This window comes from Vanessa cardui, chromosome 30, assembly GCF_905220365.1.
Source record: "Vanessa cardui chromosome 30, ilVanCard2.1, whole genome shotgun sequence".
Lineage (NCBI taxonomy): Eukaryota > Metazoa > Arthropoda > Insecta > Lepidoptera > Nymphalidae > Vanessa > Vanessa cardui.
Genome location: NC_061152.1, coordinates 1,156,031 through 1,261,199, shown reverse-complemented (window position 1 = coordinate 1,261,199; position 105,169 = coordinate 1,156,031). Strand labels below are relative to the sequence as shown.

At 38.7% G+C, this 105,169-nt stretch overlaps 5 protein-coding genes across 5 annotated transcripts; 3 read left to right on the top strand and 2 right to left on the bottom strand.

Annotated features, from left to right (window-relative positions):
- Positions 1-5,939: 5,939 nt before the first annotated feature.
- LOC124542200 (segmentation protein cap'n'collar-like) lies at positions 5,940-13,737 on the top strand. The gene is made up of 5 exons (XM_047120146.1): positions 5,940-6,113; positions 7,278-7,414; positions 10,682-10,855; positions 11,934-12,315; positions 13,629-13,737. Exons 1-5 carry the CDS (start codon positions 6,056-6,058, stop codon positions 13,658-13,660), a joined length of 783 nt encoding a protein of 260 aa, XP_046976102.1. The 5' UTR covers positions 5,940-6,055; the 3' UTR covers positions 13,661-13,737.
- A 3,985-nt stretch (positions 13,738-17,722) lies between these two features.
- On the top strand, positions 17,723-70,678 carry LOC124542147. Its single transcript, XM_047120082.1, has 14 exons — positions 17,723-18,185; positions 49,271-49,368; positions 50,739-50,906; positions 52,025-52,138; positions 53,615-53,768; positions 55,084-55,229; positions 57,475-57,568; positions 58,140-58,237; positions 58,767-58,946; positions 61,965-62,072; positions 63,311-63,451; positions 64,635-64,745; positions 65,689-65,790; positions 66,441-70,678. Exons 1-14 carry the CDS (start codon positions 17,993-17,995, stop codon positions 70,029-70,031), a joined length of 5,298 nt encoding a protein of 1,765 aa, XP_046976038.1. The 5' UTR covers positions 17,723-17,992; the 3' UTR covers positions 70,032-70,678.
- A 4,698-nt stretch (positions 70,679-75,376) lies between these two features.
- On the top strand, positions 75,377-77,977 carry LOC124542092. Its single transcript, XM_047120025.1, has 3 exons — positions 75,377-75,395; positions 76,037-76,241; positions 77,575-77,977. Exons 1-3 carry the CDS (start codon positions 75,377-75,379, stop codon positions 77,972-77,974), a joined length of 624 nt encoding a protein of 207 aa, XP_046975981.1. The 3' UTR covers positions 77,975-77,977.
- A 14,558-nt stretch (positions 77,978-92,535) lies between these two features.
- Positions 92,536-95,440, bottom strand: LOC124542091. The gene is made up of 3 exons (XM_047120024.1): positions 95,091-95,440; positions 94,834-94,970; positions 92,536-92,720 (listed from the first exon to the last, which is right to left on the bottom strand). Exons 1-3 carry the CDS (start codon positions 95,438-95,440, stop codon positions 92,536-92,538), a joined length of 672 nt encoding a protein of 223 aa, XP_046975980.1.
- Positions 95,441-98,403: 2,963 nt separating this feature from the next.
- Positions 98,404-104,760, bottom strand: LOC124542344. Its single transcript, XM_047120316.1, has 2 exons — positions 104,692-104,760; positions 98,404-98,907 (listed from the first exon to the last, which is right to left on the bottom strand). Exons 1-2 carry the CDS (start codon positions 104,720-104,722, stop codon positions 98,405-98,407), a joined length of 534 nt encoding a protein of 177 aa, XP_046976272.1. The 5' UTR covers positions 104,723-104,760; the 3' UTR covers position 98,404.
- Positions 104,761-105,169: the final 409 nt, after the last annotated feature.

The window sequence follows — 105,169 nt, the reverse complement described above, 5'->3', positions numbered from 1 at the left end:
CCCAGCCCTGTTAGAAAACATACAACATGAAACTAATTATTAAGTATTTATCTTTCTATTTACATAAATATACAACATCTTTTCATTGACAAATAAAAGATGAACATATGTTAAGTTGTTACGAATGAATCGGATTCGATACTCGATAAAATTTACGAATATCGAAATTTAATTTCATATTTATATATTCTATAAACTTCATAGTGGAAACCATTTCAAAACATTTAACCGATTATTGTTTAAAATCCTATAGGCCATGGATCCTCATTTAATGCTTAAATTTATAAAATACTATTATCGAAACTTTATTAAGACGAAATTCACACAACACTAATTCAATTCAATTCAATTCTTAGTTTAATGGCTTTTAGTTGTGCCGGCAGGGCACAGATTATTTCGCCAATGTCACGTAGGATGGAGAAGACACGAATGAGATTGATCGGTACGGTTGAGACACTAAACTCAATTGAATTTTAAAGTCAAGAATAGTAGTATTAATTTCCTTGTTAATCCTTAACCTAGAACAACACAAACATTAAGAGTTAATAATAGGATAATTAAAAAAAAAAAAAAATAGTTGTTAGTATTCTAAACTATATATGTAATAAAATATGAAAAATTGGACTATTCACAACTTAATTTTATTTAATTTGATATATTTACATAAGATTGAACAAAATGGACTAAACACAAACGTCAACAAACATTCAACATTTATAGGGCGAGGGACTTTAGGAGGGAGGATGTCATAAATGGGACGAAGAAGTTTAGGGCAAAGGAACAGGATATGGGTTGCAGAGCCTTCGTCTAGGCCACATTCACACAGCGAGTGATCACGAACTCTGATTTTTGCTAGATGAGTAGGTGTGCATGAATGGCCGAGGCGTAACCGACAGATGGTGGAGGTGACCCAACAGTCAGCGTGCCTGTGAGATGAAAACCAAGGTCGCCTCGGAATTTCAGGTTGTAACGCCGAATAATATTTACCCTTGACCAATTTTGATGAAACCCAAAAAGAATTCCAGGATTTAATCAATTCAGCTTTGGCAAGAGAAAGCAAATCCTGAGATGTGTTGGCAAAATGCTCAGATGTACCAGATTGGATAGCAATCTTAGCATACGAGTCTGCCATCTCATTACCAGATATAGCTGAATGGCTAGGAATCCAGACCAGCAGGACTTGTAGCCCTTGTTGATGACAGGACAACAGGGCCTCTCTGATCTTAAAAACGATTGAAAGTCTTGATCTGCTACGAAAAGGATTCTCTTTAATGGCTAACAGACAGCTTAGTGAGTCACATAAAATAATTGTTTGCTGAATATTGTGTGACAGGGCATACTTTACGGCTTCCAGTAAAGCGATGGCCTCACCGGAGAATACAGAGGTTTCGGGGGGACATTTAAATAATAGGGCTATTTTAAATTTAGGAATCCAACAAGCTGCACCAACGCAGCCGGTCGGCGAGAGCTTAGAGGCATCAGTATATATAGGGAGATGATTAGGCCAATTTTGATGAAAAATTGTTTGAAATTGGATATTAGCATCAGGGGAACCTTTTACGATTCCAAGATTTGTTATTACCGGAGGATTATAAATAAGTGCTTTAAAGGAGGTGGAAAAAAGAGGATTAGAGGGAAAAGTGTTAAGTGGATGGGGGAGTTTGGTATACTTGAGGAAACTGTTTAATAGGAATGGGGATGCCGGATTATCTGGGTTACAAAGGTGGGATAGTTTGTTTAATCTAATCAGTAGAGGATGGGAGGGTAGCTGTAACAATCTGATGATAAAGCGGTCACAAAGATATTGCCTCCTTATCTGTAGAGGAGGGTCAACACACTCAACCTGCAGAGCATTAGTAGGGGTGGATTTCATCGCACCCAATATAATACGGAGACATTTATATTGTATTTTATTTAATTTTTCTGAAGCTGATTTATTAAAAGGATCCAGAACGAACAGTCCATAGTCCAAATGACTACGAACTATTGCGTTATAGATCAATTTTAATGTATAAGGGTGAGCTCCCCACCAGACTCCAGACACTGCTCTAAGGGCATTAATAGATTTTTCACATTTCTTGGCTATGTAATCGGAGTGAGAAATTCCGTTCAGTTTGTAATCGAGAATTATACCAAGAAATTTTGTTTTGTCTACAAAGTTAATGCATTGACCCTCATAAAACAGATCAAAGGCAGGAATACGTCTTTTTTTCGTAAAAATCACTGCTTGACTTTTGGCTATCGACAGCGACAAGCCATGGTCACAGAGCCATTGGGATAGGTAATGCAAAGCAGAGTTTAATCGAAATGATAAATTTTCAACGGAACTTGATCTATGATATAAAACTATGTCATCAGCATACTGGAGGATGTTACAAAAGTTGTTAACAGACAAATCGAGGTCATGAGTGTATATGCTATAAAGCAGAGGACTGAGTACAGAGCCTTGAGGAAGACCTTTCCAGACGAATCTGGGGGGAAGTGAGAGATGTTGGTGTCTTACCGTTATTGATCTGCAAGTTAACAGATTACATATGAAATGAACTATCCTCGGTGGAATACTCAGCTGTTGCATTTTCTGCCTGAGCAACGGAAGAAGGACATTATCATATGCAGAAGATATGTCTAGAAATATTCCCACAAGGTACTCTCCTTTCGCAAAGGCAATCCGAATGTCTGTTGTAAGTATGCTTAGACTATCAATAGTGCTCGACCCCTTCCGAAAGCCAAATTGAGAGGGAGCAAGTATGTTTCTGCTTTCCATTAACCATTCCAGGCGATTCTTCAAGAGATGTTCAGTGATCTTTGCCAAAGTAGATGATAAAGCTATAGGTCTATAAGAATTGCAATCGGAAGGGTTCTTACCCGGTTTAAGAATGGGAATAACAATTTGTGACTTCCAAGGTTGCGGGATGATTCCTTTGATAAAAACCGAGTTAATAATATTTAAAAAACAATGTTTAGCTTTATCATTCAATTTGGAAATAAAAGAGTAAGGAACGCCATCTTCCCCAGGTGTCGAATCGGATAGACCATTTAGTGTACATTGAAGTTCGGAAAAAGAGAAGGGGGCATCCATTTCATTCAAAGTAGATGCTGGCGTAGAAATTAGAAAACTGTCCTCATATGGGACAAAAGGGGGGGCAAGCTTATCAGCAAAATTGTTAAGCCACTCAGAAGGAGTATTTGAGGTAGGGTTGTCAGAGTTAAGGCAACGGCGGAATTTTTTAAGTTGGGACCAGACTGCAGAGGAAGAGGAACGAGGGCTCAGGGATTCACAAAATTGAATCCAACTGACTTTTTTCTTTTTAGAAATCAGACGTTTTAATTTGGCATCGATTCTCTGATACTTGTAAAAATTATCCATAGACATACACATAGTGTATGTTTCTTCAGCCTCTAGTCTCTGTTCAGTTAATCGTTTGCATTCCTCATCCCACCAGGGGGTGGAAAGCAAATGATTTTTTGAGATGTGTTTTTTGGGAAAATGGAGATCAGCTGCAGTTAAAATACCATTAACGAAAAGGTCGTAGCAAAGGATTACATTTCGATAGTCTTGCGACACAAAGAGGGAGTCAATCATGTCGTCAACAGATTCAGCATATGCAGACCAATTAACATGCTTTAATTTATATTTTAATAAAGGATTTGGGTTGGAGTATGGGATGGATCGGTTATTTAAAGAAAGGAGGATAGGGAAGTGGTCACTACCAAAAGAGGATGATAGGACATTCCAGGATAATTGAGAAGCAAGGGCAGGAGAGGTTAGGGATAGGTCAACAACGGATTTTGGGTTTTGGTTGGGGTATACTCTACGAGTTGGTGAGCCATTATTGAGGATGCAGAGGTTTGCATCATCAAACATGTCCATCAACAAGAGAGCAAACGAATCACAAAAATGTGAACCCCAGGAGGTATGGTGGGCATTAAAATCCCCCATGACAAGGATAGGATGAGGGAGATTAGAGAAGATGGCGGATAATTCGGGAATTAAAGCGGGATTAGGATGAGGGATATACAGGGAGAGAAAAGAGATGTTGAGGGCTCTAACAGCAACAGCATTAATATGCTGGCTGGACAGGGATAGAGGGATTTGGGAAAAGGGAAGGGAGTGCCGAATAAAAATGGCACTCCCGGCATAACCATCACTCCTGTCATCTCTCAAACAGGAGAAGCCCGGTACCCGGAATCGGGATCCAGGGATCAACCAAGTTTCAGAGATGGCAATAATGACAGGTTTATGGAGATTAATAAGAGAGAGGAGTTCGTGTTTTTTAGGCCGGACGCTCTTGCAGTTCCATTGAAGGAAGCTGATTGGGGCCATTTTTAAGGATTGAGAATAGTTGACCTAAGTCTTGAGCAACGTTGGACGGTAAAGGGATATCATTACAGGTTGAAATAATGCTTAGAAGTATCTTCGTTAACATTTCCAAGAAGTTGGGATTGTTATTTACGGGGAGAGGAGTATTTTGGTTGAGAGCACAACCGTTGGGAGTAGTAGAGGGACAATTGCTAACAATGGATTGGTGAGCCTGTTTATCGTATCCTTTTCCAAGCGGTGATCTTGGGCGAGGAGTACTTATAACAGTCTTACGATAGGATCTGACAGGTGAAGGGATAGATTTGTTTGGGATAGTTGGAGAATATATAGGAGGGGTAAACATCTCTTTTGCAATCTCTGCATAGGATCTACGAACAGGAGGGAACCTTGAGGATGCTTCTATATATGACACATTGTCTTGGGACATAACAATTTTTATGGATTGTTGGCGTGAAAATTCAGGACAGTCCTTATCCGTAGTAAAATGAACACCTGAGCAATGTAAGCAAGTGGCGTTATCCTTACTTACATCACAAGACTCACCTGTGTGGGATTTGGAGCACTTAAAACATCTAGGTTGTGATCGGCACTGAGTTTTTATGTGACCATAACGGCAGCAGTTCAGGCATTGGATCGTCGGAAGTTTATACATTTCTACAGGTAGGGAAGTATGATAGGAAAACACTTTATTGGGAAGCATTTGCCCCCTAAATGTGATAACCACAGATTGGGTTGGGACCCATGTGATAACACCATCGGTAAAAGTTTTCCTGTTAAGGCGTCTGATTTTTAAAACTTCACCACATCCAGAGGGAAGTTCGAGTGATGATGCTAATTCATCCATTGTCCAGTCCACGGGAATACCCTTAATCAAACCCATTCTAGTAATATTGAAAGTCGGTACAATAGCTTTATATTTACACATTTCAATAACAGGGTTTGCTAGAAAGGAGTTTGCTGCCTTGCTTGTTGAAAACTCAACAGATATTTTATTGCGTCCTACATTTTTAAGACCATCATTAATAATACCACTAATTTTGTGAGTATGTAGAAATTGCCCAAATTTGATAGCCCGTATAGTAGTTCCTGAAGCAGGATCAGAGACTTCCCGGGACACATGAACAATGAAAGGGCCTTTGTCACTGTCTAAGTAACTCTTAGGGCCTTCAGAGTAGGAAGGATGGGTGTAGATCGTTTGGATGGAAGGAGTTGCGGTTGTGGGATGAATTACCGTTTTTTTTATGTTGGAGTCGGAATTAATTGATTCCTTATCACTTTGTCGTTTACGAGAAACAGGTAAAGAAGGAGAAGAACAATTGTCAGGAACTAAATCTACTGAGCCACCTGGATCAGGGGGTTCGGGAGGAGTATCAACCTCCATTATAAAACTTAAAAACTACAGAATATTAAAATACAGCAAATACTCACAATATGAATAAATGTTAGTAACACCACTAACCCAAATATCAACTAATAGTACTATTAACAGTAAAATACACTACAGAACTAAACGTAAACACTCAAAATCTCTTAACACGTGTGTTAACCAACACTAACGCAAGCGAAAAAAAACCACAACACTAATATTGTTTTTTTTTTTGTTTGACACTGACAGCTGACTGTTATACACAAATTGACAGTGACAGCCAAATATATAACCTCTTCGTACGTCTTAGTAGCAACAAGTTTTTTTTTGTTTTAAAAGTTATCCAAAACTATTTACAAATATGAAGAATGGATGATATCGGGAAACACGCACCTTCGTACCAACTAGATCAAGAAATATTAGACGGTGAGTACTAGAGGGCGTTTGTGAATGAAATTTGAGACTACTTCTTAGAATAAAATGACGCAAAATTCTTTATAGCTGTATTTTTATTTGAATACTTAACGTTTTTTAATAAATACTAGTAAAATATCAAGCTTTACGACGAACAATATTAACAGAGTCCTACTTTGTATCTTTTATTAATATTTATTATTATGAAAAAGTTGGAATTTTTTAAATTCTTGTTTTGTTTTGTTTTTTTTTTTTTTTTTTTTTATCTCCAATGTGACTGTGATATATAATATATGGATAAATTATCCATTTATAATGAACTAATCTATTTAATTTCAATGTTAAAATATAACTATATTATCTGTAAAATAGACTTTAAATATTTTATTTTCTAATATAAAACATTAAACAATAAATAATACTGTGTTTGAATTTTTTTTTTTTTTTTTTTTTGTTTATCTATAACACGATTGTAGAAGACCAAGGATGGAAGAGCCAGTGCCTAATATTAATTTATTTAGAAAATCATTTTTTGAAACCTATTTATTTTTATAAAAAAAAATTACATTATATTTATAATTAAATTCAAATAGATACAATACAAAACAGAATTTGGTGGAATGGTGGTAAGGATACTAGCAGCATTTCTCTGTTGAATCCGTAGACGGTACTCAGGGAAAAATATAAATTCTCCTGTCACCAATATACGGCACTAAAGACAAATTTCACATTGAAACTATGATATTAATTATTAATTTTGTTAAAAAAAAATGTCATCTGAAGTTAGAAAGTAAAATTAAAGTTACTACAAGTAAGTTTTAGTGTAGTTTCATAATTAAATATATATTGATCTAGAGTTGTTTATAGTTTGCTGTATTAGCTGAGTTATTAGCATTTCAAAGAGTTTGTAATTAATATATCTTTATTTATACATAATACTATGAAATTACTTATATACACTTTAATTTTACTACCAAAGTTTAGGTAACAGTTTTATTGACATTTAAAATGTCATTTTTGCAAATCCACAGTGAACATCACAGATTAATAAAGCTCTCGACTAATGATATCTCGTCAATTTGCTGTCAAATGTTGTTTATTTGGCTTTTCTCCTCTTATAGTCGGAATAGAGAATTATAACTCTTTGTTAGAAATAATTTCGTCCGTTTATTCCAGCACGTGGCATCAATATGACAGTGGAAGAGGTTGCCGGCTTACCTACATGCAAGTATACGGAAAGAGTCCAGAGTCTGATACTGAGTGATGACGACCTGACTTTTCTGAAAGGTCTCAGACGGAGAATCAAAAACAGAGTAAGTCATTAGTGCATATCATTCAAACTAAGTCTATAATAGGCTATTTGACTAATTTTTAACCTAGTAAAAGTTGATTTTTTAATTTCTAGTACATATTTGCCGAAAAATATCATATTAAAAAATCCATTATTTGAATAACGCGCGAAAACGCTACTTGGAAAATATGGCGCTGCAAAGGCGTCGGTGACGTCACTTTGATGTATTTTAATCTGTGGTACATATAGTAGAAAAGCAAGGTTTACAAGAAAGTGACTTCATCATAAGCCCGGCCAATCAGGAGCGTTTTGTGTCATGTGACAAACATTTGAAAAAATGAATTGATTTCTGAATAAATTAAGTATTATTTTCAACTTTCGTTAGTAAATAACCATTTTTAAACTCGTAATATACAGTGATAACAATAATTCACAATTTATTTTTCGCATAGTCAAATAGCCTATAGTAAGCTCTTGCCAAAGGACCGGACTAACATACAACGGATACATTTGAGATTTTTCCAACCCATCTTTGACTGTTCTTGATCGTAACCTAAAGCCTAATCCTAACTGAAAATTACACTTACCATACATTTATTACATTAGTATTTACACTAGTTTTCAACCCTCTCCACTATTATAAGAAGAAATAAGAATAAAAAAAATGATGTATGTTTGGTTTATTTGTAATTTCAAAGAGATCATAAGGCATGGTCAACCACCCCTCATCAGATATTCTACCGCCAAATAACAGTACTCAGTATTGTTGTGTTCCGGTTTGAAGGGTGAGTCAGTGTAACTACAGACACAAGGGACCATGTTAGTTCCTAAGGTTGGTGGCGCATTGACGATGTAAGGAATAGTTAATACATCTTACAGCGTCATTGTCTATGGGTGATCACTTACCATCACCATCAAAAAAATAACACAAAGTTATCTATTACCAAATTTTTGATACTATAGATTTTATATGCAGTAGTTCATGTTATGGATTTTGTCGTAGATTTGTAAAACAGTGATATTTCTCTAATGCGATGACTTCTCACGACGTTCGAATGTAAACCACAGACGTAACACAATACGTTATGGTAACACAAGACGATTGATGCGGGTTTTGCATACGTTTTATGTAATTGTGAAAGTTTATTAAATCAAATCAAATTTATTCAAGTAAACTTCACAATCAACTCAACAATCAATCAACAACCGACTTAAAAAAGGAGGAGGTTATCAATTAGTCTGCATTTTTTTTTATGTTATTTATTTAATATAACAATAACTATAACTACGTTATATAATCGTAAATCGACTTTTAAGTAGTTTAATATTTTTCATTTCATTTTACCTAGGAGGACTCTCAAAAATATGTTAAATATATGCAATTATTTTTATTACTCTTTACTGCATTTTTATTTGTTTTAAAATAGTGTTTTGTTTTGAAGTCTTTTTTTCTTTTTGTTAAAATTTTATTTATTGAACCGTCAATAATGAAATACTACCACCGTTTCGGAAAGCAGCTTCTATCTTGCTATTAGCGATTCGTGTTCAGTAAACTGGCTTACTTTGGGCAATATCGTAATGACTAATAGGGAAGATCTAGACTCAATAACAGATCCATGATTTGTAGACCTTTTCAAGCTGTACAATACTGTAGTACATTATTTTGATCTATCTCGTAGGGTTCAGTTAGGTCTTGCAATGAAAGCAAAACGAAATGTTTTATCTAGTTCAGCTTAGAAACCTCTAAAATCATCAGTGTTTCTCTACTGCATTGTGCATGTATTATACATATAAACTTTCCTCTTGAATCATACTTTCTATTAAAAAAAAACCGCATCAAAATCCGTTGCGTAGTTTTCAAGTTACACAGTCATTGGGAAGGGGCTTTGTTTTTATTCTCAGTAGTAATACCCCAACAACAGCTTGTAAATTTCCCACTGCTGGGATAAAGCCTCTCTCTTGGAGGAGGAGGATGGAATTCACATGTAGCAGAAGAAGAGATATGCAGGTTTCCTCACGATTTTTCCTTTACCGAGCACGATATGAATTTTAAACACAAATTAAGCACATGAATACAGTGGTGCTTTGGTTAAGCATCATCGGTTAAGATGCACGCCTTCTAACCACTGGGCGATCTTCCATTAAAGCCTTATTAATAGACATCGGATTTTATGCATTTGCATTTTTGCATATGAAAATGCATATAATACTATTTTCAAAGCGTTATTACATATTTGGGTACTTTTTCTTTACCAGTGCTTATTTCCTTAGTTAGACATATTAGGCGTGTAATATAATGAACCCCGGTCTTGACGGGATAAGAGAATTGACGCCTTTGTCAACGGCACCGGACAAACTCATCCTGGAAAGGTTTTTGTTATGGTAAAGTTTGGCTGTTACTGTAAGAAATATTAACTATTCCTTACATCGTCAATGCACAACTAACCTTGGGAACTAAGATGTTATGTCCCTTGTGCCTGTAGTTACACTGGTTCACTCACCCTTCAAAACGGAACACAACAATACTGAGTACTGTTATTTGGCGGTAGAATAACTGATGAGTGGGTGGTACCTACCCAGACGGGCTTGCACAAAGCCCTACCACCAAGCATCTGCAGAAATGGCGCCAAATTTCAAGTGTTGTCCGGTAACGTCAGTTTACGTCGATAGGTCATTATCAACGATTGAATTGAATATTAAGTGCGAAAAGTCACAAGTTTGCCGTGGAAAACCTGGAGAAATATAGTATTGTTTATTTTTTTCCAAAATTGCAAGTTTATTTATTTTTATTTATTTATTTGTAATCGATAACGTTTACAATTACATGTTCACATTAAGGATTAAGAATTTTAATGTTTTCATAGACTATGTGATTTTGATAAATGAAAAAATATCTATACATAATAACAGGTAGATCGATACAGGTTTTTATCTTTGTTGCCGGTAAAAAGTATGTATTATATCGTTCATAATTCATAATACATTATTTTGTTACACATATACAATATAAATATTACAAAAAATGCATTTATCACACATTGTGAACAGAATTACAAATTGAACGTACAATAATTATTCTATGAGTACAAGCGCCTGAAAATTATAATAAATAAGTTATATTTTTCTAGGCTTTTTAGGTATTATTAGTTATAAATTAAATAAATGTCAAAATCTAATTAGAATTTTTTTTTTATCGTACATATTTGCATGCATATTTTGGCATTTTGATAGTGCATATAATCCGATGTCTAGTTATTAATATCTTCTTATGTTATGTTTCGTACAAAAGCTGGCCTCCCAAAACAGCCGACGTCGTAGTATGGAGCACTTGCGCCGCCTGACCCGGGAGCTTAGGGCGGTGAGGGCGTGCCGGGAGGACGCGCTTAGCGAGAGGCGCGCCCTCCTGGAATCCAGGACGGAATTACGGAAGAGTTTTACGTTGCTAAGAAACCATGTCCTACAGGTATGGCTTGTTTCATCTCTGACGTATGTAAAGAGTGTATATACTTTGGTAATGGTAATAGTGTTTTCGTTTGAGCCATCTGATGGTAAGTGGTCATAATCACCCATAGACAATGACGCTGTAAGGAATAATTAATATATTATTCCTTACATAGTCAATGTGTCACCAAACTTGGGAACTAAGATGTTATGTCCCTTGTGCCTGTAGTTACACTGTCAAACCTTTCAAACCGGAACACAACAATACGTACTGTTGTTTAGCGGTAGAATATGTGATGAGTGGGTGGTACCTACTCAGGCGGGCTTGCCCAAAGCCCTACATCCAAGTAAAAGGTAAGAAATTATTTATAAAAAATTAAATCGACTTCAAAATTACATAAATAATAAAGATGTATGAAACTACCAGAATCGATTTTAATGAAACGTACTCCGTTCCTGAGTTCAAGTGTAGCTAACTTCTAAAAAGATCATCTCAATACAATTTTTAGTTTTTGAGAAATTCGTGAACAAACATACACTTAATATTTCTCATAGCGTCGGCCCGTCCACCAAAATAGATTCAGAAAAGCGTTTGGACTGCTTGGAGGTAGAAAATGTGATAGTAACTACCCAGACGGGCTTACACAGTAACCAACCACAAAGTAAACCCTTTGTTAAATCATAGACTCCGCCCGCCGCCGCTAGATGGCATTAGTGTTGATCTAACATCATCAACCAATCAGAGTATAGTACGACGCAACTCAGATGTAGCATCGGCAAATGCAATAAAACCGATTACTGCACATTTACAACCAATAGAAACAGCTCCCTATCGCGCCACTCGACGCTATTCGTCGCTATAGATTCCCGCGTCAGTTCGACCCGAGACAGCGAGTGCGTGTGAAGCGACGCGTCAGATTGACGAATATATTAGGTCGTGTGATATTACGAGTTACTGCGTTTGTGTAAAGATCATATTCACATAACAAATAGATATTGATAATTTGGGATGGCGTACTCAATTCGGATGTGATCGGTTTAACGAATTTTGCCGATGCTATATCTAGTCATCCATAATAAAACAAATAAATCACTTTCAGACTCTAAAACATCGTTCCGACCCGTCAGAAGTGCCAGACATTGAACAGGACGCCACTGAATCTCATTACAAAGAGGATCCCGTTAAAAACGAGACGAAAACTCTACCAACGACGCAAAGTTTACGAGAAAACCGCATAGATATAGACAAACACATATTCGAATGTCGCATCGATAAGCTGGTCCAACAAAGCGTTAATCATATGTATAAGAGAGAGAAACGCGTGTACGCTAAGACCATATTCTTAGATGGTAAGAAAAGTGGGGGGGTTAAAGCTGATGGGACTGATGGGGTACTGGATCTCTGTGTGAAGGAGAAAAGAAGGAGTCACGGCAGGAAGCAACTGGCGCCACGGAGGATAACGTATTGTGATGATTATGACGGTAGGTGAATATATTATGTGACGTAGATCAGTAGTGTGTACACAGGTTTACATGGGTCGATGTAGATTACCATTAGTTGTCTATGTCGTCTCGGGTCTGGGTGTTTGTGCCGTCGTTACTTCTGATCTCCCACAACACAAGTGCGCTAGCTACATAAATTGGGTTCAGAGAAATATAAGTGATGTTGTCCAATAATTATAATTAAAAAAACACAACAAGATTATATAGACGACTAAAAAGCTTGTAATAGGCTATTTGACTGGTTTTTAAATCCATTTTATATTATTTAGTAGAAGTTAAGGAACCCAGTAAAAGTTGATTTTTTTATTTCAAGAACATATTTACCGAAAAATATCATATTAAAAATTGCATATTTAAATAGCGCGCAAAAACGCTACTTGGGCAATATGGCGCTGCTATGGGGTCGGTGACGTCACATTCTGGTATTCTTGTTTATTTAATCTGTGTACATATTACAATTTCAAGAAAGCTAAGTCACTGTAGCCGAAAACGGCTAAGTAGATATATATATATAGTAGAAAAGCAAGCTTAACAAGAAAGTGACTTCATCATAAGCCCGGCCAATCAGGAGCGTTTTGTGTCACGTGACAAACGTTTGAAAAATTGCACTTTTATTTATGGATTTTTGAATAAATTAAGTATTATTTTCAACTTTCGTTAGTAAATAACCATTTTTACAATAAATCACAATTTATTTTTCGCATTGTCAAATAGCCTATTAATACTTGTTGTCTTAAATTTTCGCGATTATTACACATTTAAATAAAACTAATTATAACGGATGAATCGCGTATATTAATTATTTTTAAACATCCCGACGTTTCGAGCACTTTGCAGTGTTCGTGGTCACGGGTAGACTAAGATGACATTTGTCTATTTGAAGAACAAAGGAAATATTATTAACAACTACCGCCAACGATTTCTCAATTGATGTCTTGAGTAACGTTCCGGTTGCAAAGTGCTCGAAACGTCGGGATGTTTAAAAATAATTAATATACGCGATTCATCCGTTATAATTAGTTTTATTTAAATCTATTAATACTTGTTGACTTCCAGGCAGGATATATTACATACATATATAATTATAATTGACTAATATGATTGTATTTTTAAATGTTGAAAACTAATAACTACTGAGTTTCTTGCCGGTTCTTCTCGGTAAAATCTACGTTTCGAACCGGTGGTAGCTTCACTTAATTGTTAAATGACGATTCAAAAGTGCTTGTAAAGGCCTAAGAATAAAGTATATTTTGATTTTTGATTTTGACAAACTGTTTTCTATCCGTTTTCAGATGGCGCCCTCGATTTGAAGATAAAAAATTAAATCAGTGACTTTCTTGGACAGTTAGACATTAAACTTATAAGTAGCCATTATATGTAGACCAAAAATAATAAATAATTGCACAGATGAAAAATACTACAGATAACATATAACTTTTTTTATAATGTTACAAATAAAATCTAAAAGATTTATTATTGAAAATAAAAAGGTTGTATATTTTTTATCTGTGCGATATCACAGATTATATATTTTTAAATATTATAAACGGTGTAAGGACCACGAAACATATACAAAAATGTTAAATTAATGATGCGTTATATTTTACAAAATAATCTATCAGATTTTATCGTATATGAAATTGTTGTCTCTGAAATAATTATTTTTAAGCGAGAATTTAGTTAAACAACACTATAATCTCTGACAGGAATTATTAAATCAGTGTAAAAAAAACATTTATCATATTGTTAATTTTCGATAGAATCTTTGCAAAAAAAATTAAATTAATTTGAAAATTAAAGTAACCGTTAAAAATCAGTTTAAAATTAGAACAAGTATGTTCTAGAACATATGTATTGATGTTTGGTACAGGATATCTGATGGCTTGCACAAAGTGTTACCACTATTAAAAATATTTTCATTTTTCTTTTTTGCAAATATTCTATTTTGATGTATGATATAATATATTTAAAAAATAATGACCTGTTATTGTCTTCCTAATATAACTTGTTATCATGTAAAAAATCTAGAGACGGATACATATATATTTTTTTTTTCGTCAAAGGCAATGGTATATATTCTTACAGTCGAAAATTCACCACATAATATGTAAGTATATGTCTTTATAGCTAATATTAACTTTTTAAAATATGGTATTTACGTTCTAAGGGCGCCATGGCGCTGAAATATAATTCATTTAATGCGCAACGTTTTGTAATAAACGGTAAGCTTTACAGATGTTATCATGTGTACTTTTGTGTCTAAGTTACAAAAGTTTTTTTTTGCTGAGATTATACATGATTTAAGAAATATATTAAAAGATAAAAATAGTTTTGGAGTTCGGAGTTTATTAATCGTTGATGAAATTCGTATACAAAGAAATTCCCACTTAAATACAATTTGGCGGGAAAAGAGTACGTCTAATATGGTCGCCATTTTGAATTTATACTGCTAGTAAGTAAAAAGTTAGTCTTGATCGTTAAAGAGTTGTTTTTGATACTTGTATGATAATTTTCATACCTAATTGTAGCGTTTTAAATGGGATTGATTAATATACAATCGTATTATAGTACGACACAAGTTATACATATGTAACATCGGCAAATTCAACCAACAGAAACAGCTCCCTATCGCGCCATTCGACGCTATTCGTCGCTATAGATTCCCGCGTCCGTTCGACCCGAGAATGTTTTCTCCCGATTTCGAAAATGTTTCGTCACAGACAGTGACGAAACATTTTCGAAATCGAAGTGTCATTTGCCACTATGGATTTCGAGGAGACGGTGGTTATATTCACGAACTTGACAAGAGTGACAAAACAGTCACCGTGACAAAAATCGAAAGACGATGTAAAACAAGGTACAGACCAATCGCGTGCTACTTCTATGGGTTACGCAAAGATAACTAAAGCTGTACTACTGGTACTAAACACATGTGTTTAATATATCGAAAAACATCTGAAATTGGATGTCGTCGGAATATTTGGGTGAATGTTAACACCGCATCTAGAAAAAGAATAAATGTCATTCTGGTACGTCAAAGTACAATCACAAAACATTCGCCGTCTCTGTTTAACTTTACAGTAAACCCCAAAGTGTGAAAGAGATGAAGCGAATGTTAAACCGATTTCGATATGACATTCGTTTCATCTCTTTCTCACATATCGTACGATATCAAGTTAAAAAGAGACAGGGCGATATCTGAAATCGTTATTTAATTCAAATATCTGATACACAAGCGATGTCTAAAAATTCGAATAGAGCCTATGCCTATATAAGTACGTCTCCAGAACTATTATTAATAACTATACATATGTGCAGCGTTGCCAATGTGCGGGGAATTCCCCAAAATGCGGGAATCGCAATTCAATCGGGGATTGGTGTGGTAATTGTCACTGTGCGGGGAAAATGAGGGGAATTTTATATTATACCAAAACGATCGGTAACTTATTCTTTAGCCGATGTTTTGTTAGTACGAAAATTGAAATTGTAGTCGATTATTAGTAAGCATGTTAGCAAATACTATTTCATTATAGGACACCCTTAGTTTGTGTATAGTAAAGCACTTTACACAGACGAGATAGTTTCCTTAATAGAGACGCAAAACAATATATAAGAAAAGGTCAACACGAAAAAGCACATCAAATACCATATTTTCTCTTTATCTCTGTGTGGAATTGGGTCACTTTTTTCCCCGACTTTGGGGAATTTCGCTTAGATTTTGGGGAAATGGGTTAATAGGCATTGGCAATACTGCATACGAGCATTGATAGTACTGGAATATATTCAGTAAATTCTTGAGATTGTTGCTTCAAATGAGAACCATTATGGTTTTCTTTGTATCCACGTTGACTCGCGTCACATACCTTAACATCTTTTGTCTCAACAAAACGTTTGCGCGATTTAAAATACAACCAGCGCCATCTGTTATCACAAATGAAAAGTTTACACTTTTGTAATCATATATTTTGTAAATGTTTATAGTTATACTGTAAATTTTACGCTCGAATTGAAATTTATGTATAGAAAGAATATTTTATTGTAATTTAAGTATATAACAATAATTAACGCGGTAATCACTTAAAATAACATATTTTAGTAAAGGTTTTTTTTACTATTCTTATAGTTTAAAAAAAGATCACAATTAAGTCCAGGACATTTTCTTTTGAAGGAATTTATATTTTTTATCTGTTTATCACAAAATGTTGTTGTTAAAACGAAATAAAAAAAAGAAATTACTCGAATCAAATTCTAAATATACTTTATTCAAGTAGGCTTTTACAAACACTTTTGTCATTAAAGATATAATATTAAGTGGAGCTAACACCGGTTCGGAATGCAGATTCTACCGAGAAGAACCGGCAAGAAAATCTATTGATTAATAATAAGAAGAGTTTAAATTAAAAAAAAATACAATGTTTTAAACAAAATTATAAAGCTCCGAAACGCGGTTCATCTGTGTTGTTATGTATCAGTTATTTGTATTTTGGTGTAGTTTTTCAGTTGGAAAACACAGACAGTCTTGTCTATTTAATATAAAAAGATTTATACCTGGTTTTAAACCTAAGGTCTAGTGTAGACCGGAGTCAACATGGCATGTACTATTATTTAAGATGGCGTCAATTTTTCTCCGGTATAAACAAGACTTTATTATAATAATAAGAAAAAATAACTTTATCTTTTTTTCATTGTATAATTTGTTTAATCACTATATTTTTTTGTAGATTTAAATCATTTTTAAATCGTATACCTTAAATGTATCATATTTTGTAAAAGCACCAAATAAGTTTTAAGTTTTTTTTTGTATATGTCCAGATATAGTAAGGTAGGTTTTTTTTTTAATTTTTGTTTAAAGATACGATTTTTACAAGTCCACAATTTAATTATAAGTCCGAAACAACTATATTATGTGATGTTGAGTTTTAATAAACAACTAAGTTACCTATTTATTTTATTTTTACTCTAGATACTTAATTTCCCCCCCTTTTGATGGTGAACATTTGCTTTTTAACCAAACTAGGGCTACCAAAAACTTATGCTTGTTTTGCTGTCTTTAATTTCTTTATTATATCAATAATCAATTATAATGATTTTATAAATGGTTAAAAAAATTATGGCCACAATGCCTTGTTTATTTTAAAACTGAGTGTACCGAGCAGCGCCATCTATTATCCAGTAGTGGATTTACAAAGCAATAATTTCCGTTTATTGCCTAAAGGATAATAATACTTTTCTTAATATCAAAAATAATGCAACGATATACTGTTGTTATTACAAATATTTTAAATTCCATTTTTTTTGTTTTTTAAGATATTTAATCTTGGCAACTCTACCATAGAAAGCGACCCCTAGTGTTCCAAACCAAAAACTATCCTTTTGTCTTCTTCAATCCAATATGGCGGTAAACGGTGTATGAAAGGTGTAGAATGTTTTGAATCGAAGCGAGAAATAAAAATCTCAAAAAACCGTCGAAACCTAAAAAAAAATATGCAATGGCCGGTGTGATTACGAGGATGTTGTGCTGATGATACTTTTTTGTTCTATCGTCGCGAGTTTTGTGTCAAAAATTGTTTTATTTTTGTGTAATTCTTACTGTGGTATATTTTGCTAATGTGTGATTCTAAAGCATTGATATGTAATCGTGGATTTTGTGATAGATATGTCTACCAATGATAAAGTTACATGCCCGGGCGTGTGTGAAAAAACTGATGCGGTGACCGTCGACTCTGGCGTTATTCGTGATAAAGATAATACTGAGAAAAAAGAAAAAAAAAATTCGAGAAAAGTAAATTTCCCTGATGATGAAAAACTTGTCACGCAGTACTTCGCGCCTGCAAACCCTTGGCAAGATGGTGAGTATTCGCTTGCCTTTGGCAATTAATCAAAATTATTCGTAGAGGTTTCCTGCCATTGTTTATGACTTTCTGGTATATTTATTCTAACTTCTGTCTCACATAAAATATTGCCTTTCTGTCTGTTTATAAACAATTCATTAATATATACTGTATATATATACTCGGCAAAAATCGAACAGATCTTACCACTTATTGACGTATTGTAACTGTACCGAAATTGACTCAGTATTATTAAATAAAATCATAAATAAACAATATATTTACACGTATATTACCTTAAATTTAATTTCATTACATTTCATTAATATTTTTATGCATAAAACGTACAATACGATATCACATATAAATTTTCTAATAAGATAATTTTACTATCTTCTAGGTTAGATCTGATACAATCGTCAATAGATATTAAAATTATTTTCCGCAAGATGAATGAAATAACAGATCTAATATTATCTATGTATAAATAGGCAAAGGAAAAATACTACATGCTTTTACCCTTTTTATCAACCTTTTTTTATTTAGCAGCTATGTTTGATATTTTTTCATTTAAATAAAAACTATGTTAGTAATTCACTGGCTGAATATCAGATAAGCTTTAAAAACAATATACAATTTAAAAACGTAAAAAACCTCATTTCCAAAAAGTACTATTCTGCACTGTACTCTTCCTTCCTTTTCAATGATAATTGTTACCCAGTATTCTTAGTCTTAATTGATATATCCTAAAACAATTCTACATCATTGTCTTGTTAATGAGAGATCATTAAAGGCATTAATGACGCGTATTAATTACTCGGAATGACTTAAATTATATCATTTAATGACACAATAATTTTATATGCAGCTACATCATTTTATTGTACAATAATAAAAATCGTAGTCATACTATGTGTACAGCACTCAATTATTGCTATTGGTAAATATATATATGAACCATTCCCCCTACACACATAGGTGATATATATGTATATAAATAAGACATACAGCGTTATGGAATTTTCTGTTAGAAAGATACAACTTAATTCTACATTGTTGTGTTATTATAATATGTAATAATTAATTAGGCATTATATTTGTACTGTATAATGAAGAAACGATTAAGCTAATATATATAAAACTCCTTCAAGACGGTACAGTGAATTTAGGGGAATGTTTTAGTATACAACTAGTGACACTCACTGGCTTCACACATCTAAAACTGTCAGTGTTTCTTTTCTATATTGTATATGTATTATAGATATAAACCTTTCTCATTAATAAATCTATCAATTGATAAAACTGCATTAAAATTGGTTGTGTAATTTTAAAGATGTTAGCATTTATAAGGACAGACAGCAGTGACTTTGTTTTATACAATGTAGTGATAATGATGTAAGTAGGTAGGTAGTTTCACATGCTTTAAATTTAGACTATTGATGTGACATTTCATAATCTAGCTGTATATTTAAACAGTGCATGCCATGAAAGCTCTCTGACTGAATAATTTCAAGTAAATTTATGAATATTATTATATTTTGCACAATATATTTATAGATCATGTTCCGAGAAGTTATATACAGGTATAGTAGGTGGTTTTAGTGACTTAAGTGAGTCAATGCGTTTTCTATACACATTTTTGTATTTAGATTTTAACTAGTTACCTATCCCAATGTTTTTTATGTGTACATAATAAGTATATAAGTCTATGCATGAGTCTATTTTGATTGAAGAACAAATATAAAAAAACCCATCTGGGAAGTTAAAATTTGCAGCTGTTTTCAACTATAATATCATCAAGAATCAATCTGTTTGTTGAAAACTGTATCATAATCTGTTGTATAGTTTTAAAGATCAAAGTGTACATAATGGGATGGAATAGTAGGATTATGTTGGGATTCATTCATAGTCAGATATATGTGAAACAATCTCTATAATAGATGAAGACCAATGAATATTCATAGTATGTTTTATGAACTCTTTATAAGACTCCCGATATAATTACCATCATCATCAGCCTTTTGCTGTCCACTGTTGAACATAGGCCTCACCCAGAGCGCACCACGCTGCTCGGTTCTCTGCCTTCCTCATCCAGCTCCTGCTCCAATAGTCAGCTTCATTCTCAGTACGACTTCTGTCATGTATTGATACATAGAATAAGCTCTTTAATACACTTATTAATATAATGACTGTGTAATTAAGTAGTTCCACTAAAAGAAGAAGAGTAACTACTGATTTTTTGGCCAGTTCTACTCTGTTTTGTCTGCTTTGCGAAACGGTGCTACCTTCAATTAATATAGTTTGTAAAATGAGTGCTTGTATAATCTTACTTGAATATATTTTGTTTTTGATTAAACAATAGGCTATTTGACTGGTTTTTAAAATCAATTTTATATTATTTAGTAGAAGTTAAGGAACTCAGTAAAAGTTGATTTTTTTATTTCTAGTACATATTTGCCGAAAAATATCATATTAAAAATTCCATATTTAAATAGCGCGCAATAACGCTACTTGGACAATATGGCGCTGCAATGGGGTCGGTGACGTCACTTTCTTGTATTTTAATCTGTGGTACATATAGTAGAAAGGCAAGGTTAACAAGAAAGTGACTTCATCATAAGCCCGGCCAATCGGGAGTGTTTTATGTCATGTGACAAATGTTTGAAAAAAATGCATTTTTATGTATGGATTTTTGAATAAATTAAGTATTATTTTCAACTTTCGGTAGTAAATAACCATTATTAACTCATAGTATACATGATTACAATAATTCACAATTTATTTTTCGCATTGTCAAATAGCCCATTGTGATGAAAATTTACTCTTTCGCAATAAACTACTGAATGGATTTTGATGATATTTAAAAGTAATATAGGTTAAACATCAGAATAACATATATAGTTATAATTTATAATGATTTCATGTTATATGGTCATAATATAAGCATACTTATTAAGTACCAGTGCAAGCCAGGCAGGCAGTCTATATTATAAACATTGGGGATATGGTGCCAAATATGTGAATACAGGATCATATTTCATACTGTAATGAAATTCTAGAAACTGTTGTTGTTCACTTAAAACATTATGTAATAGCTTTGACAGTTTACTGCCTCGATAGTCCAGTGGCTAGATGACGCCAGTCTGAGAGTCCTAGGTTCGAATCCCAGATGATAAAAAGTTATTTGGTTTTGGATTGAATAATTCTCAGCAATGTTGATGTAGGTCCTACGTCTGATTTTTTTCCAGTCAGGTCGTTTGATTGGATTATGAGAGTTACGGCATAGAGAATACAGCTGTATTTGCCTTGCACTTGTATCCTCTATAATGTGACAGTAGGCTGATCCTTAAGATTGGCCAGGATAACATAATCTATACATATAATAAAAGTGGAGTGTCTGTTTGTAATATTCAATTAGCCCTTTTTTACTCAATGCATGTGTAACTAAACGGTACATATACCGAAATTGCGTTACTTATGATTTTTGTTTGTCTATATCTCTGGTATAGCTGGACCGATTTTGATTTAGATCAGATTTTGGCGCAACTGATTTTGATGCGATTTTTTTTTTTTTAATAGATAGAGTGATTCGAGAGGAAGGTCTGTATGTATAATACATGCACAATATATTAAAGAAACACTGATAGTTTTAGAAGTTTCTAATGTGATATAATAATAAACAAATTCTGTAGTATATTTAGTATCGGCATTGAACACGTGCGAGGACGGGGCGGGTCGCTAGTTATACGTAACGTACAACAACAGCCTGTAAATTCCCACTGCTGGGCTAAAGGCCTCCTCTCCCTTTGAGGAGAAGGTTTTTGGAACATATTCCACCACGGTGTTCCAATGCGGGTTGGTGGAATACACATGTGGCAGAATTTCTATGAAATTTGTCACATGCAGGTTTCCTCACGATGTTTTCCTTCACCGCTGAGCACAAGATGAATTATAAAGACAAATTAAGCACACGAATCAGCGTGCTTGCCTGGGTTTGAACCCGCAATCATCGGTTAAGATGCACGCGTTCTAACCACTGGGCCATCTCGACTCGCAGTTATACGTAAAACTATTCATTGTATGCCTTTTGTAATTATATATGTAATATGACCACTCATGGCCGATGGATTCTATGACAACACAGCTTTGTGTGCGTGTGTGTATGTGTGTTAAAACGAAAACATTACACACACATCCGAATACCTACTATGTCACTGTGATCACGATTACTTATACAAAATTATATATTATGTATAGTACGACAAAAGTTAGATGTAGCATCGGAAAATGCAATGAAATGAGAAGAAAACCGATTACAGCCGATTTACACAACCAATAGAAACAGCTCCCTATCGCGCCACTCGACGCTATTCGTCGCTATAGATTCCCGCGTCAGTTCGACCCGAGACAGCGAGTGCGTGTAAAGCGACGCGTCGAATTGACAAACATATTAGGTCGTATGATATTGCAAGTTATTACGTTTGTGCAAAGATCATATTCGCATGAGAAATAAATATTGATAATTTGGGATAGCGTACTCAATTCGGATGTGATCGGTTTTACGAATTTTGCCGATGCGACATCTAAGTTGTGTCGTACTATACTTACAAACCTAAAAAGTATCTTGGCTAATGAAAATACTAGTAATCGCGCGCGCCTTCGTTCGCGTTTTTGGATAGTTGATTGACACGTGTCAGGTAAAAAATGTATTTTTATTTTATTTTTAATATGGCAACCAACAGTAGATACAATATCACATGAAAAATACTTGGTGGTAGGGCTTTGTGCAAGCCCGTCTGGGTAGGTACCACCCACTCACCAGTTATTCTACCGCCAAATAACAGTATTCAGTATTGTTGTGTTCCGGACTGAAGGGTGAGTGAGCCAGTGTAACTACGGGCACAAAGGATGCGCCACCAACCTTGGGAACTAAGATGTTATGTCCCTTGTGCCTGTAGTTACACAGACTCACTCACCTTTCAAATCGGAACACAATGCTGTGTGCTGTTTTCTGTAAAGCTCTCAAATTTGAGACTGTGGACTGTTACTGATAATTTTGAAACCCGATAATACGATTTTTAAGACATTTTCTTCCTTGTCACTCTATGGAACCAGGGTTTTGCGACGGTTTCTCCAAACCTATACGACTTCAAGAAAAGAGCGTACTCCTTTCTTAGAGACTGGTAACGCTCCTGCCCTCTGGTGCTGCAGACCTATAGGTGGTGGTAATCACATCAGATGAACCTCCTATTTACCCCCCCCCCTATCACATTAAAAAAAACTCAGGATTGAACTCAGAACCTGGGAATCTCCGTAACTTTAAAGTCGAGATCGAACGAATGATTCAAATATTTAAAATAATTTCTATAAAAATCAAAATAAACTTTATTCAAGTAGGCTTTTACAAGCACTTTTGAATCGTCATTTTACAATTAAGTTAAGCTACCACCGGTTCGGAATGTAGATTCTACCGAGAGGAACCGTCAAGAAACTCAGTAGTTACTCTTTTTCAACATTTAAAAAATACAAAGTGAAGTTAGTTAAATACAGTTATTTAAATTAATATATCTTGCTTGGAAGTTTACTCCACGCTGTTTATCATCTATAAAATCTTGTATCGAATAATATGCCTTTTTTACCGATGTATTTTAATAAACGATTTGAATTTACGAAACGGCAAAGTTAAAAATGTCTGTGGAATTTTATTATAGAAACGGATACCTTGCCCCAAGAAGGATTTATTGAATTTGCGGAGTCGGAAACTTGGCGTTATAAGCTTACCCTTACTCCTAGTGCACATACAATGATTATCACTGATTTTATCAAAGTGATCAATGTTACTGTGAATATACATAATATTGTATTATGTCGACCTCCATGGTCGTGTGGTGTGTACACCGGTTTTCATGAGTACGCAACTCTGCGGTCCCGGGTTCGATTCCCGGCCGAGTCGATGTAGGTTACCATTAGTTTTCTATGTCGTCTTAGGTCTGGGTGTTTGTGGTACCGTCGTTACTTCTGATCTTCCACAACACAAGTGCTTTAGCTACTCACATTGTGATCAGAGTAATGTATGTGATGTTGTCTCATATTGATTTATTATTTAATATTGTTGTAAATATATTGTGACGCAACTTGAGTATAAAGTAAAGTAAAGCCTGTAAATTTCCCACTGCTGGGATAAGGCCTCCTCTTCTATTAAGGAGAGGGTTTGGAACATATTCCACCACGCTGTTCCAATGCGGGTTGCTGGAATACACATGTGTCAGAATTTCGATGAAATTTGTCACATGCAGGTTTCCTCACGATGTTTTCCTTCACCGCCGAGCACGAGATGAATTATGAACACAAATTAAGCACATATATATATATAGTGGTGCTTGCCTGGGTTTGAACCCGCAACCATCGGTTGAGATGTACGCGTTCTAACCACTGGGCCATCTCAGCTCACTTGTGTATAAAAAAATATTATGTCAGTTAATGAACGAATGAGTCGGACCTTTCTGTAGCTGTTGGCACTCGCGCGAAGGTTCTTGCATTGTACACATCATCGTGTAATTTATAGCGAGCGATTTGTATCTGTTAGTATACAAAGAAATAATCGGAATCCCATTCGAGCCGAGCCAGTGTCTATTTGCTGGCATTTTGGTTGTATAAAATAAAATAAATAAATAAATCTAGCTAATAACTAATTATCTTTTGTTTTTTTTTCTCATCTAAATAATATGTACATCTTCAGCTGTATTGTCTTAGTATAGAAATTATGTGTAGTGTGTTGTTGTAAATAAAGAATTATTCTTCTTATTCTGTAAACCCACAAAACATAACTTTACTATAACTTAATCTAATTATATCTAAACGTTTATTATATATGTAATTATTCTAAGTTAACGGCGTGCGGGTGATTATTTACTGCAACAGCTCGTCTTTCGACACAGGCCTCCTCCAAAGATTTCCACTTTTCTCTGTCTCTTGCTCTTCTCTCTCTGATCCATTCCTTTCCAGCCACCTTCTTCATTTTGGTTATAAATAAATAAATAAATATGAGAAAACATCACATACATTACTCTGATCCCAATGTAAGTAGCTGAAGCACTTGTGTTATGGAAATCAGAAGTAATGACGGTACCACAAACACCCAGACCCAAGACAACATAGAAAACTAATGGTAATCTACATCGACTCGGCCGGGAATCGAACCCGGGACCTCAGAGTGGCGTATCCATGAAAACCGGTATACACACCACTCGCCCATGGAGGTCGTCCTATGACATATATATCGTCGTTATACTACGACACGTATTCGAAAATCGGCAAAGTTCGTAAAACCGATCACATCCGAATTAAGTACGCTATCTTACTCTTAGGTATTCTATAATCTAAAAATTTCGTCACTGCCCTGTAAAATGTCCATTGTATATATTAGCAGCAGCCTGTAAATTTCCCAGCGCTGGGCTAAGGCCTCCTCTCCCACTAATGAGAGGGTTTGGAACATATTCCACCACGCTGTTCCAATTCGGGTTGGTGGAATGCACATGTGGCAGAATTTCGATGAAATTAGACACATGCAGGTTTCCTCGCCATGTTTTCCTTCACCGCTGAACATTAGATTTTTTTTATATGTTGTCACCATCACCCATAGACAATGACGTTGTAATAAATATTAACTATTCCTTACATCGTCAATGTGCCACCAACCTTGGGAACTAAGATGTTATGTCCCTTGTGCCTGTAATCACACTGGCAATTATAAATACAAACTAAGCACATATATATAGTGGTGCTTGCCTGGGTTTGAACTCGAAATCATTGGTTAAGATGCACACGTTCTAACCACTGGTCTATCTCAGCTCTCACAACTGTACATAATAAACCAACCAAACCCATAGAATACAAGCTAGTTGAAATACAACAGCCAATTTAGTTTGATTAAATTAGATTACAACATGAAATAACGAGAAGCACATGACAGATTTCCCCTTAAGACGCGATCTTATCTAAACAACTGACCAATCGTCCAACACCCGTCCAAGTGTGCAAACAAATAAAACAGCCAATATTTAGACCAGTATCGGTAATTGATGCGCCAGCGTTAGTCCAATCGGCCATTGTGGCCAATGTAACACGCGTGTCTAGGTTATGCTTGCAGTATTTACAAAGTCTTCTTCCATTGGTGTTATGTCTTATGGTAAATGGTACCAACACGAGTCGAGATGGCCCAGTGGTTAGAACGCGTGCATCTTAACCGATGATTGCGGGTTCAAATCCAGGCAAGCACCGTTGATTCATGTGCTTAATTTGTCTTTATTATAATTCATCTCGTGCTCAGTGGTGAAGGAAAACATCGTGAGGAAACCTCCATGTGACAAATTTCATTGAAATTCTGCCACATGTGTATTCCACCAACCCGCATTGGAACAGCGTGGTGGAATATGTTCCAAATCTTCTCCTCAAAGGGAGAGGAGGCCATTATCCCAGCAGTGGGAATTTACAGGCTGTTGTTGTTGTACCAACACCATTGGCACTATAGGCTTGTTTATAATAGTGTCTGTTTGTAATATTAAAATTATCCTATTTACTAAATGCCTAAGTATATATATACGTCGTCTGTTTTGTCTTTTTGTTCCGAATTTGGAACGGTTGTATCGATTTTAACGTAACTTTCACTAGCAGATAGCTCGTGTAATAAGGAGTAAATTAGTACTACTTTTAATGAGTTATATTAAAATCTATTTGTGTGAACTGATCAATAACCAATTTGATTAATTCGAAGTCACGGGTCACGTAGTTAGAAACGTTGACATACAACTAGTTTTAACGCGGTAGTTGTAAATAATATTTCTTTTGTACTTCAAATAGACAAATGTCACCTCAGTCTACCCGTGACCACGAACGTTGTAAAGTGCTCGAAACGTCGGGATGATAAAAATAATTAATATACTCGATTCAAATCCGTTAAAACTAGTTTTGTTTCAATGTGTAATAATCGCGAAAATCTAAGACAACTTTAGTTAGAAACGAATATTTGGTCCAACATTTGATCAAATATACAACCAACTCGCCACATCGACCACGTGTACGTTTTATTCCTGTATCGTATGAGACTTGCTGTCTGTGACAAAACCGGCGCGTGACGCTTGTGATGTTATTGACGAAGAATGTCAGGATTTGTGTTGTATTTTGGTGTTGGTAGAAATAGATCATGATTTTCCAAGAATTTTTTTGAACGATTTTGGACGAAACGCCCATATTTGAGTGTTTGTCAAGATTGTGATATTAGGTAGCCCAACAACAACAACAACAGCCTGTAAATTCCCCACTGCTGGGCTAAAGGCCTCCTCTCCGGTTTGGAACATATTCCACCACGCTGTTCCAATGCGGGTTGGTGGAATACACATGTGGATGAATTTCTATGTCACATGCAGGTTTCCTCAATAGCAATGCAGCATTAATCCTTATTCAATTAAGTACCTCAAATACATTGTGCATTTATATAGACCAATATAGAAATAAAGACACTTTTATTTGGGACCGTACAAAAATTATAAAAAATATATATAAGTTTCTTCAAAATTAGAAAGAAAATAAAAAAGTTAAACAAAGAATAAAAAACAACTTAAATTACTATTAACATTCACACAAAAAAAACATAAAAAAAAATTAACAATAAAAAATGAATTGATACAAAAAAAGGGTTAAAAGAAACAAAAAAATTATACTATATTACAATAAACATATATAACATATATGATCTGATATGATGAACTCCTGAACTAAATGAAATAGCTGTGAATTTTGTATATAAACACATTCTGTAGTATATTTAGTATCATTGCACTCGTGCGAAGTCGGCGCGGGTCGCTAGTCACTACATAGTATAACACAAAGTCGCTTACCACTGTCTGTCCCTATGCTTAGATGTTTGCAATGATGCAACGGATTTTGATGCAGTTTTGTTTAATGGATAGATTGATTCAAGAGGAAGGTTTTTGTATATAATACATGGACAATATAGTTATCAAGTATCGATAGTTTTAGAAGTTTCTAATGTGATGTCGTAAATGAACAAATTCAGTTGTATATATAATAATAAATATGAGACAACATCACATACATTACTCTGATCCCAATGTAAGTAGCTGAAGCACTTGTGTTATGGAAATCAGAAGTAACGACGGTACCACAAACACCCAGACCCAAGACAACATAGAAAACTAATGGTAATCTACATCGACTCGGCCGGGAATCGAACCCGGGACCTCAGAGTAGCGTACCCATGAAAACCGGTGTACACACCACTCGACCATAGAGGTCGTCAAATATGTATTAAGTATCAGTATTGCACCTATTACATATATAACATCATCATAACATACATATATAGAGTTTAATATTGTTATTTATCAATTAAACGTTATCATTTCGACGACCTCCGTGGTCGAGTGGCGTGTACACCGGTTTTCATGGGTACGGCACTCCGAGGTCCCGGGTTCGTCCGGCCGAGTCGATGTAGATTACCATTAGTTGTCTACGTCGTCTCGGGTCTGGGTGTTTGTGCCGTCGTTACTTCTGATCTTCCACAACACAAGTGCGTTAGCTACTCACATTGGGATCAGAGTAATGTATGTGACAATGATAGGTTTTATTGATCTACTCGTTTGTATAATTAAATTCCACAGACATTTTTAACTTTGCCGTTTCTTAAATTTAAATAATTTGTAAAAATACATTGGTAAAGAAAGCATATTATTGACTACAAGCTTTTACAGACGATGGAAAAGCGTGGAATTAATACTTGTAGACTTCCAGGCAGGATATATTACATGCATTATATAATTGTAATTAACTAACATGACTGTACTTTTTAAATGTTGAAAAAGAGTAACTACTGAGTTTCTTGCCGGTTCTTCTCGGTAGCATCGACTTTACGAACCGGTGGTAGCTTCACTTGATTGTTAAATGACGATTCAAAAGTCTTTGTAAATAACTTGAATAAGGTATATTTTGATTTTGATTTCTGTGGCTTGGAATTATCCAGAACAATTCGGTACAATAGGCTATTTGACAATGCGAAAAATAAATTGTGAATTATTGTAATCAGTGTACATAATTTTTAAACGTTTGTCAAGTGACACAAAACGCTCCTGATTGGCCGGGCTTATGAAGAAGTCACTTTCTTGTAAACTTTGCTTTTCTACTATATGTACCACAGATTAAAATACAGGATAGTGACGTCACCGACCCCATTGCAGCGCCATGTTGTCCAAGTAGCGTTTTCGCGCGCTATTTAAATATGGAATTTTTATATGTACTAGAAATAAAGAACTCAACTTTTACTAGGTTCCCTTACTTCTACTAAATAATATAAAATGGATTTTACAAACCAGTCAAATAGCCTATTAAAAAAATAGCAATCGTACCAATCCTGGCATTCCCATTCATCAATACACACACACAAACATATCAATTCACACCAATGTGTGTATACGTGTGTGTAGACGTATAACGCACACACGTACAGCGTATCTGTGTGTCGTTTTCGTAGTTATTTTAAGATTTCTCTCGAGATAAATTTGATTGACTGACGTGATGTCACTCACTGGTGTTATGTCATGTGTTTATCCGTTTCTAATGGTTCTCGTTAAGTTATTGGCCGATATGGCCCAGTGGTTGGAACGCGTGCATCTTAACCGATGATTGCGGGTTCAAGCCCAGGCAAGCACCGCTAAATATTCATGTGCTTAATTTTTGTTTATAATTCATCTCATATTCGTTGAGGGAAAACATCGTGAGGAAACCTGCATGTATCTAATTTAAACGAAATTGTGCTGCATGTGAATGAATGAATCCTTACCTTCTCCTCAAAAGGAGATGAGGCCTTAGCCCAGCAGTGGGAAATTTACAGGTTGTTAATGTTTACTACTGTACTGCCTCATAGCAATCACTAATATAGCTTTATACCAGTGATCTAGTTCCGGGGACTACCCCTTACTTTTATTTACTTGGTGGTAGGGCTTTGTTCAAGCCCGTCTGGGTAGGTACCACCCACTCATCAGTTATTCTACCGCCAAATAACAGTACTCAGTATTGTTGTGTTTCGGTTTGAAGGGTGAGTGAGCTAGTAACTAAGGGACATAACATCTTAGTTCCCAAAGTTGGTGGCACATTGACGATGTAAGGTATGGTTAATGTTTCTTACAGCTTCATTGTCTATGGGTGATGGTGACCACTTATCATCAGGTGACCCATATGCTCGTCCGCCAACCTATACCATAAAATAAACAGAAAAAAATAAAATCAAAAGTTTCTTTATTCGAGTCGGCTCTTAACATCACTTTTAAATCGTCATCCAAAGCTAGATAAAGATCGTTTTAACCGTTCCTCGACGTTTGACCAGTTTTAACGCTGGTGACCAATACGCAGTCACGTTATTTTTCGATATGTTATGCTCTTGGGCCCCAATGGCCTCTACAGTATCCTCGAGCGAAAGGCGAGTCAAAATACCCAAGCCTTTTCTTTCAAAATGTGCTTTTCCTCCTTTTAAAGTGTGGGGGGGGGGAGCGAGCTATGTGTGACTCACCAGAGACCAAGGTTGTGGTTTAGTACACCGGAAAATCCATTTAAAAAGCAGCGGTATCCTCCAGGATCGCTATTACATGCAAATCTGATGATGTCAAGCTTAGTTATTGAGAACCAACTTAAGGGATCAGAATAAACCCGCCCTAAAGTCGCCTCCTGTGAAGAAGGATCATGGCTTAGAGCATCAACGTCGTCAGTGGCGTAGCTAGGCAAGGAAGGGCTCTGGTGCATAGAAAAATAATCGGGTCCTCACCCCCTCTTTCCCTCTTTAACTAATAATTACTCTTTAAAATATCTAAACCATTTTGAAAGTCATAATATACACTGATTACAATAATTCACAATTTATTTTTCGCATTGTCAAATAGCCTATTCCAAAAGTGTCTAATCCTACGTGATATAAGTACGAAAGTAATATATGTGTAGCGGTTTGTATAATCTAATGATACAAAGCTATGACTTTCCACGGTATATATAGTACAAGTATTGCACCCATACGAAGCCGGGGCGGTTTGCTAGTATACCATAATGACCGTAGGTTATTAGCGGCTTGTCAGTGTGTGTGTAGACACACACACACGCGCGCTCGTATACACGTTGTCACCTGCGCGCGCACCACTTCACGACTTTGACAATGATTCCTGGGCTCGTTACGATATATAATTCGCGTTGCGATCTATTTCTTAGTATTCTGACTCATGTGTATTTCGGACGCTGAAACACAATGAATTACGATGCTATATGCATATGGATGATTGTGTTTCAGTACGGAATCTTTTTCAAACTCATACTTATTTATGCAATAAACAGTCTTGAACATTAATTATTGAAATATATAAAAATATGAATTGAACATAGTTAAATTAGTTAATACATGCGAATTGTAATAACTATTGCTCATGTCTATTATGATGACATTTCAGTTTTTGAATTTCGATTAAAAAAAGTGTGCTGAAATGTGCCCAGTATGTTCTATGATGTGCCGCTTGAAAAAAAAATTACTCAAAAAATATATTTTTTATGAGGAGGTCCCTTTTTTCAAGGCCTGTTAGCACCGCTACTTTACTTTATCGAATTTATTAAAATCGTGCCGTGATATTCTCGACATGTGCTGTCATGTGTCGATATAATGATTTTGCAATTTTACAAGAAATAAATTTTTTTAAATGTAATCAATTTTTTTTTTAAAAGAATAGATGTGCTAAAATTTCTTCTTCTGTGCTCAGTATGTGGTAAGATGTGCCGCTTGAAAAAAAAATAATTTACTCAAAATCATAGCACATACTGGGCACATTACAGCACACTTTTTATTAATAGAAATTCAATAATTGCGTTTATATCATAATGAACATCTATTGCTCGCTACGAAATTTAAAAAGCAAAGGATGAAAGAAAAGAAAAATTAAAGTTAGTTACATCTGTTATCTAAACATTTGTTCGTAAAAAACCAATGTGCTCTCCAGATGATTATCTGTGCCAAATTTCATTCAGATCCGTTCATTCGGTACCGCGAGATTGAGTCGTAACATGCATCCATTCAAACTCTCGCCTACATAATACTATACCTCATTATCAATATTTCAACCGTTGATAAGTAAACTGGTACATGGGTCTCCACCAGAGATCGCCACAAAGACCGGTATTGTGCCTAATACTATTAAGACAACATATATTCAAGTTAGATTACATAGTTATACATATTTAACTAATTTAACTGTAACCTTAAAATATCTTAGGGTTTAGCCCAGCTGTGGGAAATTTACAGGCTGTCGTAGTTATTGTTGTTGTAACAATCTTATAACTTTTAATATCCCCACTTGTGGTTTGATCTCAGAACCTCGGAATCAGCTCAGTTCAATATATAAATATTTCAACTAGTGTGTCATATATACAACCCCCTATGCCATAAATTTACCATCAGTAACTCGGTACACTGCGTAGGTCTTAATGGGTAACATTAAGAACCTATATTTAGTCTTATAAATGTGAAAGTAATTCTGTCTGACTGTCTGTCTGTTGGTCTGTCACGACCAAACCGATGAGCCGAATTCGATGAAATTTGGTGTGAAGCAAACTTGAACTCCAAGGATGGACATGGGCTACTTTTTTGCCTACAACAACAAACAACAACAACAGCCTGTAAATCCCCACTGCTGGGCTAAAGGCCTCCTCTCCCATTTGAGGAGAAGGTTTGGAACATATTCCACCACGCTGTTCCAATGCGGGTTGGTGGAATACACATGTGGCAGAATTTCTATGAAATTTGTCACATGCAGGTTTCCTCGCGATGTTTTCCTTCGCCGCTGAGTACGAGATGAATTATAAAGACAAATTAAGCACATGAATCAGTGATGCTTGCCTGGGTTTGAACCCGCAATCATCCGTTAAGATGCACGCGTTCTAACCACTGTTCTAAACACATGATAAACAGCACACTAAAACGCGAGTTAAGCCGCTGGCTACTATTAGTATAATACAAACGGATGCTGGCACGTTTGTTTGGGTACCACCCACACAGGATATTTTTACGCCAAACGGTCCAAATTCTGGACTCGTTCGAGGTCGCGGAGAATTTGTCCTTAACAGTGAAATCGTTGCGTAAAATTTGACGGACGTACTTGAATGTAGCATCGGCCGACGCAACCAATAGAAACAGCTCCCTATCGCGTCACTCGACGCTATTCGTCGTTATAGATTCCCGCGTCAGTTCTATTTTTTTTTTATGGTATAGGTTGGCGGACGAGCATATGGGCCACCTGATGGTAAGTGGTCACCATTACCCATAGACAATGACGCTGTAAGAAATATTAACTATTCCTTAGATCGTCAATGTGCCACCAACCTTGGGAACTAAGATGTTATGTCCCTTGTGCCTGTAGTTGCACTCACCCTTCAGACCGTAACACAACAATACTGAGTACTGTTATTTGGCGGTAGAATATCTGATGAGTGGGTGGTACCTACCCAGACGGGCTTGCACAAAGCCCTACCACCAAGTAAAGTTCGACCCGAGACAGCGAGTGCGTGTAAAGCGACGCGTCGAATTGACGAATATATTAAGGTCGTATGATATTACAAGTTGTTACGTTTGTGTAAAGATCATATTCACGTAAGAAATAAATATTGATAATTTGGGATGGCGTACTTAATTCGGATGTGATCGGTTTTACGAATTTTGCCGATGTTACGTCTAAGTCGTGTCGCCACTGTACGTGGATTTGTTGAATACGAGCGTGTTTTCTCAGACGATATGGGACCATTCATTTATTACGTAAAGATTAATAATATTATAAGAAAAAATGAGCCTGAAGAAATGAAAAAATAATACCTGTTGACTTCCAGGATATATTAATTTAAATAATCGTATTAACTAACAATTGTTGTTGTTGTATAAACAACAATTGTATCGACTTTGTATTTTGTAAATGTTGAAAAAGAGTGACTACTGAGATTTTTGTCGGTTCTTCTCGGTAGATGTTTTCCTTCACCGCCGAGCACGTGCTGAATTACAAACACAAATTAAGCATATGAATATACAGTGGTGCTTGCCTGGGTTTGAAGCAATCATCGGTTAAGATGCCCGCGTTCTGACCACAGGCTCACTCCGCTACGGCGACATAGTATATCTATATTCGTGCCGTATTCGTTGTTTCCAAAAGCTATGCGTAAATTAATTCTGTCACGAGATGACAAGAGCCATGCTCGATGGCTTGAAGCCAAGATACGGTTATTGGCTTTATATTCGTGAAACTAAACGTCTCTGCCGCGGACAATGACACCTCGGAAAAATACTGGAGTCACTGAAATATCTCCTAACTCCTTTGAGAATATATATGTTGACATCGGTTAATGATTTTATAAGAAGATAACGAAATAGAGATATCATTCCGTTTGGTATTCTCTCATTGGCAGATTTGTATCAATCACTAGGCTGTGCCTTCGACTTCGTGTGCGCGTAATAAAATTCCGCAGACATTTTTAACTTTGCCGTTTCGTAAATTCAAATCGTCTGTAAAAAATACATTGCTAAAAAAGGCAAATTATTCAATACAAGATTTTATACATGATAAAAAAGCGTGAAATTAATACCTGTTGACTTCCAGGCAGGATACATTACACACATATATAATTGTATTTAACTAATATGATTGTATTTTCTTAAATGTTGAAAAAGTGTAACTACTGAGTTTCTTGCCGGTTCTTCTCGGTAGAATATACTTTCCGAACCGGTGGGAGCTTCACTTAGTTATTCAAAAGTGCTTGTTAAAGCCTACTTGAATAAAGTGTATTTTGATTTTGTTTGTATTGAACTGTAATTCTATATAATTACATGAACAATATAGTAAAGAAACACTGATAATTTTAGAAGTTTCTAATGTGATGTCGTAAATAAACAAATCCTGTAGTATGTTTAGTAATAGTGATGTTGCCGTGCGAACTATGCACACACAGATAACAACAATGTTCGAAATAAAGGGCTATTATATATACTAATATTATAAACGTGAAAGAAACTCTGCCTGTCTCGCACTTTCACTAACAAACCGCCGAAACGAATTCGATGAAATCTGATAAGGAGCAAACTAAAACTCAAAGGAAGGTCACAGGCTACATTTCTTGCCTAACACGTTACAAGTAACCCCTAAAAGGCAAGTGAAGCCTCGGGAAACGATTAGTTATTGTATGTGACACGTGTCTGTGTATACTGAACCAATCCAATCCATCAGCCCATTTCCGTCCACTGCTGGACACAGGCCTCTCCAATTGCACGCCACTGAGATCGTTCTTGGGCTACTCGCATCCAGTTCCTGCCAGCCGCCTTGTGTGTATCGTCACTCCACCGTGCCCGATGAAGTCCTACACTACGTTTGCCGAGACGCGGTGATAGATGTATCTATCAAAAACTATTGAAACAATAATTCTAGAATGTATGTACGAAATGAGATCGTTTGGAACGAAAAAGTCATTTTAGAGATTTTTGCAATTGTGACGATGTCGTTCTGGATGAGTGACTATAGTTGAAGGCTCTAGGTGATAATCTTCCAAGATTTCTTCCATCCTACACTTGTCCGTCATCATTCATCATCATTCTCCTGCCCTTATCCCAATTTTATTTGGGGTCGGCACAGCATGTCTTCTCCTTCCATACTTCTCTGTCAGACGTCATCTCACAAGTAACATTCTTTCTAGCCATATCGTCTTTCACACAATCTATCCATCGTTTCCTTGGTCGTACTCTACCTCTATATCCATCCACATCCATGCTCAAGGCCTTTCTCACAATGTGTTCCTCATTCCTCCGCATTACATGTCCATACCATGATATGATTGTCCGTATTTATATTTAACTCTAATACATTTCGGGGACCTAAAGTTTTACTTTACTGAACTTTGATGATGGACTCCAAGTTCGACCTCTTGGAAGGGGTGGCCCACACTGGTTTAAAAATTTCTTGTAATAATTTGTGTACTGTTGATTTACAACTTTACCAGAGAAAAAGGGTACTTGTGCATAGGATAAGACCCTTAGCCAAAAGTATAAGAAAAGTATAAAGCAACTTATACTTTTGGAATGGATTTATTAACATTAAATTACACAAAAAAAAAACAACTTAATATCTCGTCGATTCACTTATAGATTGAATTTAAGAATGGTACCTTCAAAGTTCCTTTAGTTACGTTCACCCACCCTTGATTAGTGGTGTTAAGTGGTTGATTATGTGAGAAGTGGTGCCAAGAGCATATAGGCCCCCGATGGTAAGTAGTCGCCATCGCCCATAGACAATGACGCTGTAAGAAATATTAACTATTCCTTACATCGTCATTGCGCAACCAACCTTGGGAACTAAGATGTTATGTCCCTTGTGCCTGTAGTCACACTGGCTCACTCACCCTTCAAACCGGAACACAACAATACTGAGTACTGTTGTTTGGCGGTAGAGTAACCGGATTAGCATGAAACCAAGTAAGCAGAATCTTAATCTTTACCTAAAAATATAGTAAAAAGTAAAGTAAACAGCCTGTAAATTTCCCACTTCTGGGATAAGGCCTCCTCTTCCATTAAGGAGCGGGTTTGGAACATACACCACGCTGTTACAATGAGATTTGGTGGAATGCACATTTGGTGGAATTTCGATGAACTGAGACACATGCAGGTTTCCGCATGATGCTTTCCTTCACAAATTAAGCACATATATATATAGTGGTGCTTGTGTGTGAACCCGCAATCATCGGTTAAGATGCACGCGTTCTAACCGCTGGGCCATCTCAGCTTTACCTAAATTCAAAAAATGTCATAATTATTCAGGATAAGTAGTACAAGTGACCCATTTTTTTTTTATTAAAAAGAATCCTTGTTTATGGGCGAAGGTTGAATGTATGAGGTCATACACGTTTCCGCCTCTCTGATAGTGATAAGCCTCGGCTTACATAGTGTCGGTATGGATTATATGTTTACTATCAGACGCCTCTAGTGTCCATTAGTTGGGTTATATTGCTTTGGATTTCGAGTCCTAGTTTCAGTTTTTCTGTTGGACGTGTATGTATGTATCACTGTTTAAAAATAAAAAATAAATGTCAGTGTGGGTCACGTCTTCCAAGAAGACGACAAGCTCGTTAGTCCAGCGAAGATCTGCTGATGATCAGTAAAAATATAAGATAACGCCAAAATTTATAAATGTTTGACAAAATTGTAACATAAATAAAATTTTAACAAAAAGAAAAACCGACTTCAAACAAAACACTATTTTAAAACAAATGAATATGCACGAAAAAGTAATAAAAATAATTGCGTATTCAACATATTTTTTAAGAGTCTTCCTAAGTTAAATGAAATGAAAAATATTAGACTACTTAAAAGTCGATTAACGATTATATCATGTAGTTATAGTTATTGGTATATTTGGAGCCGGTGTCAGCCACGGTGCCCTTGCCCCAACAATCAAAAGAAAGAAGCGATACGAGCCCCTTGATTGATCCAGTATATTATTGTGTAAAAGGTAATTTGTAAAAAACATATTTGTTAAAGTATTCTCGTATTGTTTTTTGATAGATATACTGTAGGGTTTTATTGGCTGACACCGACTCCAAATATAACAATAATTATAACTACATGATATAATCGTTAATCGACTTTTAAGTAGTCTAATATTTTTCATTTCATTTAACTTAGGAAGACTCTAAAAAATATGTTGAATACGCAATTATTTTTATTACTTTTTCGTGCATATTCATTTGTTTTAAAATAGTGTTTTGTTTGAAGTCGGTTTTTCTTTTTGTTAAAATTTTATTTATTTTTTGATTTTAAGTGAAGCTGATGTTGACTAACTAATTTTTTTTAATATGGATAGATTAAGCGTTCCGTTTATATGAGTCAGAAACTACTTCGAGGACAATTTCAAAGGAAACTTGCGAATAAAGCAAAAATAGACTTTCGAAAATGCGGATTTAATACGTCACGCGGCGTAAACTACAAGGATCCCTCGAAAGAGCTGTAATCGAACTCAGCAAAAAAACTTTGAAAAAGACCAACTATATTTCGTACATCATATGACATCACATAACATACACAAAATTTGATTAAAGATAATAAGAAATTTTGCCCCATATCGCACCCTAACTGCGAGCCGTATAGGAGTTCCATCACTACATAGTATAAAACAAAGTCGCTTTCTCTGTCCCTATATCTTTAAATTTACGCAACGGATTTTGATGCGGTTTTTTTTTAAAAGATAGTGTGATTCAAGGGGAAGGCTTGTGTACATAATACATGAACAATATAGTAAAGAAACACTGATAATTTTAGAAGTTTGCGATGTGATGTCGTATATAAACAAATTCTGTAGTATATTTAGTATCAGTATTGCACCCGTGCGAAGCCGGGGTGGGTAGCTGGTTGATTATAATATTCGACTATGATAATTACATAAACATAACCACATTACGGAAGGTGACTCAAATATCCAAATAACTTATAAATAAAAGATTCGACCGAGTATCGCTAACGTGCTCCTCAGAATTGTTCCGTTCCCTTCCGTTCCGTTACTTTGTCATGGATCCTGTGCTCAGAACCTTACCAAACTTTCACCAAATTACCCTTGAAGTATATATTTTATAATAAAAAAAGAATTATCAAAATTGGTTAACGTGATTTTCAGTTATTCACCTATTTGTCGCGCATATACATAATGCAAATTTAAGACTTATGTCGTTTTCACATAGATACCATCATCGGAAAAAAAAATAAAAAAAATGGGACCCCACGGGAAGCACTACCTTTCAAACAAAAAAAAAAATATCAAAATCGGTCCACCCAGTGAAAAGTTATGAGGTAACAAACATAAAAAAAAAAAAAAAAAAAAAAAAAAAAAAAAAAAAAAAAAAAAAAAAAAAAAATACAGACGAATTGATAACCTCCTCCTTTTGGAAGTCGGTTGAAAAGGCACGGGCATCTGTGAGCCCGTGGTAGTTGTAAATTAATTAAAAATACTACCTCATAGTCTTAGTATTTATCATATTAATTTTTGTCTTTCTGTCTGTTTGTTCCGGGTACGGCTGGATCGATTTTGACGGGACTTTCACTGGCAGATAACTGATATAATAGGGAGTAACTTAGGCTATAATAATATATTTTTTTGTTAAATTCAAACGCGTACAAGGTCGCGGGCGCAGCGAGTTTACAATCAAAAAACCTTAACAAAAGCCTAATTTCAAGCGTCATGTAAACCGATGACGTTGATCTTTGACCGTATTTATTAGAGCCGGCTATTTAATTATATCAATATGACGTCATGTAATCTCGTATTATTGTTTACGCGACACGATAGACGACCGAAGATTATGTACAGTGCGACACTACTTAGTGTAGCATCGGCAAATTCAATAAAACCGATCACTGTCGATTCACAACCAATAGAAACAGCTGCCTATCGCGCCACTCGACGCTATTCGTCGCTATAGATTCCCGCGTCAGTTCGACCCGAGACAGCGAGTGCATGAAAATCGACGCGTCGAATTGACGAATATATTAGGTCGTATGATATTATAATTTATATGTCCATTAATTTTGCCGATACTATATGTATATATACATATAATACGTCTGTTTGTAATGTTAAAATAAAAGATTTTTACTAAATGCATATTAATAACTTTATACCGACATAGCATTTTTTACAATGCCTGTATGGTCCGGCTAATCTCTGAAACGGCTGTACAGATTTTGATGAAACTTTCTCTGGCAGGTAGCTGATGTAATAAAGAGTAACTTAGGCTACAGCTATAACTTTATTGTTGAAATCAAACGCAGGAAGACGCGGGCACAGGCACGCGAGTGATTGAAATTATAAGAACTGTGTAAAAGCCTACTTGAATAAAATATAGATTGATTTGATTTGACGGTACGAACGGCTTGGGAAGTAGATTCTATCGAGAAGAACCGGCGAGAAACTCAGATGTTACTAATTTCAATATTATGAAATACAAAGTCATTTTAGTTGAATACAATTATATATGTACGTAATATACAGGGTTTTTGGTAACTCGACGTATATCCGTTACGAGGTGATATGGGTGACTAACTTTCGGTCACTTTTGGATATGGGGGTTGCATATGGGGGTTAAAATTATTGCAATAAGTTACCCCTATCACCTCCTAACGGGTATACGTCGAGTTACCAATAACCCTGTATATTGCCTGGAAGTCAACAAGTATTAATTCCACGCTTTTGTATTGTCTGTATAATCAATTATTGCTGTTTGGCGGTAGATTCTCTAATGATCGTACCCACCTAACGGTCTCGAACAACGCCCTACCGCCAAGTATTCAGAGTTTTTTTTTTTTTTTTTTTTTATTATTCTTTATTGCACAAAAACAAGTACAAAGGGCGGACTTAACGCTATAACAGCATTTTCTGCCAGCCAACCCAGAATAGTGTAGGAGAGTAGTCAGTAGGGTGTGCACAGAAGTAAAAGAAAATATTAAAATATATACATAGCAATAGATGCTTGTAATAATAATAAATATATATATTAATAATACAATACATTGCGATGTTATACATAAATATACATATACATAATATACATAAATATACACAAACAGATACATAATATATAAGTACATAATTATTTAACATATATACATAAATATATATATATGTCGGATCGACAGCGACATCAGTACGATTGTCAGGCATCATAGGGGCGTATTACTAGGGAGATCGAGCAAAGAGGAAACCGCGAATACAGGAACACGTTTATTCTACGTTTAAAGTACTTAATACACTAATTCAGTATCACACTGTATCACACTTGGCAACGAAGCGAATGACAGTTCCTAGGATGGAGGTACTGGTCTTCACGAGAGCGGAATCGTAAGTGAGTCGTCTCTGAGCGCCTCCACCGGGTAGGCTCCGTCGTAGCACGAAGTTAGTCGCGTCGTGACGTAACGATAGTGCTGCCGCCTCGCGGGATTCGTGCCGCGCTTCGTTACGCTAAGGAATTCATGACCGTCTCCGACACGGCCATCCTGCTTTACACACGTCCCCGTGTGTTATTCTGAAATAATGAAATCGTAGCACAGTATACACCGTTCGGCCACTTCTGACACTAAACATTACAACTAACTTGGCATTGTAATGGAACTATAATAAACTTCCTGGCTTATGTAACAATTTTGATTTATTATGATTTAAGTTTCAAAAGAAAACAGAAAGAAACAAATCATCTAATGAAATTACAATTAAGACAACCAGAAATGCTAGAGCAGCTAAGTACCGCTTGTGTCACTACCCACAATCATTAAATCATTAAAATTTACTGGACTTGATCTGACTTCACTATACATGAATCTTGAACAATGAATCTTATTCGTGGCCTGTGGCTTTTCCATAAGCCCATCCAACACACCTTGTGTTCTTTCTTTTGCATTCTACCAATGCCGACTCTCCCAGAGTCTATGGTCTCTACAAGACCCGACCTCCGCCAGAGCCACTCGCGCACCGCGTATCCACGGACTACTTAAAGCAGATACCGATTTCTAACGGACTACGGCTACGAAATGGCTACTGGTACGGTCCGACCAGCCGAACTAAGATGCACCATCATTACCGTCATCACTCAATTCAATTTCTTCAACTTCCAGTGGTACTTGGCCCTCGGGCATTCGACCTAATCTATCATGCGCGTACTTGTAAGTACGTTTACAGTTTAGTGCTCATAATTTATGGCGTATCCCATCTAACACGTCAACAACTTTAAGTGGCCCTTCAAATTTTGGGTCTTATTTATTTTGGTTGAATTCTTTGTTTTGTAACACAAAGCCATCGACAGAAAACTTATTCAACCTCGCCTTGTACTGTCAAACCGTTTTTTGTCATACTGAGCCGCACTTGAAATCGATAGAGCTGCGTTTTCTCCGACTCGTTCGATATCTACGTCCTTATTATCGTCATAAATCTTTAAATTAAGAGTGCGTGCGACTTTACCGATAAGTAATTCGAGTGGACTCGTTTTCGTCACCCTATTGACTGTACCATTTAACGCTAGCTTTACGTCGCTTAATGCATCCTGCCACGACTTATCGCTCGATTCAACCGCGATAAGCTTCGGTTTTTTTTTTACATGCGAATTTCAATTGCCTTTACTTCAAAACCTAGGAACTGTACACGCGTCTTTAAAAATGAACATTATTTTGAAATTAAGTGAGAAACCTGCTTTAGATAAAACCTCCAATACCGTTTTTAATCTCTCTAAGCCCTATTCTCCAGTTTCCGAAATAATCAAAGTGTCATTAACATACACTACAATGTAGCTTTAGCTTAAATCATCCAACGCAAGCATCAAAGCACGCTGAAAACCTGAAATAGCGTTACGAAGACCAAAAGGCATAGCTAAGAATTCGTACTGCCCTTCGGGCGTTACAAACGCGGTTTGTTTAATTAATTCTTTATTAACCAGTATTAAATGGAAACCACTAGCGCAATCTAATTTTGTGAAGATATTTGCGTCGGTAAGTCGCGAAATCTGATCAGACATTAACGGTAAGGGGTACCTATCCGGGCGGTATTTTTGTTCAGCTCGTAGTAATCAATATACATGCTCTTTGTACCGTTCGATTTTTCAACAAATAGAGTGGGGCTTGTAAATGGTGAATTACTCGGTCTTATAATTTTGGATTCTAATAACTTATTTACTCTTTCTTGCATTACTTTTCGTTTCTCCGTTAAACAACGATACGGTCGTCTTTGCATAGTTTTACTCGGATCTGTTAAGCGAATTTCTAGCTCATAAGTGTTAACGCGTGTAGTAGGAAAATGTCGACAAGTGATTGTTTACGTTCGTTTGAAATGTCAGTATTTATCTCGTCAAAGTTATTTTTACAGATCGGGACATGTTTTGTAGCAAACGAATTAATAAAGTTTCTTTTTGTCGGAGTAAGCTCGATCGTTCCAATGTTAACAACAAAACCCGAAAACAAAATCTCGCGACCTATCATAATAATATCGCTACGCAAATAGGTACTCATTAGACAAGGCATGAAATAAGATTTCTGTCGGATATTCGTTAATCACTATACTACACAACATTCGTACAGTGCTCTTAACAACTTAACAAAATTATTTAAACGTTTACTACACAAATTCTTAGTACAACTTTCTTGTACTAACGAGCACTCGGCTCCTGAATCAAAGTGAAAAAATATTGACTGACCGTTGTAATGCGTTAGTAATCCTGAGGGAGGCTCGACCATGCACAGGTCGACTCAGCGTTCAGCTCGGGGCACGGCGCTTGACGTGGCGGAGGCAGCGGCAGGGGCGACGCTCCCGCAGCGCGTCGCGATGTGTCCCGGCTGTCCGCACTTGAAGCAGATGAGGGCTCCTTTCGGTGTTGACTGTTGAATTGACCGGGCCGGTGTAGTCACTGGCAGGGGGTGCTTCTTAACTTCCTTCGCTCTGAAGCGACAATCGACTTGCTTGTGTCCGAGTTTCCCGCATACGTAGCATTTGAGCGGTAACGTTGACATACGGGCTCGCTGCGCAGTGTCCGCCGCGTCGTTTACGTCTTGTTCCATTTTGCGTTTCAAATATGAGTACGCTTGTAATTCTTTCTGTAGGTCATGGCGTGAAGAAATCTCGGTAGTGAACGCAAGTCGTTGTAATCTAGTATCGATTTGTGCCAAATGAGCTAGCACAACCGATACCGCAATTTGTTCAGTACTTGCATTCTTCAATCGATTCATCAATGACGACAGTACTCGGCTAGCATAGGCGGCGTAGCTTTCTCCCTCGTTAGGCTTGCTGGTGTTCAACTGCATGAGGATAGCTGGGATGGTCTCCGTCGGAACAAACCTCGCTGAAAAAAGCTCTTTGAGTTGAGGCCATGTGATTCCGGAGTAGGTAACTTGTGACAGCCAAGTCGACGCAGTTCCTTTTAAAGCTTTGTTGAGCGCGACTATTAACTGAGATCCTTCGAGTGGGTTGTCCGAAAGGCACAGGTCTGCGGTTGCACACCACGATTGAGGGTCCGCTTCTGGCTTGTCAGGATTGAACTCGGGCAGAGTCACGTTGTTGCTGGATCGCGGTGTATTCAGTGCTTGTATTAGCGCGCGCATTTGCTCATTTTGCATTTCGAGCATCTTCTGCCATTTACTTGCTTGAATGTTATCTTCATTTGGTTTCTCATTTACTCGATTGAATCCCACTTCTGATGTCGGATCGACAGCGACATCAGTACGATTGTCAGGCATCATAGGGGCGTATTACTAGGGAGATCGAGCAAAGAGGAAACCGCGAATACAGGAACACGTTTATTCTACGTTTAAAGTACTTAATACACTAATTCAGTATCACACTGTATCACACTTGGCAACGAAGCGAATGACAGTTCCTAGGATGGAGGTACTGGTCTTCACGAGAGCGGAATCGTAAGTGAGTCGTCTCTGAGCGCCTCCACCGGGTAGGCTCCGTCGTAGCACGAAGTTAGTCGCGTCGTGACGTAACGATAGTGCTGCCGCCTCGCGGGATTCGTGCCGCGCTTCGTTACGCTAAGGAATTCATGACCGTCTCCGACATATATATATATATATGAATCCAATTATGATAAAAATATTGATGAAAATACATCTTTCATACATTTTATTCGTTACATTCTATCGTAACAATAAAATGCATTTCATCGAACGCATTGTGTCATGACCTAGTTTATTTGTTTAACTAGCGACGCGCCCCGGCTTCGCACGGGTAAAATGCTGATAATATATATACTACATAGCTGAGATGACTCAGTGGTTAGAACGCGTGCATCTTAACCGATGATTTCGGGTTCAAACCCAGGCAAGCACCGCTGTATATATATGTGTTTAATTTGGGTTTATAATTCATCTCGTGCTCGGTGGTGAAGGAAAACATCGCGAGAAAACCTGCATGTGTCTAATTTCATCGAAATTCTACCACATGTGCATTCCACCAACCCGTTTTGGCACAGAGTGGTGGAATATGTTCCAAACCCTCTCCTTTATGGAAGAGAAGGTCTTATGCCAGCAGTGGGAAATTTACAGGCTGTCACTATATATACTTCGGAATTTGTTTATTTACGATATCACATTAGTAACTTCTAAAGTTATAAATATATATTACAATTGGGGTGGACAATAAAAACGGCTAAGTGCGATTTAGGGCGAGTGTAAAAGAGTCGAGATGGCCCAGTGGTTAGAACGCGTGCATCTTAACCGATGATTGCGGGTTCAAACCGAGGCGAGCACCACTGATTATGAATGTGCTTAAGTTGAAACCTGCATGCGTTTAATTCCAACGAAATTCTGCCTCATGTGAATCCATCAACACGCATTGGAACAGCGTGGTGTTATGTTCCAAACCTTCTCCTCAAAGGAAGAAGAGGCCTTAGCCCAGCAGTGGGAAATTTACAGTTTGTGCATATTTTTTTCTGTATTAAATATACATTAGCAAAGCAAACATATGTCTCATCGTGTTAGATCAGAATTCGTCATTGTTTCTCTTAAATTTCGTTAAAATATATATATGAGTCATAGCATTACGTAAATGCAAAGGTCGTATATGCAAATTGATAAATTATGATCCACATACTAAAATTTTAAAATGTTGTGACGTTTGTGTGTCACTTGTGTTTTGCACAGATACTCCTTATGAGCTGAGATGGCCCAGTGGTTAGAACGCGTGCATCTTAACCGATGATTTCTGGTTTAAACCCAGGCGAGCACCACTGTATATTCATATGCTTAATTTGTGTTTATAATTCATCTCGTGCTTGGCGGTGAAGGAAAACATCGTGAGGAAACCTGCATGTGTCTAATTTGATGGAAATTTTGCCACATGTGCATTCCACTCTCTCGTTAATGGGAGAGGAGGTCTTAGCTCTGCAGTGGGAAATTTACAGGCTGTTACTTTCTACTCCTTATGGCATAGGTGATGGTTAGTTAGGTTTCTTGGTGGTGTCTGTAACGACTTTGAATCGATACCTACTTGGTGGTAGGGCTTTACGCAAGCCCGCCTCTGTAGGTACCATCCACTCATCAGATATTCTACAGCTAAACAACAGTACGCAGTGTTTCGGTTGGAAGGGTGAGTGAGCCAGTGTAACTACAGGCACAAGGGACATAGCATCTTAGTTCCCAAGGTTGGTGGCGCATTGACGATGTAAGGAATAATTATATTTATTACAGCGTCATTGTCTATGGGTGATGGTGACCACTTACCATTAGGTGGCCCATATGCTCGTACGCCAAACTATGATAAAAAAAAGGGGACAAGTGCGAGTTGAACTCGCGTGAAGAGGGTTCCGTAAGATGTTACCTACCATGTTTTTTTAAATCTGACCTTGTGGTCATTGTGGGCTTATTTTTTCAATAAATATTCATCTACAAACCGATTCAACAAAACTTAACATTGGAGTTAAAAAATATGTTCTCCCACACATTCCACCTGCAAATGTAAGTTGGTACGCACAATATTGAGTGGTTTACCATGTTATTTAACAAAATTTTAGGTTCAGTAGTTTCGAAAATAAGGGGGGGAATGGTCAATTTTCGTCTATTTTCTTGAATAACTTGGAAACAATTTATTTTTAAAATTACAAAAAAATACATTTAAGATCTTCTCAACAAGACCTTTCATTTGATATGCCACACGATGCAGTTTTCAGAATTTTTTTTTTAATTTTCCTCTTCCCCCCAAAAATGACCCCCCATATACAGATTTCATCTGCTCACGTCACATCTCTGTATTTGGGTTACAGGAATTGATATGTGTACCAAATTTCAACTTAATCGGTCTAATAGATTCGGAGATAACTGACTGTAAGCGTCGGACGGACACACACGAGTGATCCTATAAGGGTTCCGTTTTTGTATTCAGACGTACGGAACCCTAAAAATATATAATAAGAAACAAAAACATCCAACCTAATTAAGAATCGATTTTTTATATATGTTAAAAACATATATGAAACAAAACACCAACAACTATAAATAACAGTGAATCAGCCCTTACGTCACCAGTGGAGGCACAGTGGTGACGTAAGGGGGTGGTTTATTTTTTTGCTCCGAGAATCCGAATTGCGATACGACGGAAAATAACTGCAAGCATTTTCGTTGGCATTCAACGCGGTCACGACATGTGCAGTAACTATTTCTAATTATGTATTGTATTTAGTTTATACATATTTAAGTATATATGTTAATATTGTATATACATAGCATAAAACAAATTCGCTTACCGCTGTCTTACTCTATGTATGGCTGGCTCACTCACCCTTCAAATCGGAACACAACAATACTGAGTACCGTTATTTGGCGGTAGAATAACTGATGAGTGGGTGGTACCTACCCGGGCGGGTTTGCACAAAGCCCTACCACCAAGTAAATTATATATGTATGTATATCTATGTAATTATGGAATATTTGGTAAAATATATTTTATTGATTGGGAGTACTAAATACTAGTTTAATTATTAACTTCGATAGGCTATTTGACTGATTTTTAAAATCCATTTTATGTTATTTTATATAGTTTGACTTTTTTATTTCTAGTACATATTAGCCGAAAAATAACTTAGAATAAATATATAATATTAAATAGCGCGCGGAAACGCTACTTGGATAATATGGCGTTGCAATAGGGTGACGTCACTTGCCCGTATTTTAATCTGTGGCATATATAGACGCCCAAGAAGGTTAACAAGCAAGTGACGTCATAATTAGCCCGGCCAATCAGGAGCGTTGTGTCACGTGACGAACGTTTTAAAAAAATGCATTTTTGAATAAATTAAGTATTATTTTCAACTTTCGTTAATAGATAACCATTTTTAAACTCATAATATATACTGATTATAATATTTGACTCTTTATTTTTCGCATTGTCAAATAGCCTATTAGGCTATGATGTTTTTACCTAATTAAATTCTCGAGGAGTATATGGGAGGTCCATCTAGTAATGCAATAAAACGTTAATCCTGGTCTGATGCTGAGCTGAGCCGAGATGGCCTAGTGGTTAGAAAAAATAATTATTTTCTAGTGCTTAATTTGTGTTTATAATAAATCTCATGCTGCCTTGGAGTTTAAGCTTTGATAAGAATCTTATCAAATTTTAATCAAAATCCAATCCAATCAGTAGTTTGATTTTTTTATATATGATCGCGTGCATCTTAACCGATGATCTCGGGTTCGAATCCAGGCAAGCGCCACTATATATATGTATGGGCTTAACTTGTGTTTATAATTCATCTCATGTTATGCGATGAATCAAAACATCGCGAGGAAACCTTCATGTGTCTTATTTCAACGATTAGTGGAACATGTGAATTCACCAACCCGTTCAGCGTGGTGGAATATGCTTAACGTGACTATTTATTTTTTGACTCAAAACGGGACACTAATTTATTTCAGTTAATTTAAAGGTAAACAAGAAAAAAATCCTTATTTTTAAAGTCATTCATTAAGAATATATCAGTTAGGTTAGTTACAAATTATTACAGGTATACCAATGATGTTGTAGTAAACAGATATGTTATTAACGCGCAAAAAGTGAAGACAAGAAAACGCCCTAATTGGGACGTTTGCCTTTAGTCGTTTTACGTAGTAATACGTTATAATACATCATAATTACGTAGTAATACGTTTTGCGTAATTAAAACATCTAGTTATCCCTTTTACTTATTGTTTTTATCAAGGTATCCATTCTACTTGTAACGAAATGTAAAATAAACGGTCCCCGGCGCGGCACGCTTTTTCTGTTGTTTAGTATGGATATAACATATCTGCTTATTAGAATATCATTGAGGTATACAGTATACCACACTCGCACACCGCTTGCATTCGACTCGTGTCCCAGAGTTCATCTTATGACTGTCCCGTTCAAAAAGGGACGTCTGGTCACGTTAAATATGCTCCTAACCTTATCCACTAAGGGAGAAGCCCAGTAGTAAGAAATTTGTCTCAATGATTTTGGAGTATTTTTTTTTTTTAATGTAATCTTGTCTCTCGTTTCCAGTGCCGACGACGACGCGTGCGCAGCTCGCAGCGGAATACCTGGAGTACTGCAGGAGTAACGGGACACCGCCCATCGATTCAGTACTGCAACAGATACGGGTAACATATATATATGTATATTATTAATATATCACCCGTAATCAAAATTCCACAGACATTTTTAATGTTGCCGTTTCATAAATTGAAATGGATTTGTACTGTCGCGGATTATACCACAAAAAACAAACTTTGTATATAAGATATATGTATTTCTCATTGTAAAGTGAACTGTAAGGTTCTTTATGGGTAATAAAGTTTTTTAACCTGAAATCATTTGTAAAAAATACATTGGTAAAGAAAGCATATTATTTAATGCAAGATTATAGAGACGATACAAAAGCGTGGAGCTAAAATACCTGTTGACTTCCAGGCAGGATATATTACATATATATTGAAAAAGAGTAACTACTGAGTTTCTTAGGTTCCCGAAAGCATTACGAAATGGTGGTAGCTTCACTGAATATAGTTGTTAAATGTCTAAATGACGATTCAAAAGTGTTTGTAAAAGCCAACATGATTATAATAAAACTTTTAGTAATTCGGTGCAGAGTGGGATTTTATTTGAAGTTTTATCACGTACATATAGTTCATACTAGATGGCGCTAGTAGTAGCTATAATTATTATTTTGTTATCTATTTCAACGGATTAAAGTATATTTTGATCTGATTTGACCGTCAAATTGTTAATAACGTTAGATTTTAAACTAACTCGCGCAATTGTAAACTGTCGAAAGATTGTGAACGATTATATGACTTACAATAAAAACGTATTCACTTTCTATAGTTCATAATATGCCGGTTTTTATAATTTAATTGAAATTTACTTAGATAGATTATAAACTAGCGTTAAATTGCGAGCAGTAGGTTAGCAAACTTTCGATAGATCACAATCTCGAGATAGATTATTATCTAACGGTACTTGTATGTGACTTATAAATATAGTAGTTTTGTAGTTAGTTGTTTGTGAACTTTGTAAGATAATATTTTAATTAATGTTCAGTATTTATCTCACATTCGAGGTTGTAGGTGATGTGTGCTTGATGGAATATACACCAGACCGACTCATAGATATTTGTCCAGCTATTGAACGCTGACAGATGATATTAATAACAACAACAACAACAGCCTGTAAATTCCCACTGCTGTGCCAAAGGCCTCCTCTCCCTTTGAGGAGAAGGTTTGGAACATATTCCACCACGCTGTTCCAATGCGGGTTGGTGGAATACACATGTGACAGAATTTCTATGAAATTTGTCACATATGCAGGTTTCCGCTGAGCACGAGATTAATTATAAAGACAAATTAAGCACATGAATCAGCGGTGCTTGCCTGGGTTTGAACCCGCAATCATCGGTTAAGTTGCAAGCGTTCTAACCACTGGGCCATCTCGACTCTCTCTCTGATATTAATAGGCTGGGTATTATTTCCAGGAACTGCCGGAGAATACGATCGGTGGTACCACCCGGGCTCCCCGTCTCGTCCTCAGCGACTGCTCGCTTCTCGGCTCGGCGCCGACGGACGCCCTCGAGGCTGTGATGAGGAAGGTGCAGTTCCGGAAGCTGGAGCTGGACCACACCGATATCGACGACGAAGGAGCGGTTAGTACGCTTATCAGCTCGATGACGTATCGGACAGTGGTTTTCAAACTTTGTGTTGCTCTTCCCCGGGTTAAGTTGAAAGTTTTAAGAAAAACGAATTTTGAAGTGATAACTTCTTATGGGATTGTAAACCGATTCGTTACGTAACGCGTTACGGCGCCAGTCTGTCCATCAAGGCATCCCTTTCTCTTACGCACACAGCAGTAGGCTCCTTCTCTCTCACTCGTAACACATTGCTAGCCGTATTTAGGACAGTGTAAGTTATCACTTCTGTCAGGGGCCCAAAATATACAACACGTATTTTATTTTTTTCATCTAAATACTATCTTTTAATGCTTTTGATGTGATATAGAATTCCGCCTGCGTGTGAGCAAAGAGGGGACAGGATGAGGTGTAAGATACACATGGGTTGAGTTGTTAATATGTGAAGGCGTAACAAATAAACAAACTCACGTTTATGAAGTTATTTATGAAGTTTTCAAGTAGGAATTTCAGGAGCTTCCTACTTAAAAACTTCATAACTAATCTTATAAATGTGCGTTTCGAATAAAGGGATTTGATTCGATTCATCCCCACCACTCCAAAAGATGGATTATTAAGCCCAGCTGTGGGAAATTAATATACTGTCATTTACTTCAATATCTTTGCCGTTTCATAAACTTAAAATATTTGTATAAAATACATTGGTAAAGAAGGCATATTATTCAATACAAGATTATACAGACGATACAAAAGCTTGGAGTTAATACCTGTTGACTTACAGGCAGGCTACATTACATACATATATAATTGTAACTAACTAACATGACTGTTTTTTAAATGTTGAAAAAGAACAACTACTAAGTTACTTGCGAACCGGTGGTAGCTTCACTTAATATAGTTTACTTTATTCTTTATTGTACACCACACAGTGAAATAACAATAAATATAGCATAGATATGGCCTTGATATAACAGGCGTACAATTTCGGCGACCTTTTCGCTACATAGCGATATCTTCCAGGCAACCAACGGTGTAGGATAGGTCATATATAATAACATGAGGAATCTTAAGTGCTTGTAAAAGCCCACTTGAATAAAGTATATTTTGTTGTTGATTGTTGTGTTATTTACTTCCAGGAGGCATTGTTCGATATGATCGAGTACTACGAGAGTACGACGTCGCTGTGTATATACGGACCGAGGCAGTTCGGCATCCGAGGCTGGCAGGCTGCCTCGCGAATGATCAAGAAGGTAATTCGATAGCACGAGCTCTCCAAGTCATCTGGACTTAAATGACATTTGGGCGAGTCGATATCGTTGTGTTCCGGTTCGGAGGTAATTGTTGTGCTGACCGTACAAGGGATGTAACATATGTTTTGTTATGCTGACCGTACTAGCTACATTGGATGTAATATTATATGTTTTAGTAGTTTAGTTAGTTTGTGTTCGATGAATCGAAACACATCTGAAATTGGATTTCGTCGGTACGATGTTGACGAGTAACGTTTTAGTATTTAAAAAACTGTGATATTGTTCTGACGTGTATTGACACGTTCTAAATACATTCTAAATACCGATAACATTTGATTTATGTGAAGTAATGGTAGTAGGACTTTTTGCCCGTTTGAGTGGGTACCACCGTACAGATATTCTACCGCCAAATAACAGTACTCAGTACTGTTGTGTTCCGGTTTGAAGGCTGTGTGAGCCAGTGTAACTACAGGCACAAGGGACATAACATCTTAGATCCCAAGTTTAGTTTAGCATTGGAGATGTAAGGAATGGTTAATGTTTCTAACAACGTCATTGTCTATGATGGTGACCATCAGGTGGCCCAGATGCTCGTCCGCCAACGTATACCATAAAAAAAACATGCACAAGGGACATAACATCTCAGTTCCCAAGGTTGGTCTCGCATCGGCTATGTAAGGAATATCTAATGCGCCACTGTCCACGGGCAGTGGCGGCACTGAGTGAGTGTGTGTGTGTGTGCGTGCAGAGCGCGGTGCTGCCGTAGTCTGTATATATAGTCCAGTGAGTGTGTGTGTGTGTGCGTGCAGAGCGCGGAGCTGCCGTAGTCTGTATATGTAGTCCAGTGAGTGTGTGCGTGTGCGTGCAGAGCGCGGAGCTGCCGTAGTCTGTATATGTAGTCCACTGAGTGTGTGCGTGTGCGTGCAGAGCGCGGAGTTGCCGTAGTCTGTATATGTAGTCCAGTGAGTGTGTGCGTGTGCGTGCAGAGCGCGGAGCTGCCGTAGTCTGTATATGTAGTCCACTGAGTGTGTGCGTGTGCGTGCAGAGCGCGGAGCTGCCGTAGTCTGTATATGTAGTCCACTGAGTGTGTGCGTGTGCGTGCAGAGCGCGGAGCTGCCGTAGTCTGTATATGTAGTCCACTGAGTGTGTGCGTGTGCGTGCAGAGCGCGGAGTTGCCGTAGTCTGTATATGTAGTCCAGTGAGTGTGTGCGTGTGCGTGCAGAGCGCGGAGCTGCCGTAGTCTGTATATGTAGTCCACTGAGTGTGTGCGTGTGCGTGCAGAGCGCGGAGTTGCCGTAGTCTGTATATGTAGTCCAGTGAGTGTGTGCGTGTGCGTGCAGAGCGCGGAGCTGCCGTAGTCTGTATATGTAGTCCAGTGAGTGCGTGTGTGTGTGCAGAGCGCGGAGCTGTCTGTATATGCGCTGTCTGAGCGCGTAGTCTGTATATATAGTCCAGTGTGTGTGTGTGTGCGTGCAGAGCGCGGAGCTGTCGGAGCTGGGCGTGTGCGGCGCGCGGCTGGAGGCGGGCCACGCGCCCGTGCTGGCGCGCGCGCTGCGCCCCGCCGCCTGCCGCCTGCGCGCGCTGGCGCTGCAGGCCGCCGCGCTGGCCGGCGAGCCGCTGCTGGCGCTCGGTGAGACCCCCCCCCCCACAGCCTAGCAACTTATCGCTCTTTGACCTCAGAGCCCCCCCCCAGCTTATCGCCTTTAGACCCAAGACATTTGAATCGGCTCATGATTGGTGGAGATATGAGAATATAAGAAATAAATTAGCAACGTTTGAGAGAAATTAAATAAATAAATATGAGACAACATCACATACATTGCTCTGATCCCAATGTAAGTAGCTAACGCACTCGTGTTGTGGATCAGAAGTAACGACGGCACAAACACTCAGACCCGAAACGACGTAGACAACTAATGAACCTTCTACATCGACACGGCCGGGAATCGAACCTGGGACCTCAGAGTCAGAGTGGCGTACACATGAAAACCGGTGTACTCACCACTCGACCGCAGTGGTCGTCAAAAAATGGCCAGAAATAAATTAATCTAAAAATGTTAGTAAAATAATGTTGATCATAATCATCTTATTAGAAAGGGACTGAGATAATAGACGAGAAGGACAGAGAGATGAGGAGATAAAGATAAGGGACTAAAGGAACGATAACGATTTTTGCTAGCTATCCCATCCACGTCAAACAAATCTTTAATAACTAAATACTGATTTTCTTGAATAATGTCAGCAAAATCAAAATCAAAATAAACTTTATTCAAGTAGGCTTTTATAAGCACTTTTGAATCGTCATTTTACAATTAAGTGAAGCTACCACCGGTTCGGAAAGTAGATTCTACCGAGAAGAACCGGCAAGAAACTCAGTAGTTACTCTTTTTTAACATTTAAAAAATACAACGTCATGTTAATTAAATACAATTATTTCAATTAATGTATCCTGCTTGGAAGTCAACAGGTAAGTCAACAGCAAATAGTATTTGCAGAGTTTTTGGCGGTACTTCCGATTCACCATACCAAACCGGTGTTCCAGTTGTTAAATGACGATTCCAAAGTCTAAACCGCTCGTAAAAGCCTACTCGAATAGAGTATATTTTGCCTTAAATATTTCGGCCAATGGCGTACCAGTCGTTGATGACACTCAACTATTTCGACCAATTGCTGATCAGTAATTGATGACACTCAACTATTTCGACCAATATCGGACCAGTCTTTGATATGTCACTTGTCTCATTCCAGTGCTGGCCTTGAAGACGAACACTTCTATTTCGACCAATAGCGAATCAGTTGATGTGTCACTAACATTCTATTTCGACCAATAGCATACCAGTCGTTAATATCACTCAAATGTTTCGACCAATAGCGTACCAGTCGTTAATATGGCACTTATATTTCGACCAATAGCAGCCACTGATATATCACTTGTCTCATTCCAGTGCTGGCCTTGAAGACGAACACGTCGGTCCGCGAACTGCGTCTCGGAGACAACGGGCTGTCGCCCGCAGACGCCGTGCAGATCGGGACTCTGCTGCGCTACAACACAAGGATACACCTGTTGGACCTCTCCAACAACCAGATACAGGTGAACCCCAGTAACACTGCCTAGGTATGAAGACGTAGGTCTCAAGATAAAAGTCCAACAACCAGATACAGGTGAACCCCAGCAGTACTGCCTAGGTATGAAGACGTAGGTCTCAAGAAAAGTCCAACAACCAGATACAGTGAACCCCAGTAGTACTGCCCAGGTATGAAGACGTAGGTCTCAAGGTAAAAGTCCAACAACCAGATACAGGTGAACCCCGGTCGTACTGCCTAGGTATGAAGACGTAGGTCTCAAGGTCGCAATCCAAAAACCAGATACAGTTGAACCCCAGTAGTACTGCCTAGGTATGAAGACGTAGGTCTCAGTAGGTCTCAAGGTCGCAATCCAAAAACCAGATACAGTGAACCCCAGTAGTACTGCCTAGGTATGAAGACGTAGGTCTCAAGGTCGCAATCCAAAAACCAGATACAGTTGAACCCCAGTAGTACTGCCTAGGTATGAAGACGTAGGTCTCAGTAGGTCTCAAGGTCGCAATCCAAAAACCAGATACAGTGAACCCCAGTAGTACTGCCTAGGTATGAAGACGTAGGTCTCAAGGTCGCAATCCAAAAACCAGATACAGTGAACCCCAGTAGTACTGCCTAGGTATGAAGACGTAGGTCTCAAGGTCGCAATCCAAAAACCAGATACAGTTGAACCCCAGTAGTACTGCCTAGGTATGAAGACGTAGGTCTCCAGTTCGAAGTCCAAAAACCAGATACAGTTGAACCCCAGTAGTACTGCCCAGGTATGAAGACGTAGGTCTCAAGATAAAAGTCCAAAAACCAGTTACAGTTGAACCCCAGTGGTACTGCCTAGGTATGAAGACGTAGGTCTCTAGGTAAAAGTCCAACAACCAGATACAGTGAACCCCAGCAGTACTGCCTTTTTATTTCTCTCATTCGCTGGAAAAACACGTTACTCGCTTCCCCCACGTGATGGAAGTGGGGGGAGGGGTATGTGTGACTCCCCTATGGTCTGGACGAGTGTGTCCAGGTACACCGGAATACCCACTAAAAAACCAGCGGTACCCTCTGCGTCTTTTCGGTGGGCGCCATTTCGGATGCTAACGTGACGTAGTAGCACTGCCCAGGTATGAAGACATTGATCTCTAGGTCGAACCGATTGATAGGTATAGTACGACACAACTTAGATGTCGCATCGGCAAAATTCGTAAAACCGATCACATCCGAATTGAGTACGCTATCCCAAATTATCAATATTTATTTCTCACGCGAATATGATCTTTGCACAAACGTAATAACTTGTAATATAATATGATCTAATATATTCGTCAATTTGACGCGCCGATTTGCATGCACTTGCTTTCTCTGACGCGGGAATCTATAGCGACGAATAGCGTCGAATGGCGCGATAGGGAGCTATTTCTATTGGTTGTGTGAATCAGCAGTAATCTGTTTTATTTTCATTCCATAGCATTTTCCGATGCTACATCTAATTTGGGTCGCACTATACTGTTGTCTGTCTATCTCTGTATGAGTAAACTACGCAATTTTGATGCGTTTGTTTGTTATAGATAGGGTGATTCAAGAAGTTTATATGTATAATACATGATCATTACATATTATAAAACAAAGTCGCTTACCGCTGTCTGTTGCTATGTATGCTTAGATCTTTGAAATTACGCAAGGGATTTTGATGCGGTTGTTTTTAATAGATAGAGTGATTCGAGAGATTTTTTTTTTTTGTATATAATACATAGACAATATAGTAGAGAAACACTGATTATTTTAGATGTTTCCAATGTGATGTATATTGCAAACGCTGGCTGAGAGATAGATCAAAATAATGTACTACAGTATTGTACAGCTTGAAAATATCTTTAAAGAAGTCCTCAATAGTATATGTCTTTTTTTTTGTTTTATTTATTACTGACTAAAATTATTTTTTATATAATTTCTTATTTACTTGTTATCTATTTAATAATTTAAGGTATGTATCATTTCTGTTTAGGCGACTTTCACCACTGTTTTCAAACTGATGTTGTTAAATATATATATTCAAATGTATTCAAGTTTGGCCACTCCTTGTCTTTATGTTACTTAGTTTTAGATCATTGTAGTTTTAGATTAATGACTGTTTGTGTCAAAATAAAGAGAAAAAAAAATCTCTTAGGGATAACCCATAATAACCATTTTTAAACTTTTCGATTATTCTTTTACGATAACTAATGACTTGTTTTAGGTCGCCAGTATTAATAAATAATAATAATATTGTTCTTTAGGACGCGGGCTTAGCGCACATAGCGAGCGCGTTAGAAGCTCAGTCGGCACACTCGCCGCCATCTCCTTCGACGATCTCTCCTCTCTACGGCCGAAGTGAGTTATGACTTAAATATATATACAACAACAACAACAATAACAACAACAACAGCCTGTAAGTTACCCATTGCTGTGCTCAGGCCTTCTTTCCCTTTGAGGAGAAGGTTTGGAACATATCCCACCACGGTGTTCCAATGCGGGTTGGTGGAATACACATGTGGCAGAATTTCTATGAAATTTGTCACATGCAGGTTTCCTCACGATGTTTTCCTTCACCGCTGAGCACGAGATGAATTATAAAGACAAATTAAGCACATGAATCAGTGGTGCTTGCCTGGGTTTGAACGCGCATTCGTCAGTTAAGTTATGATGCATGCGTTATAACCACGCGGCCATCTCGGCTCATTTATAAGTAATGTCATGTATATTTGTGTATTTCATTAGTGTTTTGTAAAGATGTATTAAAAATAAACAAACTTAGCTCTTACCACATTATGCAATACAGATAATCCTATATTAATATATTTTTCGCGGCGACTGTACAGTACTTAAAGTACTAATCCTAAGTATGGTCAACATAAAAATACAAATGTTTTATTTGATTAAATTTTGTATTTAATTAATTTAGTTTCAGCCGGTGGATACGAGTCACGCGGCTTGGCGTTCTTGGTGCTCTGGAATAATCAGCTGACGAGGAACTGTGCTCAACACTTAGCTAAAATACTGGTAAGTAATTATTGATTCATTCGAGTGAGCTCATAAAAGCACTCTTGTATAAACATGTTACAGTTTCGATTTTAATATTAAGCTACCACCGGTTCGTCAGTATATTCTACCAAGATTCAACAAGAAACTCAGTAGTAACTCTATTAAACTGGTCTGGCAAGGAAATTCTACCGAGAAGAACCGGCAAGAAACTCAGTAGTTACTCTTTTTCAACATTTAAAAAATACAAAGTCATATTAGTTAAATACAGTTATTTAAATTAATATACCCTGCTTGGAAATCAACAGGTATTAACTCCATGCTTTTTTATCATCACGAACAATACGCCTTCTTTACCAATGTATTTTTTATAAACGATTGGAATTTACGAAACGGCAAAGTTAAAAGTGTCTGCGGAATTTTATCATAGAATACCTTGCCCCAAGAAGGATTTGTTGTCTTTCCCGCCGCTCTAATGGTACCCCTGCCCCCCCCCAATAAGGATTTATCGACCTTCCCGCCGCTCTAATGGTATTTTCCCCCCCCCCAGCGCACGTCGCAGTCGCTGTGCGTGCTCAACGTGGGCCGCAACGCGCTCGGCGCGGACGGCGTGCGCGCGCTGGCGGCCGAGCGCGCCGCGCCGCTCGTGTCGCTCGGCCTGCAGGCGGCGCGCCTCGCGCCCGACGCGCGCAGCGTCGCCGCGCTCGTGCGCGCGCACTCCGAGCTGCAGGTAGCCCCACTCTCCCCCTCACGACAAGCGTTCGCGCTGCAGCTACATCCACCCGCTCCACTAAACCCCACTCTCCCCTTGAGGAGAAGTGTTCCCGCTACACGTACCCCCACACTCCCCACTCTCCCTTTGACAACGATCACAAGCGATCCGCGCTGTAGGTAGCCCCCGCTCCACTGAGCTCCACTCTCCCCTTGACGACAAGCGTTCGCGCTGCACGTACCCCATCCTCCCACTCTTCCCTTGATGTGTAGCGTTCCGCGCTACAGGTAGCCCCCGCTCCACGGAGCCCCACTCTCCCCTTGACGAGAAGCATTCCCGCTGCACGTACGTCCACTCGCTCCACTTAGCCCCACTCTCCCCTTGACGAAAAGCGATCCTGCTGCACCTACTCCTACCCGCTCCACTGAGCCCCACTCTCTCCTTGACGAGAAGCGTTCCCGCTGCACCTACTCCTACCCGCTCCACTGAGCCCCACTCTCCCCTTGACGAGAAGCGATCCTGCTGCAGCTACCCCTACCCGCTCCACTAAACCCCACTCTTCCCTTGACAAAAAGCGTTCGCGCTGCACGTACACCCCACCCTCCCACTCTTCCCTTGATGTGTAGCGTTCCGCGCTGCAGGTAGCCCCCGCTCCACTGAGCCCCACTCTCCCCTTAAGGAGAAGTGTTCCCGCTGCAGGTAGTACCCGCTCCACTGAGCCCCAATCTCCCCCTGACGTGAAGCGTTCCCGCTACCGGTAGCCCCGCTCCACTGAGCCCCACTCTCCCTTGACGACAAGCGTTCCCGCTGCACGTAGCCCCCGCTCCACTGAGCCCCACTCTCCCCTTGACGAGAAGCGTTCCCGCTGCACGTAGCCCCCGCTCCACTGAGCCCCACTCTCCCCTTGACGAGAAGCGTTCCCGCTGCAGCTATCCTACCCGCTCCACTGAACCCCACTCTCCCCTTGACGAGAAGCGTTCCCGCTGCAGCTACCCCTACCCGCTCCATTAAAGCCCACTCTCCCCTTGACGAGAAGCGTTCCCGCTGCAGCTATCCTACCCGCTCCACTGAACCCCACTCTCCCCTTGACGAGAAGCGTTCCCGCTGCAGCTACCCCTACCCGCTCCATTAAAGCCCACTCTCCCCTTGACGAGAAGCGTTCCCGCTGCAGCTATCCTACCCGCTCCACTGAACCCCACTCTCCCCTTGACGAGAAGCGTTCCCGCTGCAGCTATCCTACCCGCTCCACTGAACCCCACTCTCCCCTTGACGAGAAGCGTTCCCGCTGCAGCTACCCCTACCCGCTCCATTAAAGCCCACTCTCCCATTGACGAGAAGCGTTCCCGCTGCAGCTATCCTACCCGCTCCACTGAACCCCACTCTCCCCTTGACGAGAAGCGTTCCCGCTGCCGCTACCCTACCCGCTCCAATAAACCCCACTCTCCCCTTGACGAGAAGCGTTCCCGCTGCAGCTATCCTACCCGCTCCACTGAACCCCACTCTCCCCTTGACGAGAAGCGTTCCCGCTGCAGCTACCCCTACCCGCTCCATTAAAGCCCACTCTCCCATTGACGAGAAGCGTTCCCGCTGCAGCTATCCTACCCGCTCCACTGAACCCCACTCTCCCCTTGACGAGAAGCGTTCCCGCTGCAGCTACCCCTACCCGCTCCATTAAAGCCCACTCTCCCATTGACGAGAAGCGTTCCCGCTGCAGCTATCCTACCCGCTCCACTGAACCCCACTCTCCCCTTGACGAGAAGCGTTCCCGCTGCAGCTATCCTACCCGCTCCACTGAACCCCACTCTCCCCTTGACGAGAAGCGTTCCCGCTGTAGCTACCCCTACCCGCTCCACTAAAGCCCACTCTCCCATTGACGAGAAGCGTTCCCGCTGCAGCTATCCTACCCGCTCCACTGAACCCCACTCTCCCCTTGACGAGAAGCGTTCCCGCTGCCGCTACCCTACCCGCTCCAATAAACCCCACTCTCCCCTTGACGAGAAGCGTTCCCGCTGCAGCTATCCTACCCGCTCCACTGAACCCCACTCTCCCCTTGACGAGAAGCGTTCCCGCTGCAGCTACCCCTACCCGCTCCATTAAAGCCCACTCTCCCATTGACGAGAAGCGTTCCCGCTGCAGCTATCCTACCCGCTCCACTGAACCCCACTCTCCCCTTGACGAGAAGCGTTCCCGCTGTAGCTACCCCTACCCGCTCCACTAAACTCCACTACACTCCACCCTCCCTTTCACGAGAACGATTATATCATGATATATGACTATATTACCCCATGCTGTTCCAATTCGCGTCGGTGGTTTCACATCCGTCTCACCGTTTGCTGAACGCACTCTGCTGGAGTAACCTCAGAGTGACCTCAGAGTGACCTCAGAGTGACCTCAGAGTAACCTCAGAGTGACCTCAGAGTGACCTCAGAGGGAGGCCTTTGAGGAGAAGGGTAGGAGTATATTACCCTACCCTAATCCAATGTTAGTTGGTGGATTATTGATATGTGTGATATGTGGTAGAATTTCGTTGAAATTATACTAGGTATGGTTTCCTCATGGTGTATTCCTTCACTGAGCTAGACATGAATTATTAACACATATTAAGTATAAAAAAAATTCTGTTGTGTTTGTCTGGGTTTGAACCCGCAATCATCGGATAGAATCAATAATCGAAATATACTCTATTCAAGTAGGAGTAGTAGAGCTGAGATGGCCCAGTGGTTAGAACGCGTGCATCTTAATCAATGATTGCGGGTTCAAACCCAGGCAAGCACCACTATATATATATGTGTTTAATTTGTCTTTATAATTCATCTCGTACTCAGCGGTGAAGGAAAACATCGTGAGGAAACCTGCATGTGTCTAATTTCATCGAAATTCTGCCACATTTGCATTCCACCAACCCGCATTGGAACAGCGTGGTGAAATATGTTCCAAAACCTCTCCTTAATGGAAGAGGAGGCCTTATCCCAGCAGTGGGTAATTTACAGGCTGTTACTTATTTATATTATTAATTGTAAAATATACGCTTTTCAGAGACTCGATCTACGAGAGAATAAATTCAGCATAACTGGGTTGGAAGCGATCTTGAACGCCATGAAGGATAACACGACGCTAACACAAATCGATTTGGACGATCCGCCGGTGAGTTGACACAACTATATAAATAAATATGAGACAACATCACATACATTACTCTGACCCCAATGTGAGTAGCTAAAGCACTTGTGTTGTGGAAGATCAGAAGTAACGACGGCACAAACACCCAGACCCGAGACGACGTAGACAACTAATGGTAATCTACATCGACTCGGCGGACGAACCCGGGACCTCAGAGTGGCGTACCCATGGAAACCGGTGTACACACTCGACCACGGAGGTCGTCAAGAAATTCAATAATAAAAAAAAACAAAATTCTCCCGGCCGACTGTCTGTCTATATGTTCGTTATAAAATCAAAATCAAAATCAAAGTATACTTTATTCAAGTGGGCTTTTACAAGCACTTTTGAATCGTCAATTAACAATTAAGTGAAGCTACCACCGGTTCGGAAAGTAGATTCTACCGAGAAGAACCGGCAAGAAACTCAGTAGTTACTCTTTTTCAACATTTAAAAAAAATACAGTCATGTTAGTTAATACAATTATTAAATTAATATTGCTCCGAACTAAACTCCAAAACTATCAGAAGCGTTCACCAATCACAGCGACGGCTCGATAATAGCTGAGAACGGCTGGATAACGACAGGCACTCCGGTTTATTTATTAATATTTTAAAATAGTATATACATAATCTATAATAAATAATCTACACTAATATTATAAAGAGGAAAACTTTGTTTGTTTGGTTGTAATGAATAGGCTCAAAAACTACTGGACCGATTTTAAAAATTCTTTTACCATTCGAAAGCTAAATTAATCCCGCATAACATAGGCTAAATTTTATTTTGAAAAAAAAAAATAGGGTTCCGTAAGTTATTTTGGGTTTTTCGGACAAAAAAGGAAAAAATCTACCAAAAATGATTGATTTTTTGCGTATGATGCCTAAACTATAAAAGATAGAACTATAAAATGTTCTAACTCCGGTCCTTAGAGGGCATAATGGCCTCCGACCCTAAGAACCTCATCAGATTCGTGGCTGATGTTGGTCTGGCTGAGGTGTTGTGATCACGAATTTGAGGTTTATCACAATAGATCCAAGCGCCGGTTGCAGTAATTCTTCAAATGTGACCGTGCCTCAGCAGTAGGGATATTAGAAGACTGATTATGAACCGTTATCTACCGCGACCGCTAGTATATAATAAAAATATGTAGCAGTATACGTGTAATGGATTGTAATGTGTATAGATAGATCGTAGCAGTAATAGTTTTGCATGTATAACAGGAGGCGAGCCAGTGTGCGGTGACGTCACGCCTGCTGGGCGACATCCGGGCGCTGTGTCGCCGCAACGACGCCGCCGACGCCGCGCCCGCGCGCCTGCTGCGCAAGATCAGCCTCACCTGCCACACCGCGCCCGCGACACACGTACGCACCGACACACACATACATACACACTACACACATGCTCCAAGCCTAACTATACTTTATTCGTACGCACCAACGCTACACATACATACATACTACACACATGCTCCAAACTAAACTATACTTTATTCGATTAGGCTTTTACGAGCACTTTTGAGTCATTTAACAATTAAGTGAAGCTACCACTTGAACGGAGAACGAAGTCGAGATGGCCGCATGGTTAGAACGCGTGCATCTTAACCGATGATTGCGGGTTCAAACCCAGGCAAGCACCGCTGATTCATCATCTCGTGCTCGGCGGTGAAGGAAAACATTGTGAGGAAACCTGCATGTGACAAATTTCATAGAAATTCTGCCACACGTGCATTGGTGTGGTGGAATATGTTCCAAACTTCCTCCTTAAAGGGAGAGGAGGCCTTTAGATCAGCAGTGGGAATTTACAGGCTGTTGTTGTTGTTGTTGTTGTTGAAGCTACCACTGGTTAGGAATGTAGATTTATAGAAATGAACCGAAGAGAAACTCAGTAGTTACTCTTTTACAACATTAAAAAATATAATAAATAAAATTATGTTAATTATGAATTCGTAAAGAGAACTCCTAACTTTCTTAACCGATGATTGCGGGTTCAAATCCAGACATTCGCCATTATTCACATTACACGTGTTTAATAGGTGTTTATAGTCCATCTCCAGCTCGATGGTGAAGAAAAATGTGAGGAAACATGTACGTGTCTAATTTCAACGAAATTCTGCCACATGTGAATTCCACCAACCCGCATTGGAACAGCGTGGTGGAATATGTTCCTCGTTGCAGTAGGAATTTACAGGCTGTTGTTGTTGTTGAAGCTACCAGTAGTTACTCTTTTATAACATTAAAAAATATAATAAATAAAATTATGTTAATTATAAATTCGTTAAGGAAATTCCTAACTATCAGGCATGCGCCACTGAATTTATACGTGTTCAATAGGTGTTTATAATCCATCTCGAGCTAACATCTAACCGTCTCCGGGAGAGGAGGCCTTAGCCCATCGTTGGGAAATATACAAACACCCTCTTTATATTATTATTTAAGGGAATTTAAATATCTGTAACAACAATAATAACCATCAGAAACCAACCCCCCCCCCCCCCCCTTAATACAGACATAATACTCATTGTCATGTGTGTGTGTGTGTGTGCAGAGCGCGGTGTGCGAGGAGGGCGGGCGGTCGCGTCTGCGCTCGCCGGCGCCGTCGCCCGCGCCCTCGCCCGCCGGGAGCCCCGTGCCCGCGCCTGCGCACTCGCGCTTCTCGGTGAGCATCCCCCCCCCATACCCCCCCACTCCCCACCCCCTGGCCTTATCCCATCTATACATATAATAGAATTGGAGTGTCTGTTTGTAATGTAAAAGTAGCCCTATTGGCGCACAACATGGCGATGCAATGGGGTCGGTGACGTCACTTTGCTGTATTTTAATCTGTGGTACATATAGTAGAAAAGCAAGGTTAACAAAAAAAGTGACTTCATCATAAGCCCGGCCAATCGTTTGTGTCACGTGACAAACGTTTGGAGAAATGCATTTTTATTTATTGATTTTTTAATAAATTAAGTATTATTTTCAAGTTTCGTTAGTAAATAACCATTTCTAAACTCATAATATACACTGATTATATACAATGCATATGTACGTATAGCAAAATAACATTTTTTTACAATTTTTGTCTGTCTGTTTGTTCCGGCTAATCTCTGGATCGATTTTGACGGGACTTTCACTGGCAGATAACTGATACAATAAGGAGTAACTTAGGCTACAATACTTTTTTTTTGTTAAATTCGAATGTAGAAGGTCGCGGGCACAGCTAGTATATGATAATTTTAGAAGTTAAGTAAAACAGGCCTATTCCAGTTTTACAAACAGACACTCCAATTTTATTATATGTATAGATTATATACAAAAACCTTCCTCTCGAATCGCTCGATCTATTGAAAAAAAACCGCATCAAAATCCGTTGCGTAATTTCAAAGACCTAAGCGTACAAAAAAAAAAGAAAATCAAAATAAACTTTATTCAAGTAGGCTTTACAAGCACTTTTGAATCGTCATTTACAATTAAGTGAATCCACCGGTTCGGAAAGCAGATTCTACCGCGAAGAACCGGTTATTCTTTTTTAACATTTAAAAAATACATAGGGACACACAACGGTAAGCGACTTTGTTTTATACTGTGTAGTGATATATTTTTGTATATAATTTCAGGTGATACCGGTGACTCCAGACCGAGTGACCCACAGTCCAAGTCCGAATACGCCCACTAAGAGCGGTTTCTGTTCAACGCCATCCAGATTTAAAGTTGTACAGGTGGGTTTCAAATATTTACTAGAAATGTTGTATTATACAAATTGTTCTGATGTGTGGGTGCTATCTTGCAAGCCCTACCATTAAGTTATAATTTAGGGGGCGTTCAAGTACTTTACTTGGTGGGTAGGTGGGTGCACCCACTCATCAGATATTCTACCGCCAAACAACAGTACTCAGTATTATTGTGTTCCAGTTTGAAGGGTGAGTGAGCCAGTGTAACTACAGGCACAAGGGACACAACCTCTTAGTTCCCAAGGTTGGTGGCACATTGACGATGTAAGGAATAGTTAATATTTCTCACAGCGTCATTGTCTATGGGTGATGGTGACCACTTACCATCAGGTAGCCCATCTGCTCGTCCACCAACATATACCAAAAAAAAAAAAAAATGTCGTTTGTAATAAATATAACGCAGCCGTTGTGAACTAAAATTCTCTTGTTTTATTTTGTATTATTATCGCAAAATCAATTAAAGCTATATATGAAAGATAATAACTATAAGATAACTTTTTGCGACTTTAAAGGTCACTTGAGTGTTATTTAACGCTTAGAGAGGGGAGGGGATATAGTAATTGCGTTTCGTAATACTTCAACGCACCCTTAACTGTTTTCATTTTTATAGAAATAAATGAGGAAAATTTGTTTCACAGGTCGCTGAACCACCGCAGATACAAATACACCAAGCGCCAAGGAAATCGCCGTCGAGATTCTCCGTGACGAGAAATTACGACACAATCTATAACCCGACCCTACCACCGACTTCGCCGTCACCGTCGCCGTCACCATCGCCGTCATCGTCACCAGCGCCCGAGCTGCCCGGTGATATAAAATTCGATAGATTCCTATCCAGTGATGATGAGAAAAATGAAGATATTATACCAAAAGATAAAAATGATCCTCCAAGAAATATAATTAGTGACGAAAGATCTATTTCTGATGTAAACAATGTTTCAAAAGAAGATATTGATACAATACTTAAACAAGAAGTTAAACCGGAATGTAACGTCAGCAAAACAGTTATCGTACCGAATAAGGATAAACACACGTTTGTTTCAGACTTCAATTTTGAAGTTGGTATTGATGAAGTCGGTAAAGTAGGGGGAGGTTTTGAAATTAAAGATGAAGTTGACGATATCAAGATTGAGGATACAGTTGTTAGTGAGAAATTGAATACTGATCGTGTTAATCAAGAAATAGAGAGATCTATTGATATGCCTGAATCTGTGATAGTTGCACCAATATTGAGTGATAAACAACACGCTTTAGTTCCAAAAGTTGAAGATATACCTAAAAATGATACGGATACAGTATATTCGGTTCCGAAGCGAAGTGATACAGTGACAAGTGCAGCTAGTGATGTGAAACGTCATAGTGATGCGGACATTATCGATAATATCGATTCGTTGACCAACGATAGTTTTTTGAAAGATGGCGGTGATTTTAGCAATAGTGTTAAACAGTTAAACGTAGTTATTAGTGATGTTAACGAAACGAGCGGCGTTAGGAGTGATAAATACGTTTTTAAAGATATTATGTCTCATAGTGAGACGATAGACTTTACTGGTGATGATATATCAGACGTTAAAAGTATAGATTCAAGTGATAATGTCGATGCAGTATCTGTTGCAGCCAGCGAGGGTATAACCAAAGTACATTTCGACCAAAATGTAAATAGTTTATGTGATAAGGGACTAACCGATGAACATATAATTCGTCAAAGAGATGACGTCATAGTTCAGGAAACGAAGGATCTGTCGTTGTTAAGTAGTAATAATACAGACTTAGTGATAGTTGATAACGTTGTACCTGCTCTTAATAGAGAAAGCGTAGTTTTAAAGAAGAATAAGAGTGAATCTAGCTTAGACAGTTCGGATCTAGAAGTGTCTAGGTTGATGAGGGAGCCGGTCAGTGCCTTTTGCGACAGTAGCTCGTCTTTGGAGATATCTGGAAGTTCCGTCGAAAGCCTCAACGAGAGCCGGGTTAAGCCAGCTAGGGACGACGTGCGCACGATGTCGGCGGAGAGCAGTGTCGAGTCGACCAGTGATGTGACACCAGTCAACTTAAACGTATCGATAAGTTCGAACGAGAGCGTCTCCCCGATTATATTTAATACGAAGAAGATACACGGTTCGCTGTCGAGCCTGGAGGCGAGTGTCAGTTCCGCTGATTCAGCGAGGCAGGAGAAGGTTATGGTGACGTCAGCGGATTCGGGTATCGAGTATTCGCTCCAGAATCCGTCTGACACGAGAGAGGATAGTTCGTCGAACGAAGGCACGCTGACCTGCAGTTCGAGTTTGAAGGAATCCGTCAAGAAAGACGGCCAGGAGACTCTGACGTCTCCGAAGAGGACATCCAGCTTGTTGGACGTCCCGGCGTTGAAGTCCAAGGGTTTGGAGAGGATGAGGAAGATATCCTGGGTGGCGCCGTCCGCTAGCTTCCACTTGCCGAAACCAGAGGAGAGGATCGAATACAAATTGCCGAGTAATTTGGAGAAACTCCTGAGTCTCTTTCAACATCCGAGCAGTTTGTTCTCGAGGAACAGTGATGATGAGAAGAAGTCATCGTCCAGCACGCCTCCGAGGAAGGATTCGTCTTTAACGAGCTCGTTCTGGTCCTGGGGCAGCGTGACGGAGAAGAATGATAAGGATGACACTGACAGCCTCTCAGAGGCGACAGACTCGACGCTGTCCGAGCGAGTGCAAGTGTCGTTCGTTGACGAATCGTTTTCGAGGAAACTCGACAGCAAGACGCCATCAACCGACACTGACAACACATTAAGCGAATTCCAGACATTCCCCAGCGCGGGGGACAGTAAAGTTACCGAAATAACCACCGATGAAAATTTAGTACAAAAATGTTTAGCTTTAAGCGATAAATATATAGACGCAAGCACGGATGAGCCGGCGTGTGATAAAATAGATCTCAATGAGCCCAACGACTTGAATAACGTATACGATAACCGGTCCGGCGACCGGCCGGAGACCGGTGCGTGTAGCGAAGCTACGCTAGTTAAGTTAGATGATGATAAACCGGATGTGAGACCGCGATCGTTCGCTTCGGTCCTGAAATCGTCCGGTTCCGAGAATTCTATGGAGAAACAGACCAGCCCGGAAACGGGTCAGCCGGTCGATAAACTGCCCAGCAAGGTGATACGAGGCATAAAAGAAAACATAAGCCCAGAAAATACATTGACCTCGAGTATAACCACCAGGGCGATAGCAATGGAGGTGACAGACCGTCAAATCAAGAGTAAAGCAGTAGTGAACGCCGTCTGGGACGTCACGAATCCATTGCAAGAGAAGACTGAACCTTCTGACGAAGGCGTTAAGGTTCAAAGTGATTTAGCACCGATCGCAACGATTGACGAAACCAGTGACGTAGCGGCTGATGATTTGATACAGCTGGCGTACATCGACGACGCGAAGGTTGACGATCGGGTCGCCGGAGCCGAGTCGAAGATAGCCGCTCGGAAACTGTGCAACGTCGATTTAGGAAAGGACGCGCTGTCCTATCTAATGTTCGAGAATAGGGAGTTTGAGGTCCCAGCGGAGAAGTCCCCGCAAGGATCGCTCGCGCAGGAGTTGAGGGACGCCGAAATCAAGGAAATGTTGGATCTATCACCGGAACTGGTGATCGATGAAGCCGTCGAGATACCGGAAATATTCACGGTCGAAATCAAAGGACGCAGGAGCTCCCCTATAATACCGGAGAGGGCGAAGATCAAGAAGTCGAATTCTCTGGAAGATTTGACGAAACGACCCGTTTTGGAAGAGAAGGACAGTCCGAAGTTGAAGAGTATTGCCTTTAAAGTGCCTGAAAGTACGACGCCGCGCGATATACCGGAACGCAAGTCCAAGTTGAGGAGCCGGAGCGGTTCCAGTCCGAAATCGTTGCCGGAGAGTCTGAACAAGCCGTGCCCGTTGACAAAGATGGATTCCATTTTGAGTAAGAAGAAGAAAAAAGTATCTTCCTTGGGTAAAATGGCACGAGACTCGTTACTGGCATTGAATATGTCCGAGGAGGAAATAGCTGAGTTCCGGAGATCCTACAAACTCACATCAGTGGAGAGTCTGAGGTCACTCGAGTCGGTTTCAGAGGACGCGAACTCCCAGAGCGGCACGTCCTTCGATTCGAGGTGTAAAGCCTGCCTGAGGACGTCACAGGAGAGCTTGATGTCTCTCGATTCGATAACCGAAGATTGCAGATGCATCGAAGACTGTGAGAAACGTCAAAATAGATAGAACGCGTCTCTTCACGACGATTCTGGCGACGTCTGTGTCGCATACGGGTATAGACGGCTTGGGGGGCGATCAATTTATTATCTTTTGTAGTATTATTTTACGCCTGATTAATATTTATTGTAACTTTGTAATATATAATGTACATATATTAATATACCTTCAGAATTTTATACGATAAACAGATCGCGTAACTTACGTACGGTTATTGAACATGGCCAGATTGAAATTATATATATGTTATTATATATAGACGTGTCGTTCGAATTTTTTAAATTTATAAAAAAAAAAAATGTTCGAATTTTTTTACTTAAATAATGGCAACATTCGTGCAATTTGAAAGTTTTCAATGATCGTCCGTATAGAAGGCTGGGCTTTGCGAATTAAAAAAAAAATAATAATAAAAATTTCGTCGCCATATTTAATTCGCGGCTTTATATATTACGGATGTAACTCGTTGATTATATTTATCGATTGTCGATAAATCGATATATCAAATTGATGTATCGATGTTTATTCTCTTAGAAAGAAAAGTTGTAATTGTATAAAAAAACGTAGAATAAAAAAAAATTAGTACGTTTCAGACGAATTCTCATTAATTGTCACAGTTTTATTTAAATAGACGAATAAAGTATGTACTTACAGAATTATTATTTATTTCTTTTCATAATAATACCCAATATAATCAATTAAAAGATCATAATAAATAAAAAAAATATTGACAAATACGGCATACTAGTGACCGGCCCCAGATTTGCACGGGGCAAATTTACTACAGAATTTGTTTATTTGCGACATCACATTAGAAGCTTCTAAAATTATCAGTGATTCTTTATTCTACTGTTCATGTATTATATACAAAAACCTTCCTCTCGAATCACTCTATCTATCAAAAATAACCGCATCAAAATCCGTTGCGTAATTTCAAAGATCTAAGCACACATAGGCACAGACCGGTAAGCGATTTTTTTATACTGTGTAATGATAATGATTACTCAATACAAGATTGTATAAAAGACTGACTTTGCACGCGTTGTATTTAACAAAAGTAAATATTTTGTAGCCTAAGTTACTTGTACCAATTATATTTATCTGCTAGTGTAAGTCCCGTCAAAATCGGTCCAGCCGTTCCAGAGATTAGCCGGAACAAACAGGCAGACAGACAAAAATTGTAAAAAGTGTTATTTTGGTATACGAACCGTGTATACACACATATGCATTGGGTAAAAAGGGCTATTTTAATATTACAAACAGACAATTTTGGTATATGTACCGTGTATACGTTGAATAAATAAGGCTATATTAATATTATAAACAGACACTCCAATTTTATTATATGTATAGATGAAAAAGTGTGGTGTTATTAATTGTTGTTTATTGACATAATCTGTATCAACGTGGTAGAAAACAGTAACTACTGAGTTTCTCGTTGGTTCTCGATAGTTTTCGAACCAACAACAATAACAGCCTGTAAATTCTCACTGCTGGGGTAAAGGCCTCCTCTCCCTTTGAGGAGAAGGTTTGGAACATATTCCACCACGCTGTTCCAATGCGGGTTGGTGGAATACACACGTGGCAAAATTTCTATGAAATTTGTCACATGCAGGTTTCCTCACGATGTTTTCCTTCACCGCAGAGCACGAGACGAATTATAAAGACAAATTAAGCACATGAATCAGCGGTGCTGGCCTGGGTTTGAACCCGCAATCATCGGTTAAGATGCACGCGTTTTAACCACTGGGCCATCTCGACTCGACGGTTTTCGAAGCGATTTCTTTAAAATTGACGAAAGTGTGAAACACGAGATCAAGGTAGGTATAAAACACAGTCACCTCCCGCTGTCAGTTTGTCTTACAATGCAAACGCTGGCTGAATACGAGATAGATCAAAATAATGTACAAACAGAGTAAGGAAACCTTCGTCAGTTTTCCAATTAATTCCTTTATCAAGTCTTAAGCTCTTACTACCTTTTGAATCTACACATCAAATCATTGCGACGCAATATTTCATTCTCGAACTGTAAACCAGATTATCGCTCGCACTGAGCACACGAAAATAGATCTTATGGTGACAAACCTTTTCTTACCCCGACTGTACTACAACATTTAAGTAAAAGTAAAGTAACAGCCTGGTAAATTTCTCACTGCTGGGCTAAGGCCTCCTCTCCCATTAAGAAGAGGGTTTGGAACATATTCCATCATACTGTACCTACGCGGGTCGGTGGAATGCACATGTGGTTGAATTTCGATGAAATTAGATACATGCAGGTTTCCTCACAATGTTTTCCTTCAACGCCGAGCACGAGATGACTGTTTATAAGTCAGGCACATATGTATAGTGGTGCTTGCTTGGATTTGAACCCGAAATCATCGGTTAAGATGCACGCGTTCTAACCGCTGGGCCATCTCTGCTACTACAAAATTGTACTGTTTAAAAATGGTATATGTCTATCTCTCTATAAGCCATATCAACCCAATAAACATTTTTTATCGTTTTAAAAGATATAATGGTTTTTTTCTAGAAAAAATGTTTATGTCTGATTGTCTCTTTTATTGTTATTGTTGATTAGAAATAAATAAAAATAAAAGTTACCTTTATTCTACCACAATATTCCAATTATATTAAATTATATATTATTTCCATTTTAGTAATTATCCATTTCATTATATAATTTCATTAATTTAATTGCATATATAAGTATATTATTATTCTTAAAACATACAGCTAATCTTTTGTGGAAGTCGCCTCATTGGCGTAGGCCTCTCTCAGCTTCCTCCAGTTGTCTCTATCTCGAGCTTTCCTTCTCCAGTCTGGTCCACCCCTTCCCCTGAATATGTCTTCCCATCTCTTTCTCGGTCTACCTCTACCTCTTTGTGTTCCCCTCGGTGTCCATTCTGTTAGTTTCCTAGTCCATCTATTATCTGCCATTCTACACACATGACCTGCCCAAGCCCATTTGAGAGTTCTAATTTTTTGCAGTATATCGGTTACTTGTGTTACTTTCCTTATTGTTTCATTTTTAGTTTTTTCTGATAATTTGATGCCCAACATGCTTCTCTCCATTTTTCTTTGATGTACGGCTAATTTATTTTCATCTTTTTACGTAGTGACCATGTTTGACAACCGTATGTAAGGCAGGGTAGTAGAGCGGGAGATAATGACAAAATATTTGGTCATTTGTACGAGTATGGCGGTTTTTCAGGGGTCTAATCACGTAAAGGCAAAAAGGAAAATGATGGTCGTAGCGCTCTCACCGGCGGCCCACTCGCGTGGGCGTTAATCGAACGCGTCGGAAAAATAACGAAATTATGCTTCTATTTTCAGATAGTCGAAAAAAATAAGTAGGCAGTAGCGTAATGCCATACTTCTCGGGTGTGGCTTACAGCCAGCCATACCGACGCGAATACATTAATTTTAATTAAACAATTTAACCATTTGTACCAGGCTAATTTTTGCATAGTTAATCATCGTTGAGTAGCCATTCACGTAAATCACCTTGCCATACTTTTCCGACTGTTCCCAATGGCCGCCATACCACAGCAAAGGAGTAATTTTTTTTATCGCAATAGGGTTAATATCTTTGTTTTTCATTATTTCTTTTAACATCCAATACTTTTTCCAAGCTATTGCTATCCGTCTATTTATTTCTTTTTCTGTATGATCATTGAATAAGATAGATTGGCCTAGGTAAATATATTCTGACACATACTCTATGACTTTCCCATCTACCTTGATAACTTTGTTTTCCCCATTCGTAATTATTTTTGTTTTGGAAGTATTCAGCGACAATCCAACCTTTTTAATTTCACTCGCCAGATCGTTAATCATATTTTCTACCTGTGTACTATTTTTTGAAAATATTGCAATATCATCCGCGAACCTCAGGTGACTCAAATATTCTCCGTCTATTTTTGTTCCAAGCCCGTTCCAATTAATATTTCTAAATACTGTTTCCAAGACCGCAGAGAATATTTTGAGAGAGCATGGATCGCCCTGTCTAACTCCTTTCTTTATTGGAAATTCTTCTCCATCCCTCTCTAGCCGTATTTTAGATGAATTATTTGAATAAATACTGTACAGAAGCTCTATGTATTCGATGTCTACGTTTTGCTCTACCAGCGCATTCCAGATCGCGCCATATTCCAACGAATCAAAGGCTTTCGTAAAGTCTATAAAACAAAGATACACAATCCTTCCATATTCGTTGCTTTTTTCTATAAGTTGTGTCACTACATGGATGTAATCGATCGTAGAAAATTTCTTCCGGCATCCTGCTTGTTGGTTGGTTCTCGTCTAGTATCTTAGAAATTCTGTTCAGTATCACTTTCGAAAAGACTTTATTGACATTGCTCATAACACTGATCGGCCTGTAGTTGTTCAAGTTAGCTCTATCTCCTTTCTTATGTGTCGTATTATACTTAATTGATGAGTTGGTGGTATCTACTCAGATGGCCTTGCACAAAGCCCTACCACAAAGTATACCATAAAGTATTAATAATCAAAAACGTTTTAATCAAATTTCATCGTAAATAGCATGGTATGATACAATTTCCATACCATGCTATTAAATGATTATAAAATACATATAAAATCTAATTAAAATTAAGTTTAATTTCACTCATTAATTTCCGTTGGATTCTTTTTTTTTTATTGAACAATGATATTGAGAAGGCTTTTGTTAATTCAACTATGTGAGTATTATTGTATCGATCAGATTTAAATCGAAAATAATTGAGTACTTCAAAATGTTAATTTTGAAGTATCCTATTATCTATTATTTATTATCTGTTTATTATCCATATAATATATGGCCACAAATTTTGCCCAAATAAACACATTTTCTTGCCATAAATAAAATCAAATTTTAAACCTTATTTATTAAATAAATAAACATCACATACATTACTTAGATCTCAATGTAAGTAGCTAAAGCACTTGTGTTGTGGAAAATCAGAAGTGACGACGGCACAAACACCCAGACCCAAGACAACATAGAAAACTAATGAATTTTCTTCATCGACTCGGCCGGGAATCGAACTCAGAGTGCGTACCCATGAAAAACCGGTGTACATACTTCTCGACCACGGAGGTCGTTAATTTTACTCCCGCGAAAACGCCGTCAGACATTTTGGTGACGTCACATTGATAAAAACAACAGTTGTGTATGTAATCCTGGCTCTGATTCAACGTTAAAATCTAAAATATTTGCGTGCTTTTTGGAAACATCATGAATTACTATATGTATGTAATGTACAAATACTAGCATTAAAACTCCAGAAACTCTGGAAAGTCTGTCAAAGTTTCAGATGATATACAAATGACAGTTCTCGCCTATCCGACGTCAAAACATGGCGGCTCGTGTTATAGGTCACGTGACATACAGCCTAAAAATTACGACTTATAATTTAATATTATAAGTAATAATAGTATAATGAAATATTAATGCACTTTTCTGCTGATTCAAAATCATAATTTTTAAGTTTATTTCAACATTATTTGAACTTTAATCACATTTCATAATTTATTTTTCTCTAACGAATATAAATGCCCTATTGTCGAAACGAAGGAAAACAGCTTGAGGTAACCTGCATGTGTTTAATTTCATCGAAATTCTGCAACATGTGGAATATGTTCCAAACAAAAAAAATATGTTTCTTGTTGTTAGGGCTTTGTGCAAGCTCGTCTGGGTAGGTACCACCCACTCATCAGTTATTCTACCGCCAAATAACAGTACTCAGTATTGTTGCGTTCCGGTTTGAAGGGTGAGTGAGCCAGTGTAACTACAGGCACAAAGGGGATAACATCTTAGTTCCCAAGGTTGGGGACACATTGATGTAAGGAATAGTTATTATTTCACACAGTCACAGCGTCATTATCTATGGGTGAAGGTGACCATTTACAATCAGGTGGCCCATATGCTCGTCCGCGAACTTATACCATAAAAAAAAATCACAGAGGAGTTTTAGCCCAGATGCGGGAAATTTACAGGCTGTTACTGTAAATTCCAGGTCTTGGAACAGTTACCTGTGACGATAAACCGAATATAATCGACAAGGAAACCGCGAAGGAGTTCCCGAAACGCTTGGCGCAACTGATAGTTAATTACAACGAACGCGGCGCCGCCAAGATCGATGAAATTCTCCCAATACGAGCCAAGTACGAACTCTCGCCGCACTTTGAAACGGGATACGTCGTCTCAGAGATACTGGAACGGTAGACTCTTGTCCTTACTAGACTTGGTAGGGCTTTGTGCAAGCCCATCTGGGTACCCACTCATCAGATATTCTACCACTGAACAACAGTACGCAGTATTGCTGTGAGCCAGTGTAACTTCAGGCACAAGGGACATACCATTTTAGTTCCCAAGGTTGGCGCATTGACGATGTAAGGAATAGTTAATATTTCTTACAGCGTCATTGTCTATGGGTGGTGACTTACCATCAGGTGGCACATACGCTCGTCCGCCAACCTATTCCAAACTATACTAGTATACTAGAACCTCGGAAAGTTGAAAACCTCCAAATCTCGAAACAATGTTTTATTCCCTTCCCTCCAATCACCAAAGCCTCCATTACTAGACATAATCAGTGAGTCTTTCCAAGACAATTTGGTACATATACTCCCTCCGTAACTCGAAAAATTAAATTTTACCTCTGTATCTCGAATACAAAAGTTACCGTCTTTTATTAATGCCATATTTTGCTATTAACTCTCTAAGTCGAAAACTCTATAACTCGAATTTTATGGCGTCTCCCTTGATGTTCGACTTATAGAATTCTACTGTATATACTAGTCCAAACTAGACCATACTAGTCCATACTAGTCCATACTAGAACATACTAGTCCATACTACTACATACTAGTCCATAGGGACCATTCCTTTATTATGATAAGACTATTTTCGCTAGTTTTTTACCCCCTCCCTCCCTATTGTAAGAAAAAATAAGAATAGGCCGACACAGCGGTTGAATATCTGGTACCAGTTATACCTCCGTTGATAAAATGCCCTGTGATTGGCTAGCAATAAGAAATAAGAAACAAATTCCCACCGCAATGGAAACTTTATTCTTATTTCTTATTCTTTATTTTTGAATTATGAATTGATTAGCGGTGCTGCCATCGCTGGATTCCGTTATTCCTTATTCCTTGTTGCTTATTCCTTATCCCTTATACTTTATTTTTTTCATTGTGTAATGGGCTTTGTTGTGCAGCCTGTGACAGCTCTTTTTTTCTAAACGTCAATTGTACTGTAACAAAGGCACCACACATCCTTGGTGGTAGGGCTTTGTGCAAGCCCGTCTGGGTAAGTACCACCCGCTCAGTATTGTTGTGTTCCGGTTTGAAGGGTGAGTGTGCCAGTGTGACTACAGGCACAAGGGACACAACATCTTAGTTCCCAAGGTTGGTGGCACATTGACGATGTAAGGAATAGTTAATATTTCTTACAGCGTCATTGTCTATGGGTGATGGTGACCACTTAGCATCAGGTGGCTCATATGCCCGTTCGCCAACCTATACCATAAAAAAAAGCATCCTAATTTTTCAGCTACAGAAAAATGGTTATCCACGTATTAAAACCAATGGAATATATATCTGACGTTCTATTCGAGACGTTGGTACACACAGAACTAGTTCAGAAACTATTCCTAGAAATCTACCACCTCGTTAACATGGTACACGAAATAGCCGCTAAGTATAAAGCCAGTTACGTAAAAAAATCTTCCGACAAACATCAGTATGATAGGAGCGTTGTAGTTGAACACAACTTCAGAGTGCAAGAGAACGCTAGACTGAGGGAAAGAGATAGAAAAAAGAGATTGAAACAGCTGAATAAAGAGAGGAAGTTGTATTTGAAGGGCCTGTCGCTCTTCGGGCCGAGAACCACAAAGAAACCCAGCAAATGGTGGCCCATTGACTATGGCTGGGAGATTGACTATTATTGGTGAATTAAAGATAAAGAAAGCAGTCTGTTTTTGATTTTGTAATTATATATTAGTTAATTTAGATCGTAATTTAGCGTGGTGGAATAGGTTCCGAACCCTCTCCTTAAAGGAAGAGGAGGCCTTATCCCAGCAGTGGGAAATTTACAGGCTGTGACTTTAACTTTTAGATCGTAACGCATCTGGGTAGATCTGTTATCAATTTTTCTATAGTAGCACCCGTCTGGGTAGTCATCAAATTTTCTAAAGTAAAAGTACAGTAACAGCCTCTAAATTTCCCACTGCTAGGCTAAAGCCCTTCTTCCATTGAGGAGAGGTTTCGGAACATACAACGCTGTTCCAATGCGGTTTGGAATGCACATGTGGCAGAATTTCGATGAAATTAAACACATGTAAGTTTCATCACGATGCTCGGCGAAGGAAAACCCTTCGCCGAGCATGAGATGAATTGTAAACACAAATTAAGCACATGTATATAGTGGTGCTTGTCTGGGTTTGAACGCGAAATCATCGGTTAAGATGCACGCGTTCTAACCACTGTGCCATCTCAGCTCTCCATTTTCTAAGGCAAAGCAGTATTGTTGTGTTCCGGTTTAAAGAGTGAGTAAAATCAAATCAAATCAAAATATACTTTATTCAATTAGGCTTTTACAAGCACTTTTGATTCGTCATTTAACAACTATATTAAGTGAAGCTATCACCGGTTCGGAAAGTAGATTCTACCGAGAATAACCGGCAAGAATTACAGTAGTTACTCTTTTTAAACATTTAAAAATAGTCATGTTAGTTAAAAACAATTATATATGTATGTAATTTATCCTGCCTGGAAGTCAATCAGTTATTAATTACACGCTTTTTTATCGTCTGCATAATCTTGTACTGAATAATATGACTTCTTTACCAATGTATTTTTTTTAAATGATTTAAGTTTACGAAACGGTAAAGTTAAAAGTGTCTGTGGAATTTTATTATAGCAACGAATACCTTGCCCCAAGAGGGATTTATTGACTTTTCGAAGTCGGAAGCTTGGCATTATAAGCGAAAAATAAAGTGTCAATTAATGTAATCAGTGTATATTATGAGTTTTTAAATGGTTATTCAATAATAATTGGTAATTAACGTGACACATAACGCTCCTGATTAGTCCTATTTTTGATGAATTAATTTCATTGTTAACCTCGTTTGCCCACTACATTTACCACAGATTAAAATACAGACAAGTGACGTCACCGACCCCATTGCAGCGCCATATTGTCCAAGAAGCGTTTTCGCGCGCTATTTAAATATGAAATTTTTAATATGATATTTTTTTGCAAATATGTACGAGAAATAAATAAAATTTAACTTTAGGTTCCTTACAACAACACTGAACACAACAAAAACAACAACAACAGCCTGTAAATTCCCACTGCTGGGCTAAAGGCCTCCTCTCCCTTTTTTAGGAGAAGGTATGGAACATATTCCACCATGCTGTTCATGTGGCAGAATTTCTATGAAATTTGTCACATGCGGGTTTCCTTACGATGTTTTCCTTCACCGCTGAGCACGAGATGAATTATAAAGACAAATTAAGCACATTAATCAGCGGTGCTTGCCTGGGTTTGAACTTGCAATCGTCGGTTAAGATGCACGCGTTCTAACCACTGGGCCATCTCGACTCTTTCTTAAATTAATTATATTTATTGTAACCTTTATTTATACTGTTTTTAGTTATAAGTTATTTATAAGTATTTGGTCAGCGAATAAAGGCTTTTATTATTGTAATCAATAAATAATTTATTGAGTAACAGTAAGATTCTTCTTCTTTAGAGCTTCCATTTTAAGTTTAGCTATTTCCTTTTCTTTTTTTTAAGGACTTTGGTCACATAGTGATCATGTCACTCCTGTAGGAGCTAAAATTATTACTATACAAGCTATATAATTAGTTTTCTACGCTTTAAACCTATTATTACAAGTTTGTACTTGCTTTTTCAGTCCCCGGAAAGCCAGGAATGCTGTTCCAGACCCCGACATTTAGAGGGTTTACATCATCATATCATTGTGTAAAAAAAAATCAAGGCGTTCAGTTCCGAACGCACTCCACCATCATATGAATAATATCCTCAACTACATTGCATTCAGTGCAGGCAGGTGATGAGACTTTGCCCATCATTGCTACAAAACTGTTAAGTGGTATATGGCCGGAAAGAAGCCTAAAAGCTGTAATCACTTCGTTTCTACTCATATTGGCAAAGACAAACCATGGTTTTTGGCACAAACTTGGCTGTATAGTTTTATACCAGATTCCTTTAGTTAGTGACCTTTCATCAAAGTGATCACTCCAAAGTTGTATAACATTAGATTTAATAATATATAACAGTTCTGAATAAATTGGAAGGCAACTGTACGGAATACCATCCCCTGCCGCTTCTTTAGCTAATTTATCAACGGTTTCATTTTCTGTTATGCCAACATGAGAGGGTATCCATTGCAAGACTATTTTCTTATCACTCTTAAGCAATTTTATAATACATTAAATAATGTCGCAAGCAATGGGTACTCCACGAAAACCAGGATTAGTGCATCGGGATAGATGCTGAAGTGCACTCTTTGTTGATTTATATTATTTATATAAGATATAGCTTCTAGAATTGCTATTAATTCCGCATGCATAATTGATATTTTGGCTTCTATTTTGAGTTTAACAAAATTTGCATTTTGTGGGTCAAAGAATGCAGCTCCCGCATCCTCCCGACTTTTTGATGCATCCGTAAAAAGATAATAGTCGTGTGGAAATCTTAGTTTTATAAAATCATTACATATTCTTTTGAGGATTCGTGGTTTGTACAGTTTTTTAGCTTCCAATACTGTGTCTAAATTAGTACTAATGGAAAAAGATAAATCCACACTGCACATCCAGGTGTCCAAATCGAACATCTCTTGGTTATCACTAGTTTTTATAGGTATTTGCTTTAGCGAATCGTGAACTAATACTAACAGAGGCTTTTTCTTTTTTCTAAAATAAGCGTTCTGATAGGCTAATTTTAAGTCCCCTATTATAGAAGTAATCTCACAAAAAGAATATGACTTACATTTTAACAAAAACTTTCCTGCCAAATAATACCTCCACATTGATAGTGGCTCCATCCATTGATTCCATCACATGGACTGCTGTGCTTTTAATAAAACCACCAATAATTCGTAAACACTGATTTTGAATAACATCAATTTTTTTTAAATGAGTATGAGCGCTATTGTCATATAGAAAACTGTCGTAATCTATTTTACTTCTGACACGAGATATATACAGACGTTTTAAAAGCACGGGTGCATGCCCCATCCTGGGCCTGACAACATTTTTAAAATCTTTGTAAAGTTAAATATTTTGTTCTTTAATTTATTTAAATGTTTAGACCATCTTAATGATCTATCTAACCACAATCCTAAATATTTGAAATGTTCAACTATCTCCAAAGATACTCCATTTAGCTTTAAATCAATAGAATCTTGCTTAAAATTATTTTTAAAAATCATAACTTATGTAACATAATCATAACTTTGCTTTTAGAGTTTGATATATTTAGACCTATTTTTGACAGAATTAAAGATAAAAGGTTAAGCGCTACCTGTAGGTTGTCGACAGATTGGTTGATGAAGTCGCAAGTAGAATAAAGCACGAAGTCATCCGCGTATTGTGAAATATATACATTAGTTATACTTTTACATATATTTGCTATTACAACCTTCAATAACAATGGCGATAACGGATCTCCTTGAGCCAGTCCACGACTTGTGCATCTAACAATTTCATAGGTTTCCATACGTATTGTTATTCGATAGAAAGTTTTCTAAATATTTGCAAATTCTCGATCCAACTCCTAATATTTTCAGGAATATGTGATATAATGTCCATCATACATTAATTGAAATAATTGTATTTAATTAACATGACGTTGTATTTTTTAAATGTTAAAAAAGAGTAACTACTGAGTTTCTTGCCGGTTCTTCTCGGTAGAATCTACTTTCCGAACCGGTGGTAGCTTCACTAAATTGTTAAATGACGGTTCAAAAGTGCTTACAAAAGCCTACTTGGATAAAGTTTATTTTGATTTTGATTTTGAATACATCTAACGTGCGTAGTAAATAATTTATATCAACGTTATTATATGCATTATCTATGTCTACGAAGCAACATACTGTGCTCCGTTTATTGGCGAAACCTAATTGAATCCTGGAAACTAAGGTTGACAGGCTGTGCTGAGTGGAATGGCTTTTTCTAAAACCTGTAACAAACTCCGGCAGAACGTGATTTTTTTTCAATAAACCATTCTATTCTATTTAATAGAATGTTATGGAAAACCTTGCACAAGCACGAAATCATTGAAATTGGTCGATAAGACGAAGAGTGCTGTAGGTCACGTCCAGGTTTGGGAATTGGCACAATAATAATGTTTCGCCATTGCCACGGCACTAAACAATTTAATAAGAACTTATTAAAGAACGCTGATAGTAAAACTTTGCCATTTTGTGGTAGATTTTTGATCATTGTGTAAGATATATTATCCATTCCAGGTGAAGTGTCCCTTGACTTAATAGATTTTTCTAATTCATGTAAAGTTATTTTTGATTCTAATTTGTCATTTCTGGATCTAAAGTATTGCTTTTGAGTTGGTGCGTAGTCTGGGGTTAGGTTTCTTAACAATTCGCAAGCTATATTTTGGTCAATATAATTAGTTTGGGGCTTGTAACCTTTTAACCATTTCATTTTGTTCCACAACTCGCTTTGGGATGACGATTGATCGAAGGAAGAGCATAGATTCTGCCAAGTCTGAGAACGTGCCTTCCGAATTACATTTTGGGATATCCCTATTTTTTAGCATCTTGAATGTGTCGTTGAATGACACCCAGTGGAGCCAAGCTTCTTTGCCTGTACGGTTTGGGGGTCTAGGTGTGCGACGAGTGAATCGGCGCATGGGGTTGTTAGTCTGGTCTCTAAAATTTTACCTTCCGATGGAGGCAGGATTATCATACCTTTTGCTGCTGAGGGAGTAGCGGAGTGGGAGACGCTTTTCCCGAATGCACCCCGTCCTGGATTTTTTAGAAAGGCAGCGTGCTTGGGACGATGTGGGGTACAAGTCTGAGCTTGACCGACTTGTCAGTGCAGCTGGTGGAGTGGATCTGGCCAGACTAAAAGCGGTGTCGAGGGCGGAGTCTGGAGCTTGGTTGCAGGCTTTGCCTTCCCCCTACTTTGGGACTCTTCTCGACAGTGAATCTTTGCGTGTGGCTGCGGCTCTCCGCCTGGGCTGCGATGTTTGTCAACCACACCGATGCATCTGCGGGTCCATGGTGGGTGCCAACGGGCATCACGCATTGAGTTGCGGACGATGCTCGTGGAGATTTCCCCGACACCACGCTCTTAACGACATTGTTCGGAGGGCCTTGCTTTCGGCGAATGTCCCATGCCTCCTGGAACCACCAGGTCTCTGTCGCTCCGATGGCAAGAGACCAGATGGTTTGACACTGGTCCCATGGCAAAGGGGGAGGAGTTTGCTGTGGGATGCTACCTGTGTCAATACCTTTGCAATATCTCACCTGGCTCATACAACACGGACGGCCGGGGCGGCTGCTGAGAGTGTGGCAGCAAAAAAGCGGGAGAAGTATGCCTCCTTGTGCAAAAGATTTTTATTTGTGCCACTAGCGTTCGAGACGTCAGGATGTTGGGGGTCGGATGCCCTTGCCAATCAGGGAGATTGGCTATCGCCTTAGAGAGAGGGGATTTGACAGTCACTCCGGGTCCTACCTGGCGCAGAGGTTGTTCATTGCCGTACAGCGTGGAAATGCAGCCTGCATTATGGGCAGCTTTGCGCCGGGTACGAACCAGGAGAGACTATTTTAAATTTGACTGTGTAATATAACGACTGTATATTATATTCAATTAATATTGTATTTGTAATTTAATATAAGTTATTTTTTTATATACAGATTAATAATATAATATAACTTTGTAATTTGAAAATAATAAATTTAAATAATTGTATTTAAAAATGTTTGATTGTTAAATTAATAATTTTTAGTGAATTTTGAAATGTTAAATTACTCTGAAATATTTTAGTATTGGTAAACAAAAAAAAAGAACAATAAATAATTTATTGAGTATCAGTAAGATTTTTCTTCTTTAGAGCTTCCATTTGAAGTTTAGCTATTTCCTTTGAAGTAATGTTATTTTCACCATCATTTTGATAGTTAAGGAATTCCTTTGGCAGTTTCAGTTCCTCCTCGAAAAAGGGACTTTTCTCCATGATGTGAACCAATCTGTCTATATCCATTTCGAGAGAGCTTACGTACTCCATTCTGAAATACACAATCACTTTGACGACCTCCGTGGTCGAGTGGTCTGTACACCGGTTTTCATGGGCCACTTCGAGGTCTCGGGTTCGATCCCCGGCCGAGTCGATGTAGAATATCATTAGTTTTCTATGTTGTCTTGGGTCTGTGTGTTTGTGCCGTCGTTACTTCTGATTTTCCATAACACAAGTGCTTTAGCTACTTACATTGGGATCAGAGTTATGTATGTGACGTTGTCTCATATTTATTTATTATTTATATTTACTTTGTGGTAAGGCTTTGGGTACCGCCACTCATCAGATATTCTACCGCTAAACAACAGTTCAATATAGTGTGGTAATATAGTGTGTTCCGGTTTGAAGAGTCAGTGTAACTACAGGCACGAGGGACATAACATCTTAGTTCCCAAGGTTGGTAGCGCATTGACGATGTAAGGAATAGTTAATATTTCTCACAGCGTCATTGTCTATGGGTTATGGTGACTTACTATCAGGCCCATATGCTCGTCCGCCAATATATTCCATAAAATAAGTACAGAATTATACCTCAAGAAGGCGTGTATCGGTTTCCACTTCTCCACATATGGCAGGATCAGTTTCGACGTCCCATTAATTTTATTTCTCGTCATTCGATATGTTTCCAACATTGATTGATATTTTTCACGTATTTCACCTGAATATATGTTATTTGAATGTACAGTAATGTCTTCTAATCACTAATCCAAATATATCACTTAAGATATACAGGGTTATTGGCAACTCGACGTATATCCGTTAGGTGATAGGGAAATTTTGAAAAAAGCTAAAAAACGTGATAACTCAAAAATGTTTCTGGATTATGCATATGGGGGTTAAAATTATTGCAAATAGTCACCCCTATCACCTCCTAACGGATATACGTCGAGTTACCAATAACCCTGTATATATGACACCATAAGATTACAATCTATCCCGTCAGATTGTAAAATTCTATGAAATTAGACACATGCAGATTACCTCACGATGTTTTCCTTCACCGAGCACGAGATTAATTATGAACACAAATTAAGCAGATATACATAGTGGTGGGTTCGAACCCGCAATCGTCGGTTAAGATGCATGCGTTCTAACCACTGGGCCATCTTGAACTTGTAACCCCTAGTTTCCGTTTGGATACGGTAAATATAACGTTTTTGGACAATGGTATACGCATAATAAGATACCAGGAAAAATAATCAATTTAACATCATCAAAATTTAAAATGATTATTAAGACTAAATTAGTAAATAAATCATATTATTCATTAAAAGAGTACTTTTTTAGAAAGAAACGCCTTGTATTAGGCTCGGGTTCCATAATAGGACACTGATTACAGTAAAAACAGCATTGTAAATCTGTTTATTTGGGAACAAACGATATAAGGAATAGCTAATATTCCTTACAGCGTCATTGTCTATGCATGATGGTGAGCACTTAGCATCAGGTGGCCCATATGCTCGTCCGCTAAACTATACCATAAAAAAAAACAATATGACGTCAGGATCGTACCAATGATCATCCCAAACTGAAATCCTGGGTTCCTCACGCACGCATCCCTCATTGAGTCGACTTGTTTTATCTTGTACTTTGCTTCCACGAATAGCTCCTCAGCCAACCTGCGTAGTTTTAGTCTATCGACCCACCCCATCTTGTCTTTGACGTCTTTGTATTGAGATTGTGACCTTACTAAATAATACATATCTGTAAAATACAAATGTAAATTAAACACTACTCCAAAACCTCCCTTTCAGAAAGCGATGGTTCCCGTCGAAAAGACGGAGAGGGGAGAGGGTACCGCTGGTTTTCCAAGTGAGTATTCCGGTGTATCTGAGCGCACTTGGCGTCCAGGACATTGGGAAGTCCCACGTACTCCCACACTTCCATCACGTAAGATAAACTCGACGCGTGTTTTTCCAGCAAGAAAAAAATTTCTCTCTTTGAGGTACAACAACAACAACAACAGCCTGTAAATTCCCACTGCTGGGCTAAAGGCCTCCTCTCCCTTTGAGGAGTTCCAATGCGGGTTGGTGGAATATACATGTACAGAATTTCTATAAAATTTGTTACATGCAGGTTTCCTCACGATGTTTTCCTTCACCCCCGAGTACGAGATGAATTATAAAGACAAATTAAGCACATGAATCAGCGGTGCTTGCCTGGGTTTGAACCCGCAATCATCGGTTAAGATGCACGCGTTTTAACCACTGGGCCATCTCGACTATTTGAGGTAAGGGTTTGTTAAAATTACACATGCATCTTCACGATGTTTTCCTTGACCATCGATATGAATAAACACAAATTAAGCACATGAATATTTTGTGGTGTTTGGTTTGAACTCGGCTCTCAGCCTCCTACCCGTTTTAAATGAATAAGAGTTATAAAATCACAGTGTGTTTACATAGTACATGAATTGAAAGGTTTATTGTCAGTGGTATGATTTTGATATGTCGGCTGCAAATAAAATAAGTATTTAGAGGAGGGTTTAGGCTTCTTGAATAATACTCTTGATGAGCGGTCGAAGGAATGATTTAATCAAAAATTGCACCGGTATATATACAAAAATTACAAAATAAATTAGCCAATAAAAAAACGGTATAAAGAAAACAATAAGAAACAAAAGAGACGGAAGATGGAAATCGCACAACCACTTTGTGGAACCAGCTTTCGCCGGCGGTTTTTCCGAACCGATACGACATGGGAACCTTCAAGAAAAGAGCGTACTCCTTTTTGAAAGGCCGGCAACGCACCTGCAAGTCCCCTGGTGTTGCAGGTGTCCATGGGCGGTGGTAGTCACTTTCCATCCGGTGACTATTATTATTCCAGCCTCCTGCTCGTTTGCCACCTATGCCATAAAAAAAAAAAAAAACATGTCGTTCCGTCTTGCTCGCACACGCTGACGTCACGCGCTGAGCTGCGCGCGCATCATGCTGGGTCGCATACCCGCTGCCGCGACGTTATAAATATCGCCCCCGCACGACGCGTCAGCCGACACATTCCAGTTCTGACCTCCGTCTCGCGCGGATGTCTGCCTACAGGAAGACCGATACCCAGCTATCGCCCGCCAACGAAGCCGTAGTCGGACCCGACTACCTGCCGCCTTACCTGCTCGCCTACCTGAGCCACCGACCGACCGACCCTTGTGCGCGTAAGGGTTAATTCGCGTAAAGACTTAGACTCAGTGTTTGTGCAGTTCGTGACCGGAATAAGTGTAGTGCACCGCGAAGTTCCGTGTTAAGTTCCGCAAAGCCGCTACCCGCCTGTAAGTACACTTGTTGTAAGCAATAGGTATACACCCCATTGGGCTAGGCACACATTATTTGCCACCGAAGGGCAAATTTCGATAGGGATCACACCGTAGGCACTCACCTCCCTGCCTTCACGGCAGGGAGGCAAACGTATCGTCCAGGGCCACCACGATGGACCCTGTCGACAAATTAACTAAGGAGCAGCTCCTAAAGCTGCTCCATATGCATCTCCCGGACGCCATCGAGCGTCTCAACGACATTGCCACCCTCATAGAGGACGAAAATGATGTAGGGCCCACGCCAGGAGTCGGCAGAAGCCGGTCGCCCTACCTGACGACACCTGTCGGCTCGACCATGGAGGTCGAACTCGACAGCGATGGCGGCAGGTCTCGCGCCTCGGAGTCTGACGACTCCGACGTGGTATCCTCGGAGGCGGAGAGCGACGGGTTCGAGCCTGTCCTCTCCAAATCCGCTAAACGGAAGGCTAGGGCTCCTCAAGTCCCGCCTCCACCAAAAAAACGACCGGCCAAGGACAGCTCGAGCTCGTCCGAGGCGTCACCCAAGCGTCCGGTTAAGCGTCCCGCGACGAAACCCAAGACGCCACCCACGCGCCCCGCGGCCCCGAAATCGCCTTCAGCGACAACGAAGGTCAACGAGGCCGAGCTAAAAAATAAAAAGTCACCCGCGCGCCCCGCACCCCCGAACTCGCCTTCAGCGACACCGAAGGCCAACGAGGCCGAAATCAAAACGAAACTGCCGCCGCCTATCGTCATCCAGGACAAGGCTCAATGGCCAAGGATCTCGGGAATCCTGGGAGAACGTCGCCTTCATTACACGAAGGCAAAAAACGTGCAACAGGGCATCAGAGTCCAAGTCCAGGACTCAGCGACACACCGCGCTGTTACCAAATTTCTTAGGAGTGAAAACACTCCTTTCTTTACCTACGCGCTCGAAGACGAACGTCACTTGCGCGTTGTTATTAGAGGCCTGCCAAAGGAGATCCCTGAGGCAATCATCAAGGCCAGTCTGGAGAAATCGAATCTCCCAATCATCAATGTACACCGGATGTACAACCCTAGGACCAAAGAGCGATTCGATCTCGTTCTATCCATCCTGCCTCTCTCCCCCGAGGGAAAGAGGATTTTCAACATAAGGACAATTTGCGACCTCTCCGACTTCAAGTTGGAACCTCCGCGCAGCCGAGGCATACCTGGCCAATGCCACCGATGCCAGTCGTACGGCCACTCCGCACGCCACTGTTACGGCTACACGAAGTGCGTCAAATGCCTAGGAGAGCACCTGACGGAGGACTGCGAACGCAAGCAGCCCGACCCCGAAGACCCCCCAAGTTGCACCAACTGCGGGACCAAGGGACATCCCGCGAATTACCGCGGATGCCCCAGGGCCCCGCAAATACGCGACCCAAAGGGAAAACGGCGAACCAGTAGGCGCGCCCCTAGACCGACACGAGCCCGTAAGGCACCGACGCGAGCCCCTCAGGCACCGACGCGAGCCCCTCAGGCAAACGCGACAGCCCCTCAGGCAAACGCGACAGCCCCTCAGGCTACCCAACCCAGGGCCCCTCAGGCCACCAGTAAAGGTGCGTGGGATAAACCGTTGCCCATGGTCTGCAAGACCGTAGTGGCAGCCCCGCCACTACCACGTCACACCGCGCCGCGAACGGCAAACGCCCCGATCAGACAACCAACTAGGTCACGCCCGGCGGAAAGGGACGCGAACAACGTCCGCGACTTCTTCGCCATATGCAACAGCCTAATCCAGGAAACATCGCGTACTTAATCGTTAAGTACTGGGACCTGTTCGCACAGGTCAGCGCACTCCGACACCCTTCCAATGGCCAACGCTAGGATTAAACCGCGTTCGCTAGCGTTAGTCACGTTTAACGCAAACGGGCTTATCCAACAGATCGATCTAGTTCGAGAATTCCTACGAAACCATCCCGTCGACGTCATGCTAGTGCAGGAGACGTTTCTAAAACCAAACTCGCGTAGCCCTAACGTGGCCAACTACCGCATCATAAGAAATGACCGTGACTCCGCCCGAGGCGGAGGCACGCTCATCTATTACAAAAAGTCACTGCACTGCGTGCCGCTCGACAGCCCGCCGCTCACCAACGTCGAAGCGTCAATCTGTCAAATAAGTATGACAGGCCATCAGCCCATCATACTAGCATCAGTTTACCTAAGTCCATCCAAGGACCTATTAGAGAGTGACATTAGGTCACTCCTTGCAACAGGTAGCGCGGTCATTCTGGCCGGCGACCTTAACAGTAAGAGCCCTGAATGGCACTCACGCCACACAAACCAGAGGGGTAGGAAGCTAGAACAACTAGCTCACCCCAAATCATGTAACTTCACTGTCATTGCACCAATGACACCAACCAGATTCCCTCGATCGGATAACCGAAAAGACAGGCCAGACGTACTCGACGTAGCGATCTTGAAAGGCGTAACCTTACAGTTGCGCTCAATCGAGGCACTACCACAGTTAGATTCCGATCACCGTCCGGTACTTGTCGAACTAGGGCCCGACGACCCACTTCATTATCCCTACAAAAAGATTGTCGACTGGAATAAATTTAAACAACAGATCCAGTCCGTAGACTCACAACTTTTAAAAGACATCCCAGACAGTATTGACTCCGTCGACGTTGCGAAAGCAGCTGCGACGAACCTCACGACTCACGTACGCGACATGATAGATGAGTGCTCCAGGGAGGTTCAAGTACGCCCTAACGAGCGTTATGAGCTCCCTGTAGGCCTCAAACACCTTATCACGCGGAAAAACGCAGCCACGCGAGCGCACGACGCTTTTCCATCGCAGGAAAACCGGAGAAAACTCTGGGCCCTTCAGAGGGACGTCAAAGCGCGTTTCGAGGAATTCCGTAACTACACGGACGGCGAGTACCTTGGAGAAATCACGCCATCACACACTGCGTTTTGGACGATGCCGAGATCTCTCAAAGGCTCAATGGCCACTACGACCATGCCTCCGTTAATACGACCAAATCTTCCACCCGCAACAGACGACTTGGATAAGGCCGAGTGCTTGGCCGACGCCTTAGAAAGCCAATGCTCCCCGAGCATTCACCCGGTAGACCCCGACCACCTCTTAAAGGTGGACGAGGCCGTAAATCGCATAAGCTCCGTGCCACCGATGGACGAGCCACTGACTCCGACGTCAGTCGACGAAATCGAAACGATCGTCAAAGCCCTTCAGGTTAAAAAGTCTCCCGGTGCGGACCGGATAACCAATAAAGCGATTAAAAGCTTCCCGCACCAAATCATTTCTCTCTTGGTGCTAATATTTAATGCCCTTCTGGCAGGATGCTCCTTTCCAGACCAATGGAAAGAAGCCATAGTAATAGGGATCCCAAAACCAGGGAAACCTAGGAATCAGCCCACGAGCTACCGACCCATCAGCCTATTGAGCACTCTCGGAAAAATATACGAGAGAATTCTACTAGCGCGAATCAAGGCCATCGTTCAGGCCAAACAGATCACGATACACGAGCAATTCGGCTTCAGAGCCGGACACTCGTGCGTCAACCAGGTCCACCGCTTAACGGAAGACATATTAAAAGGCTTCGCCTACAGTAAAGCTACCTCCACAGGAGCTCTATTCTTCGACGTAGCGAAAGCATTCGACAAAGTCTGGCACAATGGTTTATTATATAAACTACACTCACTAGGGCTGCCAGACAGACTCGTGCTCACCATACGAGACTACTTGACGAATCGCACCTTCCGCTACCGAGTTGAAGGAACCCTGTCCTCACCTCGCCCTATCAGGGCAGGAGTCCCTCAGGGCTCCGCGCTATCTCCCATTCTTTACTGTTTATTCACCAACGACATTCCGAAAGCCACTTCAATGGTCAACCTAGCCCTCTTCGCGGACGACACCGCACTCTATACGACCTCAACCTCGACTAAGGTCATCACAAAGAGACTCCAATCCGCAGCCAACGCACTAGGCAACTGGTTTAGGAAATGGAGAATCGAAGTTAATCCGGAAAAAAGTGTAGCAGTACACTTTAGTAGAAACCCCAGTTACATAAAATGGAATCAGGGCCAACCGGGAGACATTAAAATATTCAATAAACCGATACCGTGGAAACCGGAAGCGAAATACCTGGGGGTCACCCTAGACAGTAGACTAACTTTCAAATCTCACGTAACTAGAGTCCGAAACAAAGCAGCGTTCGTACTAGGAAGACTGTATATGATGTTATGCGGGCGGAGTAAAATGTCCCTTAGAAATAAGACGACACTATACAAAGCCTGCATTCGTCCTATCATGACCTACGCGAGCCCTGTCCTTGCTCATATCAAGGCGACGCAAATCAAAAGATTGCAGACCATTCAAAATAGATTTCTCCGCATTGCCACGGACTCGCCGTGGTACATCCGAAATGTAGATCTCCATAAGGACTTCGACATCGATTCGATCGCGAAGCATCTCAAAATACTATCGACGGCGTATTTTGAGAGAGCTAAAGAACACAGCAATCCGCTGATTGCTCAATCGTGCCAATACACCTCTCGAAGAGGTAATATTCCGAATAGACTCAGGCGACCTATGCACGTCCTGAACGACACAGACGATAGCCTCACTATCGCAAACAAACCATTTGTAGGGAATAACACACTACACACCACACACCCACAGCGTTTCCGCCGGCGGAAACGAGGACCCAGTTATGCGACGTCTCGGAGGCGGCCGAGACGTCAGTAAATTCACTCAGTGCTAGAATCACTCCCCACCGATTTCGTTCTGAGCCGAGGTGCGATCTCATAGGAGACACCCTCAGGACGAACTTTAGTTTTAATTTAGTTTTAATTTAGAGCCCCGCGCTCAACCTCAGGGCAGGGGACATTAGTTCTCGCCCGAAAGTCAGGTGACGCTGTGAAGGCCAGTAGGGCCAACAGCAATACACAACACACAAAAAAAAAAAGACGCGTCAGCCATTTGGTTCCAGCGCCGCGCGGAGAGAGGACGACTGCACCGAAGATCGCCGTGTCGACTCGCGATGTGTTGTGAAGTGAAGTTCTTGAAGTGTTAAAGAAAGATGAAAATGCTTGAAGAGATATGAAGATAAACGAATCCAAAAACAGTTCTTATCAGAGCTATCTTGCGTGCCGCTTCCTGTTTCAATTGAACATGACGTAATAATAAAAACAGTCCTTTTCGGGACTAATCTTGTTTCAATACGAAATATAAACACGACGCGAAAAACAGTCCTTTTCAGGACTAATCTTGTTTCAATACGAAATATAAAGACGACGCGAAAAACAGTCCTTTTCAGGACTAATCTTGTTTCAATACGAAATATAAACACGACGCGAAAAACAGTCCTTTTCAGGACTAATCTTGTTTCAATACGAAATATAAACAAGACGCGAATAACAGTCCTTTTCAGGACTAATCTTGTTTCAATAACTGTGAAATATATGAAGTATCAATTATAAATAATTTAACTTCTGACCATTGTGGTCAGAAGTTTTCATTAAAACACAAAGAAATAAATCATTTAAAAAAAAATAACATACAGGCCAATAACGGCTAACAAATTACATTGTTTTAAAGATATTGTGGCGTATAAATTGTCTAATCTAGATCTTACGACACAGGATCCAAACGAGCTTTATAATTCATTTTTTGAAGTAATACTTAAAGAATTTAACAATATATTTAAAATGAAATCATGTTATAGTAACACAAAATTAAAGTTTAGTGACTGGGCTGCTGTTGGTATTTATAAAAGTAGAAATAAATTATACGACTTATATGATATGAGGCGGTGGAATCGAAGCGTAGCCTTTTTAGAATACGCCATTAAATATTCCAAAAATTTTAAAACAGTATGCATTTCTGATAAGTCCTTATATTTAAAGAAAAAATTCTGAATTCTGATAATAGAATTAAAGCCACATGGGATGTTATTAGTAGTGTTAGTGGAAAACCCAAAAAGGAAATGATACCAATAGAATTGAACACAGGTAGTAGATACACGAGTTCTGAATTAGAGGTTGCTAATTTATTTGAATCATTTTTTGATAAAGTACCCCATAAAATAACATTTCATTTAAAATCATCTACATCAAATGCAGCTAGGTTATTAAATAATAGTGTTTCTAAATGCGTTATTGATTTTTCATTTGAAACGGTTTCTGCAATAGATGTCATAAAAGTATTTAAAACTGTAAATATTAAAAAAACTAACGACATATGGGGCATTTCGGTAAAATTTTTTAATAACATCATATACGATATTGCTCCGTATATAGCAGTAATTTTTAACAAGAGTTTGGACACGGGTTCATTTCCTAACTTGTTAAAATGTAGTAAAGTTTTACCACTTTTTAAAACTGGAAACAGAAGCGATCCCGGTAATTACAGGCCTATTTCAATACTCCCATCCTTAAGTAAAATCTTCGAAAAAATTATTTTAAATCAACTTCTCGTCCATTTCGGTACAAATGCTATTTTTCATGGTGAGCAATTCGGTTTTAGAAGAGGTCGCTCGACAACTGATGCGGGAATTGCGCTTCTCAAACATATTTACGATGCTTGGGAGAAATCACAGAACGCTATTGGAGTATTCTGTGATTTATCTAAAGCATTCGATTGTGTAGAACACGAAACGCTTCTCTATAAGCTCAAATATTACGGTGTTAAAGGTAAAGCTCTTGATCTCATCGCTTTATATTTAAGTCAAAGAATCCAGCAAGTTTTCATTAATGGAATAAAGTCTTCTGGATCTACGTTAAAAATGGGAGTTCCACAAGGTTCAATTTTGGGTCCCTTTCTATTCCTAGTATATATAAATGATCTTCCTTTCTATGTTAAGGGTATTTGTGATATAGTGTTGTTTGCTGACGATACTTCGCTGATTTTTAAGGTTGACAGGAAAAAAAATGTGAACGGTGCATTATCACAGATACACAATTGGTTTACAGTAAATAATTTAGTTTTGAATATTCAAAAAACAAAATGTGTAGTTTTTACCCTACCTAATAATAATAATAATAATAATAATCATTTATTTCAGGCTACGCCCATATAGTGTTAGTAACAATGTTCTTAAAACTAGTGTTAGTAGAGAATTACATCACAGTTACATTTATTTATTTTTAATATTCAATATGGATTTTAATCCAATGACGCAGCATTGGACACTCCCATCTATCAGCGAATACACTCAGAATATTATTGTTGCTGCCGCGGACACGCGAAAGCAACGACGCGCACCTCTTACGCATTATGGCTTTAAAGCCATCAATGCGCCATTCCGCGAACATGTTGGAAGCACTGTAGCGCCACGGCAGCCCCAACAACATCCTGAGCGCGTTGTTATACTGTACACGAAGGTCGCTATATGCCCGCATGCCATACCTGACCCACAGGCTACATGTGTAAAAAGACTGACAATATGCCTTGAATAAAGTCACTTTGACAGCCTCCGTACATCGAGCAAACCTGCGAGCCAGCATATTACAGCGAACCGATAGTGACCTTCGCTCCCTATCTATGTCAGCATTGTCTCTTAAATCCTGGGTTACCCAGTGACCCAGGTACTTAAAGCTGGTCACCCTACGTAGGGGTGATCCACAGAGGGATATCGTAGGTATAGTGCAGTACCCTTTGGCACCTGATTTAAAAACCAAAACTTCGCTTTTTTTGGCATTGTACTTGAGTCCATGGGCTTCCGCATAGAGTTCACACATTTTCAATAGCTGCCTAATGGCACCGATCGATGGGCTCAGCAACACCATGTCATCCGCGTAGCTGATGTTGTTAACGCACACTCCGTCAATATGACATCCAACACTACTTTTACTAATCCCATCGATCAGCTGATTCATGTAAAGGTTAAAAAGCCGAGGTGAGCTTAAGCCTCCCTGCCTCACCCCGCACTCCAACCGGTATACATCGGAAAATGATTCCTCCCACTTCACACTGTTATGTTGATGATTATACCAATAGCCAAAAATTCGTATTAAGTCAGCCTAATGTTAGCAAGCAAAATTATAATATATCTTTAAATGGTTACCGTCTTGAAGTAGCTGATACTACGGTGTTTTTAGGAATAGAATTGGATTCCAGACTTCAGTGGACTTCTCATTTATCATCCCTAACAGGAAGACTCAGCTCCGCAACATACGCGGTTAGAAAAGTTAGACAACTAACTGATATTGATACCGCTCGTTTAGTTTATTTTGGTTATTTTCACAGTATTATGTCATATGGCATATTACTTTGGGGTAACGCTGCAGATATTGAATCTGTCTTTATTTTACAAAAGAGAGCAATTCGGTTTATTTATAATCTTGGAGCTAGAGACTCTCTTCGGGATGTTTTTAACAGAGTAGGAATACTTACTGTTGCGTCGCAATATATTTACAACAATATCATGTATATTCACAGTAGCATTGATCACTTTGATAAAATCAGTGATAATCATTGTATATGCACTAGAAGTAAGGATAAACTTATAACGCCAAGTTTCCGACTCCGCAAAGTCAATAAATCCTTCTTGGGGCAAGGTATCCGTTTCTATAATAAAATTCCGCAGAAATTTTTAACTTTGCCGTTTAGTAAATTCAAATCGTTTGTAAAAAATACATTGGTAGAAAAAGCATATTATTCGATACAAGATTTTGTAGATGATAAAAAAGCGTGGAGTTAATACCTGTTGACTTCCAGGCAGGATATATTAATTGAAATAATTGTATTTAATTAACATGACGTTGTATTTTTTAAATGTTAAAAAAGAGTAACTACTGAGTTTCTTGCCGGTTCTTCTCGGTAGAATCTACTTTCCGAACCGGTGGTAGCTTCACTTAATTGTAAAATGACGATTCAAAAGTGCTTATAAAAGCCTACTTGAATAAAGTTATTTTGATTTTGATTTTGAATACGAAATATAAACACGACGCGAAAAACAGTCCTTTTCAGGACTAATCTTGTTTCAATACGAAATATAAACAAGACGCGAATAACAGTCCTTTTCAGGACTAATCTTGTTTCAATACGAAATATAAATACGACGCGAAAAACAGTCCTTTTCAGGACTAATCTTGTTTCAATACGAAATATAAACAAGACGCGAATAACAGTCCTTTTCAGGACTAATCTTGTTTCAATACGAAATATAAACACGACGCGAAAAACAGTCCTTTTCAGGACTAATCTTGTTTCAATACGAAATATAAACAAGACGCGAATAACAGTCCTTTTCAGGACTAATCTTGTTTCAATACGAAATATAAACAAGACGCGAGTAACAGTCCTTTTCAGGACTAATCTTGTTTCAATACGAAATATAAATACGACGCGAAAAACAGTCCTTTTCAGGACTAATCTTGTTTCAATACGAAATATAAACAAGACGCGAATAACAGTCCTTTTCAGGACTAATCTTGTTTCAATACGAAATATAAATACGACGCGAAAAACAGTCCTTTTCAGGACTAATCTTGTTTCAATACGAAATATAAATACGACGCGAAAAACAGTCCTTTTCAGGACCAATCTTGTTTCAACGACGGCGTCTTAACAAAGTGCTGCTACAAGTCCCATTACACAATGAAAAAAATAAAATATAAGAGATAAGGAATAGCGGAATCCAGCGATTGCAGCACCGTTAATCAATTCATAATTCAAAAATAAGGAATAATAAATAAGAATAAAGTTTCCTTCACGGTGGGGATTTGTTTCCTATTTCTTATAGCCAGCCAATCGCAGGGCATTTTTTCAACGAAGTGTCATAAAACTAACAGCAACACGCAACTCGTAGCAGGTATTCAACCGCTGTGATTGGTTGAATATTGTAGCCTGTCGCGTAGAATATTCTAGCATATTGTGTTTTGGTTGCTGTGCTATTCCTTATTCCTTGCTCCTTATTCCTTATCTTTTTTTTTTTTTTTTTTTTTTTTTTTTTTTTTTTTTTTTTTTTTTATTTTTTTTATGGTATAGGTTGGCGGACGAGCATATGGGCCACCTGATGGTAAGTGGTCACCATCACCCATAGACAATGACGCTGTGAGAAATATTAACTATTCCTTACATCGTCACTGCGCCACTAACCTTGGGAACTAAGATGTTATGTCCCTTGTGCCTGTAGTTACACTGGCTCACTCACCCTTCAAACCGGAACACAACAATACTGACTACTGTTATTTGGCGGTAGAATAACTGATGAGTGGGTGGTACCTACCCAGACGGGCTCGCACAAAGCCCTACCACCAAGTAAATCTCTTGTACCTTATTTTTTTCATTGTGTAATAGACTTAAATGTTATTAAAGTAAACTTTACAATGAAGCGTTTTTGAATCGTCAATCATTAAACACTACTACCGTTTCGGAAAGCAGCCTCTAGCGAGTAGAAACGGTAAGAGATTCACATGGTTGCTTTTTTCAAATAAACAGATTTCTAAAGAAATATTCGTTTAATGATTAATAAGATTTGTTATTTTATTTAGTCTAAATAATCTTTTTTGGCGTCAAATTTCCCCTTTTTACTAATCGAGTAAAAAGTCATTACTTGTTTTTCTTGCTCTATCCCAAATATTCAGTGTACACCAAGGTTCGATTCCCGGCCGAGTCGATGTAGATTATCATTAGTTTTCTATGTCGTTTCGGGTCTGGGTGTTGTGTGTTTCGTTACTTCTGATTTTCCACAACACAATTGCTTTAGCTACTTACATTGCTATCAGAGTAAGTTATATGTCTCATATTTATTTATTATTATTAAATTAAATGAAAAGGTATATCTAAAGGAATAGAGTTCAAATTCAAATGAAACTTTATTATATCACTATACAATTTCAATAATTAGATTTCTTATTGATCACCTTAATTATATCAATGAGGTGATTTATTTCGATTGCCTTGTTCGCTATTTGTTCATACGCATTTATGTGTTCCATGGGCTTCCAATCTTTGTAAAGCCGTTTCATAGTCATTGATATATCAGTGACAATATTAAACTTGTCCATTAAATCGCCCATTATGAAACCGAATTCGAATGATGTGTAATTTGCATAATGAGCTTTTATGAGCTCCGCCCTCTTCACCTTAGTATCACTATCCCGTATAGTTTCATACATGAGTCGAAAGAGCTTGATTTTCATATTCCCGTCTTCTGAATCTGCTTTGGCGTTGTTTGGTGCCGCTGTTTGTTCTTCGTCAGGAGATCTGAGCATCGATATTCCAACGCGACGCGAGGGAATCGCTTTATCCTTTAGGATTTTAATTTTCGTACCCCATGATAGATCTTTAAGTATATCATCTTCTTTCGATGCGAATTTTGTATCTGATTGTGATGCATCTGAAAATCCGAGATGGTCCAGTGGTTAGTTTACTTAACCGATGATTGCGGGTTCAAAGCACCATTCAATAATCATGTGATTAATTTGCGTTTGTAATTCATCTCGTGCTCGGTGAAGGAAAACATCGTGAGGAAAGCATGTGTCTAATTTCAAAAGTAACGACGGCACAAACACCCAAACCCAAGACGACATAGATAGCTTATGAACTTTTTATACATCGACTCGGGATTGTACCCGGGACCTCAGTGGACGTGAAAACTGGTGTAACCGGTGTAAAATCTGTCTATCTGTAATGAACTAGTAAAGCATATTTGGCGAAATTTGGACTCTTAAGAATCAAATCAAAATACACTTTATTCTTAGGCTTTTACAACAACTTTTGAATCGTCATTTTACAAAGTGAAGCTACCACGAATCGAATCGAATCGAATTTCGGAATGCAGATTCTGCCAAGAAGAACCGGCAAGAAACTCAGTAGTTATTCTTTTTGAACATGTGACTATTAGTTTTCACGGTTTCAGTGGAATACACATATGGCAGATTTTTATGAAATAAGACACATTCAGGTTTCCTCACGATTTTTCCTTCACCGAGCTCGAGATGAATTATAAACACGCAAATTAAGCACATGAATATTCAGTGGTGCTCCGAACCCGCAATCATCGGTTAAGATGCACGCGTTCTAACCACTGGACCATCTCACTACTATACTATTCATGTATTAAACATATAAAACATCATCTTACAAACACTATTCGTTTTTGAAAACCGCATTAAATTCGTAGCGTTTTCTTTTAAATAATTAAAAGATAATAAATATGCAAATGGCAGGTGAGTTTTCATTACAATAAAACAAAATATTCATAGTTATAATTTATTCGAATGGAATCAATATTATTATGCTGTATTGAATCATGAAATTAAATGTAAAATGTGTTTATATGCATCACTTTAAAACCTCTATAACTATCAGTGTTTCTTTTATATATTGTGCATGTATTATACATATAAACCTCTTGAATCAATCTATCTATTGAAAAAAGCCACATCAAAATCCATTGCGTAATTCCAAAGATCTAAGCAGTCGTAGCTAGGTGAGCTCACCCCCTCTTCCCATCTCTTTAACTAAATTTACCCTTTATACCAAATTAGAAATCTTGAGAGCAGGGCCCTGATATAAGGTTAAGTTTAGAGGGCCCCCTGACTCTGGGCCCTGGTGAACTGCACCTGGCCTTACGATAGCTACGATACTACTATTGTTTCATCCTGTGTTCTACCAATAATAGTCGATTTCCCATCCGTAATCAATCGGCCACCATTTCTTCTTAATCTTTGGCGTACCGAAGAATCTGTTTATCAAATATTTTTCAGCCTTTATTTTCTTCTGCCTCTTAGTCGTTCTGGTTGGGAATGGCAAGCTGTAGTAGACATAACTCGACATCTGTTCTGGTGTGAAGCCGTACAAATCTTCAAATAGAAATGTGCTATCGCTTTTGGATTTTATCGCGTATTTCCTTTCGATTTCGTGTAACATTTTCGATATGTGATCTATCTCCCAGTAGTGTCGTTCTATCTCCTCTAAATATATTATCAATTCCATTAGATATAATTTGCGTCTCATGTAGTGGCTAGTGTTGTACTTATCGACCATACGCCTGAATTTTTCTTGTATCGTGTATGTTAAGTAGCCGATTTCGAAGGCTGCGTTGTCAGAGGATAGTTTCTTGATAGTTGCAAGAGTATCGATACGTCGGTTAGTTTCTTTTATAATGTCGCTTGTTAAATTAAGTATTACTTCTATGGATATTTCATCAGGGTCTTCATTTCTCGCTATACTCGATTTTATATCTAAAATTAATATTTTTGGATCAGTTTCATAACGTAAGAGCTGATATGGCCCAGTGGTTGGAATGCATCTTAACCGATGATTGCGGGTTCAAAATACAACTGAATATTCATCTGCTTAATTTGTGTTTGTAATTCATCTCGTGCTCGGTGAAGGGAAATATAGTGAGGATGTGCATGTGTCTAATTTCATAGAAATCTGCCGCATGTGTTTTCTACCAACACGCATTGGAACAGCGTGAAATATGTTCCGAACCTCCTCAAAGGAAGAGAAGGCCTTAGCCCAGCAGTGGGAAATTATGAAGTTGAAATGAAGTTAGATTCATGAAAATTTATTTTTGAAATATTAATTAGAAATGAGTAGAGACTAAATTAAGCGTTTCTGCGTATTCTACCCCTAAGGGGGTGGAATAAGGGTAGAAACTTAGCATTGAAGTCAGTAAAGATGAGTAGATATGTTATTATACGTTTCTGTATATTCTACTCCTAAAGGGGTGAAATAAGAGTTGAAAGTTATATTTTTGTGTAGAAAGATAAAACTTTAATTTTCGATACTGGTCAGAAATGAGTAGATACTTATTTAAGCGTTTTTGGAAATTCCACCTCTAAGGCTTGAAATAGAGGTTGATATTTCGTATATAGGTTGCCTTGAGGTCATTTTTTAAGTTTTTTTTTTATAGATTGGCGGACGAGCATATGGGCCACTGATGGTAAGTGGTCACCATCACCCATAGACAATGACGCTGTAAGAAATATTAACTATTCCTTACATCGTCAATGTGCCACCAACCTTGGGAACTAAGATGTTATGTCCATTGTGCCTGTAGTTATACTGGCTCACTACTGTTGTTTGGCGGTAGAATAACCGATGAGTGGGTGGTACCTACCCAGACGGGCTTGCACAAAGCCTTGCCACCAAGTAATACCACCAATAAAAAAAAGTTAGAAGACTGTGCCAATATTTTTACTGAGGGATTTGATACTGCTAAAATTATGCAACGATACCAGAATAATAGTTACGGCACTCCATCGTAATGTCATAGGGGCTACAGTTATCACTGGATAATAGATAGATGGATGAGAAACAAAGTATAGCTAATGAATACCTCGGATACCTTCGGAATACCTTTTCAACCGACTTCAAAAAGGAGGAGGTTGTCAATTCATCTGTATTATTATTATTTTTTTTTATGTTTTTCACCTAATAACTTTTTGTATGACACCGGCTCTAAATATAGCAATAACTATAACTACGTTATATAATCGTAAATCGACTTTTAAGTAGTCCAATATTTTTAATTTCATTTTACTTAGGGGGACTCTAAAAAATATGTTGAATACGCAATTATTTTTATTACTTTCTAGTGCATATTTTTTTTTTAAAAGAGTGTTTCGTTTGAAGACGGTTTTTCTTCTTGTTAAAATTTTTATTTATTAGTTCAAAAGAAAGGCGTAAAGGCGTAAAGTCAATTAATAAATCACAGGATCGAATCTTTAAAATGGCCGCATTAAAACTAAGAGAAGAAATGTTAGTGGTGAAAGTTCTTAATAGCCTGGTCGAGAAATAGCTTTACGAGCAGTCTGGTGGATCTGGCCCACGAAAGATGAACCATAAATGTTCTTTACAAAGGGGTCTTAAATTGACGTCATATTTCAAATTAGTCTTTTAAGTTATTTATATAATTTCCACGCTAGCAAAGCCGCTAAAGCTAGTTCTCATATTAAAAATATATGTAATAACGTATTTTGGATATATCTATATTTTCTTCCAGGATATATTACATATATATATAATTGCATTTATCTAACTTTGTATTTTTTAATGTTTTAAAAAAGTAACTGAGTTTCTAGATGGTTCTTCTTGATAGAATCTGTATTCCGAACCGATAAAACAAAGTCAATTAATCCTTCTTGGGGCAAGGTATCCGTTTCTATATAAAATTCCGCAGACATTTTTAATTTTGCCGTTTCATATATTCAAATCATTTGTAAAAAATTGGTAAAGAAGGCATATTATTCAGTACAAGATTATACAGACGATACAAAAGCGTGGAATTAATACCTGTTGACTTCCAGGCAGGATATATTACATACATATATAACTGTATTTATCTAGCTTTGTATTTTTAAACGTTGAAAAAGAGTAACTGAGTTTCTAGTTCTTCTCGGTAGAGTCTACTTTCCAAACCGGTGGCTTCACTTAATTGTTAAATGACGGTTCAAAAGTGCTTGTAAAAGCCTACTTGAATAAAGTACATTTATATTTTGTCAAATCTGTCAAGATCGAGAAGAACTTAGCTACGGAAACGATAGCTTTTCGAGAAACGGACACACTTTAAGGTCAATGATGTTCTAGTAAACAGATATGTTATTAATGCGCAAAAAGTGAAGACTAGAAAACGTCCTAATTGGGACGTTTGCCTTTAGTTGTTTTACGTAGTAATGCGTTATAATACATCATAATTACGTAGTAATACGTTTTGCGTAACTAAAACATCTAGTTATCCCTTTTACTTATTGTTTTTATCAAGCTATCATTTTTACTTTTAACGAAATGTAAAAATAAACTAAAACAAACGGTCCCCGGCGCGGCACACTTTTTTCTGTTGTTTAGTATGGGTATAACATATCTGTTTATTAGAATATCATTGGGTAAGGTGGTCAAAAGTCTTCAAAAATTGCGTTAAGTAATACTTGAAGGCATAACATATAGAGATACACTGCATTGAATCCTATAGATTAATTGTTTTGATAGAGACTCTGTGATTTCACTGGCAAACTCATACCGTATATCAAATTCGTCCGGGTCTATACCCGGTCAAAGTTTTAGGGTTTTCTTCCAAATCCAGTGTGGAACAGCTATAAGATCTCACTTTAGATCTCACTTGAAATCTTAATAAAAGAATTTACATGACCTCGTAACAAGCAACTTTTAGTATTTATACATATAATAAAATTGGAGTGTCTGTTTGTAATATTAAAATAACAATGTATATATTTTATATTGATCCCAATGTAAGTAGCCAAAGCACTTGTGTTGTGGAGAATCAGAAGTAACGACGGCACAAACACCCAGACCCGAGACGACGTAGACAACTAATGATAATCTACATCGACTCGGCCGGACGAACCCGGGACCTCGGAGTGGCGCACCCATGGAAACCGGTGTACATACTCGACCACGGAGGTCGTCGAAAGAATACATATTTTATGATATAGACACATGGTGATATCTTGTATCACTGTTAAACAATGACGGCTTACAAAGATTGACCATTCCTTACATAACTAATACGCCACTAACTAAGATGTTATGTTCCTTGTGCCTGTTACACTGGCTCACTAAAACCGGAATACAATAATGAGTACTGAAATGGCCCAGTGGTTAGAACGCGTGCAGCTTAACCGATTTCGGGTTCAAATCCAGGCAAGCACCACTATACATGTTTTTTTATGAAATAGATTGGCTGACGAGCATATGGGCTACCTGATGGTAAGTGGTCACCATCACCCATAGACAACGACGCTGTAAGAAATATTAACTATTCCTTACATCGGAACATCTGATGATTGGGTGGTACCTATCCATGCGGGTTCACACTAAGCCCTACCACCAAGTAAAAGTATGAGCTTCATTTGTGTTTATAATTCATTTCGTGCTCGGTTAAGGAAACATCGTGAGGAAAGCATGTGTCTAATTTCATCGAAATTCTGCCACATGTGTATTCCACCAACTCGCATTGCAATGTATTCTACGTTGTGGAATATATTCTAAAGCCTCTCCTTAGTGGGAGAGGAGGCCTTAGCCCGGCAGTTACTGAGTACTACTGTTTGGCGGTAGAATAAGTGTTACGATACTACCCGGGTATTGCACAAACCTCTACAAATCTTCCATTAAACTAATAATCTACTTATTTAGATATATAACTTTGACTTACATAATAAAACAATAAATATTATTAATTTCATTGCGTTTCTTGTGTACAGCAATACTTTAGTGTGTAAGATTCATTTGTTAATTAACAAAATAATGTACAGCATTGTAATTAGTTTTTTTAATTACTTGTAATAAAATTATTATGCTTATTGCTGTTAAAAAGCATTTCATTGTAATTTTATTGAAATGTTGTCATTAGGAATTATAATCGTTTTAATATGTGAGTAATATATTTATTTCTTTCATTACATAGTATAAAACAAAGTCGCGTACTATCTGTGCCTATGTATGCTTAGATCTTTGAAACTACGGAACGGATTTTGATGCGTTTTTTTTAATAGATAGCAAGGATATTCTAATAAACAGATATGTTATACCCATACTAAACAACAGAAAAAAGTGTGCCGCGCCGGGGACCGTTTATTTTAGTTTATTTTTACATTTCGTTAAAAGTAAAAAGGATAGCTTGATAAAAACAA

What these genes read in the sequence shown, in the direction of transcription:
- LOC124542344 (XM_047120316.1), bottom strand. Translation starts at nt 104,722, where the DNA reads ATGAAATTAATAATATTTATTGTTTTATTAT. An exon ending in AATATTTATTGTTTTATTAT is followed by an intron (nt 98,908 to 104,691) that starts GTAAGTCAAAGT and finishes TCGGATTTTCAG; the next exon opens with ATGCATCACAATCAGATACA.
- LOC124542200 (XM_047120146.1), top strand. Translation starts at nt 6,056, where the DNA reads ATGGATGATATCGGGAAACACGCACCTTCGTACCAACTAGATCAAGAA. An exon ending in AGATCAAGAAATATTAGACG is followed by an intron (nt 6,114 to 7,277) that starts GTGAGTACTAGA and finishes CGTTTATTCCAG; the next exon opens with CACGTGGCATCAATATGACA. An exon ending in GTATTGTGATGATTATGACG is followed by an intron (nt 12,316 to 13,628) that starts GTAGGTGAATAT and finishes ATCCGTTTTCAG; the next exon opens with ATGGCGCCCTCGATTTGAAG.
- LOC124542091 (XM_047120024.1), bottom strand. Translation starts at nt 95,440, where the DNA reads ATGAATCAGCTGATCGATGGGATTAGTAAAAGTAGTGTTGGATGTCAT. An exon ending in GACATAGATAGGGAGCGAAG is followed by an intron (nt 94,971 to 95,090) that starts GTCACTATCGGT and finishes CCTGTGGGTCAG; the next exon opens with GTATGGCATGCGGGCATATA. An exon ending in TGGCTTTAAAGCCATAATGC is followed by an intron (nt 92,721 to 94,833) that starts GTAAGAGGTGCG and finishes CAATTGAAACAG; the next exon opens with GAAGCGGCACGCAAGATAGC.
- LOC124542147 (XM_047120082.1), top strand. Translation starts at nt 17,993, where the DNA reads ATGTCTACCAATGATAAAGTTACATGCCCGGGCGTGTGTGAAAAAACT. An exon ending in ATATCGACGACGAAGGAGCG is followed by an intron (nt 50,907 to 52,024) that starts GTTAGTACGCTT and finishes ATTTACTTCCAG; the next exon opens with GAGGCATTGTTCGATATGAT. An exon ending in CCAGATTTAAAGTTGTACAG is followed by an intron (nt 65,791 to 66,440) that starts GTGGGTTTCAAA and finishes TTTGTTTCACAG; the next exon opens with GTCGCTGAACCACCGCAGAT.
- LOC124542092 (XM_047120025.1), top strand. An exon ending in GTCTCAGAGATACTGGAACG is followed by an intron (nt 76,242 to 77,574) that starts GTAGACTCTTGT and finishes CTAATTTTTCAG; the next exon opens with CTACAGAAAAATGGTTATCC.